The following is a 144,179-nucleotide window of genomic DNA, read 5'->3' as shown; positions in this document are numbered from 1 at the left end:
TTCCGGAATGTGGGCAGATTGCAATTGGCTCTCAGGTGCAGGGGGAGGTTGTTCCATGCCATGGATGCGTTGTAGGCGAACGTCCTGCCGCCGGATCTGGATCTTTTTATTCTTGGTATCGTGGCCAAGAAAGTCTGGCTGGAGCGGAGGTTTCTGCTGGGGAGGTAGTGGGTAATTAGATCCCAGGTAACCCTGGGGCCCGTGTCCCAGAAGGCCTGATGTGCAATGCACATGGCCTTACACAGAATGGATGTAAACTCCAGTTCAAGCTCCGGTCTCTGCAGAGCATCGAAGGCGCCGCGGCCTCTGCAAGGAAGGTTGAGGCGCTACATTGATGCAGGTGCAAAGCTGCCCACACTGACCAACACCATCAGGCTCCATCCACTGACACCGCTTTTATCTGCGGATTACGATTACCATGAGCTCCCAAAAAGAAAGTCCTTTCTAATATAAGTCCCTGTCAGGAGGTGACCGGAAATAGAAGGTGACCGGGCAGCTGGGCACAGTGCCAGCTGCTGCCAGATTCTTCCTACCAGCGTTGCATTAAAAGCCACTACACAGCAGCATCACTGCAGCCCCTTCTGTACAATGTCACAAAATATTCCCCAAACCAGGCACTTTTCAAAGGCGCTCTGGCCCCCCGGCGGTGAGGCTGCGCTGGGGGTGGGGCGGGGCTGCGCTGAGCATCTCGAGACGCCCACCCTGCGCAGACTCAATAGAAGTGTTGATTAACTCTCCATAAGGCCCAGTCTGGAAAGGTACAGACATCTGCCTGTGGATTGCGACTCCTGTCACGTGTGAGGTGCACTTACTCTACTGCGAGGGTCCAGAGCTATCCATTCAGACCTTCGACCTCCTGAAAAGGTGCCTTTCGTGCCCTCTAGTGGAGGTTCCAATGCTTGATGGCGTTCGCTCTATAAGTCCTTTCTGCACATTTTAGGTCTCACCTTCTTGGCATCAATACAAATTCAAAGTTCTCGAAGGCGTAGTTGAAGTCCCGCCCATCTTTTTGATTGGTTCGCACCACTGGAATTAAACGATTGTTCAACCACTGTGTTTTCCACAGTTATAGATTTGCTCAGTTTGCCTTATATTCCACCCCCTGCAAATTTTAATGAAAAAAGTTTCAGCTCAAATGGTTCAAAAGTTCCTATAAACATAGCAGTACGAGCTACTACGCAGTGGAAGGATCCTTGCAAAGCTTCACTGGTCACCTTTATGTTGCTTATTACTATTATATTTGAGTGTTAGACTGGTAATAATGATGAGCAACCAATGGCCACGCAGTGTTAACAGGTGTAAAAATGATAAAATATTGGTTAATACAGTCACAAAATGCGCCGCATAATTTGTCTTTTCTTGCTGCATAATTTACTCAACCGTGCCACATAAGTTTCCCTTCACTGCCGCATAATTCCAGCGGCCTTGGTGGTTATAGCCTCATATAACCAAGGAGAGACCCAGGTGGGTGCGGTGTCTTTGTTACATCTGCACTCTGCAGCCACAACCCTCTGAATAGTTATCTAAGCTCTGATATACTTTCACCTTTTGACTGGCAAACTTAGTCTGTCATAAGCGTTTTTATTTTCTGCGGTGTAGGCTTCATTTCTGCATGTTCGTGGTTCCTTTTAGTTTTGTTTCCTCTTGTAGGACAGCACTTCTGAGGCACGTGGATAGACTAACTTCCTCCAGAAAAATAATCACTCTCCGCACTCAGCAATCCTCCCAATGCGATTGCACCTGACACCCGTAAACAAGCCACTTACTTCACATGTCACCGCCCAAGGAAATGAAAAACCAAGTCTTAGTAAAATAACCTCACCTAAAACATGGAAAGAACAAGCATCAGAAATGCAATAGGTCTCGCCTTTCATTGAGTTAAAGCCATTTGCTTTGCTATACTGTTCCATTAGCAAAGCAAATGGCTTTAACTTAATCAAAGGCGAGACCTGTTGCATTTTCAATGCTTGTCTATAAGTGGTATGTATTTAATTTCCTCTCTGGTATTCATCTGCCTACTGTACGAACAGCAGCGATTATTTACACTTATACTGGTGGCTCTGCAAATAGCAAACAAGCTTCATTATTTACCAGCACTGTGCAAACAGCAAATACATGTAAGTTTTTACCCAGCTGCCTGCTAAATATAAGAAGTTATGCATGGCTTAGCCAGAGGCAGTGGAAACTGCAAAGAACTTCACAATTTACCTGGCTGCTGCTATCACAAGAGTCCGCACTGTGGACCTGCTCTTTATCAATAATAAACGCTGGCTAAGGGGCAGATATTGAATCCTATCTGGATGGCGGACGCGCAGACGAAAAAGAAGCATTGCTATTCACCCAGCTACTGGTTACACATAGGACTTATGCACAATCTGGCCAGTGGTCGAATTTCAAGAAAACGTCACTGTTTACACAACTGCTGGGGAAAGAGCAGATATTATGGGCTCGATTCACCAGGATAAACTAACACTTGGGCATAAATGTACTCTTTTTTTCACTCTGATTAGCGCCTGAGTACATTAAACCATCTGATTGTGCTCGTTCTTGTGACGTTCTGGCCAGGGAGCCTGGTGCATGCTGTCAGCGGTGGGAGAGCAAAGGAACTATACGTTGTGTAAATTGGTAAAGCGGTTCGGTCAGGAGTTCTCAGTTGCATCTGCTATTTGTCAGTGTGGATGAGGGCGATGAGACTGAGACGTCAGTGGCTACGCTTGTATCCTCTTAGACTTTGTTCTATTATAGCGGTGCCACTGATTCACAGCGTAGCAGCGACACAGGAGACACATGAGTAAACTATCCCTGATGGTATTGCTTATTTTGAGAAAGCACGTATGAAGGTATGTGAGCGATGAGTGATGATTGGTATGAGCGCTGAGTGATGATTGGTCTGAACGATGAGTGATGATTGGTATGAGTGATGATTGGTTTGAGCAATGAGTGATGATTGGTCTGAGCGATTAGTGATGATTGGTCTAAACGATGATTGGTCTGAGCGATGAGTTATGGTTGGTATGAGTGATGAGTGATTGGTCTGAGCGATGATTGATGATTTGTATGAGCGCTGAGTGATGATTGGTCTGAACGATGAGTGATGATTGGTATGAGTGATGATTGGTCTGAGCAATGAGTGATGATTGGTCTGAGCGATTAGTGATGATTGGTCTGAACGATGATTGGTCTGAGCGATGAGTTATGGTTGGTATGAGCGATGAGTGAATTGATTGAGCGCTGAGTGATGATTGGTCTGAACGATGAGTGATGATTGGTCTAAACGATAAGTGATGATTGGTCTGAACGATAAGTGATGATTGGTCTGAACGATGAGTGATGATTGGTCTGAGCGATGAGTGATGATTGGTCAGAGCGATGAGTGTTGATTGATCAGAGTGATAAGTCATGATTGTTATGAGAGCTGAGTGATGATTGGTATGAGAGCGGAGTGATGATTGGTATGAGCGATGATTGATGATTGGTATGAGCGATGAATGATGATTGGTATGAGCTCTGCGTGATGATTGGTATGAGCGCTGAGTGATGATTGGTCTGAGCGATGAGTGATGATTGGTATGAACGATGAGTGATGATTGGTCTGATCGATGATTGATGATTGGTATGAGTGATGATTGGTATGAGCGATGAGCGATGAGTGATGATTGGAATGAGCGATGAGTGAGGATTGGTATGGGTGATGAGTGATGATTGGTATGAGCGATGAGTGAAGATTGGTATGAGCGATGAGTGATGATTGGTATGAGCGATGAGTGATAATTGGTCTGAACGATGATTGATGACTGATCTGAGCGATGAGTTATGGTTGGTATGAGTGATGAGTCATTTGTCTGAGCCATGATTGATGATTGGTATGAGTGATGAGAGATGATTGGTATGAGCGCTGACTGATGATTGGTCTGAACGATGAGTGATGATTGGTCTGAACGATAAGTGATAATTGGTCTGAACGATGAGTGATGATTGGTCTGAGCGATGAGTGATGATTGGTCTGAGCGATGAGTGATGATTGGTCTGAGCGATGATTGATGATTGGTCTGAGCGATGAGTGATGATTGGTATGAGCGATGATTGATGATTGGTCTGAGCGATGATTGATGATTGGTATGAGCGATGGGTGATGATTGGTATGAGCGAAGAGTGATGATTGGTATGAGCGATGAGTGATGATTGGTCTGAGCGATGAGTAATGATTGGTATGAGCGATGATTGATGATTGGTATGAGCGCTGAGTGATGATTGGTATGAGCGATGAGTGATGATTGGTCTGAGCGATGAGTGATGATTGGTATGAGCGATGATTGATGATTGGTATGAGCGAAGAGGGATGATTGGTATGAGCGCTGAGTGATGATTGGCATGAGTGCTGAGTGATGATTGGTATGAGCGATGAGTGATGATTAGTATGAGCGATGATTGATGATTGGTCTGAGCGATGATTGATGACTGGTATGAGTGATGAGTGATGATTGGTATGAGTGATGAGTCATGATTGGTCTGAGAGCTGAGTGATGATTGGTATGAACGCTGAGAGATGAATGCTATGTGCGATGATTGATGATTGGTATGAGCGATGAATGATGATTGGTATGAGCGCTGAGTGATGAATGGTATGAGCGATGATTGATGATTGGTATGAGGGCTGAGTGATGAATGGTATGAGCGATGATTGATGATTGGTATGAGGGCTGAGTGATGATTGGTATGAGTGCTGAGTGATGAATTGTATAAGCAATGAGTGATGATTGGTATGAGCGCTGAGTGATAATTGGTATGAGCGATGATTGATGATTGGTCTGAGCGATGATTGGTATGAGCAATGAGTGATGATTGGTATGAGTGATGAATCATGATTGGTCTGAGAGCTGAGTGATGATTGGTATGAACGCTGAGTGATGAATGCTATGTGCGATGATTGATGGTTGGTATGAGCGATGATTGATGATTAGTATGAGCGCTGAGTGATGATTGGTATGAGCGATGAGTGATGATTGGTCTGAGCGACGAGTGATGATTGGTATGAGCGATGATTGATGATTGGTATGAGCGAAGAGTGATGATTGGTATGAGCACTGAGTGATGATTGGTATGAGTGCTGAGTGATGATTGGTATAAGAGATGATTGATGATTGGTCTGAGCGATGATTGATGATTGGTCTGAGCGATGATTGATGATTGGTATGAGCGATGAGTGATGATTAGTATGAGCGATGATTGATGACTGGTATGAGTGATGAGTGATGATTGGTATGAGATGAGTGTTGAGTCATGATTGGTCTGAGAGCTGAGTGATGATTGGTATGAACGCTGAGTGATGAATGCTATGTGCGATGATTGATGATTGGTATGAGCGATGATTGATGATTGGTATGAGGGCTGAGTGATGAATGGTATGAGCGCTGAGTGATGAATGGTATGAGCGATGATTGAGGATTGGTATGAGGGCTGAGTGATGAATGGTATGAGCGATGATGGATGATTGGTATGAGGGCTGAGTGATGATTGGTATGAGGGCTGAGTGATGATTGGTATGAGCGATGATTGATGATTGGTATGAGCGATGATTGATGATTGGTATGAGGGCTGAGTGATGAATGGTATGAGCGATGAGTGATGATTGGTATGATGCTGAGTGATGATTGGTATGAGCGATGATTGATGATTGGTCTGAGCGATGATTGATGATTGGTATGACCGATGAGTGATGATTGGTATGAGTGATGAATCATGATTGGTCTGAGAGCTGAGTGATGATTGGTATGAACGCTGAGTAATGAATGCTATGTGCGATGATTGATGATTGGTATGAGCAATGATTGATGATTGGTATGAGCGCTGAGTGAGGATTGGTCCGAGCGATGAGTGTTGATTGGTCTGAGCGATGAGTGATGATTGGTATGAGTGATTAGTGATGATTGGTATGAGCGCTGAGTGATGAATGGTATGAGTGATGATTGATATGAACGATGAGTGAGGATTGGTCTGAGCGATGAGTGATGATTGGTATGAGCGATAATTGATGACTGGTATGAGCGCTGAGTGATGAATGGTATGTGTGATGATTGATATGAGCGATGAGTGATGATTGGTTTGAGCGATGAGTGATGATTGGAATGTGGAATGAGTGATGATTGGTCTGAGCGATGAGTGATGATTGGTATGAGCGATGAGTGAGGATTGGTATGAGTGATGATTGGTATAAGTGATGAGTGATGATTGGAATGAGCGATGAGTGATGATTAGTATGAGCGATGATTGGTCTGAGCCATGAGTGATGATTGGAATGAGCGACGAGTGATGAATGGTATGAGTGATGATTGATATGAGCATGAGTGATGATTGGTCTGAGCGATGAGTGATGATTGGAATATGGAATGAGTGATGACTAGTCTGAGCGATGAGTGATGATTGGAATGAGCGATGAGTGATGATTGGTATGAGCGATGAGTGATGATTGGTATGAGTGATGATTGGTATGAGTGATGAGTGATGATTGGAATGAGCGATGAGTGATGATTGGTATGAGCGATGATTGGTCTGAGCCATGAGTGATGATTGGTCTGAGCGATTAGTGGTGATTGGTCTGAACGATGAGTGATGATTGGTATGAGTGATGAGTGAGGATTGGTCTGAGTGATGAGTGATGATTGGTATGAGCGATGATTGATGATTGGTCTGAGCGATGAGTGATGATTGGTATGAGCGATGAGTGAGGATTGGCCTGAGTGATGAGTGATGATTGGTATGAGTGATGAGTGATGATTGGTATGAGTGATGAGTGGTCTGAGTGATTTTTTTAACGGTATTTTATTGATTTTCAACCCATACATAACCCCCCAGACAAGGTTCATCATCAACAGGGGCACTTTACTGGATACATTATATATAGAGTCATCTTCCACTGTGGAGCTTTGCAGTCATTCAGAGTCAGTATCACAATAAGCTTCCAAGCCTCCACTCCTTTTACCAGTATCAACACCATTGCAAGTATCCAGAATACCCCACAATATAATGGAAGCTCAACTTGGTGCATCCCGCAGTCATTTGCCTTCCCCTCCCCAACCACTTCTACTGGTGTGCTCCAAGTATTCAAAACCAGGATTTTCAATCATCAGCATCGTGCCAGGGTATGCCAGTGTCCTATTGCATGTGTGGTGTTTCCCAATTCCTGCCAAGCTCGACCTTGCTTCCTTTCCCCAACAGCCACCCCAAGCTTATCTATATTCGGTGTGCTCTGACATTTTCGTGCTTAGCCTCCATGGAGTCAGAGTCCGAGTCCAGTTCTGGCAATGTCAACAGTGCCACCAGGGCCTCCCATGCCTATGCAGTTTCCATCGCCTTTTTATTGTTCGTTCTTCTGGCCTGTTGGATCCTGACCATACTCTCACTGGCCACCCAGCTCATTAATTCTACTTTCCATCGCTCCACACTAGGGCCCTGCTTGGATTTCCAAGTTCTCGTTAGTTTCCATTCGGCAAGCAGCAACCCCTGATCTATGAATTTGCATGTTACCTTAGTTCGCACTGTACGAGGAAACCAGTGCAGTATGCATGCCCCCAGGGTGGGTTACATCTGCCTATCCGTCAACCCGCAGAGGACCTCAACCACCTCTTCCCAGTAGGTTCCAAGCTGCGGACTGCTCCACATCATATGCTGGAAGTCTGCTGCAACATGCCAAATCCACATTAAAGTATTTATTTATCTGCTCTGTATGCCCTGTATATGATATAGAAATGGATAAGCTGGAATCTAGCATTCCGCGTACTCTTCCACGCTGAACAAGCTGTGGGGTACAATAGACATAAAACGTTCATGAGGCGATTATCGAGACGCAAAAGGTCTCTTAAGCTGTATTTCTGCGTGGGTAAAGCAACTTCTGCCGTGATAGACTGTCTCCCGGCGGCTACGCGACAGAGTGAGAAAGACCCGCGCTATAGTGTTGAGGAGACGCCATTGCGTCCATCAAGTAAGTTGCTTTACCCACGCAGAAATACAGCTTAAGAGACCTTTTGCGTCTCGATAATCGCCTCATGAACGTTTTATGTCTATTGTACCCCACAGCTTGTTCAACTCACTGATAAGAATAACACGTGAGTGATGTGAATACATTGTTTTATATATTTCACCGAGCACGTAATTTCACGGGTGGCACCTCAATTGCACTATTGTTTCAACATGATACCACTACTTTCATGCATATATATTTTGGCTAAAAATGCAAATGTTTGAATAGCCTTCTCTGTCTTGTTTTTTAGTTTCATGTCCCAGATGAAGGGCTTTTCAGCCCGAAATGCATTGTACTGAATGAAAGTTAATTTCTTAAATGAATATAAAGAAATATTCAAATGTACTGTTTGGAAAAGAATTTTGACATGATGAACTGATAAAAAACGTTATTCTTGATAACTGGCAAGATTTATGATTTCAAATTATCTTGGAGGAGTACTATAACCACATTTGAGTGAAGCGCCAGGAGATGTTTCCAACAACCGTTGGAAACACTGTTTCATTGATTCATTATTGACGTCCTGACAAGAGACGCCTCCCAGGCAGCTACCTCACACTTGACTAATTTTGTTAAAAACATTTAAAGTTTTTCGTTTGAACTTAATATAAACCACGGGCAGTGCAACTCTCCACCCAATGAGCAGATATAAGTTTATACATAGGTACACTATTTCTAAGCAAGGGGTGATTACACAACCTTGCCCCAGCTGAGTGATCAGCCAGTTGTGTCAGTTTGGAGGGCCAGCCAGGGGTGGCAAAAGATATGCTGCAGCCCCTGGCAGGCCTTTGATGCACCCATACCCTGGGTACCTATAGTACTCTGTACAGGAGCTCATAAGGTGACCTAATCCCAATTGGTGATGTACCTAAAGTACATGGTTGTGAATTCAGAAAGAGAACAGCAGGGCTGTGGGCCTGATTAGCAGGCCCACAGCCACATTAAGTCGAAAACCAGTGAAGCAAAAAGCAAAAAAAAATGGGGTGACCATAGGATAGCAGACCCTACTCTCCTACACATCATCCCTGAGCAAATTATGTTTTTGAATGACACTGTCCAACAGATGTCTTGTCTTGGGTTAGCCAAGATAAAAGCTTGAACAATCCGTCTTACCTACTCCTACACCTGTTAGTGATAACACTTCAGAGGGGGGAGTCGACGTACATACTATTTTGCATCACAACAGAATAGATCCAGATTGGAATAAATGGTTGATCTGGCCCACAGACACAAACAACTGTCAAGATAGATTCCTGAATAAAACAAAGGGGTTCACATTCATTCATTAGTCCAGAACCAAGATATGTTCAAAGACAGCATCCAGGAATAGTAACAACATACCAATCCAATCCAATCCAAAAATTCTTTATTTCGGCCATTTAGGCCAGAAAAGATGCATAAAAAACATACATACATTTAAAATTCAGGCATATAAAATGCATACAGGAAGCAAGTAGCAGCATTTCATAACATTTAAAATCGGGCATTTAAAGTGCATAAAAGGAACAAGCAACAACATTTCATATCATTGGGAATGGAGTAAGACAAAATGTGATAGGAGACATTGTCAGCGGGAGCTAGAAGTTACAATGGCACAGTGGTGTAGGCATACAATCCTATGGTGGTTTTGCCTTAACCTCATGGGCGCTATTTTAATTACGGCCGTATGCTGAGATTTTAAAAAACCCATGTTACATGACGAGCTGGGCTCGTCATCAGCGTGCGAGGAGGCTACACCATGACGAGCCCAGCTCGTCATGAGCGTGGAAGGGGTTAATCAACTTGGACCTAATGCGCCTCATGGCCAAAAGATATTTTGAGACTGCGAAAACAATGTGGGGGGAGGAATCAGTTTTCAGTATTCTGAAAGATGTTACACAATTCCTTATTGCCATATTCCTACATAGGGGCACAAGCCAATATTTCCTAGTTGACTTGTAGGAAGGGCAGAAAAACAGAACATGGATTTCCTCCTCATCGCAGGAATTACAGCCAGGGCATATTTTGTCCCCTCCATTGGTCCATTTGCTAGTAAAGGATTTAATGAGTAGGGTGCCAAACCGCCACTGTATAAATAGCTTCCTTGCCATAATCGGGTAAATAAAATCCATAAAGGTTTCAAACTTATAAGAATTTTTGGATTCAGTAAAACGATGAGTTAGAGTGCCGGTGCGGGGTGCAAGCACATGGGAGGCAAGATTTTGTTCCTTGTAAGCTTCCACAAGTCTTTTCCGGGGGACCCAATTACAGCCTGTTTCCGGGGCCTCCCACAGCTCGTTGAAGCCGAGCCGGAACAGTTCTTGCTTGACAAAGGATAGCCAAGGGATCTTGTCACTGTAATTTAATTTCATAACATGCACAAGATCTTGCCTGTAGTGTCTGAGCTCATTTGTTGACCAAAGTCTGTGCCAGAAACTTAATGGTTTGGATTCAAGGTCCTCCCTAATGGACGGTAGACCCAAATCTAGGCGTAAGGGAAACAGAGGAGTTGCAGTTGGGAGGGCCAAAAGACGCCTCAGAAAGTTGTTTTCGACACACACCAACTCATTTGCAGCTTGATGTCCCCATAGTTCACTACCGTAAAGTGCAGCTGATTTCGCTTGTGTTTTGTACATCTCAACTGCAGGAGCTATGGGTTTGTAGGTTGAGGTGTTCGTAACCCTTAAGATAGCCCCAGAGAGTTGAGAAATCCTTATTCGCGAACTTGAAATCTGTGGTCCCCAGGATAGGTTCTCGTGTAGGGTTACGCCCAGGTACTGAAATGTTTTAACCCTCTCCAGTACCGTGGAATTTAGGGATGGGTTGGGTCTGGTTGTGGGGGAGGGGTTGAAGATCATGAATTTGGTCTTCCCTGTGTTGATCTCGAGGCCATACTGCCTGCAGAAAAGATCGAATCCATCTAGGATTCGCTGAATTCCCATAGGGGATTTGGAGAGCAGGAGGGTGTCATCAGCAAACATAATTGCCGGCACCCTCCTGCCAGCCAAAACCGGGGCGTCAGTGTCCCTAACGTTAGCTAAGTGTGTGATGACACTATTAACGTAAAGACAAAAGAGAGTAGGGGCAAGGACGCATCCCTGCCTAACCCCCCTGGAAACAGGAAACCTTTTTGACAGAACTCCACCCCTCCCACATCGTACCTGGGCAAAGTTGCCCTGATGGAGTCTTATTATGGCCTGTAGTAGGTTAGTGGGCACTCCCATCTCCTTAAGGACCTCCCAGATTTTTTTTCGTGGTACCAAGTCAAATTCTGACTTCAGGTCTACGAACACCATGGACAATCTCCCTCCCTCAATGCTCACCGATTTCCAAAAAAGGAAGACGAGGCGGAAGATTTGATCCATGGTGGACGTATTTTTCCTGAAGCCAGCCTGGAGGGGGCTTAAGATTTCATTTTCCTCCATCCGGTCCAGAAGTTGGTCCAATAGAAGTCGGGAATAAAGCTTTTGGGGGACATCTATGAGGCTAATCGGCCTGTAGTTGGATGGGAGCAGAGAACAGCCCTTCTTGAAGATTGGGACTCTCTCTGCCCCCAACCAAGTACAGGGGATCGCCATTCCACATGCAATTGAATTGAAAAGAATATGAAGGTAGGGGGCCCAGATCTCTGGTTGGGACCTAAAAAGGTCACCTGGTAATTTATCAAGGCCCGGGGCCTTTCCCAACGCAAGACCATCTATTGCACTGACCACTTCCCCTAGCGTGAACTCCAAGGTGTCTCCAGGAAGGGATAGGAGTGCTGCAACAACACCATCTGTATTCTCTAGGGTATCTGCATAAAGTTTACTGAAGTGATCTTCTCATTATGTGCTGCAATATTGGGTTCAACTGCAGCTTTGGGTTCCCCTGAGCCAGTAGTGACTAGTGACCCGAATCTTCTTAAGTCCTTGGTTGTTAGGGCTGCTGAAAGATCTGGCCATCTATCCCAGTCCCAATCTGACCTCGCACGGGCCATTGTGGCCTTATACTGGTGCCGCAGGTCGGCCACCCTGGTCCGAGCGACACCATCTTTGACTGTGGTGATAAGGTCAGATTTGGCCTTTCTGCATTCGGAGTTGTACCAGGAGGAGGTTCTGGTCTTTTGCTTGGGCTTAGGCACCTCTGGGTAGAGAACCTCACCTAGAGCTCCCACTAGGTCTTCATGAATAAGAGCTAGAGTTTTATAAAAATCCTGGGAACTGGATTGGCTAACTAGTTCACCCAGAGCCTCGAATTTTGGCAGCACGAGATCGTAGATTTTCCCAATATTTTCTTCTGACTTGGAAAATTTCTGCCATCTCACCCTACGCCTATTGGAGGTTAATACCAGATTACCCCGATCATCTCTATCCTCAAGTGGTAGTGATCCGGGATATGCTGGGAGATGGGCCAGGGAAAGTAGGAGAGCATTGTGGTCACTATCTGTACGGGGGATTATTTTAAAATCCTCTACCTTTGACCAGAGACTGGTATCTACAAAGATGTAGTCTAGACGTGACTCATGATCTTTCCTATTAAATGTACATTTTGAGGGAGTGTCTGAGGGTGTACGTCCATTGCAAGCTCTCAGCGCAAAATTAAGGGTCAGTGACGTAATTTGGACCGCAAGTGGGGACCAGGATCTGGGGTGGGGCGATTGACACACTGGAATGCCCCAGAAGTCGTCTTCTGCCGTAAGGGCCCCTTCCCTCAAGCCCTCTAAGGGCTCGAAGTGGCAGTTAAAATCTCCACCCATTACCACCTTGTAGTCGGTCGGCAACTGACCCAGAAAGGACGCAAGATCTTCTAGTGTGCTGGACTCCGCCGTTGGGCCAACTGGGCGGGAATAAACGTTTATGATTGCCAGTTTGGGGGCGCCCGGCCAATTCAGTACAACACACTGAATGTCTTGAGAGGACGTGGCTAGGGTTTCCGCTGTGCAACCAATGTGACACGCTATCCACACCGCCAGACCACCAGAGGGCCTCCCCTTGCCATTCCAGGTAGCCTGAATTTCAAATGTTGCGTAGCCAATTTTGAGCGCGGGTTCCCTCGCCCATGTCTCTTGAAAGAGACAGATGTCACTATTTGTTATTAGGGAATCCCAGTCTTCAGTGTGTTTTTTATTGGCAATGCCTGCAACATTCCATGACAGTACCCTCAGGGCTCCAGAAGCAGTATGCGATGTAGGTCCCTGCATCCCTGTAATATCACTATCACTACTTACATGCGAGATATAAATCCCAGGAGGAGGAGATGGACTCTGGTTAGATGTGACTGAAAGGATTTGAGTCGTGCCGTGGGAATCACTTGACGTCTGAGGAGGGGAGTGTGCACCAGAGAAATAAGATTTAACATCTTGTACGCTTAACCCCCTCTCTGGAGCAGGATGACTAGGGGAGGTACCCAGGCGCCAATCACAAGAGTCCAAACCAGAAAAAACTTCGAATCTGTTGCTAACTTCCAGGGGTGTGAAAGGAAGCAGATGATCCATCCCCCCTGTTTCAAGAGGATAGTCCGACCTCCTAGGGTTGGTTCCATAGCCCCTTTGCGGGATAGATTCCCACCCATATGCATTCTTTGGCACCGTGGGACCAGGCTGCGGGGGGAAGTAATGATTGATTTGTTTTGGGCCTAAGGTGCCTGACAGGGCCATTGGTGGCCAGGGGCATGACAAGGGAGCTACTAGGGCTCTGGGATAGAAGTAAGTAAGGTCGCACGGCATGATTGATTTGCCTAGGTTCCCTGGCATCCAGCTCAAAATGTGCCTAACAGCTTCTGGATCCCTGAAATTGATCACAATCAAGTCGCCCTCAATGTCTTTCTCCCGCCCCCCCAACCAGGGGAGTCGGCGCACGTGCACAATATCCCCATTAACATTAACCGGGAGTGGCCTATTCTCAGACAGCCAGTACATGGTTTTATTTTTAAGCTGCTGAGGACCTTCTCGCTTGTCAGGGTCAAGGGTGGGAACACCCGTAAGCACCACCACATAGGGTAGTGCTTCCGGAGGAAGTTCAACCTGACGAGTTCTACGTTTTGCTACTCTACTTAGGGATTCCCTCTCTCCAGCCGGCCGCGATGGTCTTGCAGCCGAACTGTTTCCACCCTTCGCGATGGCGCCATCCGTTTGCATGGCAAGTCGGGAAGGAATGGTAGAGGATGTAATCCCTTGGGGATTATGGGTCACTATTTTAGTAGGAGCTTTGGACTTGGGGAATAAGGCCGTTGTGGTGGTAGTGGATGTTGTATGAGCCGCCTTGGCTGAAGTAGGTTTTAAGATGTTGGGTAAACCAACCGCAGCCAATGCTGGATTAGGAATGGGAGGGGCCTTCTGCTTGTCCGGCTTGTTGAGAATAGCCTGTTCCAAGTTCCTCAGCCGTTGTTCAATAGCCAATAATCTGTCTACAATAGGAGAAGTGAGCGTCCTGAGCATTTGCTCAAGAAGCTCCAGGGTGGGGGCGATCGGCTGAGTGTCCTGGGTGTTGGCACTTATGGGGGCAGTGGCAATTGTAAGTGGTGGTGTTTCTTGTGTAGTCACTAAAGTGATTACGGGTCTTGTATCCACTGTTGGTTTAGGGGCAGAAGCTGCACTCCCCCCTTTCCCCTTGCCGAATTCAGAGTGGCTAATTCTGCCCTTTTGAATAGAACCCCCCTTCCTCCTTCTCTTATTGGGCGGTGGACCATGAACTTTCGGGACCTCTATCTTCCTCGGTTGATTTTTGGCGATGATTTTACCAGTGTGGAGGGCAGCTGATGTAACTTCCTGACCTACGTCAGAATTACAGGATGGAGAGGGAGCGATAGTAGGGGAGCTAATTAGGGCCCTAGGTGAGGGTGGTATGGGAGAAGTGTCCCTTAAAAGGTCTGGAATTCCCTTGGTTGCAAAAGGGTCCTCAGTAATAGGGGCCACCCCTGAGCTAGATGTTATGATAAGCGGGGATGGTGTCAAGGAGGGTCTAGCCTTATAACCCTCGATGGAACGACGGCGCTCCACCTTTCTCTCCGCTAGGGCTTCTTCCCTTTCAATTTTGGAAGTAGATTTCTTGAAGTAATTATCTAATGTGCCCTTGTTGAGGTTTCCCCCCCGCAATCCCAGGTGAAGCAGTGTCCATATTGGCAGGGGATTACACAACTATGGGGCTTGAACAAGAATATCTGTTCAGAACCTCAAGGTACTTAGAAAAGCTTTGGACCTAGGAGAGATAGAAAAAAAGAAAAAAAGGAAAGGAAAAAGACGACCTAACCAAGCGGTGGTAATGAAACAATAACTAGCACAAAATGGTAAAGTCACCGACGCGGTGCTACGCACAGGGAAAGTGTCAATACTGTTATATACGTAGGGAACTCAGGTCTAGAGGAAACACAATGGGAATGAAAGAGACGGGGTCCAGCCCAGCCTCTCCGGCCACCTAACGGCCACACAACGGCACGCTCTTTGCCCGGTCTTCGCCCGCGCTTCCGTCCGCGCGCGTCCCGCGTACGCGTCCGGAAGCTGGGCTAAGTAGGAGGAGGAGGGGGGCGGGAAGAGGCACCAGGTGCGCGCGTTTACCTGGCGCAAGCACCTCTGGGCCTCGCAGTCCCGCTCCCGCTGGCTGCCTCGACTCCCTCAGCTGGTGGTAAAACCCTAGAGTGGAGCACACGGGCTCAGGCAGAGTTCCGTTTTCCCCAGGCACAGTCAATCCAGCAACGGTGGAGCACACGGGCTCAGAGATCAAGGGTCCCAGTGGGGAGATGGGAAGCAGTAGAAAGGGTTCACCTCCACGCTTCAGCCAACAAGCACGACTATGAGCGGCACCCGTGGAGCGGGGGCGGCGAGTCGTTAAATGCTTACAGAGAGGAGGGTGCGGGAAGAGGCACCAGGTGCGCGCGATTACCTGGCGCAAGCACCTCTGGGCCTCGCAGTCCCGCTCCCGCTGGCTGCCTCGACTCCCTCAGCTGGTGGTAAAATCCTGGAGTGGAGCACACGGGTTCAGGCAGAGTTTCGTTTTCCCCAGGCACAGTCAATCCAGCAACGGTGGAGCACACGGGCTCAGAGATCAAGGGTCCCAGTGGGGAGATGGGTAGCAGTAGAAAGGGTTCACCTCCACGCTTCAGCCAACAAACACGACTAAGAGCGGCACCCGCGGAGCGGGGGCGCCGAGTTGTTAAATGCTTACAGGGAGGAGGGGGCGGGAAGAGGCACCAGGTGCGCGCGATTACCTGGCGCAAGCACCTCTGGGCCTCGCAGTCCCGCTCCCGCTGGCTGCCTCGACTCCCTCAGCTGGTGATAAAACCCTGGAGTGGAGCACACGGGCTCAGGCAGAGTTCCGTTTTCCCCAGGCACAGTCAATCCAGCAACGGTGGAGCACACGGGCTCAGGGATCAAGGGTCCCAGTGGGGAGATGGGTAGCAGTAGAAAAGGTTCACCTCCACGCTTCAGCCAACAAACACGACTACGAGCGGCACCCCAACATACAGTGTAGGGAAACTTTGCCTTGATTGGATACATAGATCTATACTTAAGGATGTAAAGCAACACTTATCTTTAATTAAAGATGGCGCTGATCTTAGGGAATTGTTGCTAGGACCAAGAACATCACGTCATAAACATTTTATATATGCCGGTATCTTTGCTGCTTATAATGAAGCATGGAAAATTACGCAAGCAGAGACTGCAGAACGAATACGAGAAATTGATCGCATTCATTTTTAAAAATCTCTCTCTATGGTTGACAATGGGTTAACGACTCTGTGGTCCAGGATATATTCTTTATGTAGCATAGTGTCTTCTGCCATAGACATCATGGAACAGGACTTGGTCATATTGCAACATGGTCAGTTGCATTTACGTTCTATCATGCTATTAGGCTGGACGTTGCTAAATCATCATTCAGGCTATGTGCCGTGACGTTTAATCAATACTACGTCACTGTTTTCAGAATTCAATCTCACTGATAAACAGATCAAATTGGCACAAAGGGGAGCAGACAATACGGTGCTGAGCATGAAAAACTGGAAAGATTGTCTTTTATTGTCGCTGAAAAGCCAGTTATGGAATGGATTATACATGGAACAATCACCCTGCCTATTACAATTTTCTATTTTCAAAATTGCCTACAACATATACCAGCAGGCACATATAAAAGGTTGGGTAAAGAATACATCAAGACATCCTGGGAATTGCAGTACACATACAGATGTTGGAGTGGGAGTAGTGAAGTGTTTCTTAGCGGGGAAAATTGTGAAAATGTACCAAGCGGTTCTCTCCTATGTCAGGGTATAAACTTACATGGGGCCTGCAATAGTTCCTTTAAAAACTTATCCTGCCACCTGCAAGGTTCACCAGCCGTGGTGATTGATCCAATTTTTAGACAACTCTCGAAATGGAGTTATCTTACGTTGAATGATCGCAGCTGCTGTGGCATGTTGCCAGGATTACCATATCTAGTAACTGTGTCAGCCAGGGTCACTTGCTGTATGCAAGTATTGTTTCCTAAAACCAAGACAGCCGGGAGTCGCCACTTTGGCCTTCACTGAACATCTCTTCTATACAAATTGATACAATAAATTGATACAATAAAAATGCTGCAGTTGTAAATACATATCAACTACCATTTGTTGTGTTTGAAACATTTTATTGAATAATAAAACCTAATAAACATAAGCTGATTATTAAAGCAAAACAAAACATCAGTTGCCATACACATAAGAGACAAAAGTAGTACATAAAAATCAACATACTGTAACACAGCAAAGTTATGTAGAGCACAATTCCTAATTTCGGGCAATCCTTAAAGTTCAACAATAGAAACGTTCATAAAGAACAAGAAAGAAAACAAAGAAGGTAGGAAACAGTGATTTCATTAATGTAATGCTTCCTACATATAGAAGAACAAATACTAATTATTTTACTTAGGCAATAAAGTCCTCACATTAAAATACTAAGAGAAATATATTGAACAATGAACATTTCATATGTAATTAGAATTCAATTTGAATATTTTAAACTCCTCAGCATTATTTGACTCATGATTACAACCTGAATGCTTTCTGGAAAGGAACCACCTCATGGGGTTCAAAATCACATCTTTTCCAACAATAGGATTCAAACGATAAACTTGAATTTCAATTCAATTAATTGATTTAGGCCATTTTGGAGATCAACAGTTTGAAATATATACAGCATCCATACACGTTTGTAAAATTGTCTCCTAAACTTAAATTCCATCCACTTTTTGATTAAACACTTCCCATTCCAGCAAGCATCACAAGACCACTTGTTGTTATCTTCCCAATTAGTGCTAATGTTTCGGCTGGCAACAACAATAAATATATTTAGAATTTTACCTCCGAAAGCAAACACATGCCACTTCTGAATCATGGTGCACAATAAAATGTAGGAACACAAAGGCATATTTTGGTGTAGCATTAATTAAGGTTGGACGAGGCTTGAAACTAGAATTCCTGATTTTTTGGACATTTAAATGTCATATTTTTGAAAGAGTTCTAACAGACCCAGCACGAGCTCACCGAAAAATAGAAAATGACTGAATTGTACTTAGAGAAAATGTGCTGATAAGTAATCTATTGATGTAAAATACAGTGGTCAGGCAATGCTTGTGGATCTAATCTATTCAGATTTTAACTCCATAGTTTGTTCAATAAATTGACTGAGCATAATACTTGAAGGTCCATCTCTCAGATCAGTTCTAGTACAGTTTTAGTTGCGATAACACTAATAGAGATCATTGATAAATAGATTTTAAAAGCCATGGGTGGAATTGATCCTTGGTCTAAATCTAGATTATTGTCTGCAATAGAAACCAGTACAAACAGATCAAATCTAAAATCATTGAATATGTTTATTATAGTGGTTTAGAGTAAACCCAGAAGACACACATTGTTCCTGAAACTCAGAAAATGTATCTAAAGATTATGATTACATCCTATTTTATGTCCAGAGACTGCTTTAGCTAGTTTCCTGTTTAAGTGACATTTGCAATTATATTTAACAAAACGCTGGATGTCAGAAATTCTGTCTTTAAGTATTGTGTAAGGGTTACGTGTGATGGTTTTTATTTGGTCTGAAGCAACACTAACACTAAATAGGTACATGCACCGGTTATCATCCAACTAACATTATTAGCAAACTTAATTTGGAGGGAATTGAGAAAAATGGCCTCATGTTTTATTGTTAAAAAAATCCACTGGTTCAGTAATTCACAGAGTTTGCAAGTGCTAAACCCCTTTTTGAAATGTACTAAGCCCACTTAACAATTCAGAATTTGGAAGGGGAATGTTAATAGTTTCCCTTCTAAATATTTAATACATTGTTAAGGTATGTATTGAGCTTTGAAACCATATGTGGACTGAAAAACAGTAACAGGAGGTAGTAACCCAAGGGGACATTTGTGAATCTGAAAGTAAAATGGGGTGCTTTAAAAAATGCCTTTATTTAAAAGCTATCACAGACAAAGTAGTGTGCCGACTCCACAAGCAACCAGTTTTTACCAAATGGATTATTAGTACATGAACCTCAGTATTTCCTATATTGCTGAAATTTAGTCTCTTAATATTTTTGTAATGTTGTGTAAATATTTGTTCCAGTTAGTTCCGCTTTCAATATTGTCATGAAATGTACCTATTCTTTTTGTCAAACATATTGAAATATCTTTATCACAATTTTTGGGGCATTCCAAAAAGTGTTTTCACTCTCTAACTTGAAGCTTCCTAAGAATAATTCTGACGCGCAGTTCCTGGTTTCTCCTAGATCATTTAGCTTTCTCACTAAACAAAGAACAATATTGATTTGAGAGAGGTGGTTATTGTAATGATACACACTGGGGTTAGTTTAGAAAAGACCAATTCCTTAATCTTTAGAAATAATACTTGGAAAAGTTTATGTTCAATAATTTCAGATAATTTACTGATAAAGATATCAGATAAAGATCCCCAAATTTCTTATACCTTGTGGTATCAAAAATCTGCAGAATTAACAGACTTCTCTTCTAGATAAATCCAGGTATGAGAAGTTATTAAATGGAATTATCAACTTTCTGTTATTTTAACACATTTTGTCAGTGCACAGAGTATTTTCCCTACATAGATCACAACATTTCATGCAATGGTCTGTGCTTGAACGTACAATGAAGGAGTAAAAATGCATTTCTACCACAATCAAGAAACCCTTGGATCTCTGAGGATTACTGTTGCAAATGAAAACCTAGCTAAGATGAAATATCCATTTAAAAGGACAATTTCCCTCACCCACCTTAGTTGGCATGCTTCCTTATTGGGAATCTCCTTGCACCGTGAAACAACCCCCTCACTGAGACAGAGGAGTTCAGGCATATTTTGTTATAGAGAAAGGTATACTAAATACCACAATAATGAGCTCAGGGTAGTGGGGGCAGCAGAGTGAAAGTTAAAACTTGCTAAAGGGTATGTGGTTTGCATTATTTGTACGCCCCTGGGCCAGGATTAAAAGCAGGACACTGTGGGAGAAATATATATGCACTGTTAGAGTCAATAATAGGTCAACATGTTTCAGCCTATTAACCCTCCAAAGAGGTGTTTGCGGCATTCATCAGGACGTAATCAAAGGTTCTGTCGCTCAATGTACTCAATCAATAACAAGCATTGTCATAGCCAATAGGTCTCGCCTTTGGGACCTTATAAGTGTTTAGCCATGCATATTCAGTAACAATGTGAAATAATTACTATTAAAAAAAAGAAGACTATAAACTAACTAAGCTAGATGTAACTTTATAACTGGTTAATCAAACGTTTCTGGAGGTTTAGCATATATAAACAACTCTTTTTTTCTATGGTGTGTCATATAAAATTGATGCTCTAAATTTTGATAAGAGTACACAATGACAAAAAATTAAATACTGCTTTTATATCAATTTACCTTTGAAAGCTTGAATTGAAAGACAATTCTAAGTGACATTTGGTTATGAGTAGGCGCTAATGACTATTTCCGGATGAGAATGTAATTAGCATTTCTTGTATACGATGTGTTAAAAGTATGGGTTGGGAAAAAAGCTATTTTGGCCAAAGGCTCCCCCTCCTATATGCATGCTAGTTTTAATTTGTAAACAGAATCACAATTTGTTATGTGGTACACTGTAATGTTAGATGAATCTGTTTTACCCTTCTGAAAAGCAAGGGATGATGATGAACCGTTTTTTCGTCCCTGGTTTTAAATGGATTCAGGTTGGAACAGACGAGGTGTTGGTTGACTTTACCTCAGAAAATGGTTGTTTCCCGCATGCTGCTTTCATGCGACTTGTTATGTTATGTTATGTTATGTTAAAAATTCTTATACCGCGCACGTTCACCGAAACGGTTTCTTGGCGCTCATAACAAACACAGCGGACAAGGGTCAATGGTTACTCGAAGGCAGCTTTAAAAAGGAACGTCTTTAATGTCTTGCGGAAACTTTCATAGGAAGGGCAGTGACGAATGGAGGGGGGGGAGGGAGTTCCAAAAGGAAGGGCCTAGAAAGGAGAAACGTAGACCACCATGTTTCTTGCGGTGGATTTGGGGGATGCCCAAAAGATTGTCTGCGGAAGAGCGGAAGTTACGTATTGGTAAATACCGCTTTAAATTGGAGGAGATAAAAGCGGGTGCCAAATTGTAAAGAGCTTTAAAAATAGTGCATCCGAGTTTAAAGGTGCACCGTTTGGCCACAGGAAGCCAGTGGAGGCTCCTCAGCAGTGGAGAGACGTGCTGGTGCTTGGGCTGGTGGAACACCAAGCGGGCGGCCTTATTTTGTATCAGTTGGAGCCTCTGGAGCTGGTAAGCGGGAATCCCCACATATAAGATGTTTGCAAAGTCAACCCTGGAGATGACTAGGGCCAAGATGACTAAAATGAGTGCCTCTCTGGTGAGAAATCGACAGATATTGCGAATCCTGCGCAGATGGAAAAAGCAGGATGATGTAACTGCCGAGATCTGCGATTTCATAGACAGATCACCAGAGATGACTACTCCGAGGCTTTTCACAGAGCTGACAGGACAGAGAGAGGGGCCAGTAGTTGTCATTCCACGGATTTGCCGGTCCGCCCACCAGAACAAGTTCTGTCTTAGTAGGATTTAACTTGAGCTGGCTGTGGGCCATCCAATCAGAGATGTAAAGCATGGTGGTTTGGAAATTGGTGAGGGAAGAGGAAGAGGTATCAAGAGGGAAGATCAACTGCAGATCATCTGCATAATTATAGATAGTTGCAGAGGAATGGCGAAGAGAAACCATAAGGGGTTGCATATATAAATTAAAAAGAAGAGGGGATAGAGCCGAGCCCTGAGGGACTCCGCAGGAGAGGGAGGAAAGGGGAGCAGAAACGGTGGAAAGGTGAACTGCTTGAGAGCGCCTGTCGAGGAAAGATCGGACCCAATCAAGGGCAAAGCCCTGAATGCCGGCATTAGTGACACGGTCGATCAATATAGAGTGATCGACCGTGTCAAAAGCCGCCGACAGATCTAACAGGACAAGGGCTTGGGAGATGTTATTATCCGCCCCCGTTCTTAATATATCCATGACGGCCGTAATGACCGCCTCAATGGAATGGAGGGGGCGGAAGCCAGCCTGTTGAGGGTCCAAAAAAGATGAGCTCTCGATGAAGGTGCTCAAACACCGAGTTACATAGGTTTCTAAGATCTTTCCCAGGTAGGGAAGAAGAGAAATAGGCCTATAGTTACTCAGAACTAAGGGGTCTGCGTTGGCTTTTTTTAGAATTGGTAATACCACTGCCTGTTTGAAGGAGTCTGGAACTACTCCTGTGGCTAACGAGGTGTTAAGAAGAGCCAAAACGGGGTCAGGGCAGGCCAAAAGGATTTCTTTGAGGATATGGGGGGGACAGCAGTCGTTGAGAGAACCGGAACTGACTTTGTGCAGGAGGCTCTGGAACTCAGTGATGGAGATAGGAGGAAATGCGTCCAATTGCTGGGAATTTTTAGGGGGTAATGAGAATGAGTGGGACAAAGTGGGTGGAGAAATATTATTTTTAATAGTGGAGATTTTATCCTAAAAGAAGGTATTAAGCTCATCACACAGAGCCTGAGTGGGAATGGGGGGGAAGAGTGACACGATCGGGGAGGGAGAGCTCATTGACAATCGAAAAAATATCTTTTGCTTTGGAGGCCGACTCCATGATTTTACAGGAGAAGTAAGATGTTTTAGCCTCTAGAATAGAGGATTTGTAATTTTTTAAGAGGGTCGTAAATTCGATTTTGAGAAGGGGATCATAGTTGTGGCGCCATCGGCGTTCAACTTGGCGGAGAGCCAGTTTATCCAGTTTTAGCTGGTCATTGAACCATCGCTGGGCGTCATGGGGGTGCACAGCTTTTATGGTTTTTAATGGGGCTACTGAATTAGAGGCCGCCGCCAGCCATTGTTCGAGGATGGAGGCTTGATGGGTGGCTGAGCCAGAGGGCAGAGGGGCTGAAGCTGCCAAAAGAGAGTGTAGTTCAGTTAAATTGGCTTTCTTCCAATTACGGGCTGAGATGTTGGTTGGGAGAGGGGGGCAGTGGGGGTGAAAAGGTCTACTGAAAAGGAAATAAAATAATGGTCTGACCATGAGCAGGGAGTTACCAATGGGGGCAAGATGTCTAGATTTGCCGTCCAGACCTGGTCTAATATGTGGCCCTTACAGTGAGTAGGCGTAGAGATCAGTTGTCGACAGTTCATGCTGGTTAGGAGTTCTGAGAACTGCTCGGAGAGTCGACTTTCCCGAGGGTCAGAGGGCCAATAATTAAAGTCACCTATGACGATGACTTTAGCATGATTAATAATTATTTGAGAGATAAGATCCCCAGCTTGTTGTGGGAAGGAGGGCATGTAAGTAGGGGGTCTATACATAAGGACACAAGTAAGGGAGGACCTGGTGGAACGAAGTTTAATAACAAGGGTTTGGGTGTTGGGAATAGGAGTGCAAGCCAGGGTGGAAAAGATATGCTCTTTGCGAATGATGGCTGCGACCCCACCACCAGCTTGTCCTCCTGGGCGGTTAGATTGCATAATATAGTAACTTAAATCCCTTCAGTGAAAAAAGGCGGCTGCATGCCTGCATATATGGCCAGATCAGTACTTGGCTATTTTGGTTCTCCAGTGGGGCTAGAATAAAAGCTGTTAAGGGCAGGGGCTTAGCTTCCCATTGGTGCAGCAGGTGCAGTGGCACCAGGTCCCAGATGCCTTAAAGGCCCACTGAACCCTGATAAGTTCTGTTTGTCACAGTTCAAACAGAGGCCTGAGGGGTCCACAGAACAATGATTATTGCTGTTTTCCACAGTTCAAATAAACGGCAGAGGTCACATTTCCTTTCTTGCCTTGGGGCCCAAGGCACACTGGCTAGGCCACTGGTTAAGGATGCAGTGGGGAAGAGGTGGCGAGACAGGTGGATTATCAAAACAGCTCGACGATGACTTCATGCCTGGGTATTAAAGTATTTATTACAATTAAAGACTGAAGCAGGAATAGATATCATAATATAGGAAGGCCTATGTACAAATGCAGCTCGATTAGCGGCTGCCTTTTAACTTTTCACTTCTCACCTCTCCTAATTTACAGTTTTATTTTAGATGCAGACATAAATCGTGAACTATGAATATGTTTATCTATCTTTAGGTTCAAATGACCCATCTTTTCCATATGCAAGTATCAGACAGGTCGGAAACGCCCCATGGCTTTGAACTTGATAGAGCCACATTAATCACTGGTCTTGAAATGCAAATGGCAGCATTAGGCACGCAGAGGTGTATTCTATGTAATCTCATTATGTTCAGGGTATGGGAGAGTATTTAGGGTATAAAGCACTTTGACAAAAACATTTATGCCACCATAGAAATTCAATCTTCCTTGTCCTACCCTAGTATACAAGTAGTACCACATTCTTTGTATACCTGTATTAAATAGGCACACAAAATAGTACAGTATTTAAAGGCCCAGTTCAGAATTACATGGAAGGTGCACTGTCCCTGACTACACAACGGTGCAGTTCTCAGTGGGTGCTATCATCCCACACAGGGGGGAGCACACCAGATTATGATGGAAAAAACATGTGATGCCCCAAAGTAGGCGCAGTTGTAAACCACCAGTCTGCTTACATAGTAAAGCGTCTGGCAGCTATTAAGTGAGGTGGCACGTTTTCCCTGTAGGTGGTTGGGGTCTGTCACCATCCTGTCAGGTGGGGGGTGTACAATCAATGCGCCTCCTGACTGCTTGTTTGCCTCTTCACCCGTGTCAATAATACAGTGCAGTTCTTGGAGGAGTAGTCAATTTGTATTCATGAAAGACACTTGTGTTGCTGGGATGTGTAATCCCCAGATGATGCCTGAACTGTTCCCCAATGGGCTATTTGTACATCGTATTGAACTGTATGGTCTTATGAGGACTGTTAATAATAAAAAAGATTTAGTGGCGTGATTATTGCCCTCTATGTTACTCTACTTCTAAGCACCTAATACTGCTTGTACAGTGGTTACTGTCATCTGCTCACCTACATTATGCTTAATATAAATAGTGCACAATTTAGGCGCTTGTGTCTGCCTACGACGTGGACCTGATACAAATAGAAGTACCTACAAGGTGGATGTTACAATTCAACAAGAGTCTAAGATACTCCAGCACAGATGACTTTGCATCAACATTACGGAGCATCAGTCTTGATGGCAAGCCAACTTAAAACTTATCAGTATTGTATACATTATTATAAGAGACTATACTTGTCTCTTGGATACAACTTTAAAACAGAATTTTATACATTTTCGTACAGTTGTGTGTATATAATAAAACAACCTACCCACCATAATTGATCTATCTATTCATCTTTTTGGGTTCTGGAGTAGCATGCTACTCGCCAAAAAGCGCTTCAACACTTCATCAGGGGTAGCAAGAGCTATATAAATTCAAATCCTTCCCTCTTCTATCCCTGCGCTATCTTTTTCAACCGAACTAACAGACCAACATGTCAGCTCTCAAATTAAGTTTATATTTCCCTATACTAATTCATCACTAACCATTTTTGGGTCCTGGAGAAGCATGCTACTCGCCGAAAAATCGCTTCAATGTTCCTCAGGGGTAGTAAGCGTTATATAAATGCAAATATATTACAGTTCCTGTTTATATCAGGCTGCACTGACACAAGGATAGAAGTAGAGTGGGGCTTAGAGTTGATCTACCCAGAATGAAGCATACTACAGAAAGTGTGTGAACAGTCTATATGTTGTGTGCCTGGCAGAGAAAAACACAGCAAACAATATCTATCGAAGAGTCTATTGGCTCAGTCAAGGCTTGTATTTTTAATACATTTCATGTTCGCAAGGAAAAGGATAGGAAAAAAGCTTTCTAAAAATACAAAACAAAATAGGATGATTTTGAAAAATGCTCCGGTCCACACCCATATCCCATGTAGCAGGAAGGATACACTGTGAATGCGACATCCTTTGTGGAAATGCGTGCCTCCACAGGAGTTACATTTGAATTATCAAAAACATACCTCCTCCCAAAAAGAAAATGTTACTGGGCCAACTGGAAAGTAAATGCAAAGGAATAAATAGGCACTGTATCAATGCTGAAGGCATTTTGGACAAACCGGGGTTAAATGTTTCAGAAGGCAACAATTTGATGAACCAGTCTACCAAAGCACAGGAATGCGGTGGGAGCCTTCAGCTCTGGGTCGGATTCCTGGAATGGTGCACGCGCCGCAGGGAACAGATGCAAGGGGCACGCAGCGTTCTCATAAACTAGCTTGATTTATATGGTTCAAAAATCTAGGCGCTTTCATTATTTTGTATTAAAACACATAGATATAGAAGACAGACCCCACGCTCTAGACCTCAAAAGAATGGGGTTTTTAGGCATTCTGAATTTTTTTGTGCAAGGAGGGATTTAAAATGAACTATGTCGCCTGCAAAAGGTCAGAGGGCATGGCATGCATGATTTGGTTCCCATAACTCCTTGCAAGAAGGAGCTCGTGAATTTGAGTCTCCACAGAGCTGCCTTGGGATCTCTGACTGGTCAGTTCATCTCTCCAAGCTATCACGCATACATTTCTCCATGGTTAAAGCTCAGAAACCGGCAGACGAGGTCCATTTTTCAGGGGTTTGTCGTACTCCAATCTGCCACAGCTTCCAGGCACAGGGTGATAAAAAAAACGCTTTATTAAAAGAACAAAGATCGGTCAGCAGGTTTTACAGCTTTTTGTTAAACATTGAAAAGGTCCCAAAGCAAGAGAGGGAAAGGCAGAAAAGGAGAACGTGATAAATGAATGAAATGAAAAGACAATTTGTAAAGCGCGGTGGCTACCCTTAGGCGTCCCAGCGCTGCAGAGGTCACGCCTGTGACAGAGCCGATAAGAGTTACTCTGGTTTGTTAAAGAGCAGGGTTTTTAGGAGCTTGCGAAAGGCGAGCAGTTTGGGCTCTGATCTAAGTGAGAGAGGGAGGGCATTCCAGAGCTTAGCGAGATTATGGGAGAATGAGCGGCCTCCACACCTAGCTCTCTTGAACCTGGGTATTACGGCAAGGAAGGAGGACCCTGACCTGAGCTGTCTGGGGGGGATGGTAGGCGGTTATCAGGGGGCGATTGATAATGGGACCTGTTCCCCAGTAGGATCGATGTGCAATGCACAAAGCCTTGAATTCTATCCTTGCCCTTACTGGGAGCCAGTGAAGGTCCTTCAGTCTGGATTTGACCGAGACTCACCAGGGGATTTGAGGGAGGGTTCTAGCGGCACAGTTCTGGATTATCTGTAGCTTGTTTAGGGTGGCCTTGGGAGCCCCAAGTTATAGGGCATTCCCTAAATCTAAGCGGGACAGAATTAGACCTTGGACCATTATCCGTCTGGCGTGAAAAGGTAGGAGAGGGAGGATTTTGCACAGGAGTCTTAGAAGGCCGAAGCAAGTGGCTGATAGTTTGGTTGCCTGGTAAAGTCGAGTGACTTGTCTAGCCAGATGTCTAAGCTTTTGATCGAATCTTTGGGTGCAGGGGGTGGTCCCAGACACGGGGGCCAGAGTGGATCAATGGTCCTATTAACCCCTTGCATGCTGATGACGGCCCCCAGCCGTCATGCACTACAGTGCTCGTGTGCTGATGACGGCTGGGGGCCGTCATGACCGCACCCGCGCTGAAATCTTCAGCACAGGAGCAGAATCCCGGCAGCATGGAAGGGGTTAATGGAGTTCCCAAGGAGCATGAGCTCTGTTTTGTCCCCATTGAATTTGAGGCAGGAGGATGTCATCCATTTGGTGACTGCTTCCAGACAGTTTTTCAGGCCATGGGGTGAGTTAGGGGAGGGATTTAGAGCCACCACTAGATGAGTATCGTCCGCATAAGTGACGATTTTTACTCCGAAGGGGCAGACGATCTCGGCTAGTGGGCTCATGTAAACATTAAAAAGGGTAGGGCTTAGAGAGGAGCCCTGCAGTACCCCACAATTCAGGGGTTTGCTGGGGGAGGTACTTTCACTCTTGAATACCTGGAATGAGCGGTTGGAGAGAAAGGACCTAAACCAGGTGATTGCCATTCCTGAAATTCCCTTCCCCCTGAGTCGGTGCAGTAGGATGTTATGGTTTACAGATAAAGAGAGCAAGGATAAATAAGCACACACAGAAGCGTGTGTTCAGAGTTTAAAGCCCTTACTAAAAGCCTCGCAGAGCAGCGCATGCGTGCTAGCTCAGGTGAGACCTAAAAATGGTGTATGAACAAATATAAGTATAAAGAAGGGTTTTAATATACAAAACTATCTAGTGATCATATTAATCTTCATAGAGTGGTGAATTCACTGGTGGTACCTAAAAGAATACATACATAGGAAGTATAAGAATGGTTTGAAAAAATCTAGGTCAGACATTTGAACAACTTTGCTAGCGTTACATTTCAAAGCTATTCAGTCCAGGACATACAAACCCGTCCAAACTGGGCACAACCATATACTGTATAGTCAATGTCTGTTATTCTTAGTATAGGGGAAACATAAAATAATTTATAGACAACAAGATTCACCTTAATAAAAATATACTGTAGAAAGGTTAATCCGTTGACGTCGGGAAATGTGCCTCAACTCACCGTGGCATGCGGCTCAGGGTGACGCTCCGCCCTAATAAAGAATTATAGGAAGGTGAGCATGGTAAGAAAATAAGTCTTCTGGAAAGCTGTAACAGTTCTAGGCATTTCAGAACAAGTGTAAAGATAAAATGTGCCCATGTAGATTAAAAACTGTCCATATACTCATAGGCGGTGTCTGCAATAGTGACTGAGGTATTTTCGTATGGCTGTGAAGTGCCTAATAGTTTCCCCAATCATGTATTCAGATGTCACTAAGATTTATCGAGACAAGCGGGCAGCGTAATGGTGGTTAACACTAGGGGGAGACAAGCCAAGACCCCGGAGGCAGTTGTGTGTCTGCCTTGAAGTTTGTGTATCAATGCTTTTGATGGCTCATGCCTCATAACAGGTGTGTGTTGCGGCAGCACAGGGTGAACAAAGGCAGAACCTAGTGCAGTAACTTCCAAAGGAAACGTGGTGTTATGGGGGAAAAAAGACTCTTAGAGCTAGTTGGCCTAACACATAAGTACAGCGTGCTTAGATTTCAGAAGCAACTGCCCCATTAAACTATGCAGCGGTAAGGCACATGATAACACTGCCTAGTTTTAACATACATGCAGCATTCTTCAAATGGAAAACAGTGGACGTGTTTGATGTGCACTGCAATAACAAGGCTGCGATGCAATGGAGGAAATGCGCTTAAAATAGTTGACCTCAGCATGGGTGCAGTGTGCTTTGTTTTCAAAACACAACACCTGACACATTGCACTGAGAACTTTCCTACGACATGAGAGAGTGTGCTTTGAAACTACCATATCTTTAACACGAATGCAACATTCTTTCCGTTTTCATAACAAAAGAAAAGACAGGCTTAGTGCACAAAAGATTCAAGTCAAACAAAAAGGTAGGTTCAGGGACCCATTCCTGTATACAAGGAACACGCTGCCTTGAAACCATTACAGATGTAACAAACGTAGGGTCCGAGACCCATACCTGTATACGGGGAGCCAGCAATCTGTTATACCACAGCAGATGGAGGACGGTGACCAGAGTAATTGCTGTTGTTTGTATAGAGGATCCGGGGCTCGCTAAAGCCAAATTTGGTGTGTGTCTACTCACTCAGGTTGTATAATCGCATCACTCTGATGCAGTCTCATGACCACGAGTACTTGAGAAATGTAGTCCCATGCCGGCAGCATGAATCTGAATGAACGTGCACTAAATGCGGAAGGCTTTCGTGCTTCTGTCCCGCACAGCCGCTTCTTCACGTGGAATAGAATCACTAAAGCCGGGCCTCCATCGAAGTTAAATGCAAACACCACAATGTACTGGCATGTGTTTTAAAAGGGTCAGAGGCGTATACCCAAGGGCAGAAGACCCATTAGGAAAATAAGCACACCCCCGAAAACTAGATTGCCTATAGTAGAAATGAGTGATGGGTGTGTAAACCATGTCCCTTGCACTACACATGTATCCTGTTGCAAGCGGTCGGCCCCATACGTCTAAGGGTATAGAGATGTCAGTGCACCCGAATCAGAGTGCCCAATCTTGTATGGATAAGTGTAGGATGGTTGGACCACGTCTGTTACAGGTATCTGGTGGTGCTAATCTTCTTCTGAGCTTATGAGAGGACAATAAAAAAGAGATATATTTGAAAATATAGAGAAGAACAGGCAGTGTCCCTCGCACATATTCAAAGGCACCTGGTTATCAGAAGCCATCGTTCTAAATGGTTAGCCATATGTATTCTCTTGTATGGTAGGTGACTGGTGGCACTTCACCACACACCCTGAAAAATCGCTCACGTGGAAAAGGTCAAGTCTAATGGCGCCCCCTCTCCGTCAGAGAAGGGACAACTCCCTTGTTCCTATAGCAACCAATGGAGATTTGGGCCTATCCTACATGGACAAGGGAAAATGGTGTTCAGGCCCCATTCGATCACAATCACTGCTTTTGCTCCCATGGTTTGCCTGTGCCAATTGGGATTTCAGTTATATGTGTGTATCAACGATATTTTGGTCATCTGGCGAGGTGAAGATCAATCTATCACTACCTTCACTAAATCAATTTGCAAGTACTAAGAGTGTGGCAAGCCAATGAGTGCTTCCACAACAACTTAAAGAAAATACTGTCCTACCTTATAGGCCCTATTAACAGCCACAAATGGAATTCTCCTTAAGAAACAATTGGTTTAATAAGGAAATCAGACTATCACGTAGATATCAGGGTAAGGCACTTTGCACAAAGGACATCTCATAAATCAGTCTGGGTGGAGAGAGGTACAAAAGGGCCCAGGCTCGGGCTAAGAAAGAATGGGAGGAAGAAAGATGGCAAGAACTCAAATTGGTTTTCTCTCTTAAGAACTTCCCCAGGTTTTGGGCACTTGTAAAGTGGAGGGGAGAGAGGTCTCTGCTTCACCTCTGCAAAATAACATTTCTCCCCAGACCTGAGTTGATCATTTCTCCAATCTTTATTCAGTAACTCCTTTTAATGAGGCGGACACTGTGCTGGGGACTGTGTAAACAGACAACTCTGTAGCTGTACCTGGCCCTTTCCTTGACCTGGCCGACACCTTCAGCTCTGGATGTAATAATGAGAGGTAAAACTCCAGTATTAGACAGCTTTCCAGCTTATACACTTCTGCTAGAAAGAGATAAATTGTCTTGGTATAACCTTTCCTTAACTAATGCCATTATCAGTGGTGCCCCAGTACCTGACTCTTGGAAGGGAGCATACGTCGTCCCGATATATAAGAACGGAGATAGATTATATCCAGCCAATTACAGGCTGATCAGCTTGATCAACTGTGCGGAGAAAATTTCTGCCCAATTGGTCTTGAGCAGGATTGAGGAATGGACTGCTGCTAAAGCCATCATACCGTATCCCCCTTTCAGACAGGCTTTCGGAAGAAGATATCCACATTTTAACAGGTTTACCGCTTCCTTTTATTCTATTGAAAGATCGTTGTGGTTGGCAGGGCAACTTGTATGTTGCCTTCATCAACCTCAAATCTGCTTTTGACCTGGTTCCACAAAGCAGGCTATGGAAGGTTTTGGGTGATATGGGCCATACCAGGAGGCTCTTGAGCCTATTGATCCGTCTACATGAGGGTAATTATGCCCAGGTTCGCTGGAGAACCCAGGGCCAGGTGACTGAACAATTTCCTATCAATTAAGGTGTTCGCCAAGCTGTGCACTGGCACCCACCCAGTTTTCTTTATTTCTTAATGTTGTTCATTATCTGCCCTTCTTTCTCAATTGATGCACCATCCTTGGCTGGCACAAAACGAACAAGTTACTTATCTTATTTATGTATTTATTTGATTTGTAAAGCGTGCAAATACCTGAAGGTGTCTCAGCGCTGGGGACAACGAGCATGAACCAGACTACAGAGTAGCTTATTGAGTAAACAGCCATGTTTTTGTCATTTTTCTGAAATCAAGTAAGGACTGGCTGGCTTTGGTATGACTTGGGAGGGAGTTGCAAAGTTTCGCTGTAACAGTGAATCGCTTGTCACCCCATGATGCTGTCTTAGTACGAGGGACCTTTAGCAGGATTGCTGTGGAAGAGCGTAAGGCCCAATTTGGAATGTAAGCATCAAGGGCCTCATTCAGAAACTGAGGTCCAGAGTTACGTGAAGCTTTGTATGCAATACAGAGCGCTTTAAAGTTAGGTATGATCGTCTGGGTAACAGCACGGGCAACATTGGGATCTTTAATGGAGGAGTTAGGCAGGGTTGTATTTTGGCTCCCTTACTCTTCACCCTTTACATTATTGACTTAGGCGTTGTTCTAAACGAAGCGTGTAAAGACATTCCAAAGGCGGGCAAAATTTCTATTCCGGCATACCTTTATGCCGATGATGCCGCCTTAATAGCACGCACAGCAGTGGGGTTGCAATGTCTTTTAAATGTATTCGCTTCTTTTATGAAGGCGCTGGATCTTAGAGTACATTTTCCTAAATATCATGTAATGATTGTGGGTAGTAAACCGAAAAAAAATTATGACTATGAACTGTGAAGGGAATGTTTTATCTAGGGTTACAAGATTTCCCTACCTGGGGGTAATCTTTGATGAGAACTCTAACTGGTTGCCCCAGTTGGCTGCCAAACGTAATGCCTTTGCTAGGTCTATTTTGGCTGTCTTGGATTTCGCTCGCAAACTGGGCGTGAAGCCTATAGAGGCAGTGTTGAAAACCTATGAGGCGAAGTGTAAATCGATAGCCATGTATGGAGCGGACCTGTGAGGGTTAAAAAGTGTAAAGGCTCTGCAGGTGGCTGAGGACAAATTTTTGAAATCTATGTTATGTGTCCCCCAGTCTACACCTGGATATATTGTTCACCAAGAGTGTGGGGTCGAATACCTGGAAGACCGCATAGCCTTAGCACCTTTACTGAAATGGATCTCCATTTGGCTGAATCAGGATCTAGAACTGAATCACGAGATCCTGAAGGACTGTTTAGCATTGGAGTATGGCCAGTCTATCCCCTGGTTGAATTACATCAAAAAATTAGCAACCAGATTGGGCCGACCAGAATTGTTTAACTGCCCAAACAAGTTGCTGAAAGGGGATTTAAAATGGGCCAAAGACACATATAAACAACTGGCATATTTGGCTAGAGAAGAAAATGAACTATGCAAACCAACAGTAAGGGCTCATCAACTGTTAACAACCACTAAAGGCATAGAACCTTATTTGAGAATCGTCAACAACATGAACCATTGATTTTTATTGACTAGGTTTAGATTGGACAAATTTCACCTTCTCTTACAGAACGACCAGGTTGGACTAAGGACTTGGAACTGGAGATTTGTTCTTGTGACGGTTTCTCTATTAAAGACACTATGCATTTTATCTTTTTTTGTAAGCATTTATACCCTATTCGTAAAAAGTATATCATTCCCCTTATTAAAGAAAAGGGCTTTAGACAAATTAAACCTGCCCTTTTATATTTACAACTGTTGTCAAATGTATGGGAGATTTTTAATATAGCAAATTTTTTGACAATAGCATTGAGATTGAAGAGGAAAATTAACTGGATACACTGCACATAGCTATGTATTTAGGACCAAGGAGTCAGCGTCGTATCTTTTTTAACGTGCTTTTTGTACTGGTTTTACTGTTTTTATTAGCATTTATAATGTATATTTCTTTTTTTTTAAAAACACATATGAAATTGCCATGTATGGACTATTAATCAATGTATCACATCTTTTTTAACTTAATGTCTTGACTCTGATGAATTTTGTAGTATACTTTTATGGTTTTTGTTATGAACCGAATAAAGTATTTTTGACTGACTGACTGACTGAGTAAACAGCCATGTTTTTGTCATTTTTCTGAAATCAAGTAAGGACTGGCTGGCTTTGGTATGAATTGGGAGGAAGTTGCAACGTTTCGCTGTAGCAACAGTGAATCGCTTGTCACCCCATGATGCTGTCTTAGTACGAGGGACCTTTAGTAGGATTGCTGTGGAAGAGCGTAAGGCCCAATTTGGAATGTAAGCATCAAGGGCCTCATTCAGAAACTGAGGTCCAGAGTTACGTGAAGCTTTGTATGCAATACAGAGCGCTTTAAACTTAATTAGATTTTTTACGGGGAGCCAATGATACTGGTGAAGTATATGTGAGATGGATTTGTATTTGGGGGTACCTGATAGCATTCTGGCTGCTGAGTTTTGAACCACTTGGAGTTTATGGAGGACTTTGCTCTGAGCATTAATAAGGAGCCCATTGCAATAGTCAATGGTAGACATAACTAAGGTGCCGACTGGTGTCTTTCAAGCCCCAAGAGGTAGGAAAGGTAAGAGCTTTTTTATCATTCGCAATTTATGGAATGATGATGAAACCACAGCGTTGGCATGAGGGACAAAGGACAGTCTGTCGTCAAATATGACGCCCACATTTCTGACTTTGGTGACTGGCAGTGGATGGGGCACCAAAGAAGATGGCCACCATGAAGAAGACCAATTTGGCAGTAATTTGCTGAATATCATAACCTTTGTTTTTTCAGAGTTAAGTTTAAGGCAATTGTTGGCCATCCAACAACTGATGGCCAACATGCCTTTCTGGAAATTAAGCTGCTACTTCATCACCATCAGCGGTGAAGGTCTTCCGGCCCACCATCACAGGAGGGCTGGTGCAGCTTCTCACAGACAAGACAGTCAATGATGATGGTCTCATCAGGAAGAGTCACACTTGAACTTGCTTGACAGCGAGCCGAGGATTCACTGGCTGCAGTTGTTTGGTCTGACGAACGGGCGCTGGAACTGCTTAGTTGAAATTGAGTTCCTCCCAGGTACGCTGCCCAGAGATACAGAAGAATCCTTACTGTGTTGTATTGAATATAGTTGAGAAGCATAATGGAGAGGCGGGGATCTACCGTCCTGATGAGACCATGGTAATTAACTGAAACGGTCGAAACATTAACTATACAGGGACTATTTCATATAAATTATGTCTTCTAAGAATCGCCTTTGCTTAATTTGTATTGTACAAAAGTATTTACAGCCCTGTTTCTGTGTGCAAAAAGTGGATTGGACGGTTTTATCATCATATCACTTTCATCTTGAGCACTGCGCAGTCATCACTCAACGATTTATATATACCCTTGCTGCTGAGAACACAATTAGAATTTTGGGAAATGAAAAGGCCTCATCTGAATTCTAATCATGATAAAAATGGTGAATTAATATCTGCCCAGGGCCTGCATATGTGATACAGACCTGTGAGATAATGAACTCATAGGCCTCTGTAGTTGTTCACAGTGCGCCTGGGAAGTGCTTCTTTGAGTCTCCGCTTGTCACTTCTGTAGCAGAATGTCGTTGACACTGAGCTGCATGTTGTCTCCTACTCTGCTTTAAAGTTAGAGGAACCAGTCTGGTGTGTGGGGAATATTCACAAGGTGAGGAATCTGCAGGTGAAGGAGTAGCTACCAGAAAGAGAGTTACCAAAGGCAAGTAACTGGTGTGTTATGTTTTCCTGCTGTTGTATATTATCTCATTTTGGGCGGTGAACTCCGTAGGGGGAGTTTTCCGTACTCCGCGGAGCTCACGTAGTTCCTAAAAACTCCGCTCCGTGGAGCGTAGCCAGGTTTTTTTCAACGCTCACACTCTTCAACGTTATGTGCTGGAGCGAGGAAAATCCACCTCCTGATGAGATTTTTCCTTGCTCGCGCTCGCCATGGTCTAGTTGGCGAGCAAAATCAACCTCCTGGCGAGATTTCTCAAAGCGGGTCATTGGATTTCTCAATGCAAGTGGTCGTGGCCGGTCACACCACTCGCATTGAGAAACCTTCCTTCGCATTGACCAAGCGGCCCCTTGAGTAGAAGCAGCTGCACCCTCTTGTGCTGCACATGGTGCCTTTCACGATTACTTTTATAGGGCGGGACGAACACCAGGAGATCAAAATCACCACGAACAGCATGACCCTTACGCACTCCGCTGCTTACGGAACTCTGCATAGACCGCCAGAGTTTTTTTGTCACTTTGCGAAGTTCTTCATTGAGGAACTTCGCCTAGGCTTAATCTTACCATGAAAATATAGATATCAGTCATATGTTAAGAAACAAGGGTGACTAGAAACATTTTGGGTGGAGTAAAATTTAAGACATTAATATTGTGATTTTTTGGGCAATTAGTTGATTTTTTCAAGCACCAACACTTCTCTGTGTCAAGTAAAGACCTTAAGAGTTTTGTAGCTTTCAGATACTCAAATTGTGGATTCTGTTCCAATTAAAAAAAATTCAAGGCCTGAAATTTCTTTGGAGGTTGCATGCGGGCAACCTAAGTTATCCTGCAAGAGTTTCTTGATGAATCCTATTGCAACTACAATATGGGCTCTCTCATGTAAAGTCAGGTTGTTAGAAGCTTTTCTGCATCTCAATATACGCCTTACTTTTTTACGTTGTGTGGATGCATTTCTCATGTTTTGAGAGATCTCCTTTCTGAGTAAAACATTTCTGGCTTTCCCCTCCTGTATTAGGCTTAAGTCCAGTGGGAATTCTCTCTTGTGAAGTGACATTGTATTCAAGACTAAACCTTATCCGACATTTAGAACACACAAGGCTTTTTTCTCCCTTGTGAGTTTGCTCATGTCAAGTGAGAAGTAATTTGTTACCAAAACTTTGCTTGCATTTCGAGCACTCATAAGGTTTTTCCCCAGATTGGGATCTCTCATGAAGCATAACACTGTCTTTCTGATACAAGCTTTTTTGGCATAAGGATTTTCTCCAGTGTGGAGTTTCTCATGGTGAGATAGCGTTTTTCTCTGCAGCTTTTCAGGCATTCAGAGCACTCATAAGGTTTTCATCAGTATGGAGTCGCTTATGGTTAGTGAGGCTGTGCCTATCAAATAGGAATTTCTGGCATTCACAGAAATTGGTAATGTTTTTCCCCTGTGTGCGTCTGCTCATGTACAGTGAGATTGAGTTTAAAATTGATGATTTTCTGGCATTCGGAGAACTGAATTATTTTGATGGTGTGTTTTCTTATGGCGCTTGTAACCATCTCTACCTCTGAATCTTTTCTGACATTTAGAGCACTGATAATTTTATTCACCAGTGTGGATTCTCACATGTTCAGTGAGATGAGATTTTTGGCTGAAACATTTTTGGCATTCGGAGCACTGATAAGGTTTTTCCCCAGTGTGGATTCTTATATGCTGAGTGAGACTGCTTTTTTGAATGAAACATTTGTGGCATTCAGAGCACTGATAAGGTTTTTCCCCAGTGTGGATTCTTATATGCTCAGTGAGATTGTTTTTTTGAATGAAACATTTGTGGCATTCAGAGCACTGATAAGGTTTTTCCCCAGTGTGGGTTCTTATATGCAGCGTGAGATATCTTTTTTCACTGAAACATTTCTGGCATTCAGAGCACTGATAAGGTTTTACCCAAGAGTGGGTCCTTGTATGTTTAGTGAGTCTCTTTTTGTCACTGAAACGTTTCTGGCATTCAGAGCACTGATAAGGTTTTTCCCCAGTGTGGAATCTCACATGTCCAGTTAGAAGTGATTTAAGTCTGAAATATTTTGGGCATTCAGAGCACTGATAAGGTTTTTCCCCAGTGTGGGTTCTTATATGCTGAGTGAGACTAAATTTGTTTGTGAAACATTTCTGACATTCAGAGCACTGATAAGGTTGTTCCCCTGTGTGGGTTATTGTATGTTGAGAAAGACGTCTTCTGTCTCGGAATTTTTTCGGGCATTCAGAGCACTGAAAAGGTTTTTCCCCAGTGTGGGTTTTTATATGCACCGTGAGAAAGCGTTTTTCACTGAAACATTTCTGGCATTCAGAGCACTGATAAGGTTTTTCCCCAGTGTGGGTTCTTGTGTGCCGATTGAGACAGCTTTTTTCACTGAAACATTTGTGACATTCAGTGCACTGATAACGTTTTTCCCCAGCGTGGATCTTTCTATGCCGTGTGAGATTACTTTTTATACTGAAACATTTCTGGCATTCAGAGCACTGATAAGGTTGTTCCACAGAATGGGTTATTACATGTCGAGAAAGACTTTGTTTGTTACAAAACCTTTCCTGGCAATCAGAGCACTGATAAGGTTTTTCCCCAGTGTGGAATCTCAAATGTGCAGTTAGAAGTGATTTAAGTTTGAAATGTTTTGGGCATTCAGAGCACTGATAAGGGTTTTCCCCAGTGTGGATTCTTGTATGTTCAGTGAGTCTGATTTTGTAACTGAAACATTTCTGGCATTCAGAGCACTGAAAAGGTTTATTCCCAGTGTGGGTTCTTATATGCCGAGATAGACTGCTTTGGTCACTGAAACATTTCTGGCATTCAGAGCACTGAAAAGATTTTTCTCCAGTGTGGGTTCTGATATGCCGAGTGAGACTGCTTTGGAAACTGAAACATTCCTGGCATTCAGAGCACTGAAAAGATTTTTCCCCAGTGTGGGTTCTGATATGCCGAGTGAGACTGCTTTGGTCACTGAAACATTCCTGGCATTCAGAGCACTGGTAAGGTTTTTCCCCAGTGTGGGTCCTTGTATGTAGAGTGAGTCCTCTTTTGTCACTGAAATATTTCTGGCATTCAGCGCACTGATAAGGTTTTTCCCCAGAGTGGATTCTCATATGTTCAGTGAGTTTAGATTTACGGCAGAAACTTTTTTGGCATTCAGCGCACTGGTAAGGTTTTTCCACAGAGTGGGTTAATGCATGTTCATATAGACTCGGTTTGACTCTAAAGCTTTTCTGGCACTCAGAGCACTGAAAAGGTTTTTCCCCAGTGTGGATTCTCATATGCTCAGTGAGATAAGATTTACGCCTGAAACTTTTTTGGCATACTTTGCACGGAGAGTGGTTTTCCCCAGTGTGGATTCTCATATGCTCAGTGAGATAAGATTTACGCCTGAAACTTTTTTGACATACTTCGCACTCATAGTGGTTTCCCCCAGTGTGCATTCTGTCAAAATTGTGAGATGAGATTTATGGCTGTATCTTTTTTGGCACATGTAACTTTTTTCCCTGACTTAGGTTATTTTGCCTTGATTGAGGCGGTTTTGAACACTGAATATGTTCTCACAGTCCGTGTTTTAAAAGGTGTATTCCTAGACTTAATATCTCTACGTTTAGTTTTCTCTTGCTTATATGCCACGGTAAGAGTGAACCCGATTTTAGAGTCAGGCTTGTTTAGATAATGTTCAGCATTTATCTCTAAAAGAAATTGTGTGTAATCTTCTTAACACTTGAATTGAGCAAAATATGTCTGGAAGCAGCCCTGTAACATCTGTCGAAATGTTTCAAGCAGATAATAGTCTTTAGGTTATAGCAACTTATTTTGTGACTGAAGATTTTCTCAAATCTATTTGTATAGGTTCTTAACAATGCAGTGATAAGGTGTTAGTCTGATATTTAATCATTAAACTGATAAGTACCTTTTTGCACTGACGTAATTGCAGTAACTGAGGGTGTTAGAACGTGCACAGTACTATCGTGGATCACAAGTCTCAGAACATCAGTTTATTTTACCCTTTCTTTGTTTGGTGTAAGGTTAAGATTTGTAGTTCTGACGAGGATTTATTTACATTAGCTATAGCGCAACAGTGCTCATTTAATCAATTTTTACCTTTAACAGTTTTACATATCACTCACGCACAGCAGATAATGTTGAGGCGATTTAGATAGAATTACAGAACAGTACACAATAAAAAGGAAACAATCTGAGATGGTTATGAACACAATAAAGTGGTGAATTTTTAAGGTTTTCGCAAGAGTGAGCAGAGTGGGTCGTGGTTTTCTTCCCAGAGGCAGATAGTCTCAAAGTTGTGTAACTGGTTAAAACGGTTGTTGAACAAAGGTGATTTTCCAATCTTTCGGTTGTTAACGTGTCAGCTTCAGAGTCTTCTCTCAGCGTCTTTTCCTTGATGGTCTGCAGAGGAAACCTTTTGTTATATCTTTCTTTTATGCAGTGTGTGCTTCCTCTCTGGAATTACATGATGTTTAGATGAACGTTATTCTGTGCACAGATATGGCTTTGCTCTGGGTTAATGAAATACTAAATTAGAGACTTCACTTACAGGTATAGTACTTTCCTCAGCTCCCACTTCCTCGCCACACCTAGATTTTGGAAATTGTTTAAACGTAGAATCCTGGATGTCCTTCAGTTTTTCAAAATAATCCTTCTTATGGCACTGACTTCAGTTGCCTGGTGCAAAATCTTGCTTTCTTCGTCAGTAATTTCAATCACCTATCGTATTAAAATTAAATAGTTAACACATGAAAAATTCCAAAAATATAATTTACAAGCCAAATCAATGCAGAGTTGCATAATTTTGAAAATGTTGAGCTGTTTTTCAGACAGAGCAGAGTGTAGAATGGTAGCCTGAGAGTACTTGGATGTAGGAGTGAGGATTTATAGAAATGTCAACATTTTATTAAGCTCACAAAGGATACATGCACCCTATGAACTTGTAACATAGAATCCCAAAGGCAGAAATTAAAGTCATATGCACTGGCACCAAACATATATTTCAAAATGGATACTATTAATTAAATTTTTTTTGTTAAAGATATTTTTATTGAGAAAACAGGAAGACAGAAATAACAGAAGAGAGAAAGGATGGAAACACATGAAATGCAAAGAAGAGCCCTCGCAGGGGCTAACTCAACTTGACCAAGCAGCAGTAATAGTGATGAAGGGTCATACAGCGTGACCGCTCAAGGCAAGATAAGGCTCAAAAGGCCGCCCGTAACAGCATCGAACCCCCCGGGAAGTCCCGGAGGGACACAAACCCTCACTGGCACCGGGCAAAGCTGTCCAAGTCAGAGGCTTAGTCGACCAGGTCCAATAGCGCCTCCTTGTGTCTTGGCCATGAGGAAGACATTGCGGCGAGGTCGAACATGGAAAAAACAAAAACCCCCATCCCCCTCTGAAAAAGAGAAACTAACCAAATCCCCCCCCCAGAGGTTCCAACCTTTCAACAACCCCCCTCCCCCCAGTGGTGGCAGCCTAGCAGCAGGCGTTCGCTCAAGCAGTCTTCACACCTGAAACAGATGTAAGGCGCGTATGGTGGGTGGGCAGACCGCCGACGGCAACCCTCGAGAAAGAAAGCGGACTAACGGGCCCCACCTGAAAGCAAAGTTCTTAAAATCATTTCTGAAAATGTCCGCCATACGCTCCACACTCAACAACCTCCACAACTTAGCAAACCAGAGGGAAAGAGCAGGGGCCTCCTTCTTCTTCCAAGCCGCAGCCAAGGTTAACTTGGCCGCACCTATGCAGAGCCAAAGGATTTGTTTGTCTGCACTGGTCTGGTGCTCCAAGAGTGGGTCCCGAAGGCCCAGGAGCACGAAGCCTATGGAATCCGGAATCGGGTAGCCCAGGATTTCCCTGATATAAGACAGTATCTCCTCCCAGTAGGGGCGTATGATGGGGCAGTCCCACCAGATATGGTGAAAGTCCCCAAGGAAACCACAGCCCCGCCAACACCTATCTGATGCAGAGGGAAAAATCTTTTTCAATCGGGTCGGGTACAGATACCAATCTAGCATAGTCTTCATATGGGCCTCCCGAAGATCAATAGAATGATTGAATTTGTGTAGATCACGCCAGAGGCGGGACCACTCCTCGTCGGAGATATCTCGCCCCAAGTGCTCCTCCCACAAACCCATGTATCTAGGGCGAGGCGAGATAGCAGTGGTCAATAGCAAATCATAGTGGAATGAAATCACCCCCTTCATAGATGATGTGCGAGTGATATAAGATTCAAAATCCGTGGGAGGCCTCGTCGCAGCATCCCGTACCTCAGGTGACAATGCCCAGTGAAGCAGTTGGGCGTGTCGGTAACGCTCAGTAGGTGGCACCGCGTAGTCACGCATGCAATTATGGAAGGTGAGCGGCTCATACCCATGGAACAGGTGTGTGAGTGCGTGGCAACCCCCCGCCCTCCACCCATCAAAGGGCCCCTCAACAAGAGCCGGCGGAAAGGCTGGGTTAAAGTGAACAGGCGTGAAGGGGGAGGGGAAGGAGGTCCACCTCTCATCACCAGAGACCGAGTCCCAGACCTTCAGAGTAGTACTCGTAGGGGTGCTAATGTAGGCGTTGCGTGGCCGATCCCCCTTCGCCTTCCAAACCAGGTCCAATATGGATTGTCCCGCCACACTCCTGTCCATATGTAACCAGTGCTTCTCAGACTCCATTTGGGTTCACTCGGCAGGCACCCGGAGTTGCGCCGCTTTATAATAAAGATGCATATCTGGGAGGCCAGCCCCGCCCTTCCTCAATGGCCGGCGTAGCGTAAGAAAAGAAAGTCTAGCGCGACCTCCCTGCCAGATATAGCGCAGAATCATAGATTTAAGATGCCTAAAAAAAAAACCTCCAAGGTAATAGGGAGAGCTTGGAACAGGTAAAGGAGCTTGGGAAGCATCGTCATCTTAATGGCATGCACGTGTCCCAACCAGGAGATAAACATGGGCTTTCAACGATTAAGCTCGGCCTGTATCTGGGTCAGCAGAGGAGGGAAGTTGGCCGCATATAGTGTAGCGACGGACGAGGTCAGCCGGACCCCAAGATACTGTATGGAGGAGCTAGACCATGATAGGGGTGTGAGCGGTCGGATGCAAACTACCTTAGCGGGCGGCAGCGTGAGATTGAGGATGTAGGATTTGCCAGGATTGACCCGAAAACCCGCCACCGTTTCGAACTGGGAAAGCACGTCCTGCACACGCGGGAGGGAAGTCCCCGGGTCAGCTAGTGACAATAGGACGTCGTCAGCAAAAAGAGATATTTTGTGCTGTTCCCTCGAAAAGGGGAGACCAACAATATCCGGGTCCTCCCGCACCCTAAGGGCAAGAGGCTCGATGCTGAGCGCAAAAAGTAGAGGAGATAGGGGGCAGCCCTGCCTCGTACCCCGGGAATGTGCAAAGAAGGGTGAAACATGACCATTCACCATAACCCTCGAGCGCGGACCATGGTAATTGGCCCGAAGCATATCTATAAATTTAGGGGAAAAACCAAAGGCCTGCAAGGTACTAAAGAGGAAGTTCCAATCCACCCGATCGAACGCCTTTTCAGCGTCGAGGCCTACCAAGACCGCTGGGATCTTAAAGCGATTAGCTTTCTCGATCAGATGGATCAGCCGTCTAGTGTTGTCATGGATCTGGCGACCCTTTATGAAGCCCGATTGATCAGGGTGAATGAGGGCAGGCATGAGGTCCTGGAGCCGGGCAGCTAAGATAGAAGAGTACAGTTTAGCATCTACGTTTAACAGGGCTATGGGCCGGTACGATTCACATTTAGAGAGGTCCTTCCCGGCTTTGGGAATAATCAAGATCATTGCTTCCGCCATAGTGCCCATAGTTTGGCCCGCCTCCCTCATGCTGTTGAAAAGAGTCACCAAATAATCCCCCAGCTCAGACGCAAACGTCTGATAGAAGGAGGCCGTGAAGCCGTCCGGGCCCGGAACCTTCTGCGGTTCAAGGGACCGAATGGCGGTCAACACCTCCTCCCTAGTGAAGGGGGCCTCCAAAAGTTCGTTCCATTCCTTGGAGACCTGCGGAAGCGGCAGAGCTTCTAAGTATTCCCGCTGATCGGCCGGCGCCAGGTGGTCTGCCGAGTAGAGGGCGGCATAAAAGTCGCCGAAAAGCTCGGCTTTGACCGCATCCCTATGTTCCACAGAGCCGGAAGGCGTCTGAATGCCACCCACATATTCCCTCTCACGCTTATCACGGAGCTGCCGTGCCAGATGTTTCCCCACTTTGTTGCCTTGAGCGTAAGAGAGGCGCCGTAAGCGCAAGAGGGTATATTCGGCCCGATTATTATAGTGGGCCCTGAGTTTCCCCCGCACCGCAGCAAGAGGGCGAAGGGTCTTTCGAGAAGGATTCTGCTTATGCGCAGTTTCCAGTGTCGCCAGTTCCGCCTCCAGCGCCTCCCTCTCCTCGCGCCTAAGCTTGTTCAGGGCGGAGTTCAGCGCAATGCACGTGCCCCGTGTCGTCGCCTTAAAGGCGTCCCATTGGGTGAAGACCGAGGTGTCTCCAGCTTTGTTAAGCTCAAAAAACTCACCAATGGCTGCCCTAAGTTTTTTGCAGGATTCCTCATCCCGCGTAAGAGAGGCAGTGAAGTACAATTTGTGGTGAGGGGACAACTCCGGGGCCCAGATCAAGCACGTCGCCAAAAGGCTATGATCGGACACCGAGAGTGGAAATATTTTGCTGTCCCGCAAGTCGCCCTGCAAAGATTGCTGTAGAAAAATGTGGTCAAGACGTGAATAAGTGTGGTGGACATGGGAATAGAATGTGTAATCCCTAGTGCGGGGGTGGAGGGAGCGCCAGCTATCAATAAGGCCCAGACTGATCAAAGTGTCGCGCAGTTCAGGGGAGAAGAGACCCGCCTCCGTCCTCTGCTGATGTGAACAATCAAGACTTTTGTCCCAAACCAAATTAAAATCCCCCATCACTATCAACGCTCCCTCCCCAAAGTCCCCCACCACCCTCAGAAAGGCCTCAAGGAACCCATTTTGGCCCGCATTCGGTGCATAGACAACCACCCACGTGCAAAGCTTACCCAGGAGCATCCCCTTCACCATCAGCCACCGCCCCTCCTTGTCACCCTGCACCCCCACGGGCTGAAATTGAAGTGTAGAGCGGAACAAAAGTGCCACCCCCCGGTGCTTAGTAGTGGCAGAGGATTTGTAAATCAGGGGGTATTGCCTGTGCTTAAGTCTAGATTCATCTTTACGGGCCAAATGAGTCTCCTGCAGACCCACCACATCTAAATGATGATCAAGAATATACTTCCATACTTTCTAACGCTTTTGAGGAGAGTTAAGGCCTTTAACATTCCAGGAGCCTATCGTGACAGGTAACATTTAGTCAACGTCCTCCCCCACCGCTCCAATCAGTGCCCCCCATAACGCCAGAATCAAACCAAACATACTGCAGTCACACCAAATCCCCAGCCACCACCACTGGGGCCCTTCCCAAACAACCCTCCTACAATCCAAAGGAGCCTCAAAAACAAAATACAAAAGAGAAAGAGTCAGAACTAGAAAAAGAACAATGAAAGTCGGACATGACCTTAAGGGTCGGGGGTAGAAGACCCTGGTAATGCCCCCCTCGAGTTCAGGGTCGGGGTAACCCTCCAGTGGAGTACTGTCCCACAGAGTACCTGAGGTGGTAGAGCCCCCCTGGCCTCCAAGGGCCGCCGTTGGGGGAGCCTAGGCCGCCGATGAGCTGTCCACCCGGCTCGACTCAGTCACCAGGGCTAGCGAAGCCAAAACCTCTCCCCTTTCACTTTGGCACGCCGATGGAGTCGGACCCTCTGCCACTCCGTGTCGACCCACTCTCTGCCACGCTGGGGAGCGGGAACGGCGACGTCTTCTTGGGGAGGCGCTGGCGCCCGCCGACGCGGCTGCTTCCTCCATGCCCAGCAGTTCCCTGGCGGCTGCTAGAGATCTCACTTGCACCAGTCTATTTTGCCACCTGAAAATAAGCCGAAAGGAGTAGGACACCCCGCGCTCCCTCAGGAAGGCTGTGATCGGGCGGAAGTCCCGTCGTTTTTGCAGGGTGGAAGCCGCCAGGTCTTGAAAAAGCTGAGGGCTGTGCCCACGAAAAAGCAAGTTGTTGGTGTCCCTCGCCTTCCGCAGGATTGTCTCCTTCAGTTGAAAATCATGGAAACAAACCAGAATGTCGGGAGGCGGCGAGCGCGCGCCACGTGGCAGGCCAACCCGATGTACTTTGTCCATCCGGACCTCATTGCGGTCGTCCTCTGACAGAATTTGCAGAAACAGGGCCTCCACGTACTCCCGCAGGTTCTCACCCTCTCCTTCCCAGGGCACCGCTCGGATCTGAACGTTATTACGGCGGGACCGGTTTTCCAAATCCTCGCAGTGGGCCTGAAGATCCAAATTTTGCTCGCATAGCTGGAGCAAGCCCTGCTGTAGCTGATGGATATCACCATTGAGGCCCAGATCGTGGTCCTCCAGGGTCGCCACCCGTTCACCGATGCCGTCCACGTCTCGGTGGACCTCACGGAGATCGGAAGCCAGTTGTGATTTCAGTTCTGTGATATCGTCTTTGATAGATGCAAAAAGCTCAATCAGGAAGGCCTTCGTGACCGGGCCCTCACCGTCATCCTTGGCCGGTGACTTGCTAGGGCCGAGGGGCGATCCGGACGGCCCTTTACCAGGACCATCCTTCCCCGTCTTATTCGTGCGATTCCTCGTCGTCATGGTGTGGCGCCACAGCCTAGTTCTAGGCTCCTCGCGACCTCCCAGAGCGTCTCGGGTAGCAAGCCACGCTCCTCCACACCTTCCGCGATCTCCGCTCCGAAGACACCGGGGGGCCGACGCGATCAAAAGGCAGCACTCGCCGTGTCGCTCAACGCCCTTTGGATCGCCCCCAGGGCATAGAGGGTTAGAGGCAAGATGGCACCACCTCTTCTTCCCTCAGCCTTCTGCGCTGTCCAGCAGCCGCCAGACAAGTCGGCGCCTCTTCGTCACCTCCGCTCAGGCGTCAATAGCCAGATGGGTCGCCGGGGCCCCAGGCAGGCTCGCTACAGTCCCAGTGGGGGGAACCCGCAAAGCAAGCGCTTCACTAGTCAACTTGCTAGAGTTCAGGGTCCCCTCGTGCTAAGAGCCGATGCAACCCAGGCGAAGCTCCGTAGGCCGCTCCAGCGCTCGTGCGTCACCACTTCAACACCTCGGCTAAGTCCGCCGTCCTAGGTCGTAGCTCGACGGGAGAAGGCTCAAACGAATGCAGGACACCTTAGTGACCCCAGGAGAGTCAAAGCCGGGGTTGAAATCGCCCCAGTGCAGCTAAACAAAGCTATGAAAGGCTCGGGGTGCCGGAGGAGCTCGCAGGCACGTCTTACTCCGTCGCCATCTTGGCCACGCCCAATTATTTAATTTTTAATGTAGATTTCTGGGACGGGAATTTCCCCTGCATGGACAACAGGCATTTTCCCCTGCCCTGAGTTACCACCTACTTGTATCTGGTATCCTGACGTTTGAGCTCTGGCCTCTGCCGCACACAAATCTATTATGTATTGCGAGGACTATGCCTAGACATATCCCTCAACTATGGTCCGGAGTGTGAATCAAGGGCAATGAAATTAAGGTGTACTTTCATGTGTTCATTTTATTCCACTTGATTAACCTTTGTTAGGTTTTTCTGCACCTGGATGTACCGGGTGCAGAAAAACAGGACACCAATTTTATCCAGACAGGAAAATTAGACTGAAAAGACGCACAAGACTCTGGGTGCAGCAGAAGCAGCCAAGACTTATGCTGTTTTTTTTACAAAATGGGGGAAACGCACAATTCTTCCCTTTGTTAGACATTTCTTTACCCTTCCCTCCCCTGCTTCACCCATCGCCCCCCAACCAACCACATGCATATATCTACCACCTGCTTAAATCTAGTGGTAAAAAAAATCCCAAAAACATTATGAAATAATGAATGGCATACGGTTTAACAGGCAGAAGAATCTGTTCCTTGTGGCAACTCCCCAGTCAATGGCGTCAAACTGGTAATTGCATATTACTGGGATAAATCCACAACAAAACAATTACATGAGATTTTTCTGCCACCCCAGTACTGTGCAACTTCTAACAAGGGACTATGAGAGGTCTTGGACCGGTCCTGTGACCTGGAGGGTCACACCAAGTGTGCCCTTATTTAAGGCAGAGGACTGTCATGGGTTTAACAGCTAGAGCGGTGGTGGCAATAGACCCTGTTGTAAGGATCAATAGCCTGATGAGATCTTTGCATCATGGTCAGTGGAGTGGCTTCCTACTGACACACCCATGTAATGCTCCATTTCTATGCCTGTGCCCAGACTTTGTGCTAACATCAAGTGCGTGTTTAGGGTGTTGGTGTGCGTAGCATAAATGCAATGTGAGAGTGCAACAGAGTAAACAGCATCTCCTGCCTGCCAGTTGTGTATGCAAGTGGGACCACCTATCCCTTTTTCATACCCTAGTTCAAAGTCCTCTGTTACCAAGGAATAAAGTGCTCTACAAAGTACTCAGGTACCTGCTGTGCCACTAGGGACGGTGTCAGCCTATCTAAGTTTAGGGGACATCACCTGCAGGCTGAATTACTTAATGGAGAAGCTGTGTACCTGTCCTGAAGAGCCTAGAAGTCTCCCTAGAAGCCTGCCTGTCTGGTAAGAAAGGGAAGGGAGTTTGACTATCCAGCAGGAGGACAAGGCTGTCCTGGAAGAAGCAAGGTCCGACACATCCTCGTTATCTGTAGGGCGGGCCGGAACGTCATCCAGCAGGACCAGCTAGTCTGAGGGTCTTCCCCCCCCCCACCCCCCCAGCCCCGCCAAGACTCTCCCAACAGTTTAAGGCAGAAAATAAAACTCTACGACAACGTAATTGTCGAAGCCCAGTTGGACGATTGTGTGCTGCCAACGGCCCCTTCAAGGTTGCATTTGCCAAATTCCTAACAAAACAGGGTCTAAATCTACTGGCTTCCTGGAGAGCATGTGTTGGGCTTTTAGCTGCTGAATTTCTGACTACTCTGTGTCAGAGGCGCATGAGGGACTACAACTACTCCAGTGTCGAACACCCTGTCTGAGCTTATGCCTGTGGTCCAGCCGGCCATAGTGTGGGTTCAATTGCTGACGGTCGGGCCTCCAGAGGGGCTGCACTTACCGTCAGGCCAGCTGTGACTGCTACCTTGGGACTGCTGATCTTCAGGCAAAGGCAAAGAAAAGACAGAGTGGGTGCCCTACTGAATGCAGCCCTACATCCAGGACAAAAGCGCTCCACAAAAGCCTGCTGGTGGGTCACTGCTCTCTCGAGTGTTCGGGCATGCCATTCAAGTGCCGGGAAACAGGAAAGAGACCTAGACAAGACTGACTCATCCTGTGGAAGGATAAGACGCTTACGACAGAGCATATACGCATTGGGGTAACTGAAGTGACAGAACTGCACCTATACTATATTCATGATACTCCTAAATGCCCCTAGAGGGTAAGAGGGTATCAGAACCGGACGCACCTGTCTACAGCACATGGTAGTCTGGCATGCCTGCACCATCCTTTCATCCAGACTGTCCATAAAGTTGATTTTAGAGCTGCTACGCACATAGCAGGGGGAAAATCAGACCATTCGCTGGTGGAGGTGCAACTCGATGGTCCGGTTGTGAACTTCATCCTACCCCCAAGGGTTGATCCATGATATATAAAAGACAAGACGTTCAAAGCTCGCATGAGAGATAGAGCAGAATTCTATTTTAAGGAGAACGGGCGGCCTGTTGAATCAGCTTGCGTGCTATAGGATGAATTCAAGCCAGTGATCCTTGAGGACACTGACAACAAGGGGGCGGAAATACTGGGAGAGACTTCCTGAAAGACCTGACCCTGCCATTGCTAACAAATAAGGACCTAGACGCACTAGACGAAGACCTGATAGTAGACTAAATAAATAAGACAATAGGAACCTTGCAAACAGGGCAAGCGACAGGCCTGATGAGCTCCCATTATAATTATTTAAAAGCATGATGGATAACATCAGGGAGTACCTCCAGAGTATGTTTCAGACTGCCTGAAAATAAGGGTTTCTCCCGGAGGACCAAGGAACGTCTGAGGTGGCGGTCATCCCAAAAAGGACGAACCAGCAACTGAGTGTGGGTCTTATAGATCTATCTCCCAGCTTAATATTGAGACTAAGGTCCTTGCGAACACTCTGGCGATCTGCCTGCGGACAGTAATTGCAACAGTGGTTCATCCTGATCAATCGGGCTTTATGCCACAACAGGGAACGCGCTTAAATCTCTGACACCTTAATGGAGTACCATATGCAATATGGGATTCCTTTGCTGAACCAGTGGCGCTGCTGTTAAGCTCTTGTATGAAGCCCCTCTAGCGAGCATGTGCGTCAATAATACAGTCTACCGAGTCTTTGCCGTCCGACAGGGATGTTCCTTGTCTCCTATGCTCTTCACACATGTTTGGGTTCACCAGGACCTCTCATATGGGGTATTCCAGTTGATCAGGAGTGGGATGTGAGACTCTCCGTCTACTCTGACGTTTTGTTATGTGACACGTAACCAGCCTTCTCGAGTGAACGAATCCTACACATTTTTCACATACTTGGAGATTATTCAGGATATAAGATCAACTGGAAGAAGTCCTTAATATTCCTGATGGTTGAAGGGACCCTACGGCTACAGTCTAGGTGCACAGTTCGAGTGGCACTACATGGCTTTAAATATTTGGTTGTGTTCATTACAAGAGAGCACAGGCAGGAACATACTCCCAAAATGAGACAGTCTTCGCTGTGATGCCCCACACTTGCGGGCGCTCCCGCTCTCCTCACTGGGCCGGGTGGCCCTATTTAAAGGGATGACCCTCCAGGGTCTCCTGTTCATTGGGCAAAAAATGTCCTTTAAGATCACACCAGACATTTTTTTTCAAAAGGTAGTTTGAGAACTTCGGCTCCTGTTGTGGGATGGTGGCACGTCACGCTGAGTAAGTTGCAGAGGGGAGTTTATTAAGGTGGACTTGCGTTCCGGAGCACTCACAAGTATTACTGGGCCACGCAGCTGGTGGCAGTCAACAACTGGGTTTTTGCGGACTGTGAAGATCCTGCTTACCGGGTAGATAGATTGGCCATGGGCAAGAGAGGTTACCCCACCCCGGGGCTGTATCGAAAAAAGTATGAGTGCACCCTGCCTACTCATACCCAAACATTGGTAAACGGTGTGGAAAGAGGCGACCAACTATTTAGGCTGGGAAGGTAAGCTGACTGAAATTACTCCACTGTATGATGGTGATTTCTTAAGTGCAGTGGGAGGATTGCAGGGCTTCTCCCAAATGGGGATTGATTCGCTTAGGAAAATAAGGCGCCTGGCCCGATGGAATACCTCCTGACCTATACCTCAGTAAAATAGAGCTGTGGGCGCTCATTCTCACGAGGGTCCTGAACGCGGCAGTGGAGGCGGGTCTGCCGCGTTCTTGGTCCTCGGCAACCATAGTTCCAATTTTCAAAAAAGGAAATCGAGATGACCCCAATTGCTATCGCCCGATATCTTTGATTGATATCACGGCGAAGGTCCTGGGTAGGGTGGTTTTAAATCGCCTGACTGAATGGGCAGATACCCACCGGGTAATAACGGACACGCAATATGGGTTCAGGGAGGGGAGGTCGACCACGGACCAATGCCTGAATCTCTACTTGTTGGTCGCTAAGTACAGCATAGCCAGCAAGGAGGCAGTCTACCTGGGGTTCATGGACCTCTCCGCGGCATTCGATCATGTGAATAGGGAGAAGCTATGGGCCTCGATGAAAGGTCTAGGGGTGGATCAGGATTTAGTTAACATCACAAAGGCTTTGTACTGGAACACAACAGCGTCCATCCGATTTAACCAAGACGGAAGCAAGACCTCACCATTTCCATGCACTAGTGGAGTGCGGCAGGGCTGCATTTTAGCTCCTTTTTTGTTTTCACTTTATATTAATAATTTAGATAGGGATTTATGCAAACTTGGAGTGGACCCCCCGCAAGTAGGCACTCGTCCAGTCCCCGTCCTGCTATTCGCGGACGACGCAGTGTCATTAGCCCAGACACCGCGGGGGTTACAGAGGCTCATCGATGGATTTGTGAGTTTTATGGCCTCACTTGATTTGTCAGCAAATCTGGACAAATCATATGTTATGCTCGCGGGGGCCAGACCAGACAAGAAATGTTCTTATAAGATAGGAACTCAGAAAATTAGTCTGGTGCAGTCCTTTCCCTATTTAGGTGTACTATTTGACGGGCTTCTAAAGTTTAGATCTTTAGTGGATAAACACTGTGCAAAATTGGTGGCCTCATCTGGGGCTATAATGGGGTATGGGAGAAGGCTGGGAAGATGGTCTCCCGAGCAAGTGATGAATTTGTATAGATCGATATGCTGTGCTAAGGCAGCTTACGGGGCAGAAGTTTGGGGTTTTGTGAACATATACCCGGTCCAGGCAGAAGAAACAAATTCTTCAGAAGGATATTGAAAGTCCCATCTAGTACATCTGCTTACATTTTACACGAGGAACTGGGAGAACCCTACATTGAAGACCAGATCAAGATCAGACCACTTTTGGCCTGGGTGAAAATCTGGTACAACCCTGAGCAGGCCTCAGTAGACAAATTATCACAGACTGTTTGAAACGAGACAAATGGAGCTCTATCCCCTGGCTAAATTATGTAAAGTGCACCCTAGAGGCCATTGGCTGTAAGAACCTCTTCACGGAACCTGAAGCCCTTATTGCCCAGAATAAAACGACGGTCAAGAAAATGTTTGGGGAATGAACAATTGCAAGGAAGGCGGCTACTGAAGAGCTTAAATCTACAGTTGTGGCTTATAGATTATTGAAAACAGAGAGTGGAAGGGAACCCTATCTCTCACTGATCCATAATGCACAGGACAGATTTTATATTACCCGTTTTAGATTTAACCTGTTGCACCACCTGTTGGCTGATCCCCCCGGTTTTACCTTAATGGTCGAGTAGAAGGGTACTTGCGGCTGTGACAATAGGTCTCCGCAGGATACCCTTCATTTTGTTTTGTTGTGCCGTCTTTATTCATTACCTAGGCTAAAGTTCCTGGTGGGATTACTGAAACAAGCCAAGTTTAAACATGCTAAGGTAGCATTAATGTTTTTACAGATGGCTAATGATGCATATACCCTTTCCTGTATTATGAGTTTTATTAAGATGGCAGTGAGGCTAAGGAACTCAAGAGAGATGAGCTGAATATGATGCCCTGCAAATTGAGACTTTGGACTAAATGAAATGAAATGTATTGGATGAACTATTTTTTAATGTATTTTTAACTGTTTTTATGTACTTTTATGGTATCTTTTTAAGTGCCGAATAAAGAAATATTTGATTTGATTTGTTTACATTAAAGGGCAGCTTGAACTCAGAGCTCAACAACAGACTCGATTGAATAAATGACCAGCACACTGCTTATCTTGCCAAGACACAGGTACTTTGTAAATCTCTTTTTATTCAACTAGTGCTCAATCGATAGTGTTGACACCGAAAATACGGTGCACATTAGTGATAGTGATTAGACCAAAAACACAAAGTCTGCAAATATAGAGTGAGTAACATAGCTCGGCTTGTCCTGACACTCCCTGGCCAAATCCCACTATATAAAACTAGATTGCCCTTTATCGAAGGCAGGTAGTCCTCCCAAGGTTCAAGAGGTCGCTGGGCTGCAAGATGACTTGCCTTTTAGTTCAGGATCATCCAGGGATGCAGACAGGCCAGTAGGACTGGGACCAACACAATAGTTCTCTACAGACCCTCACCAGCAGAGAAGGCTGCAGTGCCCGGCTCTTCTTAGGTCGTCAAGAACTGAAATTCAGGGTCTGGGGATGCCACCTAAAATCTTGATTTAAAGGTGTTTCAAGGGAGTGACAGGTAGAGGCTAATGGGCCCCTTTCCTGGGGTGTCTATACCCTCTATCATGCCCACCTCCTGTGGGAAGTGGACACAGTCCTAGCCCTGAATGGATAAGTCCCATCATCTTCCCATCTTCAGCACCTGAGGGGTGGAGTTGACAGAGGGTAGCGGTTGTGCACCTCCTGCTATATCTAAGGTTTCCCACCTGTCCTTGCGCCTAAAAGGGGGTGAGGCCAGGATGATTGCTTGCTCCCTCTAACAGAAGAGGCTGGGGTCGCATTACCAAGGCGGCAAGGCCTTTAAAAATCCCTGCCACAGATGGCTCTGCCTGACCAGGGGGGGTGTGAATACCTCCACCCAGGAAAGGCATTGTAATCAACCTCAAAGTGCACAGCACTCTCTCCATGAGGACAGAACACTGTCTGGTGGTAGCAGGCTGGCTCAGGCCAGTCGGTGACCACACTAAGGATTGGTAGATCTTAGGGGACCCCTCTAAGGGGCACCCTGTGTGCAATTTTTAATACATCGGATACTGCAATCAATGCAGGTTAAATATGCTGAGATGTTTGGTATCAAATATCCCATATTTCAGAAAAACCTCCATGAGGCTGGGGAACTCGTAATGACAAGTGTCCAGCCAATGTACTTACTATAGAGCTTCCCTGGTCACTTGCAATATCCAGGAATCGACAAGGACATTGCAGGAGATATCCCTAAAGCAGCATGCACTGTAAGGCCTGCTAGAGGGGTGTCTTATCTATATCTCAGAGAGTCCCTATGGGCATCGCATACAGGGATGTGTGGCATGTCGCACCAAGACACACAGCTGCAGTGGCAGTATGTATGTATGTATGTATGTATGTATGTATGTGTGTATGTGCGTGGTGAGGGGTCCCTTAGGGTGGCATAATTTGTGCTGCAGCCTTTAGAGACCCTCTTTAACAACAAGGCCCTTGGTCCCAGAGGTATCTTTTACAAGGGACTTATAAGTGAGCTAATGGGGTGACAATCGTGGAAACGACAAGTACATTTAAGGGAAGGAGATCGGCTCAGGGGACCTGGTTGGTAGGGACCCTGTGCACTTCCAGTAAATACTATATCATTTTCCAGGTAAAAAGTGAAGGCTAACCATGTCCAAAACAGGCCCTTTCCTACATTGAGACATATTTCCTAGGACAGCGTACACTCTACAGCAGGTATTGCTCACAGTCCTTATACTGTGACTGCCACTACTGAACATTAATCTTGAACTATTAAAGCAGGGCCAGGATCTGGACAGGAGCCAATGAACAGGAGGGCAACTCACCCGATAATAGAAGTCTTCTGTCTTCACACTCACTCAGAGAGAACAATGCCATCCCATGTATTGCATGACAAAGAGACCACAACCCTCAGTGAAACACTCATCTCTCAGATGTGATTCGTTAATAAAATGAACATAACGGGTCCCTGGGGACCCCACAGATACACCGTTCCTCCCAGTACTATAAATGCTTGGGGTCCCGCAGGTAAACCTAACAGTGCTACAAAGGCTTAGGGGCCCTACAGGTAAACCTTCCCTAACCCTGTGCTACAAATGCACAGTGCAGCAGGACTGGGCGCTCTAGGGCAGCAATTAGGTTGCTTGGCATTCATCTACCCTTAGCAAAGCCACGTGATAAAGGCAGTAGATCAGGATGATTCTCCTCGATCAGAAGTAGCTCTCACTATCGAAAAGGTGGAGACCCTGGTATAACACAAACGCAGACATGCGGTTCGGCTCTACCAGGACATGTAGAAAACTATTAATTTATGTCTATGTAGGATTAGATTGCATTGCAAGTTAATTCTTGTGTCACTATTTTCGCACACAACATACAACATAGATTCCTCACATGCATACCCTGATGAAGGGAGAACCGCCAAAATGAACTGGGCAGACTGAATTTGAATTTGCTTGCGGAACAGTGGATTTTGAAAGTGATTCTATGAGAATAAATATTCTCAAACTGGAATACAGGTGGATTTGCTTCCAAGGGAAGGAGACATTAATGCACTTTTACGGGTACAAGCTGTAAAGCATTAGACACAGACCTGATCTAGTCTGGCGCTATATAAACAACTGTAGCCAAATACATCTACCTTCTGGCACGCGATGAGTGGATTTCATAAATACGACAATAATGAATGAAAAATACACGGCATGCATAGACAAGGTTTGCTATGTTATGTTATGTTATGTTATCCCGGGGTTTTATATAGCGTACGGCTACTCAGAAGAGTGTCCCGACGCTTTGAATTGCACACAATCTCATAACACAACAAGGAGAGTAAATAAAAACAGAGAGAAGGAAACCTAATAGGGCCAGGAACTAAGAGGTAAAAAGCCAAGTTTTGAGCCCCTTCCTAAATGCTAACAGGTTAGGGGAGCTGCGCAGGGACACAGGCAGTTTATTCCACAACTGAGGCGCTAGTAGTTTAAAAGAGCGGCCTCCGATGCGGGCTCTCTTGACACGAGGAACCGTAGCAAGAAACAAGGCTCCTGACCTGAGCGGCCTAGCAGGGTGGTAAAATGTTAGCCTTTTCTGAAGGTATTTTGCTCCGAAGGAATGCAAGGCTTTGTATGCCAGAGTAAGAGTCTTAAAAATTATCAGCTTCCGGACAGGAAGCCAGTGAAGAGCCTCCAGGAGACCCGAGGCTCTAGCACGGCGAGAAAGTCCATAAATGGCGCGTGCTGCCGAGTTCTGGACAACCTGTAACCGTTGGAGCAGGTATTCTGGCAGGCCGAGATAGAGGACGTTGGAATAGTCAATTCTCGAACCTATAAACGCCTGAACCGTGATCTTCCTGTGTTCCTCCGATAACAGGGGAAGAAACTTGCGTAGCATCCGGAGCAGTCCAAAGCAGGTGCCAGTGAGACCGATTACCTGTGAGCGTAGTGTGAGGCCATTGTCGATCTTGATCCCAAGGTTTTTTGCCACCTGGGACGAACTTGCTGGTGGAAACATGTTCTCAGGCCACCACACTTTCCAGTCCGGGTCCGAACTGCACCCAAAAAAGAGGACCTCGGATTTATCCGAGTTGCACTTGAGGCTGTTATGTTGGAACCACTGAAACACAGCCTCAAGGCAACCCTGGATCCTACCTCCATCGAAGTCCGCACCCTTCTCACAGGTGAAGAGGAGCTGGGTGTCATCGGCATAGGAAACGATCTGAGCCCCGAAAGACTCCGCCAGTGCCGCCAGAGGGGTCATGAAGATGTTAAAAAGAGTTGGGCTCAGTACTGAGCCCTGAGGAACTCCGACACCCAATGGCGACATCTCGGCGGAGCAAGCAGAAGCCCAGACCGTTTGTCGACGGCCTGCCAGAAAAGATCGAAACCACTGGAGCACCGTCCCCCGGAGACCGATCTCTGAGAGTCTTTCAAGAAGACCCTCATGGGGGACGGTGTCAAAGGCCGCCGACAGATCTAGCATCACCAGCATCGCTCTCCCACCCGAATCCAGCACCTCCTTTATCGCCTCCGAGACTTCCAGGAGAGCTGTTTCGGTGCTAAGATTGGCGCGGAAACCTGACTGGGTGGGGTGCAGTAGGTCGTGGGACTCCAAGTAATCGGCAAGCACCTTATGCACATGCTTTTCAATGACCTTCGCGAAGGCCGGCAGGAGCGAGGCTTTTTAAGCAGGGGAATAATCATTGCCTGCTTCCAGGCCTGGGGAACCACGCCCTGTGCAAGAGAACAGTTCAACAGTAACCTCTCGACTCCTGTAAACCTAAACAAACACCGGAAATCAAACACTAGGGACATCACCTGAAGCTCCTAAGATTCTCCTTTTGTTTGGTATCTTGTTTTTGGGAGGTGGGTTCTTAGGATAAGCTATTTCTGGGTGTCTTCTTTTATTCCAGGATGGGCACTAGTTTTAGCATTGTCAGCTTTATACTCTGCATACCAAGGCAGTACATAAAATGCAGCCTGCATACCACAATCCATGGCTGTATCCCATAAAACATCCTTACATTTTAACAACAAGAACCCAAGACCTTCTGGACTTTATTCAGTTAACCAGACGCATCTCCCAGTCGATTGACATTAGTTATAGGACTCAGCGTGAAGGAACAATTGGTGAAATGCCTCACAGTAGCCAACAATCTAGCACCTAAAAAAAGAGCGCAATAAAGGTGTCTGGTCTGTAAATTCTGCCCCACAGGCACCTTTGATTTACAATGTTAATCTTATTTTTATTGCACCGTTTACTTGTCTGTTGTTAAAAGAGGTTTTCTTTTTATAAACTGAACCACTGATTGCACATTGCAGCTAATGAGTGCTTCTATTGCATTGTATTGAATCGCGTCTGGGGTACCCTCAGAGGCAAGTCCCAAAACGGGAGTGCCATGGCTATCTGAATCAGAGTGCCGGAGTATAGTGGCCCTGGGATGCTGTCTTGTAACCTCCGACTGTCCACGGACCCCAAGAATAAAACCTCATCCTAGCCATCATACAGACCCCAGGCTCCACCCAGGGTACACTATCAGAGAGCACCTGAAACACCTCACCCTCGCCATCATACAGACCCCAGGCTCCACCCAGGGTACACTATCGGAGAGCACCTGAAACACCTCATCCTAGCCATCCTACAGACCCCAGGCTCCACCCAGGGTACACTATCGGAGAGCACCTGAAACACCTCATCCTAGCCATCCTACAGACCCCAGGCTCCACCCAGGGCACACTATCGGAGAGCACCTAAAACACCTCATCCTCACCATCATACAGACCCCAGGCTCCACCCAGGGTACACTATCAGAGAGCACCTGAAACACCTCACCCTCGCCATCATACAGACCCCAGGCTCCACCCAGGGTACACTATCGGAGAGCACCTGAAACACCTCATCCTCGCCATCATACAGACCCCAGGCTCCACCCAGGGTACACTATCGGAGAGCACCTAAAACACCTCATCCTCGCCATCATACAGACCCCAGACTCCACCCAGGGCACACTATCGGAGAGCACCTAAAACACCTCACCCTAGCCATCATACAGACCCCAGGCTCCGCCCAGGGTACACTATCGGAGAGCACCTGAAACACCTCATCCCAGCCATCATACAGACCCCAGGCTCCACCCAGGGTACACTATCGGAGAGCACCTAAAACACCTCATCCTCGCCATCCTACAGACCCCAGACTCCACCCAGGGTACACTATCGGAGAGCACCTGAAACACCTCATCCTCGTCATCATACAGACCCCAGGCTCCACCCAGGGCACACTATCGGAGAGCACCTAAAACACCTCACCCTAGCCATCATACAGACCCCAGGCTCCGCCCAGGGTACACTATCGGAGAGCACCTGAAACACCTCATCCCAGCCATCATACAGACCCCAGGCTCCACCCAGGGTACACTATCGGAGAGCACCTAAAACACCTCATCCTCGCCATCCTACAGACCCCAGGCTCCACCCAGGGTACACTATCTGAGAGCACCTAAAACACCTCATCCTCGCCATCATACAGACCCCAGGCTCCACCCAGGGCACACTATCGGAGAGCACCTGAAACACCTCATCCTCGCCATCATACAGACCCCAGGCTCCACCCAGGGCACACTATCAGAGAGCACCTGAAACACCTCATCCTCGCCATCATACAGACCCCAGGCTCCACCCAGGGTACACTATCGGAGAGCACCTAAAACACCTCATCCTCGCCATCATACAGACCCCAGGCTCCACCCAGGGCACACTATCGGAGAGCACCTAAAACACCTCACCCTCGCCATCATACAGACCCCAGGCTCCACCCAGGGCACACTATCGGAGAGCACCTGAAACACCTCACCCTCGCCATCATACAGACCCCAGGCTCCACCCAGGGTACACTATCAGAGAGCACCTAAAACACCTCATCCTCGCCATCCTTCAGACCCCAGGCTCCACCCAGGGTACACTATCAGAGAGCACCTGAAACACCTCATCCTCACCATCATACAGACCCCAGGCTCCACCCAGGGCACACTATCGGAGAGCACCTAAAACACCTCATCCTCGCCATCAAACAGACCCCAGGCTCCACCCAGGGTACACTATCGGAGAGCACCTAAAACACCTCATCCTCGCCATCAAACAGACCCCAGGCTCCACCCAGGGTACACTATCGGAGAGCACCTAAAACACCTCATCCTCGCCATCATACAGACCCCAGGCTCCGCCCAGGGTACACTATCAGAGAGCACCTAAAACACCTCACCCTAGCCATCATACAGACCCCAGACTCCATCCAGGGTACACTATCGGAGAGCACCTGAAACACCTCACCCTAGCCATCATACAGACCCCAGGCTCCACCCAGGGCACACTATCGGAGAGCACCTGAAACACCTCATCCTCGCCATCATACAGACCCCAGGCTCCACCCAGGGCACACTATCAGAGAGCACCTAAAACACCTCATCCTCGCCATCCTACAGACCCCAGGCTCCACCCAGGGCACACTATCAGAGAGCACCTAAAACACCTCATCCTCGCCATCCTACAGACCCCAGGCTCCACCCAAAGCACACTATCAGAGAGCACCTAAAACACCTCATCCCAGCCATCATACAGACCCCAGGCTCCACCCAGGGCACACTATCAGAGAGCACCTAAAACACCTCATCCTCGCCATCATACAGACCCCAGGCTCCACCCAGGGCACACTATCGGAGAGCACCTGAAACACCTCACCATAGCCATCATACAGACCCCAGGCTCTACCCAGGGTACACTATCGGAGAGCACCTAAAACACCTCATCCTCGCCATCATACAGACCCCAGGCTCTACCCAGGGTACACTATCAGAGAGCACCTGAAACACCTCATCCTAGCCATCATACAGACCCCAGGCTCCACCCAGGGCACACTATCAGAGAGCACCTAAAACACCTCATCCTCGCCATCATACAGACCCCAGGCTCCACCCAGGGTACACTATCGGAGAGCACCTGAAACACCTCATCCTCGCCATCATACAGACCCCAGGCTCCACCCAGGGTACACTATCAGAGAGCACCTAAAACACCTCATCCTCGCCATCATACAGACCCCAGGCTCCACCCAGGGCACACTATCAGAGAGCACCTAAAACACCTCATCCTCGCCATCATACAGACCCCAGGCTCCACCCAGGGTACACTATCGGAGAGCACCTGAAACACCTCATCCTCGCCATCATACAGACCCCAGGCTCCACCCAGGGCACACTATCGGAGAGCACCTGAAACACCTCATCCCAGCCATCCTACAGACCCCAGGCTCCACCCAGGGTACACTATCAGAGAGCACCTGAAACACCTCATCCTCGCCATCATACAGACCCCGGGCTCCACCCAGGGTACACTATCGGAGAGCACCAAAAACACCTCACCCTAGCCATCCTACAGACCCCAGGCTCCACCCAGGGCACACTATCGGAGAGCACCTAAAACACCTCATCCTCGCCATCATACAGACCCCAGGCTCCGCCCAGGGCACACTATCAGAGAGCACCTAAAACACCTCATCCTCGCCATACTACAGACCCCAGGCTCCACCCAGGGCACACTATCAGAGAGCACCTAAAACACCTCATCCTCGCCATCCTACAGACCCCAGGCTCCACCCAGGGCACACTATCAGAGAGCACCTAAAACAGCTCATCCTAGCCATCATACAGACCCCAGGCTCCACCCAGGGCACACTATCGGAGAGCACCTAAAACAGCTCATCCTCGCCATCATACAGACCCCAGGCTCCACCCAGGGTACACTATCAGAGAGCACCTAAAACACCTCATCCTCGCCATACTACAGACCCCAGGCTCCACCCAGGGCACACTATCAGAGAGCACCTAAAACACCTCATCCTCGCCATCCTACAGACCCCAGGCTCCACCCAGGGCACACTATCGGAGAGCACCTAAAACACCTCATCCTCGCCATCATACAGACCCCAGGCTCCACCCAGAGCACACTATCGGAGAGCACCTAAAACACCTCATCCTCGCCATCCTACAGACCCCAGGCTCCACCCAGGGTACACTATCAGAGAGCACCTAAAACACCTCATCCTCGCCATCATACAGACCCCAGGCTCCACCCAGGGCACACTATCAGAGAGCACCTAAAACACCTCATCCTAGCCATCATACAGACCCCAGGCTCCACCCAGGGTACACTATCAGAGAGCACCTGAAACACCTCACCCTAGCCATCCTACAGACCCCAGGCTCCACCCAGGGCACACTATCGGAGAGCACCTAAAACACCTCATCCTCGCCATCATACAGACCCCAGGCTCCACCCAGGGCACACTATCAGAGAGTACCTAAAACACCTCATCCTAGCCATCATACAGACCCCAGGCTCCACCCAGGGTACACTATCGGAGAGCACCTGAAACACCTCATCCTCGCCATCATACAGACCCCAGGCTCCACCCACGGTACACTATCAGAGAGCACCTAAAACACCTCATCCTAGCCATCCTACAGACCCCAGGCTCCACCCAGGGCACACTATCGGAGAGCACCTAAAACACCTCATTCTCGCCATCATACAGACCCCAGGCTCCACCCAGGGCACACTATCAGAGAGCACCTAAAACACCTCACCCTAGCCATCATACAGACCCCAGACTCCACCCAGGGCACACTATCGGAGAGCACCTAAAACACCTCATCCTCGCCATCATACAGACCCCAGGCTCCACCCAGGGTACACTATCGGAGAGTACCTAAAACACCTCATCCTAGCCATCATACAGACCCCAGGCTCCACCCAGGGCACACTATCAGAGAGCACCTAAAACACCTCATCCTAGCCATCATACAGACCCCAGGCTCCACCCAGGGCACACTATCAGAGAGCACCTAAAACACCTCATCCTAGCCATCATACAGACCCCAGGCTCCACCCAGGGCACACTATCAGAGAGCACCTAAAACACCTCATCCTAGCCATCATACAGACCCCAGGCTCCACCCAGGGCACACTATCAGAGAGCACCTAAAACACCTCACCCTCGCCATCATACAGACCCCAGGCTCCACCCAGGGCACACTATCAGAGAGCACCTGAAACACCTCACCCTCACCATCATACAGACCCCAGGCTCCACCCAGGGCACACTATCGGAGAGCACCTAAAACACCTCATCCTAGCCATCATACAGACCCCAGGCTCCACCCAGGGTACACTATCAGAGAGCACCTAAAACACCTCATCCTCGCCATCATACAGACCCCAGGCTCCACCCAGGGCACACTATCGGAGAGCACCTAAAACACCTCATCCTCGCCATCCTACAGACCCCAGGCTCCGCCAAGGGTACACTATCAGAGAGCACCTATAACACCTCACCCTAGCCATCATACAGACCCCAGACTCCACCCAGGGTACACTATCGGAGAGCACCTGAAACACCTCATCCTAACCATCCTACAGACCCCAGGCTCCACCCAGGGCACACTATCGGAGAGCACCTAAAACACCTCACCATAGCCATCATACAGACCCCAGGCTCCACCCAGGGCACACTATCAGAGAGCACCTAAAACACCTCATCCTCGCCATCCTACAGACCCCAGGCTCCACCGAGGGTACACTATCAGAGAGCACCTAAAACACCTCATCCTAGCCATCCTACAGACCCCAGGCTCCACCCAGGGTACACTATCAGAGAGCACCTGAAACACCTCACCCTAGCCATCATACAGACCCCAGGCTCCACCCAGGGCACACTATCAGAGAGCACCTAAAACACCTCATCCTCGCCATCATACAGACCCCAGGCTCCACCCAGGGTACACTATCAGAGAGCACCTGAAACACCTCATCCTAGCCATCATACAGACCCCAGGCTCCACCCAGGGTACACTATCGGAGAGCACCTGAAACACCTCATCCTCGCCATCATACAGACCCCAGGCTCCACCCAGGGTACACTATCGGAGAGCACCTAAAACACCTCATCCCAGCCATCATACAGACCCCAGGCTCCACCCAGGGCACACTATCAGAGAGCACCTGAAACACCTCATCCTAGCCATCATACAGACCCCAGGCTCCACCCAGGGCACACTATCAGAGAGCACCTGAAACACCTCATCCTCGCCATCCTACAGACCCCAGGCTCCACCCAGGGCACACTATCAGAGAGCACCTAAAACACCTCATCCTAGCCATCCTACAGACCCCAGACTCCACCCAGGGTACACTATCGGAGAGCACCTAAAACACCTCACCCTAGCCATCATACAGACCCCAGGCTCCGCCCAGGGTACACTATCAGAGAGCACCTGAAACACCTCATCCTCGCCATCATACAGACCCCAGGCTCCACCCAGGGTACACTATCAGAGACCACCTAAAACACCTCATCCTAGCCATCATACAGACCCCAGGCTCCACCCAGGGTACACTATCGGAGAGCACCTGAAACACCTCATCCTCGTCATCATACAGACCCCAGGCTCCACCCAGGGTACACTATCAGAGAGCACCTGAAACACCTCATCCTCGCCATCATACAGACCCCAGGCTCCACCCAGGGTACACTATCAGAGAGCACCTGAAACACCTCATCCCAGCCATTATACAGACCCCAGGCTCCACCCAGGGCACACTATCAGAGAGCACCTAAAACACCTCATCCCAGCCATTATACAGACCCCAGGCTCCACCCAGGGTACACTATCAGAGAGCACCTAAAACACCTCATCCTCGCCATCATACAGACCCCAGGCTCCACCCAGGGTACACTATCGGAGAGCACCTAAAACACCTCATCCTCGCCATCCTACAGACCCCAGGCTCCACCCAGGGTACACTATCAGAGAACACCAAAAACACCTCATCCTCGCCATCATACAGACCCCAGGCTCCACCCAGGGCACACTATCAGAGAGCCCCTGAAACACCTCATCCTCGCCATCATACAGACCCCAGGCTCCACCCAGGGCACACTATCAGAGAGCACCTAAAACACCTCACCCTAGCCAACCTACAGACCCCAGGCTCCACCCAGGGCACACTATCAGAGAGCACCTAAAACACCTCACCCTAGCCATCATACAGACCCCAGGCTCCACCCAGGGCACACTATCAGAGAGCACCTAAAACACCTCATCCTCGCCATCATACAGACCCCAGGCTCCACCCAGGGTACACTATCGGAGAGCACCTAAAACACCTCATCCTCGCCATCATACAGACCCCAGGCTCCACCCAGGGCACACTATCAGAGAGCACCTAAAACACCTCATCCTCGCCATCATACAGACCCCAGGCTCCACCCAGGGCACACTATCAGAGAGCACCTAAAACACCTCATCCTCGCCATCATACAGACCCCAGGCTCCACCCAGGGTACACTATCGGAGAGCACCTGAAACACCTCACCCTCGCCATCATACAGACCCCAGGCTCCACCCAGGGCACACTATCAGAGAGCACCTAAAACACCTCATCCTAGCCATCATACAGACCCCAGGCTCCACCCAGGGCACACTATTGGAGAGCACCTAAAAAACCTCATCCTCGCCATCATACAGACCCCAGGCTCCACCCAGGGTACACTATCAGAGAGCACCTAAAACACCTCATCCTAGCCATCATACAGACCCAGGCTCCACCCAGGGTACACTATCAGAGAGCACCTGAAACACCTCATCCTCCCATCCTACAGACCCCAGGCTCCACCCAGGGTACACTATCGGAGAGCACCTAAAAAACCTCATCCTCGCCATCATACAGACCCCAGGCTCCACCCAGGGTACACTATCGGAGAGCACCTAAAACACCTTACCCTCGCCATCATACAGACCCCAGGCTCCACCCAGGGCACACTATCGGAGAGCACCTAAAACACCTCATCCTCGCCATCCTACAGACCCCAGGCTCCACCCAGGGCACACTATCGGAGAGCACCTAAAACACCTCATCCTCCCATCATACAGACCTCAGGCTCCACCCAGGGCACACTATCGGAGAGCACCTGAAACACCTCATCCTCGCCATCATACAGACCCCAGGCTCCACCCAGGGTACACTATCAGAGAGCACCTAAAACACCTCATCCTCGCCATCATACAGACCCCAGGCTCCACCCAGGGTACACTATCGGAGAGCACCTGAAACACCTCATCCTCACCATCATACAGACCCCAGGCTCCACCCAGGGTACACTATCAGAGAGCACCTAAAACACCTCATCCTCGCCATCATACAGACCCCAGGCTCCACCCAGGGCACACTATCGGAGAGCACCTAAAACACCTCATCCTCGCCATCATACAGATCCCAGGCTCCACCCAGGGCACACTATCGGAGAGCACCTAAAACACCTCATCCTCGCCATCATACAGACCCCAGGCTCCACCCAGGGCACACTATCAGAGAGCACCTGAAACACCTCATCCTAGCCATCATACAGACCCCAGGCTCCACCCAGGGCACACTATCAGAGAGCACCTAAAACACCTCATCCTCGCCATCATACAGATCCCAGGCTCCACCCAGGGCACACTATCGGAGAGCACCTAAAACACCTCATCCTCGCCATCATACAGACCCCAGGCTCCACCCAGGGCACACTATCAGAGAGCACCTGAAACACCTCATCCTAGCCATCATACAGACCCCAGGCTCCACCCAGGGCACACTATCAGAGAGCACCTGAAACACCTCATCCTCGCCATCATACAGACCCCAGGCTCCACCCAGGGTACACTATCGGAGAGCACCTGAAACACCTCATCCCAGCCATCCTACAGACCCCAGGCTCCACCCAGGGTACACTATCGGAGAGCACCTGAAACACCTCATCCTCGCCATCATACAGACCCCAGGCTCCACCCAGGGCACACTATCAGAGAGCACCTGAAACACCTCACCCTAGCCATCATACAGACCCCAGGCTCCACCCAGGGCACACTATCAGAGAGCACCTGAAACACCTCACCCTAGCCATCCAACAGACCCCAGGCTCCACCCAGGGTACACTATCGGAGAGCACCTGAAACACCTCATCCTCGTCATCATACAGACCCCAGGCTCCACCCAGGGTACACTATCAGAGTGCACCTAAAACACCTCATCCTCGCCATCATACAGACCCCAGGCTCCACCCAGGGCACACTATCGGAGAGCACCTGAAACACCTCATCCTCGCCATCATACAGACCCCAGGCTCCACCCAGGGCACACTATCAGAGAGCACCTAAAACACCTCATCCTCGCCATCATACAGACCCCAGGCTCCACCCAGGGCACACTATCGGAGAGCACCTGAAACACCTCATCCTCCCATCATACAGACCTCAGGCTCCACCCAGGGCACACTATCGGAGAGCACCTAAAACACCTCATCCTCGCCATCATACAGACCCCAGGCTCCACCCAGGGCACACTATCAGAGAGCACCTAAAACACCTCATCCCAGCCATCATACAGACCCCAGGCTCCACCCAGGGTACACTATCGGAGAGCACCTAAAACACCTCACCCTCGCCATCCTTCAGACCCCAGGCTCCACCCAGGGCACACTATCAGGGAGCACCTGAAACACCTCACCCTCGCCATCATACAGACCCCAGGCTCCACCCAGGGCACACTATCGGAGAGCACCTGAAACACCTCATCCTAGCCATCATACAGACCCCAGGCTTCGCCCAGGGCACACTATCAGAGAGCACCTGAAACACCTCATCCTCGCCATCATACAGACCCCAGGCTCCACCCAGGGCACACTATCGGAGAGCACCTAAAACACCTCATCCTCGCCATCATACAGACCCCAGGCTCCACCCAGGGTACACTATCAGAGAGCACCTAAAACACCTCATCCTCGCCATCATACAGACCCAAGGCTCCACCCAGGGTACACTATCGGAGAGCACCTAAAACACCTCATCCTCGCCATCATACAGACCCCAGGCTCCACCCAGGGTACACTATCAGAGAGCACCTGAAACACCTCATCCTCGCCATCATACAGACCCCAGGCTCCACCCAGGGTACACTATCGGAGAGCACCTAAAACACCTCATCCTCGCCATCATACAGACCCCAGGCTCCACCCAGGGCACACTATCAGAGAGCACCTAAAACACCTCATCCTAGCCATCATACAGACCCCAGGCTCCACCCAGGGCACACTATCAGAGAGCACCTGAAACACCTCACCCTAGCCATCATACAGACCCCAGGCTCCACCCAGGGCACACTATCAGAGAGCACCTGAAACACCTCATCCTCACCATCCTACAGACCCCAGGCCCACCCAGGGCACACTATCAGAGAGCACCTAAAACACCTCATCCTAGCCATCATACAGACCCCAGGCTCCACCCAGGGTACACTATCAGAGAGCACCTGAAACACCTCATCCTCGCCATCATACAGACCCCAGGCTCCACCCAGGGTACACTATCAGAGAGCACCTAAAACACCTCATCCTCGCCATCATACAGACCCCAGGCTCCACCCAGGGTACACTATCGGAGAGCACCTGAAACAACTCATCCTCGCCATCATACAGACCCCAGGCTCCACCCAGGGTACACTATCAGAGAGCACCTAAAACACCTCATCCTCGCCATCATACAGACCCCAGGCTCCACCCAGGGCACACTATCAGAGAGCACCTGAAACACCTCATCCTAGCCATCATACAGACCCCAGGCTCCACCCAGGGCACACTATCAGAGAGCACCTGAAACACCTCATCCTCGCCATCATACAGACCCCAGGCTCCACCCAGGGCACACTATCAGAGAGCACCTGAAACACCTCACCCTAGCCATCATACAGACCCCAGGCTCCACCCAGGGTACACTATCAGAGAGCACCTAAAACACCTCATCCTCGCCATCATACAGACCCCAGGCTCCACCCAGGGTACACTATCAGAGAGCACCTAAAACACCTCATCCTAGCCATCATACAGACCCCAGGCTCCACCCAGGGCACACTATCAGAGAGCACCTAAAACACCTCATCCTCGCCATCATGCAGACCCCAGGCTCCACCCAGGGCACACTATCGGAGAGCACCTGAAACACCTCATCCTCGCCATCATACAGACCCCACGCTCCACCCAGGGTACACTATCGGAGAGCACCTGAAACACCTCATCCTCGCCATCATACAGACCCCAGGCTCCACCCAGGGTACACTATCAGAGAGCACCTAAAACACCTCATCCTCGCCATCATACAGACCCCAGGCTCCACCCAGGGCACACTATCGGAGAGCACCTAAAACACCTCATCCCAGCCATCATACAGATCCCAGGCTCCACCCAGGGCACACTATCAGAGAGCACCTGAAACACCTCATCCTCACCATCCTACAGACCCCAGGCTCCACCCAGGATACACTATCAGAGAGCACCTGAAACACCTCACCCTAGCCATCATACAGACCCCAGGCTCCACCCAGGGTACACTATCAGAGAGCACCTAAAACACCTCATCCCAGCCATCATACAGACCCCAGGCTCCACCCAGGGTACACTATCAGAGAGCACCTAAAACACCTCATCCCAGCCATCATACAGACCCCAGGCTCCACCCAGGGTACACTATCGGAGAGCACCTGAAACACCTCATCCTCGCCATCATACAGACCCCAGGCTCCACCCAGGGTACACTATCGGAGAGCACCTGAAACACCTCATCCTCGCCATCATACAGACCCCAGGCTCCACCCAGGGTACACTATCAGAGAGCACCTAAAACACCTCATCCTCGCCATCATACAGACCCCAGGCTCCACCCAGGGCACACTATCAGAGAGCACCTGAAACACCTCATCCTCGCCATCATACAGACCCCAGGCTCCACCCAGGGCACACTATCAGAGAGCACCTAAAACACCTCATCCTCGCCATCATACAGACCCCAGGCTCCACCCAGGGTACACTATCAGAGAGCACCTAAAACACCTCATCCTCGCCATCATACAGACCCCAGGCTCCACCCAGGGCACACTATCAGAGAGCAACTGAAACACCTCATCCTAGCCATCATACAGACCCCAGGCTCCACCCAGGGTACACTATCAGAGAGCACCTAAAACACCTCATCCTCGCCATCATACAGACCCCAGGCTCCACCCAGGGCACACTATCAGAGAGCACCTGAAACACCTCATCCTCGCCATCATACAGACCCCAGGCTCCACCCAGGGCACACTATCAGAGAGCACCTAAAACACCTCATCCTAGCCATCATACAGACCCCAGACTCCACCCAGGGTACACTATCAGAGAGCACCTGAAACACCTCATCCTCGCCATCCTACAGACCCCAGGCTCCACCCAGGGCACACTATCAGAGAGCACCTGAAACACCTCACCCTAGCCATCATACAGACCCCAGGCTCCACCCAGGGCACACTATCAGAGAGCACCTGAAACACCTCATCCTAGCCATCATACAGACCCCAGGCTCCACCCAGGGTACACTATCAGAGAGCACCTGAAACACCTCACCCTAGCCATCATACAGACCCCAGGCTCCACCCAGGGCACACTATCAGAGAGCACCTGAAACACCTCATCCTCGCCATCATAGAGACCCCAGGCTCCACCCAGGGTACACTATCGGAGAGCACCTAAAACACCTCATCCTCGCCATCATACAGACCCCAGGCTCCACCCAGGGCACACTATCAGAGAGCACCTAAAACACCTCATCCTCACCATCATACAGACCCCAGGCTCCACCCAGGGTACACTATCGGAGAGCACCTAAAACACCTCATCCTCGCCATCATACAGACCCCAGGCTCCACCCAGGGCACACTATCAGAGAGCACCTAAAACACCTCATCCTCGCCATCATACAGACCCCAGGCTCCACCCAGGGCACACTATCGGAGAGCACCTGAAACACCTCATCCTCGCCATCATACAGACCCCAGGCTCCACCCAGGGCACACTATCAGAGAGCACCTAAAACACCTCAACCTCACCATCATACAGACCCCAGGCTCCACCCAGGGCACACTATCAGAGAGCACCTGAAACACCTCACCCTCGCCATCATACAGACCCCAGACTCCACCCAGGGTACACTATCAGAGAGCACCTGAAACACCTCATCCCAGCCATCATACAGACCCCAGGCTCCACCCAGGGCACACTATCAGAGAGCACCTAAAACACCTCATCCTCGCCATCATACAGACCCCAGACTCCACCCAGGGCACACTATCAGAGAGCACCTAAAACACCTCATCCTCGCCATCATACAGACCCCAGGCTCCACCCAGGGTACACTATCAGAGAGCACCTAAAACACCTCACCCTCGCCATCATACAGACCCCAGGCTCCACCCAGGGTACACTATCAGAGAGCACCTGAAACACCTCATCCTCGTCATCATACAGACCCCAGGCTCCACCCAGGGCACACTATCGGAGAGCACCTAAAACACCTCATCCTAGCTATCATACAGACCCCAGGCTCCACCCAGGGTACACTATCAGAGAGCACCTAAAACACCTCACCCTCGCCATCATACAGACCCCAGGCTCCACCCAGGGTACACTATCGGAGAGCACCTAAAACACCTCATCTCAGCCATCATACAGACCCCAGGCTCCACCCAGGGCACACTATCGGAGAGCACCTGAAACACCTCATCCTCGCCATCCTACAGACCCCAGGCTCCACCCAGGGTACACTATCGGAGAGCACCTAAAACACCTCATCCTCGCCATCATACAGACCCCAGGCTCCACCCAGGGTACACTATCGGAGAGCACCTAAAACACCTCATCCTCGCCATCATACAGACCCCAGGCTCCACCCAGGGTACACTATCGGAGAGCAGCTAAAACACCTCATCCTCAACATCCTACAGACCCCAGGCTCCACCCAGGGCACACTATCAGAGAGCACCTAAAACACCTCATCCTAGCCATCATACAGACCCCAGGCTCCACCCAGGGCACACTATCAGAGAGCACCTAAAACACCTCATCCTCGCCATCATACAGACCCCAGGCTCCACCCAGGGCACACTATCAGAGAGCACCTAAAACACCTCATCCTAGCAATCCTACAGACCCCAGGCTCCACCCAGGGCACACTATCGGAGAGCACCTGAAACACCTCATCCTCGCCATCATACAGACCCCAGGCTCCACCCAGGGCACACTATCAGAGAGCACCTAAAACACCTCATCCTCGCTATCATACAGACCCCAGGCTCCACCCAGGGCACACTATCAGAGAGCACCTAAAACACCTCACCCTAGCCATCCTACAGACCCCAGGCTCCACCCAGGGCACACTATCAGAGAGCACCTGAAACACCTCATCCTAGCCATCATACAGACCCCAGGCTCCACCCAGGGTACACTATCAGAGAGCACCTAAAACACCTCATCCTCGCCATCCTACAGACCCCAGGCTCCACCCAGGGTACACTATCGGAGAGCACCTAAAACACCTCATCCTAGCCATCCAACAGACCCCAGGCTCCACCCAGGGCACACTATCAGAGAGCACCTTAAACACCTCATCCTCGCCATCATACAGACCCCAGGCTCCACCCAGGGCACACTATCAGAGAGCACCTAAAACACCTCATCCTCGCCATCATACAGACCCCAGGCTCCACCCAGGGCACACTATCGGAGAGCACCTGAAACACCTCACCCTCGCCATCATACAGACCCCAGGCTCCACCCAGGGTACACTATCGGAGAGCACCTGAAACACCTCATCCCAGCCATCATACAGACCCCAGGCTCCACCCAGGGTACACTATCAAAGAGCACCTAAAACACCTCATCCTCGCCATCATACAGACCCCAGGCTCCACCCAGGGCACACTATCAGAGAGCACCTAAAACACCTCATCCCAGCCATCATACAGACCCCAGGCTCCACCCAGGGCACACTATCAGAGAGCACCTAAAACACCTCATCCTCGCCATCATACAGACCCCAGACTCCACCCAGGGCACACTATCAGAGAGCACCTAAAACACCTCATCCTCGCCATCATACAGACCCCAGGCTCCACCCAGGGTACACTATCAGAGAGCACCTAAAACACCTCACCCTCGCCATCATACAGACCCCAGGCTCCACCCAGGGTACACTATCAGAGAGCACCTGAAACACCTCATCCTCGTCATCATACAGACCCCAGGCTCCACCCAGGGCACACTATCGGAGAGCACCTAAAACACCTCATCCTAGCTATCATACAGACCCCAGGCTCCACCCAGGGTACACTATCAGAGAGCACCTAAAACACCTCACCCTCGCCATCATACAGACCCCAGGCTCCACCCAGGGTACACTATCGGAGAGCACCTAAAACACCTCATCTCAGCCATCATACAGACCCCAGGCTCCACCCAGGGCACACTATCGGAGAGCACCTGAAACACCTCATCCTCGCCATCCTACAGACCCCAGGCTCCACCCAGGGTACACTATCGGAGAGCACCTAAAACACCTCATCCTCGCCATCATACAGACCCCAGGCTCCACCCAGGGTACACTATCGGAGAGCACCTAAAACACCTCATCCTCGCCATCATACAGACCCCAGGCTCCACCCAGGGTACACTATCGGAGAGCAGCTAAAACACCTCATCCTCAACATCCTACAGACCCCAGGCTCCACCCAGGGCACACTATCAGAGAGCACCTAAAACACCTCATCCTAGCCATCATACAGACCCCAGGCTCCACCCAGGGCACACTATCAGAGAGCACCTAAAACACCTCATCCTCGCCATCATACAGACCCCAGGCTCCACCCAGGGCACACTATCAGAGAGCACCTAAAACACCTCATCCTAGCAATCCTACAGACCCCAGGCTCCACCCAGGGCACACTATCGGAGAGCACCTGAAACACCTCATCCTCGCCATCATACAGACCCCAGGCTCCACCCAGGGCACACTATCAGAGAGCACCTAAAACACCTCATCCTCGCCATACTACAGACCCCAGGCTCAACCCAGGGCACACTATCAGAGAGCACCTAAAACACCTCATCCTAGCCATCATACAGACCCCAGGCTCCACCCAGGGTACACTATCAGAGAGCACCTGAAACACCTCATCCTAGCCATCATACAGACCCCAGGCTCCACCCAGGGCACACTATCAGAGAGCACCTAAAACACCTCATCCTCGCCATCATACAGACCCCAGACTCCACCCAGGGTACACTATCAGAGAGCACCTGAAACACCTCACCCCAGCCATCATACAGACCCCAGGCTCCACCCAGGGCACACTATCGGAGAGCACCTAAAACACCTCACCCCAGCCATCATACAGACCCCAGGCTCCACCCAGGGCACACTATCGGAGAGCACCTGAAACACCTCATCCTCGCCATCATACAGACCCCAGGCTCCACCCAGGGTACACTATCGGAGAGCACCTAAAACACCTCATCTCAGCCATCATACAGACCCCAGGCTCCACCCAGGGCACACTATCGGAGAGCACCTGAAACACCTCACCCTAGCCATCCTACAGACCCCAGGCTCCGCCCAGGGTACACTATCGGAGAGCACCTAAAACACCTCACCCTAGCCATCATACAGACCCCTGGCTCCACCCAGGGTACACTATCGGAGAGCACCTAAAACACCTCATCCTCGCTATCATACAGACCCCAGGCTCCACCCAGGGCACACTATCAGAGAGCACCTAAAACACCTCACCCTAGCCATCCTACAGACCCCAGGCTCCACCCAGGGCACACTATCAGAGAGCACCTGAAACACCTCATCCTAGCCATCATACAGACCCCAGGCTCCACCCAGGGTACACTATCAGAGAGCACCTAAAACACCTCATCCTCGCCATCCTACAGACCCCAGGCTCCACCCAGGGTACACTATCGGAGAGCACCTAAAACACCTCATCCTAGCCATCCAACAGACCCCAGGCTCCACCCAGGGCACACTATCAGAGAGCACCTTAAACACCTCATCCTCGCCATCATACAGACCCCAGGCTCCACCCAGGGCACACTATCAGAGAGCACCTAAAACACCTCATCCTCGCCATCATACAGACCCCAGGCTCCACCCAGGGCACACTATCGGAGAGCACCTGAAACACCTCACCCTCGCCATCATACAGACCCCAGGCTCCACCCAGGGTACACTATCGGAGAGCACCTGAAACACCTCATCCCAGCCATCATACAGACCCCAGGCTCCACCCAGGGTACACTATCAAAGAGCACCTAAAACACCTCATCCTCGCCATCATACAGACCCCAGGCTCCACCCAGGGCACACTATCAGAGAGCACCTAAAACACCTCATCCTCGCCATCCTACAGACCCCAGGCTCCACCCAGGGCACACTATCGGAGAGCACCTGAAACACCTCACCCTAGCCATCATACAGACCCCAGGCTCCACCCAGGGCACACTATCGGAGAGCACCAAAAACACCTCATCCTAGCCATCATACAGACCCCAGGCTCCACCCAGGGTACACTATCGGAGAGCACCTAAAACACCTCATCCTCGCCATCATACAGACCCCAGGCTCCACCCAGGGTACACTATCAGAGAGCACCTAAAACACCTCATCCTAGCCATCCTACAGACCCCAGGCTCCACCCAGGGCACACTATCGGAGAGCACCTGAAACACCTCACCCTAGCCATCATACAGACCCCAGGCTCCACCCAGGGCACACTATCGGAGAGCACCTAAAACACCTCATCCTCGCCATCATACAGACCCCAGGCTCCACCCAGGGCACACTATCGGAGAGCACCTAAAACACCTCATCCTCGCCATCATACAGACCCCAGGCTCCACCCAGGGTACACTATCAGAGAGCACCTAAAACACCTCATCCTCGCCATCATACAGACCCCAGACTCCGCCCAGGGTACACTATCAGAGAGCACCTGAAACACCTCATCCCAGCCATCATACAGACCCCAGGCTCCACCCAGGGTACACTATCGGAGAGCACCTAAAACACCTCATCCTCGCCATCATACAGACCCCAGGCTCCACCCAGGGTACACTATCAGAGAGCACCTAAAACACCTCATCCTCGCCATCCTACAGACCCCAGGCTCCACCCAGGGTACACTATCGGAGAGCACCTAAAACACCTCATCCTCGCCATCATACAGACCCCAGGCTCCACCCAGGGTACACTATCGGAGAGCACCTGAAACACCTCATCCTCGCCATCATACAGACCCCAGGCTCCACCGAGGGTACACTATCAGAGAGCACCTAAAACACCTCATCCTAGCCATCATACAGACCCCAGGCTCCACCCAGGGTACACTATCAGAGAGCACCTAAAACACCTCATCCTCGCCATCATACAGACCCCAGGCTCCACCCAGGGTACACTATCGGAGAGCACCTGAAACACCTCATCCTCGCCATCATACAGACCCCAGGCTCCACCCAGGGCACACTATCGGAGAGCACCTGAAACACCTCATCCCAGCCATCATACAGACCCCAGGCTCCACCCAGGGTACACTATCAGAGAGCACCTAAAACACCTCATCCTCGCCATCCAACAGACCCCAGGCTCCACCCAGGGCACACTATCGGAGAGCACCTGAAACACCTCATCCTCGCCATCATACAGACCCCAGGCTCCACCCAGGGTACACTATCAGAGAGCACCTGAAACACCTCACCCTAGCCATCATCCAGACCCCAGGCTCCACCCAGGGTACACTATCGGAGAGCACCTAAAACACCTCATCCTCGCCATCATACAGACCCCAGGCTCCACCCAGGGCACACTATCAGAGAGCACCTGAAACACCTCATCCTCACCATCATACAGACCCCAGGCTCCACCCAGGGTACACTATCAGAGAGCACCTAAAACACCTCATCCTAGCCATCATATAGACCCCAGGCTCCACCCAGGGCACACTATCAGAGAGCACCTGAAACACCTCATCCTAGCCATCATACAGACCCCAGGCTCCACCCAGGGCACACTGTCAGAGAGCACCTGAAACACCTCATCCTCGCCATCATACAGACCCCAGGCTCCACCCAGGGTACACTATCAGAGAGCACCTAAAACACCTCATCCTCGCCATCATACAGACCCCAGGCTCCACCCAGGGTACACTATCAGAGAGCACCTGAAACACCTCATCCTCGCCATCATACAGACCCCAGGCTCCACACAGGGTACACTATCAGAGAGCACCTAAAACACCTCATCCTCGCCATCATACAGACCCCAGGCTCCACCCAGGGTACACTATCAGAGAGCAACTGAAACACCTCATCCTCGCCATCATACAGACCCCAGGCTCCACCCAGGGTACACTATCAGAGAGCACCTAAAACACCTCATCCTAGCCATCATACAGACCCCAGGCTCCACCCAGGGTACACTATCAGAGAGCACCTAAAACACCTCATCCTCGCCATCATACAGACCCCAGGCTCCACCCAGGGCACACTATCGGAGAGCACCTGAAACACCTCATCCTAACCATCCTACAGACCCCAGGCTCCACCCAGGGTACACTATCGGAGAGCACCTGAAACACCTCATCCTCGCCATCATACAGACCCCAGGCTCTACCCAGGGTACACTATCGGAGAGCACCTGAAACACCTCACCCTAGCCATCATACAGACCCCAGGCTCCACCCAGGGTACACTATCAGAGAGCACCTAAAACACCTCATCCTCGCCATCATACAGACCCCAGGCTCCACCCAGGGTACACTATCAGAGAGCACCTGAAACACCTCACCCTAGCCATCCTACAGACCCCAGGCTCCGCCCAGGGTACACTATCAGAGAGCACCTAAAACACCTCATCCTCGCCATCCTTCAGACCCCAGGCTCCACCCAGGGCACACTATCAGAGAGCACCTGAAACACCTCATCCTCGCCATCATACAGACCCCAGGCTCTACCCAGGGTACACTATCGGAGAGCACCTAAAACACCTCATCCTCGCCATCATACAGACCCAGGCTCCACCCAGGGTACACTATCAGAGAGCACCTGAAACACCTCACCCTAGCCATCATACAGACCCCAGGCTCCACCCAGGGTACACTATCAGAGAGCACCTAAAACACCTCATCCTCGCCATCCTTCAGACCCCAGGCTCCACCCAGGGCACACTATCAGAGAGCACCTAAAACACCTCATCCTAGTCATCATACAGACCCCAGGCTCCACCCAGGGTACACTATCGGAGACCACCTAAAACACCTCATCCTAGCCATCATACAGACCCCAGGCTCCACCCAGGGCACACTATCAGAGAGCACCTAAACCACCTCATCCCAGCCATTATACAGACCCCAGGCTCCACCCAGGGTACACTATCAGGGAGCACCTAAAACACCTCATCCTCGCCATCATACAGACCCCAGGCTCCACCCAGGGTACACTATCAGAGAGCACCTGAAACACCTCATCCTCGCCATCATACAGACCCCAGGCTCCACACAGGGTACACTATCAGAGAGCACCTAAAACACCTCATCCTCGCCATCATACAGACCCCAGGCTCCACCCAGGGTACACTATCAGAGAGCAACTGAAACACCTCATCCTCGCCATCATACAGACCCCAGGCTCCACCCAGGGTACACTATCAGAGAGCACCTAAAACACCTCATCCTAGCCATCATACAGACCCCAGGCTCCACCCAGGGTACACTATCAGAGAGCACCTAAAACACCTCATCCTCGCCATCATACAGACCCCAGGCTCCACCCAGGGCACACTATCGGAGAGCACCTGAAACACCTCATCCTAACCATCCTACAGACCCCAGGCTCCACCCAGGGTACACTATCGGAGAGCACCTGAAACACCTCATCCTCGCCATCATACAGACCCCAGGCTCTACCCAGGGTACACTATCGGAGAGCACCTGAAACACCTCACCCTAGCCATCATACAGACCCCAGGCTCCACCCAGGGTACACTATCAGAGAGCACCTAAAACACCTCATCCTCGCCATCATACAGACCCCAGGCTCCACCCAGGGTACACTATCAGAGAGCACCTGAAACACCTCACCCTAGCCATCCTACAGACCCCAGGCTCCGCCCAGGGTACACTATCAGAGAGCACCTAAAACACCTCATCCTCGCCATCCTTCAGACCCCAGGCTCCACCCAGGGCACACTATCAGAGAGCACCTGAAACACCTCATCCTCGCCATCATACAGACCCCAGGCTCTACCCAGGGTACACTATCGGAGAGCACCTAAAACACCTCATCCTCGCCATCATACAGACCCAGGCTCCACCCAGGGTACACTATCAGAGAGCACCTGAAACACCTCACCCTAGCCATCATACAGACCCCAGGCTCCACCCAGGGTACACTATCAGAGAGCACCTAAAACACCTCATCCTCGCCATCCTTCAGACCCCAGGCTCCACCCAGGGCACACTATCAGAGAGCACCTAAAACACCTCATCCTAGTCATCATACAGACCCCAGGCTCCACCCAGGGTACACTATCGGAGACCACCTAAAACACCTCATCCTAGCCATCATACAGACCCCAGGCTCCACCCAGGGCACACTATCAGAGAGCACCTAAACCACCTCATCCCAGCCATTATACAGACCCCAGGCTCCACCCAGGGTACACTATCAGGGAGCACCTAAAACACCTCATCCTCGCCATCATACAGACCCCAGGCTCCACCCAGGGTACACTATCAGAGAGCACCTAAAACACCTCATCCTCGCCATCATACAGACCCCAGGCTCCACCCAGGGTACACTATCGGAGAGCACCTAAAACACCTCATCCTCGCCATCATACAGACCCCAGGCTCCACCCAGGGTACACTTTCAGAGAGCACCTAAAACACCTCATCCTCGCCATCATACAGACCCCAGGCTCCACCCAGGGTACACTATCAGAGAGCACCTAAAACACCTCACCCTCGCCATCATATAGACCCCAGGCTCCACCCAGGGTACACTATCAGAGAGCACCTAAAACACCTCACCCTCGCCATCATATAGACCCCAGGCTCCACCCAGGGCACACTATCAGAGAGCACCTAAAACACCTCATCCCAGCCATCATACAGACCCCAGGCTCCACCCAGGGCACACTATCAGGGAGCACCTAAAACACCTCATCCTCGCCATCCTACAGACCCCAGGCTCCACCCAGGGTACAGTATCAGAGAGCACCTGAAACACCTCATCCTAGCCATCATACAGACCCCAGGCTCCACCCAGGGCACACTATCAGAGAGCACCTGAAACACCTCATCCTCGCCATCATACAGACCCCAGGCTCCACCCAGGGTACACTATCGGAGAGCACCTAAAACACCTCACCCTCGCCATCATACAGACCCCAGGCTCCACCCAGGGTACACTATCAGAGAGCACCTAAAACACCTCATCCTCGCCATCATACAGACCCCAGGCTCCACCCAGGGCACACTATCAGAGAGCACCTGAAACACCTCATCCTAGCCATCATACAGACCCCAGGCTCCACCCAGGGCACACTATCGGAGAGCACCTGAAACACCTCATCCTCGCCATCATACAGACCCCAGGCTCCACCCAGGGCACACTATCGGAGAGCACCTAAAACACCTCACCCTCGCCATCATACAGACCCCAGGCTCCACCCAGGGTACACTATCGGAGAGCACCTAAAACACCTCATCCTCGCCATCATACAGACCCCAGGCTCCACCCAGGGCACACTATCAGAGAGCACCTGAAACACCTCATCCTAGCCATCATACAGACCCCAGGCTCCACCCAGGGCACACTATCGGAGAGCACCTAAAACACCTCACCCTAGCCATCATACAGACCCCAGGCTCCACCCAGGGTACACTATCAGAGAGCACCTAAAACACCTCATCCTCGCCATCATACAGACCCCAGGCTCCACCCAGGGTACACTATCAGAGAGCACCTAAAACACCTCATCCTCACCATCATACAGACCCCAGGCTCCACCCAGGGTACACTATCGGAGAGCACCTAAAACACCTCATCCTCGCCATCATACAGACCCCAGGCTCCACCCAGGGTACACTATCGGAGAGCACCTAAAACACCTCATCCTCGCCATCATACAGACCCCAGGCTCCACCCAGGGTACACTATCAGAGAGCACCTAAAACACCTCATCCTAGCCATCATACAGACCCCAGGCTCCACCCAGGGTACACTATCAGAGAGCACCTAAAACACCTCATCCTCGCCATCATACAGACCCCAGGCTCCACCCAGGGCACACTATCGGAGAGCACCTGAAACACCTCACCCTAGCCATCATACAGACCCCAGGCTCCACCCAGGGCACACTATCAGAGAGCACCTGAAACACCTCATCCTAGTCATCATACAGACCCCAGGCTCCACCCAGGGCACACTATCAGGGAGCACCTAAAACACCTCATCCTAGTCATCATACAGACCCCAGGCTCCACCCAGGGCACACTATCAGGGAGCACCTAAAACACCTCATCCTAGTCATCATACAGACCCCAGGCTCCACCCAGGGTACACTATCGGAGACCACCTAAAACACCTCATCCTCGCCATACTACAGACCCCAGGCTCAACCCAGGGCACACTATCAGAGAGCACCTGAAACACCTCATCCTCGCCATACTACAGACCCCAGGCTCAACCCAGGGCACACTATCAGAGAGCACCTGAAACACCTCATCCTCGCCATCATACAGACCCCAGGCTCCACCCAGGGCACACTATCAGAGAGCACCTAAAACACCTCATCCCAGCCATCATACAGACCCCAGGCTCCACCCAGGGTACACTATCAGAGAGCACCTAAAACACCTCATCCTCGCCATCCAACAGACCCCAGGCTCCACCCAGGGTACACTATCAGAGAGCACCTAAAACACCTCATCCTCGCCATCATACAGACCCCAGGCTCCACCCAGGGTACACTATCAGAGAGCACCTAAAACACCTCATCCTCGCCATCATACAGACGCCAGGCTCCACCCAGGGTACACTATCAGAGAGCACCTAAAACACCTCATCCTCGCCATCATACAGACCCCAGGCTCCACCCAGGGCACACTATCGGAGAGCACCTGAAACACCTCATCCTCGCCATCATACAGACCCCAGGCTCCACCCAGGGCACACTATCAGAGAGCACCTAAAACACCTCATCCTAGCCATCATACAGACCCCAGGCTCCACCCAGGGTACACTATCGGAGAGTACCTAAAACACCTCATCCTCGCCATCATACAGACCCCAGGCTCCACCCAGGGTACACTATCGGAGAGTACCTAAAACACCTCATCCTAGCCATCATACAGACCCCAGGCTCCGCCCAGGGCACACTATCGGAGAGCACCTAAAACACCTCATCCTAGCCATCATACAGACCCCAGGCTCCACCCAGGGCACACTATCAGAGAGCACCTGAAACACCTCACCCTAGCCATCATACAGACCCCAGGCTCCACCCAGGGCACACTATCAGAGAGCACCTAAAACACCTCATCCTAGCCATCATACAGACCCCAGGCTCCACCCAGGGCACACTATCAGAGAGCACCTAAAACACCTCATCCTCGTCATACTACAGACCCCAGGCTCAACCCAGGGCACACTATCAGAGAGCACCTAAAACACCTCATCCTAGCCATCATACAGACCCCAGGCTCCACCCAGGGTACACTATCAGAGAGCACCTAAAACACCTCACCCTAGCCATCATACAGACCCCAGACTCCATCCAGGGTACACTATCGGAGAGCACCTGAAACACCTCACCCTAGCCATCATACAGACCCCAGGCTCCACCCAGGGTACACTATCAGAGAGCACCTAAAACACCTCATCCTCGCCATCCTACAGACCCCAGGCTCCACCCAGGGCACACTATCAGAGAGCACCTAAAACACCTCATCCTCGCCATCATACAGACCCCAGGCTCCACCCAGGGTACACTATCAGAGAGCACCTAAAACACATCATCCTCGCCATCCTACAGACCCCAGGCTCCACCCAGGGCACACTATCAGAGAGCACCTAAAACACCTCACCCTCGCCATCATACAGACCCCAGGCTCCACCCAGGGCACACTATCAGAGAGCACCTAAAACACCTCATCCTCGCCATCATACAGACCCCAGGCTCCACCCAGGGTACACTATCAGAGAGCACCTAAAACACATCATCCTCGCCATCCTACAGACCCCAGGCTCCACCCAGGGCACACTATCAGAGAGCACCTAAAACACCTCACCCTAGCCATCATACAGACCCCAGGCTCCACCCAGGGCACACTATCAGAGAGCACCTAAAACACCTCACCCTCGCCATCATACAGACCCCAGGCTCCACCCAGGGCACACTATCAGAGAGCACCTAAAACACCTCATCCTCGCCATCATACAGACCCCAGGCTCCACCCAGGGCACACTATCAGAGAGCACCTAAAACACCTCATCCTAGCCATCATACAGACCCCAGGCTCCACCCAGGGCACACTATCAGAGAGCACCTAAAACACCTCATCCTCGCCATCATACAGACCCCAGGCTCCACCCAGGGCACACTATCAGAGAGCACCTAAAACACCTCATCCTCGCCATCATACAGACCCCAGGCTCCACCCAGGGTACACTATCAGAGAGCACCTAAAACACCTCATCCTCGCCATCATACAGACCCCAGGCTCCACCCAGGGTACACTATCGGAGAGTACCTAAAACACCTCATCCTCGCCATCATACAGACCCCAGGCTCCACCCAGGGTACACTATCAGAGAGCACCTAAAACACCTCATCCTCGCCATCATACAGACCCCAGGCTCCACCCAGGGTACACTATCAGAGAGCACCTAAAACACCTCATCCTCGCCATCCTACAGACCCCAGGCTCCACCCAGGGCACACTATCAGAGAGCACCTGAAACACCTCATCCTCGCCATCCTACAGACCCCAGGCTCCACCCAGGGCACACTATCGGAGAGCACCTAAAACACCTCATCCTAGCCATCATACAGACCCCAGGCTCCACCCAGGGTACACTATCAGAGAGCACCTGAAACACCTCATCCTCGCCATCATACAGACCCCAGGCTCCACCCAGGGTACACTATCAGAGAGCACCTAAAACACCTCATCCTCGCCATCCTACAGACCCCAGGCTCCACCCAGGGCACACTATCAGAGAGCACCTGAAACACCTCATCCTCGCCATCCTACAGACCCCAGGCTCCACCCAGGGCACACTATCGGAGAGCACCTAAAACACCTCATCCTAGCCATCATACAGACCCCAGGCTCCACCCAGGGTACACTATCGGAGAGTACCTAAAACACCTCATCCTAGCCATCATACAGACCCCAGGCTCCGCCCAGGGCACACTATCAGAGAGCACCTGAAACACCTCACCCTCGCCATCATACAGACCCCAGGCTCCACCCAGGGCACACTATCAGAGAGCACCTGAAACACCTCACCCTAGCCATCATACAGACCCCAGGCTCCACCCAGGGCACACTATCAGAGAGCACCTAAAACACCTCATCCTAGCCATCATACAGACCCCAGGCTCCACCCAGGGCACACTATCAGAGAGCACCTAAAACACCTCATCCTAGCCATCATACAGACCCCAGGCTCCACCCAGGGTACACTATCGGAGAGCACCTAAAACACCTCATCCTAGCCATCATACAGACCCCAGGCTCCACCCAGGGCACACTATCAGAGAGCACCTGAAACACCTCACCCTAGCCATCATACAGACCCCAGGCTCCACCCAGGGCACACTATCAGAGAGCACCTAAAACACCTCATCCTCGTCATACTACAGACCCCAGGCTCAACCCAGGGCACACTATCAGAGAGCACCTAAAACACCTCACCCTAGCCATCATACAGACCCCAGGCTCCACCCAGGGTACACTATCAGAGAGCACCTAAAACACCTCATCCTCGCCATCATACAGACCCCAGGCTCCACCCAGGGTACACTATCAGAGAGCACCTAAAACACATCATCCCAGCCATCATACAGACCCCAGGCTCCACCCAGGGCACACTATCAGAGAGCACCTAAAACACCTCATCCTCGTCATACTACAGACCCCAGGCTCAACCCAGGGCACACTATCAGAGAGCACCTAAAACACCTCATCCTCGCCATCCTACAGACCCCAGGCTCCACCCAGGTCACACTATCAGAGAGCAACTGAAACACCTTATCCTCGCCATCATACAGACCCCAGGCTCCACCCAGGGTACACTATCAGAGAGCACCTGAAACACCTCATCCTCGCCATCATACAGACCCCAGGCTCCACCCAGGGCACACTATCGGAGAGCACCTGAAACACCTCATCCTCGCCATCATACAGACCCCAGGCTCCACCCAGGGTACACTATCAGAGAGCACCTAAAACACATCATCCCAGCCATCATACAGACCCCAGGCTCCACCCAGGGTACACTATCAGAGAGCACCTAAAACACCTCATCCAGCCATCATACAGACCCCAGGCTCCACCCAGGGTACACTATCGGAGAGCACCTAAAACACCTCATCCTCGCCATCATACAGACCCCAGGCTCCACCCAGGGCACACTATCGGAGAGCACCTGAAACACCTCATCCTCGCCATCATACAGACCCCAGGCTCCACCCAGGGTACACTATCAGAGAGCACCTAAAACACCTCATCCTCGCCATCCTACAGACCCCAGGCTCCACCCAGGGTACACTATCAGAGAGCACCTAAAACACCTCATCCTCGCCATCATACAGACCCCAGGCTCCACCCAGGGTACACTATCGGAGAGCACCTAAAACACCTCATCCTCGCCATCATACAGACCCCAGGCTCCACCCAGGGTACACTATCAGAGAGCACCTAAAACACCTCATCCTAGCCATCATACAGACCCCAGGCTCCACCCAGGGCACACTATCAGAGAGCACCTGAAACACCTCATCCTCGCCATCCTACAGACCCCAGGCTCCACCCAGGGCACACTATCAGAGAGCACCTGAAACACCTCATCCTCGCCATCCTACAGACCCCAGGCTCCACCCAGGGCACACTATCGGAGAGCACCTGAAACACCTCATCCTCGCCATCCTACAGACCCCAGGCTCCACCCAGGGCACACTATCGGAGAGCACCTGAAACACCTCATCCTCGCCATCCTACAGACCCCAGGCTCCACCCAGGGTACACTATCAGAGAGCACCTAAAACACATCATCCCAGCCATCATACAGACCCCAGGCTCCACCCAGGGCACACTATCAGAGAGCACCTGAAACACATCATCCTCGTCATCATACAGACCCCAGGCTCCACCCAGGGCACACTATCGGAGAGCACCTAAAACACCTCATCCTCGCCATCATACAGACCCCAGGCTCCACCCAGGGCACACTATCAGAGAGCACCTGAAACACCTCATCCTCGCCATCATACAGACCCCAGGCTCCACCCAGGGCACACTATCAGAGAGCACCTAAAACACCTCATCCTCGCCATCATACAGACCCCAGGCTCCACCCAGGGTACACTATCGGAGAGCACCTGAAACACCTCATCCTCGCCATCATACAGACCCCAGGCTCCACCCAGGGCACACTATCAGAGAGCACCTGAAACACCTCATCCTCGCCATCATACAGACCCCAGACTCCACCCAGGGCACACTATCGGAGAGCACCTAAAACACCTCATCCTCGCCATCATACAGACCCCAGGCTCCACCCAGGGTACACTATCGGAGAGCACCTGAAACACCTCATCCTCGCCATCATACAGACCCCAGGCTCCACCCAGGGCACACTATCAGAGAGCACCTAAAACACCTCATCCTAGCCATCCTACAGACCCCAGGCTCCACCCAGGGTACACTATCGGAGAGCACCTAAAACACCTCACCCTAGCCATCATACAGACCCCAGGCTCCGCCCAGGGTACACTATCAGAGAGCACCTGAAACACCTCATCCTCGCCATCATACAGACCCCAGGCTCCACCCAGGGTACACTATCAGAGAGCACCTTAAACACCTCATCCTCGCCATCATACAGACCCCAGGCTCCACCCAGGGCACACTATCGGAGAGCACCTGAAACACCTCATCCTCGCCATCATACAGACCCCAGGCTCCACCCAGGGTACACTATCGGAGAGCACCTAAAACACCTCATCCTCGCCATCCTACAGACCCCAGGCTCCACCCAGGGTACACTATCGGAGAGCACCTGAAACACCTCATCCTAGCCATCATACAGACCCTAGGCTCCGCCCAGGGTACACTATCGGAGAGCACCTGAAACACCTCATCCTCGCCATCATACAGACCCCAGGCTTCGCCCAGGGCACACTATCAGAGAGCACCTGAAACACCTCACCCTCGCCATCATACAGACCCCAGGCTCCACCCAGGGTACACTATCGGAGAGCACCTAAAACACCTCATCCTCGCCATCCTACAGACCCCAGGCTCCACCCAGGGCACACTATCGGAGAGCACCTAAAACACCTCATCCTAGCCATCATGCAGACCCCAGGCTCCACCCAGGGCACACTATCAGAGAGCACCTGAAACACCTCATCCTAGCCATTATACAGACCCCGGGCTCCACCCAGGGCACACTATCAGAGAGCAACTGAAACACCTCATCCTCGCCATTATACAGACCCCGGGCTCCACCCAGGGTACACTATCAGAGAGCACCTAAAACACCTCATCCTCGCCATCATACAGACCCCAGGCTCCACCCAGGGCACACTATCGGAGAGCACCTAAAACACCTCATCCTCGCCATCATACAGACCCCAGGCTCCACCCAGGGTACACTATCGGAGAGCACCTAAAACACCTCATCCTCGCCATCATACAGACCCCAGGCTCCACCCAGGGTACACTATCGGAGAGCACCTAAAACACATCATCCTAGCCATCATACAGACCCCAGGCTCCACCCAGGGTACACTATCGGAGAGCACCTGAAACACCTCATCCTCGCCATCATACAGACCCCAGGCTCCACCCAGGGCACACTATCAGAGAGCACCTGAAACACCTCATCCTCACCATCATACAGACCCCAGGCTCCACCCAGGGCACACTATCAGAGAGCACCTAAAACACCTCATCCTCACCATCATACAGACCCCAGGCTCCACCCAGGGTACACTATCGGAGAGCACCTAAAACACCTCATCCTCGCCATCATACAGACCCCAGGCTCCACCCAGGGCACACTATCAGAGAGCACCTAAAACACCTCATCCTCGCCATCATACAGACCCCGGGCTCCACCCAGGGTACACTATCGGAGAGCACCTGAAACACCTCATCCTCGCCATCATACAGACCCCGGGCTCCACCCAGGGTACACTATCGGAGAGCACCTAAAACACCTCACCCTCGCCATCATACAGACCCCAGGCTCCACCCAGGGCACACTATCGGAGAGCACCTAAAACACCTCACCCTCGCCATCATACAGACCCCAGGCTCCACCCAGGGTACACTATCAGAGAGCACCTGAAACACCTCACCCTAGCCATCATACAGACCCCAGGCTCCACCCAGGGTACACTATCGGAGAGCACCTAAAACACCTCACCCTCGCCATCATACAGACCCCAGGCTCCACCCAGGGCACACTATCAGAGAGCACCTGAAACACCTCATCCTCGCCATCATACAGACCCCAGGCTCCACCCAGGGCACACTATCAGAGAGCACCTAAAACACCTCACCCTCGCCATCATACAGACCCCAGGCTCCACCCAGGGCACACTATCAGAGAGCACCTGAAACACCTCATCCTCGCCATCATACAGACCCCAGGCTCCACCCAGGGCACACTATCAGAGAGCACCTGAAACACCTCATCCTCGCCATCATACAGACCCCAGGCTCCACCCAGGGCACACTATCAGAGAGCACCTGAAACACCTCATCCTCGCCATCATACAGACCCCAGGCTCCACCCAGGGCACACTATCGGAGAGCACCTGAAACACCTCATCCTCGCCATCATACAGACCCCAGGCTCCACCCAGGGTACACTATCGGAGAGCACCTGAAACACCTCATCCTCGCCATCATACAGACCCCAGGCTCCACCCAGGGTACACTATCGGAGAGCACCTGAAACACCTCATCCTCGCCATCCAACAGACCCCAGGCTCCACCCAGGGCACACTATCGGAGAGCACCTAAAACACCTCATCCTTGCCATCATACAGACCCCAGGCTCCACCCAGGGCACACTATCAGAGAGCACCTAAAACACCTCATCCTAGCCATCATACAGACCCCAGGCTCCACCCAGGGCACACTATCAGAGAGCACCTAAAACACCTCACCCTCGCCATCATACAGACCCCAGGCTCCACCCAGGGTACACTATCGGAGAGCACCTAAAACACCTCATCCTCGCCATCAAACAGACCCCAGGCTCCACCCAGGGTACACTATCGGAGAGCACCTAAAACACCTCATCCTCGCCATCCTACAGACCCCAGGCTCCACCCAGGGTACACTATCGGAGAGCACCTGAAACACCTCATCCTCGCCATCATACAGACCCCAGGCTCCACCCAGGGTACACTATCGGAGAGCACCTGAAACACCTCATCCTCGCCATCAAACAGACCCCAGGCTCCACCCAGGGTACACTATCGGAGAGCACCTAAAACACCTCATCCTCGCCATCCTACAGACCCCAGGCTCCACCCAGGGTACACTATCGGAGAGCACCTAAAACACCTCATCCTCGCCATCATACAGACCCCAGGCTCCACCCAGGGTACACTATCGGAGAGCACCTGAAACACCTCATCCTCGCCATCATACAGACCCCAGGCTCCACCCAGGGCACACTATCAGAGAGCACCTGAAACACCTCATCCTCGCCATCATACAGACCCCAGGCTCCACCCAGGGTACACTATCAGAGAGCACCTGAAACACCTCATCCTCGCCATCATACAGACCCCAGGCTCCACCCATGGTACACTATCGGAGAGCACCTAAAACACCTCACCCTAGCCATCATACAGACCCCAGGCTCCACCCAGGGCACACTATCAGAGAGCACCTGAAACACCTCATCCTCGCCATCATACAGACCCCAGGCTCCACCCAGGGCACACAATCAGAGAGCACCTGAAACACCTCATCCTCGCCATCATACAGACCCCAGGCTCCACCCAGGGCACACTATCAGAGAGCACCTGAAACACCTCACCCTAGCCATCATACAGACCCCAGGCTCCACCCAGGGTACACTATCGGAGAGCACCTAAAACACCTCATCCTCGCCATCATACAGACCCCAGGCTCCACCCAGGGCACACTATCAGAGAGCACCTAAAACACCTCATCCTAGCCATCATACAGACCCCAGGCTCCACCCAGGGCACACTATCGGAGAGCACCTAAAACACCTCATCCTCGCCATCATACAGACCCCAGGCTCCACCCAGGGCACACTATCGGAGAGCACCTAAAACACCTCATCCTCACCATCATACAGACCCCAGGCTCCACCCAGGGCACACTATCGGAGAGCACCTGAAACACCTCATCCTCGCCATCATACAGACCCCAGGCTCCGCCAAGGGTACACTATCAGAGAGCACCTAAAACACCTCATCCCAGCCATTATACAGACCCCAGGCTCCACCCAGGGTACACTATCAGAGAGCACCTGAAACACCTCATCCTCGCCATCCTACAGACCCCAGGCTCCACCCAGGGTACACTATCAGAGAGCACCTAAAACACCTCATCCTTGCCATCATACAGACCCCAGGCTCCACCCAGGGCACACTATCAGAGAGCACCTAAAACACCTCATCCTCGCCATCATACAGACCCCAGGCTCCACCCAGGGTACACTATCGGAGAGCACCTGAAACACCTCATCCTCGCCATCATACAGACCCCAGGCTCCACCCAGGGCACACTATCGGAGAGCACCTGAAACACCTCATCCTCGCCATCATACAGACCCCAGGCTCCACCCAGGGTACACTATCAGAGAGCACCTGAAACACCTCATCCTCGCCATCATACAGACCCCAGGCTCCACCCAGGGTACACTATCAGAGAGCACCTAAAACACCTCACCCTCGCCATCCTACAGACCCCAGGCTCCACCCAGGGTACACTATCGGAGAGCACCTAAAACACCTCATCCTCACCATCATACAGACCCCAGGCTCCACCCAGGGTACACTATCGGAGAGCACCTGAAACACCTCATCCTCGCCATCATACAGACCCCAGGCTCCACCCAGGGCACACTATCAGAGAGCACCTGAAACACCTCATCCTCGCCATCATACAGACTCCAGGCTCCACCCAGGGCACACTATCGGAGAGCACCTGAAACACCTCATCCTCGCCATCATACAGACCCCAGGCTCCGCCAAGGGTACACTATCAGAGAGCACCTAAAACACCTCATCCCAGCCATTATACAGACCCCAGGCTCCACCCAGGGTACACTATCAGAGAGCACCTGAAACACCTCATCCTCGCCATCCTACAGACCCCAGGCTCCACCCAGGGTACACTATCAGAGTGCACCTAAAACACCTCATCCTCGCCATCCTACAGACCCCAGGCTCCACCCAGGGCACACTATCAGAGAGCACCAAAAACACCTCATCCTCGCCATCCTACAGACCCCAGGCTCCACCCAGGGCACACTATCGGAGAGCACCTAAAACACCTCATCCTAGCCATCATACAGACCCCAGGCTCCACCCAGGGTACACTATCGGAGAGCACCTATAACACCTCACCCTCGCCATCATACAGACCCCAGGCTCCACCCAGGGTACACTATCAGAGAGCACCTAAAACACCTCATCCTCGCCATCATACAGACCCCAGGCTCCACCCAGGGCACACTATCAGAGAGCACCTAAAACACCTCATCCTAGCCATCATACAGACCCCAGGCTCCACCCAGGGCACACTATCAGAGAGCACCTGAAACACCTCATCCTAGCCATCATACAGACCCCAGGCTCCACCCAGGGTACACTATCAGAGAGCACCTAAAACACCTCATCCTCGCCATCATACAGACCCCAGGCTCCACCCAGGGCACACTATCGGAGAGCACCTAAAACACCTCATCCTCGCCATCATACAGACCCCAGGCTCCACCCAGGGTACACTATCGGAGAGCACCTGAAACACCTCATCCCAGCCATCATACAGACCCCAGGCTCCACCAGGGCACACTATCAGAGAGCACCTAAAACACCTCACCCTCGCCATCATACAGACCCCAGGCTCCACCCAGGGTACACTATCAGAGAGCACCAAAAACACCTCATCCTCGCCATCATACAGACCCCAGACTCCACCCAGGGCACACTATCGGAGAGCACCTAAAACACCTCATCCTAGCCATCATACAGACCCCAGACTCCACCCAGGGTACACTATCAGAGAGCACCTAAAACACCTCATCCTCGTCATCATACAGACCCCAGGCTCCACCCAGGGCACACTATCGGAGAGCACCTAAAACACCTCATCCTAGCCATCATACAGACCCCAGGCTCCACCCAGGGTACACTATCGGAGAGCACCTGAAACACCTCACCCTCGCCATCATACAGACCCCAGGCTCCACCCAGGGTACACTATCAGAGAGCACCTGAAACACCTCACCCTAGCCATCATACAGACCCCAGGCTCCACCCAGGGTACACTATCAGAGAGCACCTAAAACACCTCATCCTCGCCATCATACAGACCCCAGGCTCCACCCAGGGTACACTATCAGAGAGCACCTAAAACACCTCATCCTCGCCATCATACAGACCCCAGGCTCCACCCAGGGCACACTATCGGAGAGCACCTGAAACACCTCACCCTCGCCATCATACAGACCCCAGGCTCCACCCAGGGTACACTATCAGAGAGCACCTGAAACACCTCACCCTAGCCATCATACAGACCCCAGTCTCCACCCAGGGCACACTGGCAGAGAGCACCTAAAACACCTCATCCTCGCCATCATACAGACCCCAGGCTCCACCCAGGGTACACTATCGGAGAGCACCTAAAACACCTCACCCTAGCCATCATACAGACCCCAGGCTCCACCCAGGGCACACTATCAGAGAGCACCTAAAACACCTCATCCTCGCCATCATACAGACCCCAGGCTCCACCCAGGGCACACTATCGGAGAGCACCTAAAACACCTCATCCTCGCCATCATACAGACCCCAGGCTCCACCCAGGGCACACTATCGGAGAGCACCTGAAACACCTCATCCTCGCCATCATACAGACCCCAGGCTCCACCCAGGGCACACTATCAGAGAGCACCTAAAACACCTCACCCTACCCATCATACAGACCCCAGGCTCCACCCAGGGTACACTATCAGAGAGCACCTAAAACACCTCATCCTCGCCATCCAACAGACCCCAGGCTCCACCCAGGGCACACTATCGGAGAGCACCTGAAACACCTCATCCCAGCCATCATACAGACCCCAGGCTCCACCCAGGGTACACTATCAGAGAGCACCTGAAACACCTCATCCTCGCCATCATACGACCCCAGGCTCCACCCAGGGTACACTATCAGAGAGCACCTGAAACACCTCATCCTCGCCATCATACAGACCCCAGGCTCCACCCAGGGCACACTATCGGAGAGCACCTAAAACACCTCATCCTCGCCATCCTACAGACCCCAGGCTCCACCCAGGGTACACTATCGGAGAGCACCTAAAACACGTCATCCTCGCCATCATACAGACCCCAGGCTCCACCCAGGGCACACTATCGGAGAGCACCTAAAACACCTCACCCTCGCCATCATACAGACCCCAGGCTCCACCCAGGGCACACTATCAGAGAGCACCTAAAACACCTCACCCTCGCCATCATACAGACCCCAGGCTCCACCCAGGGTACACTATCGGAGAGCACCTGAAACGCCTCACCCTCGCCATCATACAGACCCCAGACTCCGCCCAGGGTACACTATCAGAGAGCACCTAAAACACCTCATCCTAGCCATCATACAGACCCCAGGCTCCACCCAGGGTACACTATCAGAGAGCACCTAAAACACCTCATCCTCGCCATCCTACAGACCCCAGGCTCCACCCAGGGTACACTATCAGAGAGCACCTAAAACACCTCATCCTCGCCATCATACAGACCCCAGGCTCCACCCAGGGTACACTATCGGAGAGCACCTGAAACACCTCATCCCAGCCATCATACAGACCCCAGACTCCACCCAGGGTACACTATCAGAGAGCACCTAAAACACCTCATCCTCGCCATCCTACAGACCCCAGGCTCCACCCAGGGCACACTATCAGAGAGCACCTAAAACACCTCATCCTAGCCATCATACAGACCCCAGGCTCCGCCCAGGGTACACTATCAGAGAGCACCTGAAACACCTCATCCTCACCATCATACAGACCCCAGGCTCCACCCAGGGTACACTATCAGAGAGCACCTAAAACACCTCATCCTCGCCATCATACAGACCCCAGGCTCCACCCAGGGTACACTATCAGAGAGCACCTAAAACACCTCATCCTCGCCATCATACAGACCCCAGGCTCCACCCAGGGTACACTATCAGAGAGCACCTAAAACACCTCATCCTCGCCATCATACAGACCCCAGGCTCCACCCAGGGCACACTATCAGAGAGCACCTGAAACACCTCATCCTCGCCATCCTACAGACCCCAGGCTCCACCCAGGGCACACTATCAGAGAGCACCTGAAACACCTCATCCTCGCCATCATACAGACCCCAGGCTCCACCCAGGGCACACTATCAGAGAGCACCTGAAACACCTCATCCTAGCCATCCTACAGACCCCAGGCTCCACCGAGGGTACACTATCGGAGAGCACCTAAAACACCTCATCCTCGCCATCATACAGACCCCAGGCTCCACCCAGGGCACACTATCAGAGAGCACCTGAAACACCTCATCCTCGCCATCATACAGACCCCAGGCTCCACCGAGGGTACACTATCGGAGAGCACCTAAAACACCTCATCCTCGCCATCATACAGACCCCAGGCTCCACCCAGGGCACACTATCAGAGAGCACCTGAAACACCTCATCCTCGCCATCATACAGACCCCAGGCTCCACCCAGGGTACACTATCAGAGAGCACCTGAAACACCCCCTCCCAGCCATCATACAGACCCCAGGCTCCACCCAGGGCACACTATCAGAGAGCACCTAAAACACCTCATCCTAGCCATCCTACAGACCCCAGGCTCCACCCAGGGTACACTATCAGAGAGCACCTGAAACACCTCATCCTCGCCATCATACAGACCTCAGGCTCCACCCAGGGTACACTATCGGAGAGCACCAAAAACACCTCATCCTCGCCATCATACAGACCCCAGGCTCCACCCAGGGCACACTATCAGAGAGCACCTGAAACACCTCATCCTCGCCATCATACAGACCCCAGGCTCCACCCAGGGCACACTATCAGAGAGCACCTGAAACACCTCATCCTCGCCATCATACAGACCTCAGGCTCCACCCAGGGTACACTATCGGAGAGCACCTGAAACACCTCATCCTAGCCATCATACAGACCCCAGGCTCCACCCAGGGTACACTATCAGAGAGCACCTGAAACACCTCATCCTCGCCATCATACAGACCTCAGGCTCCACCCAGGGTACACTATCGGAGAGCACCTGAAACACCTCATCCTAGCCATCATACAGACCCCAGGCTCCACCCAGGGTACACTATCAGAGAGCACCTGAAACACCTCATCCTCGCCATCATACAGACCCCAGGCTCCACCCAGGGCACACTATCAGAGAGCACCTAAAACACCTCATCCTCGCCATCATACAGACCTCAGGCTCCACCCAGGGTACACTATCGGAGAGCACCAAAAACACCTCATCTTCGCCATCATACAGACCCCAGGCTCCACCCAGGGTACACTATCAGAGAGCACCAAAACACCTCACCCTCGCCATCCTACAGACCCCAGGCTCCACCCAGGGCACACTATCAGAGAGCACCTGAAACACCTCATCCTCACCATCATACAGACCCCAGGCTCCACCCAGGGCACACTATCAGAGAGCACCTAAAACACCTCATCTTCGCCATCCTACAGACCCCAGGCTCCACCCAGGGTACACTATCAGAGAGCACCTAAAACACCTCATCCTAGCCATCATACAGACCCCAGGCTCCACCCAGGGTACACTATCAGAGAGCACCTGAAACACCTCATCTTCGCCATCATACAGACCCCAGACTCCACCCAGGGTACACTATCAGAGAGCACCTGAAACACCTCATCCTAGCCATCATACAGACCCCAGGCTCCACCCAGGGTACACTATCAGAGAGCACCTAAAACACCTCATCCTCGCCATCATACAGACCCCAGGCTCCACCCAGGGCACACTATCGGAGAGCACCTAAAACACCTCATCCTCACCATCCTACAGACCCCAGGCTCCACCCAGGGTACACTATCAGAGAGCACCTAAAACACCTCATCCTAGCCATCCTACAGACCCCAGGCTCCACCCAGGGTACACTATCGGAGAGCACCTGAAACACCTCATCCTCGCCATCCTACAGACCCCAGGCTCCACCCAGGGCACACTATCGGAGAGCACCTGAAACACCTCATCCTCGCCATCCTACAGACCCCAGGCTCCACCCAGGGCACACTATCAGTGAACACCTAAAACACCTCATCCTCGCCATAATACAGACCCCAGGCTCCACCCAGGGTACACTATCAGAGAGCACCTGAAACACCTCATCCTCACCATCATACAGACCCCAGGCTCCACCCAGGGTACACTATCGGAGAGCACCTAAAACACCTCATCCTCACCATCCTACAGACCCCAGGCCCACCCAGGGCACACTATCAGAGAGCACCTAAAACACCTCAACCTCGCCATCATACAGACCCCAGGCTCCACCCAGGGCACACTATCAGAGAGCACCTGAAACACCTCATCCTCGCCATCATACAGACCCCAGGCTCCACCCAGGGCACACTATCAGAGAGCACCTAAAACACCTCATCCTCGCCATCATACAGACCCCAGGCTCCACCCAGGGCACACTATCAGAGAGCACCTGAAACACCTCATCCTCGCCATCATACAGACCCCAGGCTCCACCCAGGGTACACTATCGGAGAGCACCTAAAACACCTCATCCTCGCCATCCTACAGACCCCAGGCTCCACCCAGGGCACACTATCGGAGAGCACCTAAAACACCTCATCCTAGCCATCATACAGACCCCAGGCTCCACCCAGGGCACACTATCAGAGAGCACCTAAAACACCTCATCCTCACCATCAGACAGACCCCAGGCTCCACCCAGGGCACACTATCGGAGAGCACCTAAAACACCTCATCCTCACCATCCTACAGACCCCAGGCCCACCCAGGGCATACTATCAGAGAGCACCTAAAACACCTCAACCTCGCCATCATACAGACCCCAGGCTCCACCCAGGGCACACTATCAGAGAGCACCTAAAACACCTCATCCTCACCATCAGACAGACCCCAGGCTCCACCCAGGGCACACTATCAGAGAGCACCTAAAACACCTCATCCTCGCCATCCTACAGACCCCAGGCTCCACCCAGGGCACACTATCAGAGAGCACCTAAAACACCTCATCCTCGCCATCCTACAGACCCCAGGCTCCACCCAGGGTACACTATCGGAGAGCACCTAAAACACCTCATCCTCGCCATCATACAGACCCCAGGCTCCACCCAGGGTACACTATCAGAGAGCACCTGAAACACCTCATCCTCGCCATCATACAGACCCCAGGCTCCACCCAGGGCACACTATCAGAGAGCACCTGAAACACCTCATCCTCACCATCCTACAGACCCCAGGCCCACCCAGGGCACACTATCAGAGAGCACCTAAAACACCTCATCCTCGCCATCATACAGACCCCAGGCTCCACCCAGGGCACACTATCAGAGAGCACCTAAAACACCTCATCCTCGCCATCATACAGACCCCAGGCTCCACCCAGGGCACACTATCAGAGAGCACCTAAAACACCTCATCCTCGCCATCATACAGACCCCAGGCTCCACCCAGGGTACACTATCGGAGAGCACCTGAAACACCTCATCCTCGCCATCATACAGACCCCAGGCTCCACCCAGGGTACACTATCGGAGAGCACCTAAAACACCTCACCCTAGCCATCATACAGACCCCAGGCTCCACCCAGGGTACACTATCGGAGAGCACCTAAAACACCTCATCCTCGCCATCATACAGACCCCAGGCTCCGCCCAAGGCACACTATCAGAGAGCACCTGAAACACCTCACCCTAGCCATCATACAGACCCCAGGCTCCACCCAGGGCACACTATCGGAGAGCACCTAAAACACCTCATCCTCACCATCCTACAGACCCCAGGCTCCACCCAGGGTACACTATCAGAGAGCACCTAAAACACCTCATCCTCACCATCCTACAGACCCCAGACTCCACCCAGGGCACACTATCAGAGAGCACCTGAAACACCTCATCCTCGCCATCCTACAGACCCCAGGCTCCACCCAGGGTACACTATCAGAGAGCACCTAAAACACCTCACCCTAGCCATCATACAGACCCCAGGCTCCACCCAGGGCACACTATCGGAGAGCACCTAAAACACCTCAACCTCACCATCATACAGACCCCAGGCTCCACCCAGGGTACACTATCAGAGAGCACCTAAAACACCTCATCCTCGTCATACTACAGACCCCAGGCTCAACCCAGGGCACACTATCAGAGAGCACCTGAAACACCTCATCCTAGCCATCATACAGACCCCAGGCTCCACCCAGGGCACACTATCGGAGAGCACCTGAAACACCTCATCCTCGCCATCCTACAGACCCCAGGCTCCGCCCAGGGCACACTATCAGAGAGCACCTAAAACACCTCATCCTCGCCATCATACAGACCTCAGGCTCCACCCAGGGTACACTATCGGAGAGCACCTGAAACACCTCATCCTCGCCATCCTACAGACCCCAGGCTCCACCCAGGGTACACTATCAGATAGCACCTAAAACACCTCATCCTCGCCATCCTACAGACCCCAGGCTCCACCCAGGGTACACTATCGGAGAGCTCCTAAAACACCTCAACCTCGCCATCATACAGACCCCAGGCTCCACCCAGGGCACACTATCGGAGAGCACCTAAAACACCTCACCCTAGCCATCATACAGACCCCAGACTCCACCCAGGGCACACTATCGGAGAGCACCTAAAACACCTCATCCTAGCCATCATACAGACCCCAGGCTCCACCCAGGGCACACTATCAGAGAGCACCTGAAACACCTCATCCTCGCCATCATACAGACCCCAGGCTCCACCCAGGGCACACTATCAGAGAGCACCTGAAACACCTCATCCCAGCCATCATACAGACCCCAGGCTCCACCCAGGGCACACTATCAGAGAGCACCTGAAACACCTCATCCTCGTCATCATACAGACCCCAGGCTCCACCCAGGGTACACTATCGGAGAGCACCTAAAACACCTCATCCTAGCCATCATACAGACCCCAGGCTCCGCCCAGGGTACACTATCAGAGAGCACCTGAAACACCTCATCCTCGCCATCATATAGACCCCAGGCTCCACCCAGGGCACACTATCAGAGAGCACCTAAAACACCTCATCCTAGCCATCCTACAGACCCCAGGCTCCACCCAGGGCACACTATCGGAGAGCACCTAAAACACCTCATCCTCACCATCATACAGACCCCAGGCTCCACCCAGGGTACACTATCGGAGAGCACCTGAAACACCTCATCCTCGCCATCATATAGACCCCAGGCTCCACCCAGGGTACACTATCGGAGAGCACCTAAAACACCTCATCCTCGCCATCATACAGACCCCAGGCTCCACCCAGGGCACACTATCAGAGAGCACCTGAAACAACTCATCCTCGCCATCCTACAGACCCCAGGCTCCACCGAGGGCACACTATCAGAGAGCACCTAAAACACATCATCCCAGCCATCATACAGACCCCAGGCTCCACGCAGGGTACACTATCGGAGAGCACCTAAAACACCTCATCCCAGCCATCATACAGACCCCAGGCTCCACCCAGGGTACACTATCAGAGAGCACCTAAAACACCTCATCCCAGCCATCATACAGACCCCAGGCTCCACCCAGGGTACACTATCGGAGAGCACCTGAAACACCTCATCCTCACCATCATACAGACCCCAGGCTCCACCCAGGGCACACTATCAGAGAGCACCTAAAACACCTCATCCTAGCCATCATACAGACCCCAGGCTCCACCCAGGGCACACTATCAGAGAGCACCTAAAACACCTCATCCTAGCCATCATACAGACCCCAGGCTCCACCCAGGGCACACTATCAGAGAGCACCTGAAACACCTCATCCTCGCCATCATACAGACCCCAGGCCCACCCAGGGCACACTATCAGAGAGCACCTGAAACACCTCATCCTCGCCATCATACAGACCCCAGGCTCCACCCAGGGTACACTATCGGAGAGCACCTGAAACACCTCATCCTCGCCATCATACAGACCCCAGGCTCCACCCAGGGTACACTATCAGAGAGCACCTGAAACACCTCATCCTCGCCATCATACAGACCCCAGGCTCCACCCAGGGCACACTATCAGAGAGCACCTAAAACACCTCACCCTAGCCATCATACAGACCCCAGGCTCCACCCAGGGCACACTATCGGAGAGCACCTGAAACACCTCATCCTCGCCATCATACAAACCCCAGGCTCCACCCAGGGCACACTATCAGAGAGCACCTAAAACACCTCATCCTCGCCATCATACAGACCCCAGGCTCCACCCAGGGCACACTATCGGAGAGCACCTAAAACACCTCATCCTCGCCATCATACAGACCCCATGCTCCACCCAGGGTACACTATCGGAGAGCACCTAAAACACCTCATCCTCGCCATCATACAGACCCCAGGCTCCACCCAGGGCACACTATCAGAGAGCACCTGAAACACCTCATCCTCGCCATTATACAGACCCCAGGCTCCACCCAGGGCACACTATCGGAGAGCACCTAAAACACCTCATCCTAGCCATCATACAGACCCCAGGCTCCACCCAGGGCACACTATCAGAGAGCACCTGAAACACCTCATCCTAGCCATCATACAGACCCCAGGCTCCACCCAGGGTACACTATCGGAGAGCACCTGAAACACCTCATCCTCACCATCATACAGACCCCAGGCTCCACCCAGGGCACACTATCAGAGAGCACCTAAAACACCTCATCCTCGCCATCATACAGACCTCAGGCTCCACCCAGGGTACACTATCGGAGAGCACCTGAAACACCTCATCCTCGCCATCATACAGACCCCAGGCTCCACCCAGGGTACACTATCGGAGAGCACCTGAAACACCTCATCCTCACCATCATACAGACCCCAGGCTCCACCCAGGGCACACTATCAGAGAGCACCTAAAACACCTCATCCTCGTCATCATACAGACCTCAGGCTCCACCCAGGGTACACTATCGGAGAGCACCTGAAACACCTCATCCTAGCCATCATACAGACCCCAGGCTCCACCCAGGGCACACTATCAGAGAGCACCTGAAACACCTCACCCTAGCCATCATACAGACCCCAGGCTCCACCCAGGGTACACTATCAGAGAGCACCTAAAACACCTCATCCTCGCCATCATACAGACCCCAGGCTCCACCCAGGGTACACTATCGGAGAGCACCTGAAACACCTCATCCTCACCATCATACAGACCCCAGGCTCCACCCAGGGCACACTATAAGAGAGCACCTGAAACACCTCATCCTCGCCATCATACAGATCCCAGGCTCCACCCAGGGTACACTATCAGAGAGCACCTAAAACACCTCACCCTCGCCATCATACAGACCCCAGGCTCCACCCAGGGTACACTATCGGAGAGCACCTAAAACACCTCATCCTAGCCATCATACGACCCCAGGCTCCACCCAGGGTACACTATCGGAGAGCACCTAAAACACCTCATCCTCGCCATCATACAGACCCCAGGCTCTACCCAGGGTACACTATCAGAGAGCACCTAAAACACCTCATCCTCGCCATCATACAGACCCCAGGCCCACCCAGGGCACACTATCAGAGAGCACCTGAAACACCTCATCCTCGCCATCATACAGACCCCAGGCTCCACCCAGGGTACACTATCGGAGAGCACCTAAAACACCTCATCCTCGCCATCATACAGACCCCAGGCTCCACCCAGGGCACACTATCAGAGAGCACCTAAAACACCTCATCCTCGCCATCATACAGACCCCAGGCTCCACCCAGGGCACACTATCAGAGAGCACCTAAAACACCTCACCCTACCCATCATACAGACCCCAGGCTCCACCCAGGGTACACTATCAGAGAGCACCTAAAACACCTCACCCTCGCCATCATACAGACCCCAGGCTCCACCCAGGGCACACTATCGGAGAGCACCAAAAACACCTCATCCTCGCCATCATACAGACCCCAGGCTCCACCCAGGGCACACTATCGGAGAGCACCTAAAACACCTCATCCTCGCCATCATACAGACCCCAGACTCCACCCAGGGCACACTATCGGAGAGCACCTAAAACACCTCATCCTCGCCATCATACAGACCCCAGGCTCCACCCAGGGTACACTATCAGAGAGCACCTAAAACACCTCACCCTAGCCATCATACAGACCCCAGGCTCCACCCAGGGCACACTATCGGAGAGCACCTAAAACACCTCATCCTCACCATCCTACAGACCCCAGGCTCCACCCAGGGTACACTATCAGAGAGCACCTAAAACACCTCATCCTCACCATCCTACAGACCCCAGACTCCACCCAGGGCACACTATCAGAGAGCACCTGAAACACCTCATCCTCGCCATCCTACAGACCCCAGGCTCCACCCAGGGTACACTATCAGAGAGCACCTAAAACACCTCACCCTAGCCATCATACAGACCCCAGGCTCCACCCAGGGCACACTATCGGAGAGCACCTAAAACACCTCAACCTCACCATCATACAGACCCCAGGCTCCACCCAGGGTACACTATCAGAGAGCACCTAAAACACCTCATCCTCGTCATACTACAGACCCCAGGCTCAACCCAGGGCACACTATCAGAGAGCACCTGAAACACCTCATCCTAGCCATCATACAGACCCCAGGCTCCACCCAGGGCACACTATCGGAGAGCACCTGAAACACCTCATCCTCGCCATCCTACAGACCCCAGGCTCCGCCCAGGGCACACTATCAGAGAGCACCTAAAACACCTCATCCTCGCCATCATACAGACCTCAGGCTCCACCCAGGGTACACTATCGGAGAGCACCTGAAACACCTCATCCTCGCCATCCTACAGACCCCAGGCTCCACCCAGGGTACACTATCAGATAGCACCTAAAACACCTCATCCTCGCCATCCTACAGACCCCAGGCTCCACCCAGGGTACACTATCGGAGAGCTCCTAAAACACCTCAACCTCGCCATCATACAGACCCCAGGCTCCACCCAGGGCACACTATCAGAGAGCACCTAAAACACCTCACCCTAGCCATCATACAGACCCCAGACTCCACCCAGGGCACACTATCGGAGAGCACCTAAAACACCTCATCCTAGCCATCATACAGACCCCAGGCTCCACCCAGGGCACACTATCAGAGAGCACCTGAAACACCTCATCCTCGCCATCATACAGACCCCAGGCTCCACCCAGGGCACACTATCAGAGAGCACCTGAAACACCTCATCCCAGCCATCATACAGACCCCAGGCTCCACCCAGGGCACACTATCAGAGAGCACCTGAAACACCTCATCCTCGTCATCATACAGACCCCAGGCTCCACCCAGGGTACACTATCGGAGAGCACCTAAAACACCTCATCCTAGCCATCATACAGACCCCAGGCTCCGCCCAGGGTACACTATCAGAGAGCACCTGAAACACCTCATCCTCGCCATCATATAGACCCCAGGCTCCACCCAGGGCACACTATCAGAGAGCACCTAAAACACCTCATCCTAGCCATCCTACAGACCCCAGGCTCCACCCAGGGCACACTATCGGAGAGCACCTAAAACACCTCATCCTCACCATCATACAGACCCCAGGCTCCACCCAGGGTACACTATCGGAGAGCACCTGAAACACCTCATCCTCGCCATCATATAGACCCCAGGCTCCACCCAGGGTACACTATCGGAGAGCACCTAAAACACCTCATCCTCGCCATCATACAGACCCCAGGCTCCACCCAGGGCACACTATCAGAGAGCACCTGAAACAACTCATCCTCGCCATCCTACAGACCCCAGGCTCCACCGAGGGCACACTATCAGAGAGCACCTAAAACACATCATCCCAGCCATCATACAGACCCCAGGCTCCACGCAGGGTACACTATCGGAGAGCACCTAAAACACCTCATCCCAGCCATCATACAGACCCCAGGCTCCACCCAGGGTACACTATCAGAGAGCACCTAAAACACCTCATCCCAGCCATCATACAGACCCCAGGCTCCACCCAGGGTACACTATCGGAGAGCACCTGAAACACCTCATCCTCACCATCATACAGACCCCAGGCTCCACCCAGGGCACACTATCAGAGAGCACCTAAAACACCTCATCCTAGCCATCATACAGACCCCAGGCTCCACCCAGGGCACACTATCAGAGAGCACCTAAAACACCTCATCCTAGCCATCATACAGACCCCAGGCTCCACCCAGGGCACACTATCAGAGAGCACCTGAAACACCTCATCCTCGCCATCATACAGACCCCAGGCCCACCCAGGGCACACTATCAGAGAGCACCTGAAACACCTCATCCTCGCCATCATACAGACCCCAGGCTCCACCCAGGGTACACTATCGGAGAGCACCTGAAACACCTCATCCTCGCCATCATACAGACCCCAGGCTCCACCCAGGGTACACTATCAGAGAGCACCTGAAACACCTCATCCTCGCCATCATACAGACCCCAGGCTCCACCCAGGGCACACTATCAGAGAGCACCTAAAACACCTCACCCTAGCCATCATACAGACCCCAGGCTCCACCCAGGGCACACTATCGGAGAGCACCTGAAACACCTCATCCTCGCCATCATACAAACCCCAGGCTCCACCCAGGGCACACTATCAGAGAGCACCTAAAACACCTCATCCTCGCCATCATACAGACCCCAGGCTCCACCCAGGGCACACTATCGGAGAGCACCTAAAACACCTCATCCTCGCCATCATACAGACCCCATGCTCCACCCAGGGTACACTATCGGAGAGCACCTAAAACACCTCATCCTCGCCATCATACAGACCCCAGGCTCCACCCAGGGCACACTATCAGAGAGCACCTGAAACACCTCATCCTCGCCATCATACAGACCCCAGGCTCCACCCAGGGCACACTATCGGAGAGCACCTAAAACACCTCATCCTAGCCATCATACAGACCCCAGGCTCCACCCAGGGCACACTATCAGAGAGCACCTGAAACACCTCATCCTAGCCATCATACAGACCCCAGGCTCCACCCAGGGTACACTATCGGAGAGCACCTGAAACACCTCATCCTCACCATCATACAGACCCCAGGCTCCACCCAGGGCACACTATCAGAGAGCACCTAAAACACCTCATCCTCGCCATCATACAGACCTCAGGCTCCACCCAGGGTACACTATCGGAGAGCACCTGAAACACCTCATCCTCGCCATCATACAGACCCCAGGCTCCACCCAGGGTACACTATCGGAGAGCACCTGAAACACCTCATCCTCACCATCATACAGACCCCAGGCTCCACCCAGGGCACACTATCAGAGAGCACCTAAAACACCTCATCCTCGTCATCATACAGACCTCAGGCTCCACCCAGGGTACACTATCGGAGAGCACCTGAAACACCTCATCCTAGCCATCATACAGACCCCAGGCTCCACCCAGGGCACACTATCAGAGAGCACCTGAAACACCTCACCCTAGCCATCATACAGACCCCAGGCTCCACCCAGGGTACACTATCAGAGAGCACCTAAAACACCTCATCCTCGCCATCATACAGACCCCAGGCTCCACCCAGGGTACACTATCGGAGAGCACCTGAAACACCTCATCCTCACCATCATACAGACCCCAGGCTCCACCCAGGGCACACTATAAGAGAGCACCTGAAACACCTCATCCTCGCCATCATACAGATCCCAGGCTCCACCCAGGGTACACTATCAGAGAGCACCTAAAACACCTCACCCTCGCCATCATACAGACCCCAGGCTCCACCCAGGGTACACTATCGGAGAGCACCTAAAACACCTCATCCTAGCCATCATACGACCCCAGGCTCCACCCAGGGTACACTATCGGAGAGCACCTAAAACACCTCATCCTCGCCATCATACAGACCCCAGGCTCTACCCAGGGTACACTATCAGAGAGCACCTAAAACACCTCATCCTCGCCATCATACAGACCCCAGGCCCACCCAGGGCACACTATCAGAGAGCACCTGAAACACCTCATCCTCGCCATCATACAGACCCCAGGCTCCACCCAGGGTACACTATCGGAGAGCACCTAAAACACCTCATCCTCGCCATCATACAGACCCCAGGCTCCACCCAGGGCACACTATCAGAGAGCACCTAAAACACCTCATCCTCGCCATCATACAGACCCCAGGCTCCACCCAGGGCACACTATCAGAGAGCACCTAAAACACCTCACCCTACCCATCATACAGACCCCAGGCTCCACCCAGGGTACACTATCAGAGAGCACCTAAAACACCTCACCCTCGCCATCATACAGACCCCAGGCTCCACCCAGGGCACACTATCGGAGAGCACCAAAAACACCTCATCCTCGCCATCATACAGACCCCAGGCTCCACCCAGGGCACACTATCGGAGAGCACCTAAAACACCTCATCCTCGCCATCATACAGACCCCAGACTCCACCCAGGGCACACTATCGGAGAGCACCTAAAACACCTCATCCTCGCCATCATACAGACCCCAGGCTCCACCCAGGGTACACTATCAGAGAGCACCTAAAACACCTCATCCTCGCCATCATACAGACCCCAGGCTCCACCCAGGGCACACTATCAGAGAGCACCTAAAACACCTCATCTTCGCCATCCTACAGACCCCAGGCCCACCCAGGGCACACTATCAGAGAGCACCTGAAACACCTCATCCTCGCCATCATACAGACCCCAGGCTCCACCCAGGGCACACTATCGGAGAGCACCTGAAACACCTCATCCTCGCCATCATACAGACCCCAGGCTCCACCCAGGGCACACTATCGGAGAGCACCTGAAACACATCATCCTCGCCATCATACAGACCCCAGGCTCCACCCAGGGTACACTATCAGAGAGCACCTGAAACACATCATCCTCGCCATCATACAGACCCCAGGCTCCACCCAGGGTACACTATCAGAGAGCACCTAAAACACCTCATCCTCGCCATCATGCAGACCCCAGGCTCCACCCAGGGCACACTATCGGAGAGCACCTAAAACACCTCATCCTCGCCATCATACAGACCCCATGCTCCACCCAGGGTACACTATCGGAGAGCACCTAAAACACCTCATCCTCGCCATCATACAGACCCCAGGCTCCACCCAGGGCACACTATCAGAGAGCACCTGAAACACCTCATCCTCGCCATCCTACAGACCCCAGGCTCCACCCAGGGCACACTATCGGAGAGCACCTGAAACACCTCACCCTAGCCATCATACAGACCCCAGGCTCCACCCAGGGCACACTATCAGAGAGCACCTGAAACACCTCATCCTCGCCATCCTACAGACCCCAGGCTCCACCCAGGGTACACTATCGGAGAGCACCTGAAACACCTCATCCTCGCCATCATACAGACCCCAGGCTCCACCCAGGGCACACTATCAGAGAGCACCTAAAACACCTCATCCTCGCCATCATACAGACCCCAGGCTCCACCCTGGGTACACTATCAGAGAGCACCTGAAACACCTCATCCTAGCCATCATACAGACCCCAGGCTCCACCCAGGGCACACTATCAGAGAGCACCTGAAACACCTCATCCTAGCCATCATACAGACCCCAGGCTCCACCCAGGGTACACTATCAGAGAGCACCTAAAACACCTCATCCTCGCCATCATACAGACCCCAGGCTCCACCCAGGGTACACTATCAGAGAGCACCTAAAACACCTCATCCTCGCCATCATACAGACCCCAGGCTCCACCCAGGGTACACTATCAGAGAGCACCTGAAACACCTCATCCTCGCCATCATACAGACCCCAGGCTCCACACAGGGTACACTATCGGAGAGCACCTAAAACACCTCATCCTCGCCATCATACAGACCCCAGGCTCCACCCAGGGCACACTATCGGAGAGCACCTAAAACACCTCATCCTCGCCATCATACAGACCCCAGGCTCCACCCAGGGTACACTATCGGAGAGCACCTAAAACACCTCATCCTCGCCATCATACAGACCCCAGGCTCCACCCAGGGTACACTATCGGAGAGCACCTAAAACACCTCATCCTCGCCATCATACAGACCCCAGGCTCCACCCAGGGTACACTATCAGAGAGCACCTAAAACACCTCATCCTCGCCATCCTACAGACCCCAGGCTCCACCCAGTGCACACTATCAGAGAGCACCTAAAACACCTCATCCTAGCCATCATACAGACCCCAGGCTCCACCCAGGGTACACTATCGGAGAGCACCTGAAACACCTCATCCTCGCCATCATACAGACCCCAGGCTCCACCCAGGGTACACTATCGGAGAGCACCTGAAACACCTCATCCTCGCCATCATACAGACCCCAGGCTCCACCCAGGGCACACTATCGGAGAGCACCTGAAACACCTCATCCTCGTCATCATACAGACCCCAGGCTCCACCCAGGGTACACTATCAGAGAGCACCTGAAACACATCATCCCAGCCATCATACAGACCCCAGGCTCAACCCAGGGCACACTATCAGAGAGCACCTGAAACACCTCACCCTCGCCATCATACAGACCCCAGGCTCCACCCAGGGCACACTATCGGAGAGCACCTAAAACACCTCATCCTCGCCATCATACAGACCCCAGGCTCCACCCAGGGCACACTATCGGAGAGCACCTGAAACACCTCATCCTCGCCATCATACAGACCCCAGGCTCCACCCAGGGCACACTATCAGAGAGCACCTGAAACACCTCATCCTCGCCATCATACAGACCCCAGACTCCACCCAGGGCACACTATCGGAGAGCACCTAAAACACCTCATCCTCGCCATCATACAGACCCCAGGCTCCACCCAGGGTACACTATCGGAGAGCACCTGAAACACCTCATCCTCGCCATCATACAGACCCCAGGCTCCACCCAGGGCACACTATCAGAGAGCACCTAAAACACCTCATCCTAGCCATCCTACAGACCCCAGGCTCCACCCAGGGTACACTATCGGAGAGCACCTAAAACACCTCACCCTAGCCATCATACAGACCCCAGGCTCCGCCCAGGGTACACTATCAGAGAGCACCTGAAACACCTCATCCTCGCCATCATACAGACCCCAGGCTCCACCCAGGGTACACTATCAGAGAGCACCTAAAACACCTCATCCTCGCCATCATACAGACCCCAGGCTCCACCCAGGGCACACTATCGGAGAGCACCTGAAACACCTCATCCTCGCCATCATACAGACCCCAGGCTCCACCCAGGGTACACTATCGGAGAGCACCTAAAACACCTCATCCTCGCCATCCTACAGACCCCAGGCTCCACCCAGGGTACACTATCGGAGAGCACCTGAAACACCTCATCCTAGCCATCATACAGACCCCAGGCTCCGCCCAGGGTACACTATCGGAGAGCACCTGAAACACCTCATCCTCGCCATCATACAGACCCCAGGCTTCGCCCAGGGCACACTATCAGAGAGCACCTGAAACACCTCACCCTCGCCATCATACAGACCCCAGGCTCCACCCAGGGTACACTATCGGAGAGCACCTAAAACACCTCATCCTCGCCATCCTACAGACCCCAGGCTCCACCCAGGGCACACTATCGGAGAGCACCTAAAACACCTCATCCTAGCCATCATGCAGACCCCAGGCTCCACCCAGGGCACACTATCAGAGAGCACCTGAAACACCTCATCCTAGCCATTATACAGACCCCGGGCTCCACCCAGGGCACACTATCAGAGAGCAACTGAAACACCTCATCCTCGCCATTATACAGACCCCGGGCTCCACCCAGGGTACACTATCAGAGAGCACCTAAAACACCTCATCCTCGCCATCATACAGACCCCAGGCTCCACCCAGGGCACACTATCGGAGAGCACCTAAAACACCTCATCCTCGCCATCATACAGACCCCAGGCTCCACCCAGGGTACACTATCGGAGAGCACCTAAAACACCTCATCCTCGCCATCATACAGACCCCAGGCTCCACCCAGGGTACACTATCGGAGAGCACCTAAAACACATCATCCTAGCCATCATACAGACCCCAGGCTCCACCCAGGGTACACTATCGGAGAGCACCTGAAACACCTCATCCTCGCCATCATACAGACCCCAGGCTCCACCCAGGGCACACTATCAGAGAGCACCTGAAACACCTCATCCTAGCCATCATACAGACCCCAGGCTCCACCCAGGGCACACTATCGGAGAGCACCTAAAACACCTCATCCTCGCCATCATACAGACCCCAGGCTCCACCCAGGGCACACTATCAGAGAGCACCTAAAACACCTCATCCTCACCATCATACAGACCCCAGGCTCCACCCAGGGCACACTATCGGAGAGCACCTAAAACACCTCATCCTCGCCATCATACAGACCCCAGGCTCCACCCAGGGTACACTATCGGAGAGCACCTAAAACACCTCATCCTCGCCATCATACAGACCCCAGGCTCCACCCAGGGCACACTATCAGAGAGCACCTAAAACACCTCATCCTCGCCATCATACAGACCCCGGGCTCCACCCAGGGCACACTATCGGAGAGCACCTGAAACACCTCATCCTCGCCATCATACAGACCCCGGGCTCCACCCAGGGTACACTATCGGAGAGCACCTAAAACACCTCACCCTCGCCATCATACAGACCCCAGGCTCCACCCAGGGCACACTATCGGAGAGCACCTAAAACACCTCACCCTCGCCATCATACAGACCCCAGGCTCCACCCAGGGCACACTATCAGAGAGCACCTAAAACACCTCACCCTCGCCATCATACAGACCCCAGGCTCCACCCAGGGCACACTATCAGAGAGCACCTAAAACACCTCATCCTCGCCATCATACAGACCCCAGGCTCCACCCAGGGCACACTATCGGAGAGCACCTAAAACACCTCACCCTCGCCATCATACAGACCCCAGGCTCCACCCAGGGCACACTATCGGAGAGCACCTAAAACACCTCATCCTCGCCATCATACAGACCCCAGGCTCCACCCAGGGCACACTATCAGAGAGCACCTGAAACACCTCATCCTCGCCATCATACAGACCCCAGACTCCACCCAGGGCACACTATCGGAGAGCACCTAAAACACCTCATCCTCGCCATCATACAGACCCCAGGCTCCACCCAGGGTACACTATCGGAGAGCACCTGAAACACCTCATCCCAGCCATCATACAGACCCCAGGCTCCACCCAGGGCACACTATCAGAGAGCACCTAAAACACCTCATCCTCGCCATCATACAGACCCCAGGCTCCACCCAGGGTACACTATCGGAGAGCACCTAAAACACCTCATCCTCGCCATCATACAGACCCCAGGCTCCACCCAGGGTACACTATCAGAGAGCACCTAAAACACCTCATCCTCGCCATCATACAGACCCCAGGCTCCACCCAGGGCACACTATCAGAGAGCACCTAAAACACCTCATCTTCGCCATCCTACAGACCCCAGGCCCACCCAGGGCACACTATCAGAGAGCACCTGAAACACCTCATCCTCGCCATCATACAGACCCCAGGCTCCACCCAGGGCACACTATCGGAGAGCACCTGAAACACATCATCCTCGCCATCATACAGACCCCAGGCTCCACCCAGGGCACACTATCGGAGAGCACCTGAAACACATCATCCTCGCCATCATACAGACCCCAGGCTCCACCCAGGGTACACTATCGGAGAGCACCTGAAACACATCATCCTCGCCATCATACAGACCCCAGGCTCCACCCAGGGTACACTATCAGAGAGCACCTAAAACACCTCATCCTCGCCATCATACAGACCCCAGGCTCCACCCAGGGCACACTATCGGAGAGCACCTAAAACACCTCATCCTCGCCATCATACAGACCCCATGCTCCACCCAGGGTACACTATCGGAGAGCACCTAAAACACCTCATCCTCGCCATCATACAGACCCCAGGCTCCACCCAGGGCACACTATCAGAGAGCACCTGAAACACCTCATCCTCGCCATCCTACAGACCCCAGGCTCCACCCAGGGCACACTATCGGAGAGCACCTGAAACACCTCACCCTAGCCATCATACAGACCCCAGGCTCCACCCAGGGCACACTATCAGAGAGCACCTGAAACACCTCATCCTCGCCATCCTACAGACCCCAGGCTCCACCCAGGGTACACTATCGGAGAGCACCTGAAACACCTCATCCTCGCCATCATACAGACCCCAGGCTCCACCCAGGGCACACTATCAGAGAGCACCTAAAACACCTCATCCTCGCCATCATACAGACCCCAGGCTCCACCCTGGGTACACTATCAGAGAGCACCTGAAACACCTCATCCTAGCCATCATACAGACCCCAGGCTCCACCCAGGGCACACTATCAGAGAGCACCTGAAACACCTCATCCTAGCCATCATACAGACCCCAGGCTCCACCCAGGGTACACTATCAGAGAGCACCTAAAACACCTCATCCTCGCCATCATACAGACCCCAGGCTCCACCCAGGGTACACTATCAGAGAGCACCTAAAACACCTCATCCTCGCCATCATACAGACCCCAGGCTCCACCCAGGGTACACTATCAGAGAGCACCTGAAACACCTCATCCTCGCCATCATACAGACCCCAGGCTCCACACAGGGTACACTATCAGAGAGCAACTAAAACACCTCATCCCAGCCATTATACAGACCCCAGGCTCCACCCAGGGTACACTATCGGAGAGCACCTAAAACACCTCATCCTCGCCATCATACAGACCCCAGGCTCCACCCAGGGTACACTATCGGAGAGCACCTAAAACACCTCATCCTAGCCATCATACAGACCCCAGGCTCCACACAGGGTACACTATCAGAGAGCACCTAAAACACCTCATCCTCGCCATCATACAGACCCCAGGCTCCACCCAGGGCACACTATCGGAGAGCACCTAAAACACCTCATCCTCGCCATCATACAGACCCCAGGCTCCACCCAGGGTACACTATCGGAGAGCACCTAAAACACCTCATCCTCGCCATCATACAGACCCCAGGCTCCACCCAGGGTACACTATCAGAGAGCACCTAAAACACCTCATCCTCGCCATCCTACAGACCCCAGGCTCCACCCAGTGCACACTATCAGAGAGCACCTAAAACACCTCATCCTAGCCATCATACAGACCCCAGGCTCCACCCAGGGTACACTATCGGAGAGCACCTGAAACACCTCATCCTCGCCATCATACAGACCCCAGGCTCCACCCAGGGCACACTATCGGAGAGCACCTGAAACACCTCATCCTCGTCATCATACAGACCCCAGGCTCCACCCAGGGCACACTATCAGAGAACACCAAAAACACCTCATCCTAGCCATCATACAGACCCCAGGCTCCACCCAGGGCACACTATCAGAGAGCACCTAAAACACCTCATCCTAGCCATCATACAGACCCCAGGCTCCACCCAGGGTACACTATCAGAGAGCACCTGAAACACCTCACCCTAGCCATCATACAGACCCCAGGCTCCACCCAGGGCACACTATCAGAGAGCACCTGAAACACCTCATCCTCGCCATCATACAGACACCAGGCTCCACCCAGGGCACACTATCGGAGAGCACCTAAAACACCTCATCCTCGCCATCATACAGACCCCAGGCTCCACCCAGGGCACACTATCAGAGAGCACCTAAAACACCTCATCCTCGCCATCATACAGACCCCAGGCTCCACCCAGGGCACACTATCAGAGAGCACCTAAAACACCTCATCCTCGCCATCCTACAGACCCCAGGCTCCACCCAGGGCACACTATCGGAGAGCACCTGAAACACCTCATCCTCGCCATCCTACAGACCCCAGGCTCCACCCAGGGCACACTATCAGAGAGCACCTAAAACACCTCAACCTCACCATCATACAGACCCCAGGCTCCACCCAGGGTACACTATCAGAGAGCACCTGAAACACCTCATCTTCGCCATCATACAGACCCCAGGCTCCACCCAGGGCACACTATCGGAGAGCACCTGAAACACCTCATCCTCGCCATCATACAGACCCCAGGCTCCACCCAGGGTACACTATCAGAGAGCACCTGAAACACCTCATCCTCGCCATCATACAGACCCCAGGCTCCACCCAGGGTACACTATCAGAGAGCACCTAAAACACCTCATCCTAGCCATCATACAGACCCCAGGCTCCACCCAGGGCACACTATCAGAGAGCAACTGAAACACCTCATCCTCGCCATCATACAGACCCCAGGCTCCACCCAGGGTACACTATCAGAGAGCACCTAAAACACCTCATCCTCGCCATCATACAGACCCCAGGCTCCACCCAGGGCACACTATCAGAGAGCACCTAAAACACCTCATCCTAGCCATCATACAGACCCCAGGCTCCACCCAGGGTACACTATCGGAGAGCACCTAAAACACCTCATCCTCGCCATCATACGACCCCAGGCTCCACCCAGGGTACACTATCAGAGAGCACCTAAAACACCTCATCCTCGCCATCATACAGACCCCAGGCTCCACCCAGGGTACACTATCAGAGAGCACCTAAAACACCTCATCCCAGCCATCCTACAGACCCCAGACTCCACCCAGGGTACACTATCGGAGAGCACCTGAAACACCTCATCCTAGCCATCCTACAGACCCCAGGCTCCACCCAGGGTACACTATCAGAGAGCACCTGAAACACCTCATCCTCGCCATCATACAGACCCCAGGCTCCACCCTGGGTACACTATCAGAGAGCACCTGAAACACCTCATCCTCACCATCATACAGACCCCAGGCTCCACCCAGGGTACACTATCAGAGAGCACCTAAAACACCTCATCCTCGCCATCATACAGACCCCAGGCTCCACCCAGGGTACACTATCAGAGAGCACCTGAAACACCTCATCCTCGCCATCATACAGACCCCAGGCTCCACCCAGGGTACACTATCAGAGAGCACCTAAAACACCTCATCCTAGCCATCATACAGACCCCAGGCTCCACCCAGGGTACACTATCAGAGAGCACCTGAAACACCTCATCCTCGCCATCATACAGACCCCAGGCTCCACCCAGGGTACACTATCGGAGAGCACCTGAAACACCTCATCCTCGCCATCATACAGACCCCAGGCTCCACCCAGGGCACACTATCGGAGAGCACCTGAAACACCTCATCCTCGCCATCATACAGACCCCAGGCTCCACCCAGGGTACACTATCAGAGAGCACCTGAAACACCTCATCCTCGCCATCATACAGACCCCAGGCTCCACCCAGGGCACACTATCGGAGAGCACCTAAAACACCTCATCCTAGCCATCATACAGACCCCAGGCTCCACCCAGGGTACACTATCAGAGAGCACCTAAAACACCTCATCCTCGCCATCATACAGACCCCAGGCTCCACCCAGGGTACACTATCAGAGAGCACCTAAAACACCTCATCCTCGCCATCCTACAGACCCCAGGCTCCACCCAGGGCACACTATCAGAGAGCACCTGAAACACCTCATCCTCGCCATCCTACAGACCCCAGGCTCCACCCAGGGCACACTATCAGAGAGCACCTAAAACACCTCATCCTCGCCATACTACAGACCCCAGGCTCAACCCAGGGCACACTATCAGAGAGCACCTAAAACACCTCATCCTCGCCATCATACAGACCCCAGGCTCCACCCAGGGTACACTATCGGAGAGCACCTGAAACACCTCATCCTCGCCATCATACAGACCCCAGGCTCCACCCAGGGTACACTATCGGAGAGCACCTGAAACACCTCATCCTCGCCATCATACAGACCCCAGGCTCCACCCAGGGTACACTATCAGAGAGCACCTGAAACACCTCATCCTCGCCATCATACAGACCCCAGGCTCCACCCAGGGCACACTATCGGAGAGCACCTGAAACACCTCATCCTCGCCATCATACAGACCCCAGGCTCCACCCAGGGCACACTATCAGAGAGCACCTGAAACACCTCATCCTCGCCATCCTACAGACCCCAGGCTCCACCCAGGGTACACTATCAGAGAGCACCTAAAACACCTCACCCTAGCCATCCTACAGACCCCAGGCTCCACCCAGGGCACACTATCATAGAGCACCTAAAACACCTCATCCTCGCCATCCTACAGACCCCAGGCTCCACCCAGGGCACACTATCGGAGAGCACCTGAAACACCTCATCCTCGCCATCATACAGACCCCAGGCTCCACCCAGGGTACACTATCAGAGAGCAGCTGTACATTGTTCATAGGAATGAAGCACGCTCGATAGGTCACTTACCGGAAAGTTGATAGTACACATTCTCTTTAACATCTACAGTGCTGAGCCTTTGAGTGACTCAGAGGTCCCAAGATTAACTGGGCAGACGTCCCTTAAGCAGTACCCTGGGCCACGCTGCTCCGGATTTCTCCTGTACGACCTAGTGAGTTTTACAATTCAAGACAACATGTGCCAGGAGCTCCTTCAAAGTTTTTTTGAAGGTTGCTACTCATAAGAGTTTTCAGTCTACCTGAGATGTAATAGTATCCAACATTTCTTACAACATGAGTAACTACTGTCGCGGTGTAAGGCTGTGGCAACAAGTGAGAGGCGCTTTATGGGTCCTGAATTCGATTTCCAACCTTGACCTTGAAATAAAACATCTCTGCAGTCTTTCTATGAAGCCCAACGCGTTTTAACGCTCTAGTCTACCATCATGACCCCCCTCTGCTTATGTGGGACTGTCTATTTCTGCCTGCCCCTAGACGGTTCAGTATTACACCAGGAAGGGATGGTTATGATGGAAGTAGAACAGATGCATTATGGGGCTTCACTCACTTTTGAATTAAATGGCTACTAGATGTGGATATTTCAGATAAAGTGAATAAGTAAATGTAACAAACCACAGGTCAAAATAAGGATAAGTAGGTACAATGGACCAGTCTTTGCACGAGGATTCAAACATCCGATATCCTTTCTTGCTAGGCACATCACTTCCCGAATTCAGCCCAATGGAAGCGCAGATTATGATGGGGAATCTAGGGAAAGGGGGGTATCAAGCATATATTACTCCCTAACCAATAACAGTCCAACAACACTTGACATGCTCAGACACCAGTGGGAGGCCTGGTTGGGTTCGCTGGTAGACGAGGACTGGCGGAATGCCTTGATGGCTCCTAAAATCATTACTACCTCCGCCAAGCATCACCTGATCCAGCTGTACTACCTTCATGGCGCATATCTCACCTCGGTCGTCTCCATCGGGCAGGCCTAACAGCCACCCCAGCATATACACTTGTGTGTTGGAACTGGCTGACTTTTACCATACGGTGTGGATGTGTCCGCATCTTACCCCGTATTGGGAAGCATTGGAATATGAGCATACGGGCATCCTGGGATGGGAGGTGCCACAAAACCCCCTGAATCTACTCCTGAGGGTTATGAGCGCGCTAGACGGACCCAGGGCAGGCAAGCTACTCCTGGGTACTGCCATCATGGTGGCCAAACGGGATATTGCAGCAGCCTGGAAAAATCCCACTCCACAGAGTTTAGTCAAATGGCGCAAAGGCGTGGACTGGTGCACAGCATAGGAAAGACCACTATACGAGGCCATGGGATGTCCGGACAAGAACCGAAGGATCTGGGGCAAGTGGTTGGGCCAGGTGGAATGGAAAATGCTACTTAGCAGAATGCATCTGTTCTTGGCATGTAGAGCTGCAGAGTCACACACTGTGCATAGATCGCCATCTGGTGTTGGGCCCGGATGTTTGCACTTTGTTGTTGTCTTTGGAAGTCACGAGATAGGTGACTCCTCCTTTGGACCATAGTGCGCATGGGCATCTGCTGAACTGAGCTCGTAAGCGGAAATGTGGATGGGTATGGGTAACAACGTATGCCTGTGCATAACTGGTGATAATAGTTCATCAATGTATCAAACTGAAAAATGCATATCAGTGCTGTGTCGTAATTCCTGTTTTCCAAAATCAATAAAATGAGTTAGCAAAAAAGGATTTTCTTGCAGTAAAACATCAGTTGGCAAACTCCTTCACCAAGACATCAGACCTCATCATCCAAAATTATGCTTTAGTCAAACAAAAGCGTGGGATTCAAAGGATGAATTTACAGAACCATGATGCAAAATGAACACACCGTGAAGTTGCTAAACTCCTGTGGGTCTGTTATACCTCAATTCACTTCTGGACAGGCCAGCAGTTTTGAAAATAATTGAGAAGCTTTTTTCAGACAGACAATAAATGCACTGCAGCACTCTCCAGACAACCTTGAAATGTCTCCTATGAACATGGAGAGCTGTATTGTGTAGAGCTCTTCTGGAGGCCAAACTTTAATCAAGACTCCTTGGAGGGCGGCAGTTTTAAACAATTATATCAAGGAAAAGTTGTAGGATTAACTCCGATATTATCTGGAATGAAGAGAGACGAAGGACTAGAACGTATTCATAATCCAAATAGAAACGAATACGGAGCCTCAGGGCCTTATTCAGAGTTTGGCAGACACCATCATAAACACGGCGGATGTCCAGTCTGCGATATTACCAATGCATTAACGTATATGGGAGGTGGGAGACCCACCACATTAGGAAGGAGTCCCCTGTCCTCCAAACTCTAAATAAGGCACTTGCTCAGCATTGGAAGCGTCTATTTTAAGGCTAGCTCTGAGTAGCTGATAGTTACCAGTGGTCGGCAAAATGTTATACGAGCTGCAAAGTTACACAGATCTCTGTTGAAACCAATAGTACAGACAGAGAGTGGAGGTAACAAAGAAACTGTACGGGCAGGATTGAAATGAAATAAAATGAAAAAGGCTTTTATATAGCGTCTGGCTACCAAGAGGCAGGACTAAAGGGGGGGACCCTTAGGGGAAGAGCCAGGTCTTCAGCTGTTTCCGGAAAGCAAGGTGGTTAGATTCTTTCGGGAGAGAGAGTGGTAGGGAATTCCAAAGCTTGGCCGAATTGTATGAGAAGAGGCAGCCACCTGATCTGGCCCTCATTACTCTAGGAACCTCTGCCAGGTGGAGTTCTTCAGCGCAAAGTCTTCTGGAGGCCTTGAGTGAGGAGAGGCAGCCACCTGATCTGGCCCTCATTATTCTAGGAACCTCTGCCAGGTGGCGCTCGTCAGAGCAAAGTCTTCTGGAGGCCTTGAGTGAGGAGAGGCAGCCACCTGATCTGGCCCTCAATATTCTAGGAACCTCTTCCAGGTGGCGCTCGTCAGAGCGAAGTCTTCTGGAGGCCTTGAGTGAGGAGAGGCAGCCACCTGATCTGGCCCTCATTATTCTAGGAACCTCTGCCAGGTGGAGCTCGTAGGAGCGAAGTCTTCTAGAGGCCTTGAGTGAGGAGAGGCAACCACCTGATCTGGCCCTCATTATTCTAGGAACCTCTGCCAGGTGGAGCTCGTGGGAGCGGAGTCTTCTAGAGGCCTTGAGTGAGGAGAGGCAGCCACCTGATCTGGCCCTCATTATTCTGCCAGGTGGAGCTCGTGGGAGCGAAGTCTTCTAGAGGCCTTGAGTGAGGAGAGGCAACCACCTGATCTGGCCCTCATTATTCTAGGAACCTCTGCCAGGTGGAGCCCGTGGGAGCGAAGTCTTCTAGAGGCCTTGAGTGAGGAGAGGCAACCACCTGATCTGGCACTCATTATTCTAGGAACCTCTGCCAGGTGGAGCTCGTGGGAGCGAAGTCTTCTAGAGGCCTTGAGTGAGGAGAGGCAACCACCTGATCTGGCCCTCATTATTCTAGGAAGCTCTGCCAGGTGGAGCTCGTCAGAGCGAAGTCTTCTAGAGGCCTTGAGTGAGGAGAGGCAGCCACCTGATCTGGCCCTCATTATTCTAGGAACCTCTGCCAGGTGGAGCTCGTGGGAGCGAAGTCTTCTAGAGGCCTTGAGTGAGGAGAGGCAACCACCTGATCTGGCCCTCATTATTCTAGGAACCTCTGCCAGGTGGAGCTCGTCAGAGCGAAGTCTTCTGGAGGCCTTGAGTGAGGAGAGGCAACCACCTGATCTGGCCCTCATTATTCTAGGAACCTCTGCCAGGTGGCGCTCGTCAGAGCGAAGTCTTCTAGAGGCCTTGAGTGAGGAGAGGCAGCCACCTGATCTGGCCCTCATTATTCTAGGAACCTCTGCCAGGTGGAGCTCGTGGGAGCGAAGTCTTCTAGAGGCCTTGAGTGAGGAGAGGCAACCACTTGATCTGGCCCTCATTATTCTAGGAACCTCTGCCAGGTGGAGCTCGTCAGAGCGAAGTCTTCTGGAGGCCTTGAGTGAGAAGAGGCAGCCACCTGATCTGGCCCTCATTATTCTAGGAACCTCTGCCAGGTGGAGCTCGTCAGAGCGAAGTCTTCTGGAGGCCTTGAGTGAGAAGAGGCAGCCACCTGATCTGGCCCTCATTATTCTAGGAACCTCTGCCAGGTGGAGCTCGTGGGAGCGAAGTCTTCTGGAGGCCTTGAGTGAGGAGAGGCAGCCATCTGATCTGGCCCTCATTAATCTAGGAAGCTCTGCCAGGTGGAGCTGGTCAGAGCGAAGTCTTCTAGAGGCCTTGAGTGAGGAGAGGCAACCACCTGATCTGGCCCTCATTATTCTAGGAACCTCTGCCAGGTGGATCTCGTGGGAGCGAAGTCTTCTAGAGGCCTTGAATGAGGAGAGGCAACCACCTGATCTGGCCCTCATTATTCTAGGAACCTCTGCCAGGTAGAGCTCGTGGGAGCGAAGTCTTCTAGGGGCCTTGAGTGAGGAGAGGCAACCACCTGATCTGGCCCTCATTATTCTAGGAACCTCTGCCAGGTGGAGCTCGTCAGAGCGAAGTCTTCTAGAGGCCTTGAGTGAGGAGAGGCAACCACCTGATCTGGCCCTCATTATTCTAGGAACCTCTGCCAGGTGGAGCTCGTGGGAGCGAAGTCTTCTAGAGGCCTTGAGTGAGGAGAGGCAACCACCTGATCTGGCCCTCATTATTCTAGGAACCTCTGCCAGGTGGAGCTCGTGGGAGCGAAGTCTTCTAGAGGCCTTGAGTGAGGAGAGGCAACCACCTGATCTGGCCCTCATTATTCTAGGAACCTCTGCCAGGTGGCGCTCGTCAGAGCGAAGTCTTTTAGAGGCCTTGAGTGAGGAGAGGCAGCCACCTGATCTGGCCCTCATTATTCTAGGAACCTCTGCCAGGTGGAGCTCGTGGGAGCGAAGTCTTCTAGAGGCCTTGAGTGAGGAGAGGCAACCACCTGATCTGGCCCTCATTATTCTAGGAACCTCTGCCAGGTGGAGCTCGTCAGAGCGAAGTCTTCTGGAGGCCTTGAGTGAGGAGAGGCAACCACCTGATCTGGCCCTCATTATTCTAGGAACCTCTGCCAGGTGGCGCTCGTCAGAGCGAAGTCTTCTAGAGGCCTTGAGTGAGGAGAGGCAGCCACCTGATCTGGCCCTCATTATTCTAGGAACCTCTGCCAGGTGGAGCTCGTGGGAGCGAAGTCTTCTAGAGGCCTTGAGTGAGGAGAGGCAACCGCCTGATCTGGCCCTCATTATTCTAGGAACCTCTGCCAGGTGGAGCTCGTCAGAGCGAAGTCTTCTGGAGGCCTTGAGTGAGAAGAGGCAGCCACCTGATCTGGCCCTCATTATTCTAGGAACCTCTGCCAGGTGGAGCTCGTCAGAGCGAAGTCTTCTAGAGGCCTTGAGTGAGGAGAGGCAACCACCTGATCTGGCCCTCATTATTCTAGGAACCTCTGCCAGGTGGAGCTCGTGGGAGCGAAGTCTTCTAGAGGCCTTGAGTGAGGAGAGGCAGCCACCTGATCTGGCCCTCATTATTCTAGGAAGCTCTGCCAGGTGGAGCTCGTGGGAGCGAAGTCTTCTAGAGGCCTTGAGTGAGGAGAGGCAACCACCTGATCTGGCCCTCATTATTCTAGGAACCTCTGCCAGGTGGAGCACGTGGGAGCGAAGTCTTCTAGAGGCCTTGAGTGAGGAGAGGCAACCACCTGATCTGGCCCTCATTATTCTAGGAACCTCTGCCAGGTGGAGCTCGTGGGAGCGAAGTCTTCTAGAGGCCTTGAGTGAGGAGAGGCAACCACCTGATCTGGCCCTCATTATTCTAGGAAGCTCTGCCAGGTGGAGCTCGTCAGAGCGAAGTCTTCTAGAGGCCTTGAGTGAGGAGAGGCAGCCACCTGATCTGGCCCTCATTATTCTAGGAACCTCTGCCAGGTGGAGCTCGTGGGAGCGAAGTCTTCTGGAGGCCTTGAGTGAGGAGAGGCAACCACCTGATCTGGCCCTCATTATTGTAGGAACCTCTGCAAGGTGGAGCTCGTCAGAGCGAAGTCTTCTGGAGGCCTTGAGTGAGAAGAGGCAGCCACCTGATCTGGCCCTCATTATTCTAGGAACCTCTGCCAGGTGGAGCTCGTCAGAGCAAAGTCTTCTGGAGGCCTTGAGTGAGGAGAGGCAGCCACCTGATCTGGCCCTAATTATTGTAGGAACCTCTGCCAGTGGAGCTCGTGGTAGCGAAGTCTTCTGGAGGCCTTGAGTGAGGAGAGGCAGCCATCTGATCTGGCCCTCATTAATCTAGGAAGCTCTGCCAGGTGGAGCTCGTCAGAGCGAAGTCTTCTAGAGGCCTTGAGTGAGGAGAGGCAACCACCTGATCTGGCCCTCATTATTCTAGGAACCTCTGCCAGGTGGATCTCGTGGGAGCGAAGTCTTCTAGGGGCCTTGAGTGAGGAGAGGCAACCACCTGATCTGGCCCTCATTATTCTAGGAACCTCTGCCAGGTGGATCTCGTGGGAGCGAAGTCTTCTAGAGGCCTTGAGTGAGGAGAGGCAACCACCTGATCTGGCCCTCATTATTCTAGGAACCTCTGCCAGGTGGAGCTCGTCAGAGCGAAGTCTTCTAGAGGCCTTGAGTGAGGAGAGGCAACCACCTGATCTGGCCCTCATTATTCTAGGAACCTCTGCCAGGTGGAGCTCGTGGGAGCGAAGTCTTCTAGAGGCCTTGAGTGAGGAGAGGCAACCACCTGATCTGGCCCTCATTATTCTAGGAACCTCTGCCAGGTGGAGCTCGTGGGAGCGAAGTCTTCTAGAGGCCTTGAGTGAGGAGAGGCAACCACCTGATCTGGCCCTAATTATTCTAGGAAGCTCTGCCAGGTGGAGCTCGTCAGAGCGAAGTCTTCTGGAGGCCTTGAGTGAGGAGAGGCAGCCACCTGATCTGGCCCTCATTATTCTAGGAACCTCTGCCAGGTGGAGCTCGTGAGAGCGAAGTCTTCTGGAGGCCTTGAGTGAGGAGAGGCAACCACCTGATCTGGCCCTCATTATTCTAGGAACCTCTGCCAGGTGGAGCTCGTCAGAGCGAAGTCTTCTGGAGGCCTTGAGTGAGGAAAGGCAACCACCTGATCTGGCCCTCATTATTCTAGGAACCTCTGTCAGGTGGCGCTCGTCAGAGCGAAGTCTTCTAGAGGCCTTGAGTGAGGAGAGGCAGCCACCTGATCTGGCCCTCATTATTCTAGGAACCTCTGCCAGGTGGAGCTCGTGGGAGCGAAGTCTTCTAGAGGCCTTGAGTGAGGAGAGGCAACCACCTGATCTGGCCCTCATTATTCTAGGAACCTCTGCCAGGTGGAGCTCGTCAGAGCGAAGTCTTCTGGAGGCCTTGAGTGAGAAGAGGCAGCCACCTGATCTGGCCCTCATTATTCTAGGAACCTCTGCCAGGTGGAGCTCGTCAGAGCGAAGTCTTCTGGAGGCCTTGAGTGAGAAGAGGCAGCCACCTGATCTGGCCCTCATTATTCTAGGAATCTCTGCCAGGTGGAGCTCGTCAGAGCGAAGTCTTCTGGAGGCCTTGAGTGAGGAGAGGCAGCCATCTGATCTGGCCCTCATTATTCTAGGAAGCTCTGCCAGGTGGAGCTCGTCAGAGCGAAGTCTTCTAGAGGCCTTGAGTGAGGAGAGGCAACCACCTGATCTGGCCCTCATTATTCTAGGAACCTCTGCCAGGTGGATCTCGTGGGAGCGAAGTCTTCTAGAGGCCTTGAGTGAGGAGAGGCAACCACCTGATCTGGCCCTCATTATTCTAGGAACCTCTGCCAGGTGGAGCTCGTCAGAGCGAAGTCTTCTAGAGGCCTTGAGTGAGGAGAGGCAACCACCTGATCTGGCCCTCATTATTCTAGGAACCTCTGCCAGGTGGAGCTCGTGGGAGCGAAGTCTTCTAGAGGCCTTGAGTGAGGAGAGGCAACCACCTGATCTGGCCCTCATTATTCTAGGAACCTCTGCCAGGTGGAGCTCGTCAGAGCGAAGTCTTTTAGAGGCCTTGAGTGAGGAGAGGCAGCCACCTGATCTGGCCCTCATTATTCTAGGAACCTCTGCCAGGTGGAGCTCGTGGGAGCGAAGTCTTCTAGAGGCCTTGAGTGAGGAGAGGCAACCACCTGATCTGGCCCTCATTATTCTAGGAACCTCTGCCAGGTGGAGCTCGTCAGAGCGAAGTCTTCTGGAGGCCTTGAGTGAGGAGAGGCAACCACCTGATCTGGCCCTCATTATTCTAGGAACCTCTGCCAGGTGGCGCTCGTCAGAGCGAAGTCTTCTAGAGGCCTTGAGTGAGGAGAGGCAGCCACCTGATCTGGCCCTCATTATTCTAGGAACCTCTGCCAGGTGGAGCTCGTGGGAGCGAAGTCTTCTAGAGGCCTTGAGTGAGGAGAGGCAACCACCTGATCTGGCCCTCATTATTCTAGGAACCTCTGCCAGGTGGAGCTCGTCAGAGCGAAGTCTTCTGGAGGCCTTGAGTGAGAAGAGGCAGCCACCTGATCTGGCCCTCATTATTCTAGGAAACTCTGCCAGGTGGAGCTCGTCAGAGCGAAGTCTTCTGGAGGCCTTGAGTGAGAAGAGGCAGCCACCTGATCTGGCCCTCATTATTCTAGGAATCTCTGCCAGGTGGAGCTCGTCAGAGCGAAGTCTTCTGGAGGCCTTGAGTGAGGAGAGGCAGCCATCTGATCTGGCCCTCATTATTCTAGGAAGCTCTGCCAGGTGGAGCTCGTCAGAGCGAAGTCTTCTAGAGGCCTTGAGTGAGGAGAGGCAACCACCTGATCTGGCCCTCATTATTCTAGGAACCTCTGCCAGGTGGAGCTCGTGGGAGCGAAGTCTTCTAGAGGCCTTGAGTGAGGAGAGGCAACCACCTGATCTGGCCCTCATTATTCTAGGAACCTCTGCCAGGTGGAGCACGTGGGAGCGAAGTCTTCTAGAGGCCTTGAGTGAGGAGAGGCAACCACCTGATCTTGCCCTCATTATTCTAGGAACCTCTGCCAGGTGGAGCTCGTGGGAGCGAAGTCTTCTAGAGGCCTTGAGTGAGGAGAGGCAACCACCTGATCTGGCCCTCATTATTCTAGGAAGCTCTGCCAGGTGGAGCTCGTCAGAGCGAAGTCTTCTAGAGGCCTTGAGTGAGGAGAGGCAGCCACCTGATCTGGCCCTCATTATTCTAGGAACCTCTGCCAGGTGGAGCTCGTGGGAGCGAAGTCTTCTAGAGGCCTTGAGTGAGGAGAGGCAACCACCTGATCTGGCCCTCATTATTGTAGGAACCTCTGCCAGGTGGAGCTCGTCAGAGCGAAGTCTTCTGGAGGCCTTGAGTGAGAAGAGGCAGCCACCTGATCTGGCCCTCATTATTCTAGGAACCTCTGCCAGGTGGAGCTCGTCAGAGCAAAGTCTTCAGGAGGCCTTGAGTGAGAAGAGGCAGCCACCTGATCTGGCCCTAATTATTGTAGGAACCTCTGCCAGTGGAGCTCGTGGTAGCGAAGTCTTCTGGAGGCCTTGAGTGAGGAGAGGCAGCCATCTGATCTGGCCCTCATTAATCTAGGAAGCTCTGCCAGGTGGAGCTCGTCAGAGCGAAGTCTTCTAGAGGCCTTGAGTGAGGAGAGGCAACCACCTGATCTGGCCCTCATTATTCTAGGAACCTCTGCCAGGTGGATCTCGTGGGAGCGAAGTCTTCTAGGGGCCTTGAGTGAGGAGAGGCAACCACCTGATCTGGCCCTCATTATTCTAGGAACCTCTGCCAGGTGGATCTCGTGGGAGCGAAGTCTTCTAGAGGCCTTGAGTGAGGAGAGGCAACCACCTGATCTGGCCCTCATTATTCTAGGAACCTCTGCCAGGTGGAGCTCGTCAGAGCGAAGTCTCCTAGAGGCCTTGAGTGAGGAGAGGCAACCACCTGATCTGGCCCTCATTATTCTAGGAACCTCTGCCAGGTGGAGCTCGTGGGAGCGAAGTCTTCTAGAGGCCTTGAGTGAGGAGAGGCAACCACCTGATCTGGCCCTCATTATTCTAGGAACCTCTGCCAGGTGGAGCTCGTGGGAGCGAAGTCTTCTAGAGGCCTTGAGTGAGGAGAGGCAACCACCTGATCTGGCCCTAATTATTCTAAGAAGCTCTGCCAGGTGGAGCTCGTCAGAGCGAAGTCTTCTAGAGGCCTTGAGTGAGGAGAGGCAGCCACCTGATCTGGCCCTCATTATTCTAGGAACCTCTGCCAGGTGGAGCTCATGAGAGCGAAGTCTTCTGGAGGCCTTGAGTGAGGAGAGGCAACCACCTGATCTGGCCCTCATTATTCTAGGAACCTCTGCCAGGTGGAGCTCGTCAGAGCGAAGTCTTCTGGAGGCCTTGAGTGAGGAGAGGCAACCACCTGATCTGGCCCTCATTATTCTAGGAACCTCTGCCAGGTGGCGCTCGTCAGAGCGAAGTCTTCTAGAGGCCTTGAGTGAGGAGAGGCAGCCACCTGATCTGGCCCTCATTATTCTAGGAACCTCTGCCAGGTGGAGCTCGTGGGAGCGAAGTCTTCTAGAGGCCTTGAGTGAGGAGAGGCAACCACCTGATCTGGCCCTCATTATTCTAGGAACCTCTGCCAGGTGGAACTCGTCAGAGCGAAGTCTTCTGGAGGCCTTGAGTGAGAAGAGGCAGCCACCTGATCTGGCCCTCATTATTCTAGGAACCTCTGCCAGGTGGAGCTAGTCAGAGCGAAGTCTTCTGGAGGCCTTGAGTGAGAAGAGGCAGCCACCTGATCTGGCCCTCATTATTCTAGGAATCTCTGCCAGGTGGAGCTCGTCAGAGCGAAGTCTTCTGGAGGCCTTGAGTGAGGAGAGGCAGCCATCTGATCTGGCCCTCTTTATTCTAGGAAGCTCTGCCAGGTGGAGCTCGTCAGAGCGAAGTCTTCTAGAGGCCTTGAGTGAGGAGAGGCAACCACCTGATCTGGCCCTCATTATTCTAGGAACCTCTGCCAGGTGGATCTCGTGGGAGCGAAGTCTTCTAGAGTCCTTGAGTGAGGAGAGGCAACCACCTGATCTGGCCCTCATTATTCTAGGAACCTCTGCCAGGTGGAGCTCGTCAGAGCGAAGTCTTCTAGAGGCCTTGAGTGAGGAGAGGCAACCACCTGATCTGGCCCTCATTATTCTAGGAACCTCTGCCAGGTGGAGCTCGTGGGAGCGAAGTCTTCTAGAGGCTTTGAGTGAGGAGAGGCAACCACCTGATCTGGCCCTCATTATTCTAGGAACCTCTGCCAGGTGGAGCTCGTGGGAGCGAAGTCTTCTAGAGGCCTTGAGTGAGGAGAGGCAACCACCTGATCTGGCCCTCATTATTCTAGGAAGCTCTGCCAGGTGGAGCTCGTCAGAGCGAAGTCTTCTAGAGGCCTTGAGTGAGGAGAGGCAGCCACCTGATCTGGCCCTCATTATTCTAGGAACCTCTGCCAGGTGGAGCTCATGGGAGCGAAGTCTTCTGGAGGCCTTGAGTGAGGAGAGGCAACCACCTGATCTGGCCCTCATTATTCTAGGAACCTCTGCCAGGTGGCGCTCGTCAGAGCGAAGTCTTCTAGAGGCCTTGAGTGAGGAGAGGCAGCCACCTGATCTGGCCCTCATTATTCTAGGAACCTCTGCCAGGTGGAGCTTGTGGGAGCGAAGTCTTCTAGAGGCCTTGAGTGAGGAGAGGCAACCACCTGATCTGGCCCTCATTATTCTAGGAACCTCTGCCAGGTGGAGCTCGTCAGAGCGAAGTCTTCTGGAGGCCTTGAGTGAGAAGAGGCAGCCACCTGATCTGGCCCTCATTATTCTAGGAACCTCTGCCAGGTGGAGCTCGTCAGAGCGAAGTCTTCTGGAGGCCTTGAGTGAGAAGAGGCAGCCACCTGATCTGGCCCTCATTATTCTAGGAACCTCTGCCAGGTGGAGCTCGTGGGAGCGAAGTCTTCTAGAGGCCTTGAGTGAGGAGAGGCAACCACCTGATCTGGCCCTCATTATTCTAGGAACCTCTGCCAGGTGGAGCTCGTCAGAGCGAAGTCTTCTGGAGGCCTTGAGTGAGAAGAGGCAGCCACCTGATCTGGCCCTCATTATTCTAGGAACCTCTGCCAGGTGGATCTCGTCAGAGCGAAGTCTTCTGGAGGCCTTGAGTGAGGAGAGGCAGCCATCTGATCTGGCCCTCATTATTCTAGGAAGCTCTGCCAGGTAGAGGTCGTCAGAGCGAAGTCTTCTAGAGGCCTTGAGTGAGGAGAGGCAACCACCTGATCTGGCCCTCATTATTCTAGGAACCTCTGCCAGGTGGAGCTCGTGGGAGCGAAGTCTTCTAGAGGCCTTGAGTGAGGAGAGGCAACCACCTGATCTGGCCCTCATTATTCTAGGAACCTCTGCCAGGTGGAGCTCGTCAGAGCGAAGTCTTCTAGAGGCCTTGAGTGAGGAGAGGCAACCACCTGATCTGGCCCTCATTATTCTAGGAACCTCTGCCAGGTGGAGCTTGTGGGAGCGAAGTCTTCTAGAGGCCTTGAGTGAGGAGAGGCAACCACCTGATCTGGCCCTCATTATTCTAGGAACCTCTGCCAGGTGGAGCTCGTCGGAGCGAAGTCTTCTAGAGGCCTTGAGTGAGGAGAGGCAGCCACCTGATTTGGCCCTCATTATTCTAGGAACCTCTGCCAGGTGGAGCTCGTGGGAGCGAAGTCTTCTAGAGGCCTTGAGTGAGGAGAGGCAACCACCTGATCTGGCCCTCATTATTCTAGGAACCTCTGCCAGGTGGAGCTCGTCAGAGCGAAGTCTTCTAGAGGCCTTGAGTGAGGAGAGGCAGCCACCTGATCTGGCCCTTATTATTCTAGGAACCTCTGCCAGGTGGCGCTCGTCAGAGCGAAGTCTTCTGGAGGCCTTGAGTGAGGAGAGGCAGCCACCTGATCTGGCCCTCATTATTCTAGGAACCTCTGCCAGGTGGAGCTCGTCAGCGCGAAGTCTTCTGGAGGCCTTGAGTGAGGAGAGGCAGCCACCTGATCTGGCCCTTATTATTCTAGGAACCTCTGCCAGGTGGAGCTCGTCAGAGCGAAGTCTTCTAGAGGCCTTGAGTGAGGAGAGGCAACCACCTGATCTGGCCCTCATTATTCTAGGAACCTCTGCCAGGTGGAGCTCGTGGGAGCGAAGTGTTCTAGAGGCCTTGAGTGAGGAGAGGCAGCCACCTGATCTGGCCCTCATTATTCTAGGAACCTCTGCCAGGTGGAGCTCGTGGGAGCGAAGTCTTCTAGAGGCCTTGAGTGAGGAGAGGCAACCACCTGATCTGGCCCTCATTATTCTAGGAACCTCTGCCAGGTGGAGCTCGTGGGAGCGAAGTCTTCTATAGGCCTTGAGTGAGGAGAGGCAACCACCTGATCTGGCCCTCATTATTCTAGGAACCTCTGCCAGGTGGAGCTTGTGGGAGCGAAGTCTTTTAGAGGCCTTGAGTGAGGAGAGGCAACCACCTGATCTGGCCCTCATTATTCTAGGAAGCTCTGCCAGGTGGAGCTCGTCAGAGCGAAGTCTTCTAGAGGCCTTGAGTGAGGAGAGGCAGCCACCTGATCTGGCCCTCATTATTCTAGGAACCTCTGCCAGGTGGAGCTCGTGGGAGCGAAGTCTTCTAGAGGCCTTGAGTGAGGAGAGGCAACCACCTGATCTGGCCCTCATTATTCTAGGAACCTCTGCCAGGTGGAGCTCGTCAGAGCGAAGTCTTCTGGAGGCCTTGAGTGAGGAGAGGCAACCACCTGATCTGGCCCTCATTATTCTAGGAACCTCTGCCAGGTGGCGCTCGTCGGAGCGAAGTCTTCTAGAGGCCTTGAGTGAGGAGAGGCAGCCACCTCATCTGGCCCTCATTATTCTAGGAACCTCTGCCAGGTGGAGCTCGTGGGAGCGAAGTCTTCTAGAGGCCTTGAGTGAGGAGAGGCAGCCACCTGATCTGGCCCTCATTATTCTAGGAACCTCTGCCAGGTGGAGCTCGTCAGAGCGAAGTCTTCTGGAGGCCTTGAGTGAGAAGAGGCAGCCACCTGATCTGGCCCTCATTATTCTAGGAACCTCTGCCAGGTGGAGCTCGTCAGAGCGAAGTCTTCTGGAGGCCTTGAGTGAGAAGAGGCAGCCACCTGATCTGGCCCTCATTATTCTAGGAACCTCTGCCAGGTGGAGCTCGTGGGAGCGAAGTCTTCTGGAGGCCTTGAGTGAGGAGAGGCAGCCACCTGATCTGGCCCTCATTAATCTAGGAAGCTCTGCCAGGTGGAGCTCGTCAAAGCGAAGTCTTCTGGAGGCCTTGAGTGAGGAGAGGCAACCACCTGATCTGGCCCTCATTATTCTAGGAACCTCTGCCAGGTGGAGCTCGTGGGAGCGAAGTCTTCTAGAGGCCTTGAGTGAGGAGAGGCAACCACCTGATCTGGCCCTCATTATTCTAGGAACCTCTGCCAGGTGGAGCTCGTGGGAGCGAAGTCTTCTAGAGGCCTTGAGTGAGGAGAGGCAACCACCTGATCTGGCCCTCATTATTCTAGGAAGCTCTGCCAGGTGGAGCTCGTCAGAGCGAAGTCTTCTAGAGGCCTTGAGTGAGGAGAGGCAGCCACCTGATCTGGCCCTCATTATTCTAGGAACCTTTGCCAGGTGGAGCTCGTGGGAGCGAAGTCTTCTAGAGGCCTTGAGTGAGGAGAGGCAGCCACCTGATCTGGCCCTCATTATTCTAGGAACCTCTGCCAGGTGGAGCTCGTCAGAGCGAAGTCTTCTGGAGGCCTTGAGTGAGAAGAGGCAGCCACCTGATCTGGCCCTCATTATTCTAGGAACCTCTGCCAGGTGGAGCTCGTCAGAGCGAAGTCTTCTGGAGGCCTTGAGTGAGAAGAGGCAGCCACCTGATCTGGCCCTCATTATTCTAGGAACCTCTGCCAGGTGGAGCTCGTGGGAGCGAAGTCTTCTGGAGGCCTTGAGTGAGGAGAGGCAGCCACCTGATCTGGCCCTCATTAATCTAGGAAGCTCTGCCAGGTGGAGCTCGTCAAAGCGAAGTCTTCTAGAGGCCTTGAGTGAGGAGAGGCAACCACCTGATCTGGCCCTCATTATTCTAGGAAGCTCTGCCAGGTGGAGCTCGTCAGAGCGAAGTCTTCTAGAGGCCTTGAGTGAGGAGAGGCAGCCACCTGATCTGGCCCTCATTATTCTAGGAACCTCTGCCAGGTGGAGCTCGTGGGAGCGAAGTCTTCTAGAGGCCTTGAGTGAGGAGAGGCAACCACCTGATCTGGCCCTCATTATTCTAGGAACCTCTGCCAGGTGGAGCTCGTCAGAGCGAAGTCTTCTGGAGGCCTTGAGTGAGGAGAGGCAACCACCTGATCTGGCCCTCATTATTCTAGGAACCTCTGCCAGGTGGCGCTCGTCGGAGCGAAGTCTTCTAGAGGCCTTGAGTGAGGAGAGGCAGCCACCTCATCTGGCCCTCATTATTCTAGGAACCTCTGCCAGGTGGAGCTCGTGGGAGCGAAGTCTTCTAGAGGCCTTGAGTGAGGAGAGGCAGCCACCTGATCTGGCCCTTATTATTCTAGGAACCTCTGCCAGGTGGAGCTCGTCAGAGCGAAGTCTTCTGGAGGCCTTGAGTGAGAAGAGGCAGCCACCTGATCTGGCCCTCATTATTCTAGGAACCTCTGCCAGGTGGAGCTCGTCAGAGCGAAGTCTTCTGGAGGCCTTGAGTGAGAAGAGGCAGCCACCTGATCTGGCCCTCATTATTCTAGGAACCTCTGCCAGGTGGAGCTCGTGGGAGCGAAGTCTTCTGGAGGCCTTGAGTGAGGAGAGGCAGCCACCTGATCTGGCCCTCATTAATCTAGGAAGCTCTGCCAGGTGGAGCTCGTCAAAGCGAAGTCTTCTAGAGGCCTTGAGTGAGGAGAGGCAACCACCTGATCTGGCCCTCATTATTCTAGGAACCTCTGCCAGGTGGAGCTCGTGGGAGCGAAGTCTTCTAGAGGCCTTGAGTGAGGAGAGGCAACCTCCTGATCTGGCCCTCATTATTCTAGGAACCTCTGCCAGGTGGAGCTCGTGGGAGCGAAGTCTTCTAGAGGCCTTGAGTGAGGAGAGGCAACCACCTGATCTGGCCCTCATTATTCTAGGAACCTCTGCCAGGTGGAGCTCGTGGGAGCGAAGTCTTCTAGAGGCCTTGAGTGAGGAGAGGCAACCACCTGATCTGGCCCTCATTATTCTAGGAACCTCTGCCAGGTGGAGCTCGTGGGAGCGAAGTCTTCTAGAGGCCTTGAGTGAGGAGAGGGAACCACCTGATCTGGCCCTCATTATTCTAGGAAGCTCTGCCAGGTGGAGCTCGTCAGAGCGAAGTCTTCTAGAGGCCTTGAGTGAGGAGAGGCAGCCACCTGATCTGGCCCTCATTATTCTAGGAACCTTTGCCAGGTGGAGCTCGTGGGAGTGAAGTCTTCTAGAGGCCTTGAGTGAGGAGAGGCAACCACCTGATCTGGCCCTCATTATTCTAGGAACCTCTGCCAGGTGGAGCTCGTGGGAGTGAAGTCTTCTAGAGGCCTTGAGTGAGGAGAGGCAACCACCTGATCTGGCCCTCATTATTCTAGGAACCTCTGCCAGGTGGAGCTTGTCAGAGCGAAGTCTTCTAGAGGCCTTGTGGGGTCTAACCAGGGCCTTGTTGAGGGTTGGACCGTTTCCCTTCAGAGATTTATGGGCGACGCATAGAGCCTTAAAGTGAATTCTCTCCTGTACCCGGATTGGTATGTTACTGACCAAACTCACTGGAGAAAAGAGAGGATTATAAAATAGGATCTACCATATGGGATGGATCAATCAAAAAGTGATTTAGATCTGCATTTGACATAATCAGTAAACAGAACCAGATGAGCTGACAACCTGCTCATGCCAGAGTGAAAACAGAATCATGTGTTGGCCGGCTACTGCACATGCAGCAAATGAATATGGCCTACGCCATACCATTATATAATTCTATATTCATTCTACTGACCGCCCGACAAATTAAACAAGAACATCTTGTCACTAACATAAATGCACTAAACACAGTCTCTAGCTGCTGCTAATATCAAGTGCACATACTTTCAAGATATCATCTCATGACTACAGTCTCACCCACATCCTTCATCTAACTTAAACTCCCCACTAAGCCCACTCATCATTCACTCCACACTCTCTACCACTGACCTTACTTCATACTTTCCTCTAAGATCACCACTTTGGGGAACCCCCCGCTACTTCACTTACTGCCCCTCATCTCTCTAGAGAACCCATTGCAATTCTCAAATCAGCCAATCCATCTTGCACAACATCTGATCTCTTCATGGGCATGAATGTTAAACACCTTTTTGGATACATTTCTCAGCTGAACCTCACTACTAAATCTCTTCAGCTTAACTAATATCTATTCACTGGCTCTAAACTGCTATTGTATTATTCCTTCTCAAAATCTTACTTGTGACGGTTTGTCACATGGCTCAGTTAGGCCCAGTGAGAAACGCTGCCATTTTAACATGGACACGTTCGACGAAGTTGCCTTTTCTTTCACATGATGACTTTTGACGCATTTGCATCTGTGAAAGTGAACGATTCGTTTCCATGAAACTACTTTGCTTACGAATTCCACTTCGTAAGAACACTATTACTACACCTTGACCAACTCATAAGGTCTGAACATACATTGTACAGATGAGACGGTTTGTTATTCGTCCCTGAGGCGAAGCAGCTATCAATAGATCATGAACAAGGGCGGCCTGACTAAGGTCTCGGCCTGGGAACAAGAATGCTTTTTGCTATCAATAAACAAGCATTTCTAGGTTGGGGCAGAAGAGCACTTGCTGTCATTGCAAGGTCACTCCATGCCGAAACCTTAACCCAGCTGCTTGCCAATCACTCTGCAAGGAGGGATGTCCAACCTGTGAGCAAGACGGGTGTCAGGAAGGCCCTGTAGTAGACGATGGGTTAGAGGATAAGGAGTGCCATGCCATCCGTTCATATATTTCTCCCCTCCTATATTCACAGTCCCCTGTTTCCAGTTGGCTGTTTTGCTGCCAGCATGAAGTGGAGAGAGGGTAATCGGCAGGAGGCCCCTTTAAGCCAGAGATGAGGACAGACTTCAGACGATTCACGATTCAAGAAGGCGTGACGGAGAGCGTGTCAGGTTGGTCAGTAGTTGGTTCAGCTACACGCAGCAAGGGAGTGCAAGGTGGAGAAACCAGACAGAGAAGACCTAACAGCCTTCCGAGAGAGAGAACCGGAGCCTAGGGAAGGTTACAAACAAAAACACTTACCTGAGCCTTTTTCTTCTGTCCGAGGGACTACGGCGGCCGAGGTACACCTAAGGGACTGAAGTGAAAGACCTTGTGGGAAAGAAGAATATAAAAGCGACAATCAATCATTGTGATTTCCTGTAATACTAATAAAAAGTGCATACCAAGAAATTATTCAATGCAGTGAGCTCCCTCTTGACCGACTCTTCTAAATACTTGTTGTAGAATGTGGGCATAATTCCATTAGTCCGAGATAATGGAAAGCCTAATACAACAACTAATTAGTGGTCAAGAAAAATTGTAATGGGCCAGAGAGACAGATGACGACGGCCAAGTGGACAGGGAAATGTTCAAGGCTTCACTCACCCAGCAGGTTGAATGCATACATAAGGTTGCTGACGGTCAAACACCCTAAACCACAAGTCAACAGAGCCACCAATGGGTACATGCAGGGCACCCCAACATATCCCTCCAGAAATATCAACCGGGAGAGGACCCGGATGCCTTCCTTACGAATTTCAAAAGGGCTGCCCAAGCTGTGGAGGGAAAGTGGCCTTTCTTTTTAGCACTGCTATTGACAGGGGAGGCCCAGGCTGTGTACCAAGTGGCTAACCCCACAGGAAACACTCCTTACGAGGACATTAAGGCTGTCATATTGGACCATTTGGGAATGGATCCCGAAGCATATCGGTCAAGATTCAGAAAGGAACGAGGTAACCCTGGAGGTACCCCAAAGACAATATTTTTAAAGTTAAAGGCGGCTGCGGATAAATGGGTAAGACTCCAAGAGACCAGCAAGGAACAAATATTGGTGGTCATTTATCTGGAGCAGTTTCTTGAGGCCTTACCAACACCCACCCAGAGGTGGCTATGTCAACAGCCACATCTCTCTGTAGATCAAGCTGTGGAGATGGCAACGTCCTTTGCTCGGGCCCAACCAAAGACACTAGCTTTTTAACCTGATAGGTCCTCACGGTATGCCACAGGATGCATGCAAAATGAGAAGAAAACCGTCAGGCCACCACAGGAGCCTCTGAAAGGCAAGCCCTCTAGAGGGGATGACGCTCCGTTCCAGGGACCCAAATGCTACCAGTGTGCGGAGTGTGGGTATATAGCCAGGACCTTTCCTCAAAAAAAGTCAACGGAAGAACGGATGGCTGTCAGTTGTATACCCAAAACCATCCTATATACAGAAGAAATGGGTTCTGGCTTCAACGTAAGTCTTACACTCAATGGAAAAAATGTGATAGTCTTACTGGATTCGGGTTATAGGCAGTCCGTCGTACAGAGCACACTGGTGAAAGACTTTCAGATCTTCCCGGAGCAGTGCTTAATTTGTAAAATATTAGGTGCAGGTGCTCACATTTTTTTAGGAGGCCACACTCACCCCCCATCCCCGCCCTTTCCTCAGTGGCCCAACCCACTTCATTTATTAGCTCCACCCACACCCATAAGCCTCAACACATCTGAGCCGCCTCCTCACCTCTTGAGTTCCGCAAGAAGCTGAAACCCTGGCTCTTCACTTAAGCACCTTGGGGGGCCTCACACCTACACACCTGTCCAAGCGCCTGGATACCCTCTTGAGTGATTAATGCACTATGCAAATCAATACATACAAATTGACTCTCTGAAATCTCTAGGTGTGGCTGGCCAGGCCTTGGCCTGTCTGGTGTCTTTCCTCAATGACCGAAGTTTTCAAGTGTTCTCTCCTAAAGCAGCTTCCACCATCTGTCCATCTACCCGCGGCGTTCCCCAAGGTTCAATCCTTAGTCCTTTATTATTTAATATTTACGTTAAACCCTTGGCATCTATTGTTGAACAGGCTGGGCTAACCCTGTTTTCCTACGCAGATGACACCCAGATTGTCTTCTCCCTATCAGGGAGAGACGAGAACAACATCTCCGCACTCAAGTCAGGCCTCACTCTTGTGGCCGACTGGATGCGGAGAAACTGTCTCAAACTGAATGGGGAGAAGACTGAGGTGGTCATCCTGGGTCGGAATAAACATCTCTGGGGTCCCCGCCATTGGCCCATCGAACTGGGTAATGCGCCAATACCATCCACCGCAGTTCGTAACCTGGGTGTCATTATAGACGACAGGTTAACCATGAGACAACAGGCCACTAAGGTTGCGGCCATCTGCTTTTCAACGCTGCGGTGGCTTCATAAGATCCTGTGGATGCTTCCACTCTCCTCCCGCAGAACCGTAGTCCAGGCGCTTGTAACATCACGCCTGGACTATGGTAACATTCTTTACTTGGGCGCAGATAAAGCCACCTTACAGGTGTTGCAGGTAGTGCAAAATGCGGCTGCGCGCCTGTTAAAAAACATCCCCAGACGCACTTCAGCCAAGGCCGCCTTACGTGACCTTCATTGGTTGAGCATCCCTGAACGTATTAAATTTAAGGCACTTTGCTATATGTTCAAGGTTAAGCAGGGCAGTGCCCCAGCCTACCTCCAAGGGTTGATAACACCCTATAGACCCCTACGTCTACTAAGGTCATCGGACATGGGAAACTTCACCATGCCAAGATGGAAGCTGACAAAAATGGGAGGTCGTTCCTTTTCTACTCTGGGCCCCAAATATTGGAACTCCCTCCCACTGGCTCTAAAACTAGAGACCAATTTGCTTCGCTTCCGTAAGGCTTTGAAGACTTTGCTTTTTACTCAACGTGCCCAATAGTCTGCTGTGGCTCAAGCTAGGTGAAACTTCCTCCTTTCTTCTACAGTGTATCCCTAGCGCCGGGAAACCCATTGTGGGTAGCTGTGCGCGATATAAGCTTAAATAAATAAATAAATAAATAAAACATAACATAATATTATTATATGGGAACGAGGCTGCAGTGCGCCTGGTTCTGTGTATAACCGAAGGTTGAGTTGTGTGGGAAGATTGTTTGATGGGTAAGTGACCGCCAACCTATTGCCAAGGAGTCCAGCGGTGATGGAGGCTGGCGTGGCTGCCAGGATGTAAACACAAAACCTGCTGTGTATCTTTCTTGAAACACGCCAACACTTAGCAAATATTAAAGCCAAGATATGGTACCAATGCTTTTATTGATGAAATATTAACTTCTATACTCAGTTTCTTAAAGATATATTTTTTTAAGTGCGGAGTTGCGGTCTTAATGATTACAAAAAGCTAGTGATTATGATTTTGTGTGTCAAGCCAGGTGTGAAGTCACGCCTAAGTGTTTATTTATTGAAATGGCCAGAATGTCAACTTAGTTTTTGCCTAATACGCACAAACTGTACTCCGTCCTTTTCACTTTCTTTTGCCAATGCATTGTGTATTTTTTAAAGGAACATAGCTGGTAAGGTTTCAAAAAAATCAACGTCTGTGAGATTAACTTTTTTTCTCTGGCCATGATTGGTCATTCTTCTGTTCTTGTGTCCAAATTACGCAGTTTGGTACTGATGCAATAGAGTTTTCCACTAATATGTCTATATATTGCCCACAGTGTAATCAATATCTTTTGAACCCGTTAACCATTGCAAACTTCAATTTTCACACATCATTCAGTAAATAGCTGTTTTTGCATATCAGGCAGAAGTGCAAATATCGGTGCAAAATGGTACAGCAGGAGAGCAAAGTGTATGACTCCTGACCATGGCAAACAGAAGTGGGACCCAGAGGTTGAGTAGCTTGATCAGGGTACTATCTTTTTGGAATGGGAAGCCAAGATTTGATTTTTAGAACATTTTGTTCCAATAGCGTAGCCAGTGTGTCATGGGCCCTAGTGCAAAGCAGAAAATGCCCCAACCCACACCCACTGCTAGCTGCTGTTTGGATTGTAAACAACAGCAGTAGGCCAGCTGAATGAGGCTCAGTGCTACTGCACCTGCTGCATCAATGGAAACAACGTTCCTGGTTAATTCCAAACCAAGAAAAGTAGTCCTAAGATCAGCCCCTGCAAGTAAAACCCTAAATAAACACTCTGTTAGGTCTTTTGATACAACTGAGACACATACATCCCTCCCTGTCACCATACCAGCTCCTCGCTGAGGAGTCACTGGACCTAGGAGGTAAGAGTGTGATTGAGAGGGTGGGCTGTGCCTGTGTGGAGCTTGTTCCAGAGTGTAACGCTGCTCTCTGTGGGATGCACAGTCCTGTGGTGGCCATGTGGTGTGTTAATAATGCTCGTCATTGCAGCATGAATGACTGGCCGTGCACTCATGGCACTGTCCTGTGAAGCCCGGGTCCTACAGCGCCCCCTTGTGCTCAGAGTATAAGCGATTGTGAAAGGTAGACTGGAGTTCTCGGCACACACGTTTGCCTCCGCCAGCGCCAAGCACCCTCTCTGACAGAGGACTCACCACATTGGGCCTAAGGGCAAACTGCCCCTTCGGAGAATGACTGGCATGACTAGCTGAGGGTGGCGGTTAGAAACGCTGGGCTTGGACTGGTCTGTGTGCGCCTTTTTCCTTTTATAAAATTCAGAAACAGATCTTTCGGGGGAACACCAGGCTCTTGGAAGAGACTACTTCTATATTAGTTAGGATCTGGCAAGAGGACTTTTTTCCCTTTTGCTCAAGAAAACACACTCCCCTAGCTCCCCAGCACTCTTTCCATCCCTGCCTCTTTGCAACATTTTTCCTAATGCGTACACAAAATATGGCATTTGACTTTCTGCTAATCACAGTGGTTTATATTCCTACCATAAATAAGCCCCAGCAGCAATCTGCACTTTTGTTAGCAAAGAAGTTTCAATGTGTCACCTTGGGAAAAACTGAAACTGTATTTAACATGGACCCTATTTTACAAGGAAGACTGATCATCAGATTTTTTTTGTTTTTAGGGTGTATCCATTTCTGGTACTAACATTACTTGTCTTAAATCTCTCACCTCCAACTGATCTGACCTTTTACCCAGTGCTCTCTTGCCAGAAGTTTTTAGGGGATTCCCAACGGTTCCCTCTGCCACTTCCTCTGCTTGCTCCACGTCCTCTCATCGAACTCAACTATTCCTTCTCTTTTCCAGAGGATTCCCTCGTGGCCAGACCCGGGGGATTGGATGGGGAGAAGCAACCAGCTCTCACGCTGCCAGGAGTGCCCCGGAAGTCGATCTGTGCCTGTTCCATCTGCATTGAGGCCTGCCCTGTCCCTGCAGAGCCTTGAAGCTGCCTCCAACCACAGCCCCCTCACCGCTTCATTACTTGCTCTGCAGCTGACCGACTCCGATCGAGCCTCAAACAATGAACGAAGCTTCACCATGAAAAAGTCAGCACCTGCAACACTCCTCAGGCTTTGGAGCATACCCATGACTCTCAATTCTATAGACCCGGCCCTGAGAAATAGGTGCTTGTGCTTAGCACCTGAAAGCACCGGCACAAATTAAGCACTGGCCCGGAGAAAAAGACACTCATCTGCTGCGTTCATGGAGACATCAGAACCTATCCAATAGGTGAAATCCCCATCAAGTTACCCAATGACAGTACTCTACTGGGTAGGTGTATTGGACAACCTATCCGAACAACTAATTTTGGACACAGACTATCCAGAATTCATCTTGTTGCTCAAAAGCACACTGAGGGAGACTCCTACACCCCCTTGTACGCCGCTCACACAAGCCCCTTGGCTTTCGGACTGGTCATTTCAGTATGCCCATTTCAAAGATCCCACTAGCCAGAATGCCTGGCAACAAGCGCAGAACCCAGTGATGCCGTCCTCATTCCCCTCATTCATCCTCAAAAACAATTTAATATACAGGATAGGAAAAAAAGATGATCCCCCACAGTTAGTGGTTCTCCAGAGATTTTGCGATCAAATATTTTTTGCCCAGTCACACATTCTAGCAGGTCACAGTGGGCCTGAAAAAATAATCCAGACTGTGTTGAGATATTTTTATTGGCCAGGGATATTCGCCAATGTAGATAAATACTGCAGGGTGTGTGAAATATGTCAGAAGAAGGCCCCCAAAAAACCCCTGCCGTTCCCTTACAACCTCTAGCAATCATCGATAACCCCTTTGAGAGGATAAGTATGGATTTACTGGGTCCTCTCCCAAAATCGGAAAAATTATGTATCTATATACTGGTTATTTTCGATTACGCAACTCGATACCCAGAATCATTTCCCCTCTGAACACCAAGCAAGAAAAAAAATCTGTGAAAAGTTACTAGAACTGTTTTCGAGGGTAGGATTTCCCACAGAGATTTTGACAGACCAGGGAACCCCCTTTCTTTCTCGTTTATTGAAACAAGTCTCTAAAACCTTGAAAATTACCCAAATAAGAAAATCGGCTTATTACCCTCAGACAGAGGGTCTGTGCAAGCGATATAACGCCACATTCAAGCTAACCATGAACAAAATTCTAACCACCGAAGGGAAAGAATGGGACATGTTGTTGCCACTCGCCCTCTTTGTTATTTGAAGCCAGGTTCAGAGAAGCTTGGGTTGTTCTCCCTTTGAATATCTTTACGGGAGACAGCCACAAACCTTGCTAGAAATGACAAGAGAAGCGTGGGAACAAGAGAAACAAGAAGACACGCGAAACCTTCTAGAATACACCCAAAGCCTAAGAAACAGCATACAGAAACTGTGAGATTTGGCTCACGACAACCTAGAAAAAGCTCAAAGAAGCTAGCAGATGTCTTGCAATAAAGGAAAGAGGTGACAGCAGTTACAAGTCCATGACTAGGTGCTCCTACTCCAACCTACCTCTATACGCCAAACAAGGGCAGAATGGAAGGGACCATTTGAAGTTGTTGATAGGATAGTCCTCACTACTTACCAATTACGCCTTTCCTCAACCAAAACCTAGACATACCACATAAATCTACTAAAGAAATGGTTGGGACCCCTCCCCAAAGACACCCATTACGTTTTGTCTGACTAAAAACCCATTCCTTCAACATTGACTCAATTGCTCATAAACGAACATCTAACAGAGGAACAAAAAGTGTCTCTTCAGACCCTCTTAGAGTCCTTCTTCTCCATCTTTTCCGACCTCCCTGAAAAATCAACAATACTCAAGCATGCAATTGTTACCCCACCAAACAAAGTAATAAAACAACGCCCCTACAGACTCCCAGGCGCTAGGCGGGACGCAGTTCCTGCCGCAATAGAGAGCATGTTACAACTAGGAGTCATAAAACCTTCCAGCAGTAACTGGTCCTCCCCCATTGTCACAGTTCTGAAACCGGATGGTTCCATTCGTTTTTGTATAGACTTCTGAGCAGTCAATGCCATCTCGAAATTTGACTCGTCAGCACGCCACGGCCCCGGAGAGACTTTGCTCTTCCAGGAGCCTGGGAGTCTACGGGGCTTTTGGAAAAGGGGTGAGTCAGAGAGGGACGGGCGGGGAGGCGGAGGGGTGAAAGGGACCCAGGGAAAAGGAAATAAGTGAGACGGAAAAGAAAGACAAAAGCAGAAATCATTTGCTACTATTTTTCTTTTGGTTACTCCAACCTCTACCGTCTCCCTTCACACTTATGCATAGCTATTATTTATCCCTCACATCCTCTCTTGACTAAACCATAAAGCAAAAACACTTACCTGAGCCTTTTCCTTCGGTCCAAGGGATGACGGCGGCCGAGGCTCACCTAAGGCTCACCTAAGGGACTGAAGTGGAAGACCCTGTGGGAAAGAAGAATATAACAGAGACAATCAATCATTGTGATTTCCTGTAATACTAATAAAAAGTGCACACCAAGAAATTATTCAATGCAGTGAGCTCCTTCTTGACCGACTCTTCTACAATGGGGAGCTACAAACTCTCCCTCCAGGGAATGGGAGACAGAGACACACACACGCATACACGCACGCACACACACACACACACACACAGGAAAGCATCGTAGGGAAATGCCTGATACAGTTTTTATATGCTGGCATATGTACTTTGTTTTAGAAAGATGGTGGAACTATTTATTTTGTTCAATGTGCTTATACTGCTATTTACTTTTATCACCTCTTTCCTCACCGGAAGAACCCAGAGAGTCCGCCTCCCCCTTTCCGATCCAAAGCCACCACGATCACCTGCGGCGTACCCCAAGGATCATCCCTCAGCCCTACCCTTTTCAATATCTACATGGCACCGCTCGCCAACATCATCCGAGCACACCACCTCAACATCAACTCGTACGCCGACGATACCCAGCGGATCCTTTCCCTCACCAAGGACCTGACCACCGCCAATCCGACCTCCAAAAGGGAATGAAGGCTGTCGCAGACTGGATGAAGACTAGCCAGCTGAAACTGAATTCGGACAAGACAGAGGTCCTCATACTCAGATCCACCCGCTCCGCATGGGATGACTCCTGGTGGCCGGCTATGCTGGGAGCTGCCCTGATACCCACCAACATCACATGCAACCTGGGGTTCATTGTGGACTCCACGCTCTCTATGGCCCAGCAATTTAATGCTCTTTCCTCTTCCTGCTTCAACACCCTCCGCATGCTCTGAAAGATCTACAGATGGATCCCCACCAAAACCAGAAGGACGGTCACCCAAGCAATCGTCAGCAGCAAGCTGGACTATGGCAACGCCCTCTACGCAGGAACCACGGCCACACTCCAGAAGAGACTCCAAAGCCTACAAAACGCCTCTGCACGCCTCATCATCGTACTCCCTCGCAACAGCCACATCACCGCCCACCTGAGAAACCTGCACTGGCTCCCGGTCAACAAGAGGATCACCTTCAAACTCCTCACCCACTGTACAGCAGCACTCTGCAGCACCACTGTACAGCACCACTCTGCAGCACCACTGTACAGCACCACTCTACAGTACCCTTTTACAGTACCAATCTAAACCACTCTGCTGTAATTTAACAGCGATTAGATTCAGCATTAGCGAAAGACATCTTAGTTCTAGCCGTTATCTTGACATTTAACGGACTCCATTTTGTATTCATGGCAGCTATTTTGACTGCCACATGCTACCTCGTGGCGACCATGTGCTCTGTCTTACCTTCTTGTCCATGGCACTTGAATCTGCCCAGCAACAGGCTATTATTAGCATCATAGACCAAACACATTTATTGAAGGGTCCAACTGCGAGTTTAATGACTAACACTAGGTACATGCCCAAAACCATATATCTGAACACACAAAGGGTACCTAGAGGTTAAAACAATTATGTCATTCACTGTGGGCACCAACCCCGACACCATACAGATAACAAAAAAGTGGGAACAGACAGTGCGGACTAGGTGTAATGACCGAGT

General features: G+C 50.9%; 1 protein-coding gene and 1 long non-coding RNA gene across 5 annotated transcripts; both read right to left on the bottom strand.

Moving 5' to 3' along the window:
* Positions 1–30,842: 30,842 nt before the first annotated feature.
* On the bottom strand, positions 30,843–39,431 carry LOC147738066 (uncharacterized). Of its 4 annotated transcripts, none has more exons than XM_086952114.1 (3): positions 39,051–39,416; positions 37,559–38,969; positions 30,843–30,868 (listed from the first exon to the last, which is right to left on the bottom strand). In XM_086952114.1, exons 1-3 carry the CDS (start codon positions 39,414–39,416, stop codon positions 30,843–30,845), a joined length of 1,803 nt encoding a protein of 600 aa, XP_086808240.1. The 4 variants fall into 4 exon arrangements, with proteins under 4 accessions (XP_086808240.1, XP_086808241.1, XP_086808242.1 ...); XM_086952115.1 differs by lacking the exon at positions 30,843–30,868 and having other exon boundaries at positions 37,551–37,758; positions 37,843–38,850; positions 38,923–39,416; XM_086952116.1 differs by lacking the exon at positions 30,843–30,868 and having other exon boundaries at positions 37,551–38,288; positions 38,541–39,088; positions 39,173–39,355.
* Positions 39,432–40,103: 672 nt separating this feature from the next.
* LOC147738065 (uncharacterized) lies at positions 40,104–142,559 on the bottom strand. Its single transcript, XR_015307450.1, has 4 exons — positions 142,508–142,559; positions 135,035–135,103; positions 40,532–40,701; positions 40,104–40,437 (listed from the first exon to the last, which is right to left on the bottom strand). It is a non-coding gene; the product is annotated as an uncharacterized LOC147738065 (long non-coding RNA).
* Positions 142,560–144,179: the final 1,620 nt, after the last annotated feature.

Source organism: Lissotriton vulgaris, chromosome 1_1 (genome assembly GCF_964263255.1).
Source record: "Lissotriton vulgaris chromosome 1_1, aLisVul1.2, whole genome shotgun sequence".
NCBI classification, from domain to species: domain Eukaryota; kingdom Metazoa; phylum Chordata; class Amphibia; order Caudata; family Salamandridae; genus Lissotriton; species Lissotriton vulgaris.
Note: the sequence above shows the minus strand (reverse complement) of the source record. Positions and strands in the feature narration are given on the sequence as shown.

Coding starts and splice junctions, on each gene's coding strand:
- LOC147738066 (XM_086952113.1), bottom strand. CDS start 39,416: ATGCACACTGGGGGAAACCACTATGAGTGCGAAGTATGTCAAAAAAGT.